This window comes from Rana temporaria, chromosome 2 (assembly GCF_905171775.1).
Source record: "Rana temporaria chromosome 2, aRanTem1.1, whole genome shotgun sequence".
In the NCBI taxonomy this organism is placed as follows: Eukaryota; Metazoa; Chordata; class Amphibia; order Anura; family Ranidae; genus Rana; species Rana temporaria.
Window position 1 is genome coordinate 143,694,107 of NC_053490.1, and position 138,952 is coordinate 143,833,058.

At 45.9% G+C, this 138,952-nt stretch overlaps 1 protein-coding gene across 1 annotated transcript; it reads left to right on the forward strand.

Annotated features, from left to right (window-relative positions):
• Window positions 1-14,162: 14,162 nt before the first annotated feature.
• On the forward strand, window positions 14,163-99,808 carry CPB2 (carboxypeptidase B2). Its single transcript, XM_040341261.1, has 12 exons — window positions 14,163-14,442; window positions 26,417-26,455; window positions 32,579-32,660; window positions 40,340-40,464; window positions 40,544-40,652; window positions 47,312-47,413; window positions 48,577-48,681; window positions 51,478-51,588; window positions 59,999-60,089; window positions 61,369-61,571; window positions 88,795-88,879; window positions 99,357-99,808. The coding sequence occupies exons 1-12, from the start codon at window positions 14,378-14,380 to the stop codon at window positions 99,539-99,541; spliced, it is 1,302 nt and encodes a 433-aa protein (XP_040197195.1). The 5' UTR covers window positions 14,163-14,377; the 3' UTR covers window positions 99,542-99,808.
• Window positions 99,809-138,952: the final 39,144 nt, after the last annotated feature.

A 138,952-nucleotide genomic window follows, 5' to 3' on the forward strand; every position in this document is an offset into this window, starting at 1 on the left:
GAGGGTGCTGTTGTGTTACTGTTAGGGTGCATTCACACCACGATTTTATCATCCTACTTGTTCTCACGATTCTTAGTTTTGAAATCGTACAAATCTGTATGGCAAAACGTATCCATTCACTTCCATTCATTAATGTAGGTCCCCAAGTGCATCCGATTTGATCCACATCAGATTTGATACGATTTAAAATCGCATCAAAAATCGTGTTTGACCACGATTTTTGGTCCTGATTTGAAATCGTATTAAAATCGTGTCCGATTTTTTTTATATTGTGGTCAATCTAAAATCGTAATAAATCGGATGACTGTGCATTTTTATCCGATAAATCGTACCCGATTTTTTATTACGCATGCGCACTAGACACTGGAACGAGCTAGAAACTTCAAGAATCTTCTTTTTCCCAGAAAGCCAGACATTATTTAAAATCAGGATCCGATTTTTTAGTGAAAATTTTGGACATACGATTACATACGATTTTGTCATATACGATTCCATCCGATTTAACGGTCCGATTATCGGATGTAAAAATCGTGATGTGAACCTAGCCTAACCACTTTGTGATATTGCCATTAGAGGTAGACCGATATGGGTTTTTCTCTGGCTGATGCCGATATTTAGAAATCTGGGCGGCCGATGGCCGATATATGATGCCGATTTTTGCGGCCGATATTTTAGGCCGATTTTTATTTTTTATTGGTGGCACTGGCTCGTGGCACTGGATGGCACTAATTGGCACTGGAAGAAAGATGGCACTAGCAGAGGGCACTTATTGGCACTGGCAGGTTGCACTGGATGGCACTGAAAGATGGTACTAGCAGGTGGCACTGATTGGCAGATGGCACTGGCAGGTGGCACTGGTTGGCACTGGCAGGTGGCAATAGTTAGCACTGGTTGGCATTGGCAGGTGGCACTTATGGCTTTAGTTGGCACTGGTAGGTGGCACTGGATCGCACTGGCAGGTGGCACTGGATGGAAGGTGGCACTTACTGGCACTGGATGGTGCCACTGGTATTGGCACTGGCAGGTGGCATTGGCGGATGGCACTGGATGGAAGGTGGCACTAATTGGCACTGGACGGTGGCACTGGTATTCGCACTGGCAGGTAGCATTGGCGGTTGGCACTGGATGGAAGGTGGCACTAATTGGCACTGGATGGTGGCACTGGTATTGGCACTGGCAGGTGGCATTGGCAGGTGGCATTGGCGGATGGCACTGGATGGAAGGTGGCACTAATTGGCACTGGATGGTGGCACTGGTATTGGCACTGGCAGGTAGCATTGGCGGATGGCACTGGATGGAAGGTGGCACTAATTGGCACTGGATGGTGGCACTGGTATTGGCACTGGCAGGTGGCATTGGCGGATGGCACTGGATGGAAGGTGGCACTAATTGGCACTGGATGGTGGCACTGATATTGGCACTGGCAGGTGGCATTGGCAGATGGCACTGGATGGAAGGTGGCACTGGTATTGTTACTGGCAGATGGCACTGGATGGCAAGTGGCACTAATTGGCACTGGCGCAAAAAAATTGTGTCACCCCCCCTCAGTACAGACCCCCTCTCCCTCCAATATAGACACCCCCACTGACCCCCGTAGTACAGACACCAGAGCGGTGTGTGTCCCACGAGCGCGGGCCCCTCCTCCTCTGTGGGCGTAAACAGAGGAGGGACGCCGCGCTGGGTGTACCAAGATGGCCGCGGCTACGGAGCTAGGCCGAAGCCACGGTCACAGCATCAGGAAAGGCCGCGGCTCCGGCCTAGCTCCGGAGCCGTGGCATCGCTAGCGGGAATTGTAAAATATCGGCCCGATTTGGATGAAAATCGGCCGATGCCGATTTCTCCAAAACGGCCAAATATCGGCCGATATATCGGTCGACCTCTAATTGCCATGCTATTTTTTTTCATACTTCATCTTTGGGGTTGCCATCCAGCCAATATTGCATCATACAGGGGCCAAAGCTTCCTTTGAGTTATTGTCAATAAAGATGCCTGTAGCTGACATTGCTGTAAATGCACAAATGACTGGTGTCTGCTTTGTTCCAGAACATAAAAAAAAAACTAAAAAAAAATGGTGGATGACACAAAAAAGTCCATCAAAGTGATTGCCACTCTTTTCAGATCTGCAATCTGTGCAACCCTTCTTGTTTTCTTGAGGAGGAAGTGTCTGCAGTGCAGAGACCACAAATGCAGTTTAGGGGGAAAGAATGGACAAAATGCATAGTAAAAAAAGCTATGGCATATAGGGACTGTTAGTCCCCTATTCATAGCAATAAAGTAAATGGATTTTTTTTTAAAGTGTTAAAAAAATACCCCTACACCCCCCCCCCCCGGCTCAAACATGTAAATGCAAACACACAATAGTTTCCACACACATATGTAAACAGCGATCTATTGCACCATTCATGTGAGGTATCATCAATAGCAAAGTGAGAGCAATAGTTCTAGGGCCTCCATTCATGATTAAAGTGTCTGTAAACCTCAGTCATGAAAAATGAACAACGCAGATCCCACTATAGTGTGTACTAGGCTGAATTCAAGTGTGAACAAGAAGAAAGAGAACGGCGCCCTCTAAGTGCAGCATATTTAAAACATCTTTAATAAAAAGGGATGGGACGGGGATCGTGGAGGCTCCGTGATGTGATGTTGTCGTCACTTCCGGGATTCAGGCTGGTGGGCGGCGCTTCGCGATCGGGACATGAGTGTCCCTTCTTTAGGCTTGATAGGTGGCCATCTTAGATGTGGAAATTTATACCAACACATTTCCACATCTAAGATGGCCACCTATCAAGCCTAATGCCGCGTACAGACGGTCGTTTCTTGTGATGAAAAAAAAACGACGTTTTAAATCATGAAAGAAAACGACGTTTTTAAAACTTCATTTTCAAAAACGACGTTGCCTACACACCATCGTTTTTTCAAAATTCTCTAGCAAAGCGCGGTTACGTTCAGCACTCTTTTCCATTGAAGCTAGCTTCATAACTTGCTTCTGAGCATGCGCGGGTTTAAAAACGTAGTTTTAAACGTCGTTTTGCCCACACACTATCATTTTAATTGACACAAAAAATGACATTTTGAAAAACCACACAAAAAATTCAAGCATGTTCGAATTCTTTTTTTTGTCGTTTTTCAGAAGACATAAAACGACGGTTTCCCCACACACGGTCATTTTAAATGACGTTTTCAAAAACAAAGTTTTTTTTCATCACAAAAAACGACCGTCTGTACGCGGCATTAGGAAGGGACACGCATGTCCCGATCGCGAAGCGCCGCCCGCCAGCCTCCCAGATGATGGTCCGCCCCCCTCCAGCACATAGCAGGTGACTTTTTATTAAATTCTATTATGAACCTGTAAACCTGTGTAGAGGGGGGTCCCTTTTCTCAAATTGGCTGGCAGATACCAGGAAACACTGTGCTCTATGCTCTGCAGTGTGTGTGATATCAGATCCCTGCCCCCTGCTGCTGGAGCTAAGAAGAAATCCTTTGATCGGTGATTTTAGAAAAAGCTACAGAAGAAATGGCTACAGATATACAGGTACAACTTATGTAGGAGGATTTGTTTCATCTCTGTGTATCAACTGAAGCCAATCACTTTACTGGGTATATCTAAAGCCACACACATACACACGATCGGACTTCCATCTGACTTTTCCATGGATTTTGGTCCGAATGGCTGTTGGCCGTGAACTTATTCTGCATACACGCATCAGAAAATTTTCAGCCAACTTTCACCAAATCACGTGTTTTTTCAGCTCTTTACCGCCACCCTTTGGGCAACTTCTGCTATTGTTGTCTGATCTTTAGCATTGGTTCTGATTATCCTTTATCGGACATTTGTTGCCGGAAAGTTTGAGAGCATGCACAGCGAACATTTGTCTGATGAAAAACCGAAAACAATTGTCCGATGGAGCATACAGACGGTCGGATTGTCCGATCAAACACGTCCGTTAGACCGTTGTTGTCAAAAAGTCTGATCGTGTGTGTGGGCCTTTAGGGTTTAGACCCATTCTAAAGGCCCATACACATGATCTGACTTTTTGACAAAAAAGCACACTGTCTGAGAGACCTGCTGCATGTGGCAGGCTCTCCTCTTGTAATCCCCTGCACCATGCTGTAGTACTCACACTGTCCATTCCTTGCTGTCTCTGGAGGAAAGCCTCCTTTCAACTTGTCCTGGGGTAGGAAGCTTCCAGGCCAGCCATGTGAGCCCTGGCCCGAGGCAGAGCACTCCCCCCAGAATAGGGGGTCTTCCTCAAGAGCCACCATCAGTTTCCTCAACACTGTATCTCCATCTTCCACCCACTCTGTGCTCTATTTTCCCGAACATTCTCCAACATTCCAGACATGGTGGGGGTGGGGGGGTGGGTAACCAGAGAGTTGCCTGTATGAGTCATGCTGCCCTGAACTCTAGTAAACCCTGACCCAGATTCCATGACTCAGGATTAGCCCTAAATCAGACTTTATTGTACCACTGTACCTGCTCTCACAGGTAACTTATGCACCTTCTTCTATCTTGCTCCTCTCTATCACCACTACATGCTAGGTGTACTGGGCTTGCCTCAGACTGCAGCTCCGCCTCTCACACAGATTTGCTGGCACCAGTAGCTCTGATAAGCAGGCCTGTTTTGTAACTCTTTCACAATCAGACTGAATTTTGCAGGAACAATTGTTACGCACCCAGTCACTTTGTATGAACTGATGCTTGCAGGACTTATTAGGACATGGCACTTAATCCCAGCCATGGTTGGACACTGGGTGCAAATAGTAATGATGGTCCATGGTGTTTGCTATAGTCACAGGGCCGGTGCTACCGCTAGGTAAACTAGGCAGCCGCCTAGGGCGTACTGCTGCCTAGGATGCTACTCTCTTCTCTCTGCAGAAGGAAACTAAGACTCAGCATCAGCCTCCCTGATTGCATATAGTGTTAGAGGTGCAGCAACGGCGAAAGACTGTGTCTGTGTCCCGACTCCCGAATGAATGGAAGAAAGCAAACATTCATTGATGGGCACTGGTAGACTGCATCGAGGGGCGCTGGTAGGCTGCACTTGATGGGTGCTGGTGAGGCTGCATTGATGGGCGCTGGTGAGGCTGCATTTGAGGGTTGCCACTAAGGGTTGCATTTGATGGGTGCTTCATTAAAAAGTTGGGGTATACATGGACAGGGCAAAGGGGGTGGAGTCAGGGGTGGAGCCAAGGGGGTGGCAAAATTAGATTTTGCCTAGGCTGTCAAAAATCCCTGCACAAGCCCTGTATAGGCAACGGTGAAAAACGTGATGCATGCCCCACTGATTTTAGCAGGATTAGGACAGTCTTTAACCTCATCCCTGGTTGGACAACTAAGAGACATATTTGTGCAGGAATACAGTGATTCGCCCTGGTTGCTCTGGGCGCCAGCAGATGAATCCATGCATATTATTCTGAAATTAGCAGGTTACAGTAGCACACAGTCCCTTTCCCAAGCCACGATCAGGCAGCTGGGCCCTTTGTAATCCACAAACACGGTCGCCATGGGCCCATGCATACAAGCACATTATGACATTAACTTGCAGGGAGAATTTTTTTTTTTTTGTTGCGGTTTATTACCGCTTTCATTAATACAAAGACAAAATTAAAATACACTAACAAATTAAAGCCAAACTCCAGCTCCCACTTTATACGCAGTTACAGCAAATATATTTTTCCTTTAGAGATAAAGGTTTTACATAAATAAATAAAAACTTATCATTGTAAACACCCCTGCCGGCATTAAATGGTTTGTTTCAGCTCTGTAGCTGGCACCTTCTGCTGGAGATCTTGTTCTTTTGAAAAACAACAGGCTTTTTGGCTGGATCACCAAATGAAAATAGACAAAAGAGATCATAAAAAAGAAAATTAATGCATTTATCACATCAAAGAAATGGTAAGCTGAAATATAATAAATGCTTGCTTTAGCTTTTTTTACCTACTTTCCTTAAAACTGGGGTGGGTGGGGGCAAATAATATACAGCTCAGGACTAGAGTTGAGCGGACACCTGGATGTTCGGATTCGGACCCGAACCCGGACTTTGAAAAAAAAGTTTGGGTTTGGGCCCGAACCCAAACCCGGACTTTGACCCGAACCCGAACCCCATTGAAGTCAATAGGGACCCGGACTTTTGACTACAAAAATGTCTCTAAAAACTAAGGGAAAGGGCTGGAGGGCTGCAAATGGCAGCAAAATGTCGGGAAGAGCATGGCAAGTACTCTGGAAATAAATGTGGATAGGGAAATACCTTAAAATAACATAAAAAAATTTAAATAAAAAATATAATGATTTTTGACCTTTGAGGACGAGGTCCATACAGTTTTGTTCAAAATTATTGTACATTTGTAATTGTATTCAGAATGAAATCCTACAAGGACTTCATAAAGAACCATATGCAACTAATATGACATCAATTGGTTTTGTAATACAGTAGTAAATGCAAAATTCAAGGCAATGGGCACTGTTGAAACGCTGACTGCTCCTATAGGAAAAATATTTCAGGAAACTCTCCCTGACTATGTACTTGACAGAAACACAGTATATCACAGGTGCACAGGTGGTGTGGCAGGTGTAGTGCTGTTGAAATACTCAGTCACCTATAGAGTGCTGACTGCCCCTATAGGAAAAATATTTCAGGAAATTCTCCCTGACTATGTACTTGACAGAAACACAGTATATCACAGGTGCACAGGTGGTGTGGCAGGTGTACTGCTGTTGAAATACTCAGTCACCTATAGCAGTGGTCATCAACCTTGTCCTGCAGGGCCCACTAACAGGCCAGGTTTGCAAGATAACTGAAATACATCACAGCTGATATCATTTGCTCCTCAGTGATTGCAGTATTCTAGACTGCATCTCCCCAAGGTAATACATAAAACCTGGCCTGTTAGTGGGCCCTGCAGGACAGGGTTGATGACCACTGACCTATAGAGTGCTGACTGCCCCTATAGGAAAAATATTTCAGGAAACTCTCCCTGACTATGTACTTGACAGAAACACATTATATCACAGGTGCACAGGTGGTGTGGCAGGTGTACTGCTGTTGAAATACTCAGTCACCTATAGAGTGCTGACTGCCCCTATAGGAAAAATATTTCAGGAAACTCTCCCTGACTATGTACTTGACAGAAACACAATATATCACAGGTGCACAGGTGGTGTGGCAGGCGTACTGCTGTTGAAATATTCAGAGTCACCTATAGATTGCAAACTGCCCCTATAGCTGAACAAAATTCCTAAACTATATGAAGCACAGCAGATGTCACAGGAATAGAGTGCTTGTTGATATTTCTGGAGCAACATACACCTAAAACTGTCCCTAAGCAGATTCAGCAGCCTTTCCCTCACATAAGTGAAGCAGTGACAACGAGACAGATGCCATAAGATGATGCAGATATCAAAGAAATAAAGTGTGCTTCTTGATATTTCTGGAGCAGCATACCAGCATAGACCTAACACTGTCCCTGAGCAGATTCAGCAGCCTTTCCCTCACATAAGTGAAATACAGTGACAACGAGCCAGATATAGAGACTGGTCACATGATGGGTCACATGCTGCACTGGCCAATCACAGCCATGCCATAAGTAGGCATGGCTGTGATCAGTTCCCAGTCACAGTAGTAACACGAATGGCGATTGGCTGCCGTGCAGCTCGCCAAAACATACCCGAACTCCGAACCCGGACTTTTTACAATTATTCGGGTTCGGGTCCGGGTTCGGGAAAAACCCAAAGTCCGTACCGAAACCGAACTTTACAGTTCGGGTTCGCTCAACCCTACTCAGGACCCAATATGCTGAAAAACATTGTTAGTGCCTACCTTATAACATCAAACCTATGTGTCAGACCCATGAAGTGCCAGTGATCACTGGCGCAGCCCTTTCTGTGCGCTCAGCATCCAGCAGACCCTCGGATGTATCGTGCCTATGGATATATGGAAAATTATGCCTAAATGCCTGTAATTAATGTTCTTTTGTGAGTACTCATTTTGTTCACCTGTGAAATTAAATTCACAGTACTACTGCACTTAGAGTGGCGCCTGTGTTTTGTTCTCAGCTCAGTCCATAGTCAAAAGGCAGGCAGTTTTTAGAGAGTAGTCAATATCCAATCCGAGGTCATCAACGAGGGAATTCAAACAGCAGAGCAGGACAGACAAACAGAGAGCTTGGAGCATGTGTTACAAACGCAATATCAAAAGCATGAGACTGCAGGTTTGGCTGGCTTAAATCAGGTCTGGTCTCCACCCAGAGACTGGCCACATCAATCAACTTGCAGAGAGAATGTATCACAACCAAAACTAAAATGCTGTAAAGAGACCAGCAGCTGTGATGGTTCGGAAGCGCTACACGCTCCTGACAGAGTCCTAGACTTTAATTCTGAAAACAAAGACATTGAATAAGGAGTATAAATAATATATTACTAAATCTGATTGCAAATCTATGCAAAAGAAATCAATGAAAAATATATCTGGCACAGGAGGAGTCTATAATTTTGTCACACTCCCCACTGATCCTCCCCTTCTTCCACAGTCCCCATTCCATCTCCTGATCATACAGAGGCCTAGGAGGCGCTCTGCACACGCTTAATTTGGTGAGTATTGCTAGAGAGTTTTGTTTTTTTCTTGGGACAGTGTTTGTGATCAGCACATGGCCAATCAGCAGTGTCCAGAAAGAGGGTCAGGGGTCATGCAGCGTCATAGGACAGTCAGACACTTCTCCTGTCTAGAAAAAAAAAATATATATAATGGCAAATTGGTAGAATTTAAGATTTTAGACTATAGAATTGTTTTTAAGATCAGAGTTCTAGCCTTGTATCTGTGTTTTGCATATACTGTATGGCTGCAGTTACTGAAAACTTTAGAGCAGCAAGGGTACGGCTGTAAGTTCTGCAAAGAGGAATGACTGTAGTAACTAAAAGATTGGATCTTATGTAGAGAATGGCCTAAAAGATAAAGTACAAAGATCACTTTTTGGCAAACATTTGTTTAAAGTGGACTTTGCCATCTGCCATTGATTTGAGTAAGACTTTATCAGCAGGCAAATCCACATTGGTAACCAAAATACACAACCCAGACCTCTATTTTTATCTTGTAATAATGTTTTCCTCTACCAGCTAGATGCGTCACATTTATTCTGACATTCCTAATCACTTACAGTAAATGTCTCTTCTATTGTTTAAGAACTGATTGAGCCCTGTACTTTTATTTTGTATTTAAAGATCTGGGAATCCACATCAGGGAATCCATATTTCTTAGCCCTCGTTCACACAGACATACTTAAGTATGTCGTTCACACAGACATACTTAAAGAGGAGCTCCAGCCCCCCCCCCCCAGGGCCGGCCCTATGATGGGACAGCACTTTTAGAAGGGCAGCATACTGGTGCCCGCCAGCCCGTTCCGCCAGCTCCGCTACCCAAATAAAATTGATGTCCTTTTTTCCCACAAATAGAGCTTTCTTTTGGTGATATTTGATCACCTCTGCGGTTTTTATTTTTTGTGCTATAAATATATATATTTTTTTTACTTTTTGCTATAATAAATATCCCCAAAATTTAGAAAAATAAACTATTTTCTTCAGTTTAGGCCAATATGTATTCTTCTACATATTTTTGGTACAAAAAAAAAACACAATTAGCGTACATTGATTCGTTTGCTCAAAAGACATTGTGGCCGCCGGCAATTCACAGGTCCCTTTATACTCCTGGATACATGTATAGAGCCATGGCAGGTCCTTTTATAGGCCTATATGCATGTATAGAGCCATGACAGGTCCTCTTTATACACCTATAGAGCCATGACAGGCCCTCGTTATACTCCTTTATACATGTATAGAGCCATGATAGGTCCTCTTTATACTCCTATATACATTTATAGAGCCATGGCAGGTCCTCTTTATATTCCTTTACATGTAAAGAGTCTCGACAGGTCCTCTATATACATGTATAGAGCCATGACAGGTCCTCTTTATACATCTATAGAGCCATGACAGGCCCTCGTTATACTCCTTTATACATGTATAGAGCCATGTCAAGTACTCTTTATAGTCCTATATACATTTATAGAGCCATGATAGGTCCTCTTGATATTTCTTTACATGTAAAGAGTAATGACAGGTCCTCTATATACTCCTTTATACATGTATAGAGCCATGACGGGTTTAGTTATCATGATATAAAATAATGAATGTGGGGGCCTTTTGGTTGGCGTGATTTTTTTTTTGGGGGGGGGGGGGCAGCATTTAATTCTTGGTCCCAGGCAGCACAATGTCTTGGGCCGGCACTGCCCCCCCCATAAATTAAAAGTAGTCAGCGGCTATAAATACTGTAGCTGCTGACTTTTAATATAAGGACAATTACCAGTCCAGGGATCCAGCGATTTCCTCACACCGAGCCTATTCTTTTTCGGCTTCAGGTGCGGGCACCAGCAGCCTTACAATTTCACAGCCGGTTACCTGCTGTGCATGCGTGAGCTGCGCATGCGTTGCGCCTTGTGAATGGTCCCGTAGTCTTCTGGGACCTGTGATGTGTCCCAGAAGACTACGGAGGAAGGATTGGGGCCAAACTTCCAGCTCAGATTGCTGCAGCACATCTTACTGGATGATGGAGTGGGTACCTGTCAAAACCAGGTACTCACCCCTCCCCCCCAAAAAGTGCCATATGTGGCAGTAGAGGGGGGGGGGGAGGATGCTAATAAGAGGAACTTCCCCTTTTTGGGTGAAGTTCTGCTTTATGTGTACTGTATACCCATGTGTCCCATGCATCTGCGTGCAAGCAGTCCCATTTATGTCCATTGGAACACAGAGGCTGCCCTGGACACAACTAATGCATCCAATTTGACATCTGTGTGGGTGTGTGTCTCTAATCTCATACTGTCTGTATTCTGGGATACGCACCCACATTATTATTATTATCATTATACAGGATTTATATAGCGCCAACAGTTTGCGCAGCGCTTTACATCAGGGAAGACAGTACAGTCACAATACAAATCAATACAGGAGGGATCAGAGGGCCCTTCTCATTAGAGCTTACAATCTAGAAGGGAGGGTCAAGTGGAACAAAGGGTAGTAGCTGTGGGAGATGATCAGATGGACTCAAATGAAAATACAGTTGTTGGCTGTCAAATAGGAAGCTGACTGATGGTCCGTCGTGCCTACACACCATCGGTTAAAAAAACGATCGTGTCAGAACGCGGTGACGTAAAACACAACGACGTGCTGAAAAAAAACGAAGTTCAATGCTTCCAAGCATGCGTCGACTTAATTCTGAGCATGCGTGGATTTTTAAATTTAAAACAAGATTGCTTTTTTTTAACCTATAGTTTAATCCAGTTTTGGAATTGTCTAGATTCTTAAATAAAAGGCTCTTGAAAAGTGACCTGATCTTTATTACAATCATAAAAAAAAGACAGTGTTATTGACCAAATTTAAAAAAACAAGGGTATGAGGTCTCACAAATTCCATAGCAGACCGTTGTCTGAGCATGCAGCCTGGTATGCCAGGAAAAAAGACAAGCCTGTGTCCCCCTTCCTACTCCTGAACTATACCAGGCCACATACTATTAAACTGGGGGGGGGGGGGTACCTTGCCAGAGTATACATGTCCATATTTGGTCAACGACATCACCCTTTTGTTTACTTTAGCAGGGGGAACCTGGAGAGGTCATTCGGCACCAGTCCACCAGAGATAATTTGCGTCTCAGCGGGCATCGTGTTTTTTCTCCTGGACAAATTGGCAGTCATTTGTCATCATAATTGACGTGGATTTGCATTGCTGGATTTTTAATAAACAATTTGTCAAAAGTTTGGTTGTTTTTATTTTTAGGGTACACATTTTTTTTTGTGAATGAGTAGGTCTTACTCATTCTTGAATGGAGTGGTTTATGGGGGCCCTCTTATTGTTAAAGTAGGCTTCCAGATTCCGATAAACCCCCTGCTCTCAGACCCATACAACAACCAGGCCAGTATGGTAGGGAAGAGGCCCTTGTCCTAATCAACATGGGAACAAGGTCCTTTTCAGGGGGTCTCCTGCTGGCAAGGTACACCCCCCTGTTGAGGGCATGTGGCCTGGTACGGTTCAGGAGGGGATTTTCCACCTATTTTCCTGCCAGGTTGCATGCTTGGATAAGTGTCTGATATTGAATTTGGGGGACCTTTGTTTACATCTACTTGTCAGCTGGGAATCAAAGACTGACAGCTGAAGAAGCAGTGCAGGTTTTAGTCAGTGGTTGTTAGAACGTGGCTCCCTAACAACCAACGAATAGTTTTACACATTTATTAAATGGCAAGTGGGTAGATCACAACCTATTTAATCAATGCATTGTTTTTTCTTTTTTAGTGAATTGACTTTTAGATCAGTTTATGTAGTATTTACCTTGCGTTCCTTATTTTTACAGTAATTACCTTATAAACCGATTATGAAATTACATTTTCAATATCACATGCAGTATTTGGATCGCATGTGATATTACTTTGTGAATATAGCCCCCAGTGAGTACACTAAAATAAGCAGTGTAATAAAATCAATATCTCCTAAACCGTACAGGTTTAGGAGATATTCATTTTTACCTACAGGTAAGTCTTATTATAGGTTTACCTATAGGCAAAATGTGCAAGCGGGGTATACAACTGCTTAAATAGGTTTACAAAATTATCTTGGACTATGATTTCACAGAATATGGAGAAGCTAGTTTGAGTTCAAACAGTCCCTAACTTATATGAGTTATATGGGTAATGAGAATATTTTTTAAGAGGTGTGGAGTGGATGGAACAGGGGGAACCTCTTGATCAGAATATTAAGAAGACTATGAACAGTGGGACTAGGTTTTTATTTGGCTTTGTCCCCATCTCCTGCTTGTTTCTGGCCCCTCCACCTCTCTCTCTCTCTTTCTTTTCTCCTGACCCCCCCCTTTTCTTCCCTCCCCCTTTTTTTTAATTCTCTCTAGAATAAAGTAGTGTGACTGGGGAAAATATTTTGTAAGGGGACATGGTTTTTCAGGTAAATCGGGTTGATAGCTCTATGTAGCTGTCTCAGTAATCACTCTAAATCAACAATTATAAAATAATGATTTCACTTTTTTATACTTTAGGGCTCTTTTTTATGTTTTTTTTTTTTTTTTAAGGTTAAACCAAAAGGGTGTGTTTTTTTGCAAGCAGTGAGCTTATTGGTGGTAAACACAGGATGGCAACTTTGTAGTCTTAGATGGGGGAAAAAAAACTTTTTTTTTCCTTCTCACTAGGATAAGGTAGTGAGGGTAAATGGGGTAAATATTTTGTAAGGGGACATGGTCATTTAGGTGAAGCCGGTTGATAGCTACATGTACAGTAGCTGTCTCATGATTCACCCTTATCAACAATATTAACAAAGATTTCACTTTTTATACTTTAGTTTTTTTTAAGGCTAAACAAAAGGGTGTGTTTTTCCTTGCAGTAAGTTTATGGACAGTAAATACAGGGTGGCAAATTTGTAGTTTTAGGGGGGTATTTTTGATAGGTGGAACCAGAGACATGTCTAATATTGGAAACCCTGGTTCCTTACTTTTACACCGGAAATATCATTGACTTTTTTTTCTTGAGAGAGAGAGATAAGGTTATGAATAATTTTATATTAAAGGATGTTTTAAATATTTTTGCAGTATGCATACACTAGGAATGTTATATGTAGTTGTGGATGTAGGAATGTTTTAATAATGTTTTTATTGTGGTTGTAAAAGACATGAACAGCGGAAAAAAAAATTTCGGGGCAAAGTTGCTCCAGTAACAAAAATTCTGGAAAATGTATCTGGGTAGAAGAGATCACATGTAACATATGGTATATAATATGACAATGAACATTGTAACATTGTTACTTATGTTGTATACCTTATATGACTAGTATCCTGTGTAAGCTACATTTAGATAGACTCTACCATAGAAGCGGTAGAGCTTATTATCTACAAAGTCTCTGTTCACATGTTTGAATGTTATATGTGATTGTTGATGTTTTGTCATATTTTGTAATGTTATTTTCTTTTTTTCAATAAAAAAAATTATAAAAAGATTCTAAATAAAAAAAAATTGTCATTAGCATGTTGATGACGGGAATAAAGGAGGAACTAGGGTAAGCAAAATATAAGCAGATTCAAAGTTTAAAAGGTATCTACAACTGGCTTTGCACTTCTAATCCTGAGAGTTGCTATCTTTGTCCTATGATGTTTAGTTAGCGTGACAAAATACTGGGAGAAAAACCAAAGAATTCTGAAAGGATGACAGTGCTGCAATGTGAACTATACTCTTTAAAATTTAACTGAAGTGCAAACACTCCTACAGACCCTAGCAAGTGGGAGACTGTGACTCTTATAACATTTGGATTGCAGATGGTAAACGTACACCCAACTTGCTGGAAATGAAGACTTATTTATTGGTAGTTATATTTGGCCTTTTATTAGTGGACCAGGCGATTTCTTTAAGGTAATGTTTTTTATTCTTTTCTCATACAGCACCAAATTATTTTCCAGGGTAGAGGGACGGAGAGTGGGGAATTAGTTTGGAGGAAATGACTAATCTGGAGGTATCTGTAATAGTCAGACTCCCCCAGATTAAATTATATTTGTCAAAGATCGAAATGTTTTGATGGTGGGTCCTAGGTTTTTAATGTTTGTGATTCCTTTTTCTACCCAGTGTGTTATGTGGAGGTCCGGTATAATTCCAGGTAGACAGGTGATAGGAATTGGTAGTGATGTTAAAGGGGAGTTTGTTTGTTGTGTTTTTAATAGAATTTTCCATGCCTGGAGTGATGCTTTCATCGGGGGGAGCTAGGGTAGTAATATCCTTGGAACTGTATGTACTTGACATTAATAAGTCATAAAGGTTGTTGTTTGGGGCTTGAGTTTCCTCTAATTCTTGCCATCTTGGTCTGGGGGAATTAGGGAACCATGTTCTCAATTGCGCAAGAATCAAGGCAACGTAGTAGTCCTTAATCAATATATTTCTCACTCCTTCCACCTTTCTTGATGTTATCGATTTTTTGAATGCCCATCTTGCTTTTTTTTGTCTTCTATAAAAACTTGTTCACTATAGATTGGGTTTTGGAGAACTAAGAGTTGGGGATTTGAGTAGGGAGTGTTCTGAACAAGTATATTAGTTGTGGAAGTACCACCATCTTAAAAGCTGCTAAACGACCTGACCACAAGAGTTTCGTCTTAGCCAAGTCCTGAAGTCCTGAGGTCAGAGAAGTGAGAAGTGGAGCGTAATTCGCCGTTATTAGGTCCTCTGGTGATGCAGATTCCCAGATATTTTATGGCTTTGTCACTCCAAGTGTATGGAAACTGTGATCTGAGATTGTTTTTTAGTTGTGTGTTTATTCCCAGTCCCAATACGTAGGACTTGCTCTCATTCACTTTATAATAAGAAATTTTATTGAACATATGTAGTGCTGCGTGTACCGAAGCCAGGGATTTTTCGGGGCCTGTAAGCATTAGGTTGATGTCATCGGCAAATAGACTGACAGCACCAAATTATAACTGAATGATCATAGAATGTTAATCCACAATACTTAAAAAAAAATGTAAGTGGATTTTAGGGACTCGTATAGAAGTGTACTTTGCACACTCCTCTTTACTATATAATACATAGGCAAAACTGTAGTATAGTGGGAAGTCAAAAACATTTATTTGCTGTTGTTAGTATGTAAAACCAAAAGGGACAGGGATCAAAAATGCAATTCTACATTCATATTAATGCCTAATTAAAGTGCAACATTTTATTTATTTTATAGAATAGTAAAGACATAGTATTAAATGGGAGGTAAAGCTGATATGAGCCATCTATCTGAGACAAACCAAAACAGCTATACAAAACAGGATAACCAGACTGTTAAATAAGTACAATATGATTATAGAATAAAATTAGGTCAGATTTTTATTGCTGTCTATGTTCCCACTGTGGAGTTTTACTTAAAATTTTTGTCCTGCTGGCCATTGTCCCCAAAACAGAAAGTGAGGGTAGAATTGTCAAAAGAACAAAGTAAAGATAAATCTAATAAGGACGGTGACAGCTCTCTACGATTTTCTAATTTCCTGCTGGGTCTCTAGGACAGGAAATGCATGAAAATCTACCCAGCAGGACACAGACAGCAGAAAAAAATAACCCATCCCTACTATGTCATAAAGAAAAACATTTTTTGTAAATTTCAAAAAGCCCATATTTTTTCAGAAATAAAACAAAACAAAACATATCAGATGTTTAAACTGAGAAAATGTACCATTTAAAAAAAAAAATATTTTGAAATTGATGGCAGCAACACATCTCAAAAAAAGTTGGGACAGGGCCATGTTTACTACAGTGTAGCATCTCCTTTTGTTTTAACAACACTCTTTAACCACTTAAGGACCGCCTCCTGCACATTTACGTCGGCAGAATGGCACAGCTGGGCACATGCACGTACAGGTACGTGCTGTGCTATTGTCCAGCCGTGCGCCCGCGACCCAGTCCGAAGCTCCGTGACGGAACCGCGGGACCCGCAGACACGATTGCCGCTGGAGTCCCGCGATCGGTCCCCGGAGCTGAAGAACGGGGAGAGCCGTGTGTAAACACGGCTTCCCCGTTCTTCACTGTGGCGGTGTGATCCCTTTTTTTAGGGATACATAATCGATGACGTCACACCTACAGCCACACCCCCCTACAGTTGTAAACACACATGAGGTCACATATAACCCCATCAGCGCCCCCTGTGGTTAACTCCCAAACTGCAACTGTCATTTTCACAATAAACAATGCATTTTAAATGCATTTTGTGCTGTGGAAATGACAATGGTCCCAAAAATGTGTCAAAATTGTTCCGAAGTGTCCGCCATAATAATAAAAATGCAATAAAACTATCCCCTATTTTGTAAACGCTATAAATTTTGCGCAAACCAACCGATAAACGCTTATTGCGATTTTTTTACCAAAAATAGGTAGAAGAATACGTATCGGCCTAAACTGAGGAAAAAAAAGTTTTTTTATATATTTTTGGGGGACATTTATTATAGCAAAAAGTTAAAAATATTGAATTTTTTTCAAAATTGTCACTCTATTTTTGTTTATAGCGCAAAAAATAAAAACCGCAGAGGTGATCAAATACCACCAAAAGACAGCTCTATTTGTGGGAAAAAAAGGACGCCAATTTTGTTTGGTAGCCACGTCGCACGACCGCGCAATTGTCTGTTAAAGCGACGCAGTGCCGAATCGCAAAGCCTGGCCGGGTCCTTTCGCTGCATTTTGGTCCGGGTCTTAAGTGGTTAAATGTCTGGAAACTGAGGAGATTAATTTCCTGATATAGGATTGAAAAATGGGTGGTGTAATGACGCTTACCAATAAGAATTAACGAAAATAATAAATAATAAAAATACACATAAATGCACTGCAATGTGTGAAGTATGACCAGTGTATCCAATTAAACGTGTTCCACTCCTATTTCCTTATATCCCACCATACATCAACAACCATGATGTGCAGGATGGATAATGTAAAGATAATGGGATCCAAAATAGATGACTAGAAATATTATTCTAGTCAATAAAGAAATCCAAATATAATGTGAAAAAATATTTGCAATAATAACGTGATAAAATCCAGTGCAAACAATAAATAATCAATAAATTGGTGAAAAAGGTAACATCCAAAAATGAATAATTAATAAAAAACACCTTAAAAAGTAATAGGAGGAGGAGTGCCGTCGGTGACGTCATCTCCGCTCGCGGCCGAGAGCGGAGAACTGCTGCTATATTGTTTCTGTCATCATTTGCATGCTGATCACAGCGAATCTAAATGTGAGTGCTATATTATTTTTTATTAAACGCATTATTGCCTACTACACTATGGGGATTCTATTGTGCTTCTGTTGAGTGCCAGTTTGAGAGCTTTTTGGGGAAATCTGTGGTTGGATGACTGGAGGGAGCTGAGCTGACCTGGAGATACACATCCACAGCTGAACCTGCTGGGCTACACTGACATCATTATAGGCTATATCTAGCCTGATTTAAGGTGAGAGGCTAGAATTTCCTTTAATAAGGCTTGATCTGCACAACTAAACTGAATGATCGTGCAGTGGATTGCAGTATCATCTTTGTTCAAGCACTATTGCACCTTTGGGGAAATATTCAATCAAGCACTTGGATATTTTGGACTTTATTTTATGGAGCACAGTGCACTTTGTAGATTTTATTGAAGCACATATTTATATATTTTTTGAACACCAATTGTTTGAACACTATTCTTTTCTCAGCACAATATAGTGCACATATTGATATTTTTTCTATTACTTTTTAAGGTGTTTTTTATTAATTATTCATTTTTGGATGTTACCTTTTTCACCAAATTATTAATTATTTATTGTTTGCACTGGATTTTATCACGTTATTATTGCAAATATTTTTTCACATTATATTTGGATTTCTTTATTTACTAGAATAATATTTCTAGTCATCTATTTTGGATCCCATTATCTTCACATTATCCATCCCGCACATCATGGTTGTTGATGTATGGTGGGATATAAGGAAATAGGAGTGGAACACGTTTAATTGGATACACTGGTCATACTTCACACATTGCTGTGCGTTTATGTGTATTTTTATTATTTATTATTTTCGTTAATTCTTATTGCTAAGCGCCATTACACCACCCATTTTTCATTTGATCTTCGGTGTGTGAGAACCTTTAAGTAGTGGCAGCTGTTTTAAATAGTATTTTACCTAGTATCTTACTTTATTTTATTATCTGATTATTTAATATAGAGTTTTAGTGCCCTTGGTTAGTTTTGGTTTTGCGCATTAGTTCCCCCCTTTTACACTGATATAGAATTCTAACTGCTCAACAGTCCTGGGTCTTTGTCATATTTTTTGTTTCAAGATGTGCCAATTATTTCAATTGGTGAAAGGTCTAAACTGCAGACAGGAAAGTTAAGCACCCGGACTCTTCTATTACGACTCTTTGCTGTAGATGCAGTATAGCATTGTCCTGCTGAAATATGCAAGGCCTGAAAAAAACATTGTCTGGATAGGGGCATATGTGCAGCATTGATGATGCCTTTCCAGTTATGTAAGCTGCTCAGTCCATTTGCGTGGAGGCCTTTGAATTAATCACTAATAACAAGCCAGAAGGCCCTTCTCCTCTTTAGTCTGGAGGACGCACCACCAATGTTTGCCAAAAAGAATATCAAATTTCAATTGGTCTGACCACAGAACAGTTTTCCACTTTGCAACAGACCATTTTAAATGAGCTATGGACAAGAGAAGACGGTAGTGATTCTGAGTCATGTTCAGATATGGCTTCTTCTTTGCATGATAGAGCTTTGACTTGCATTTTTGGATGGCACATCGAACTGTGTTCACAGACAGTGGGCCGGATTCAGAAAGAGATACGACGGCGTATCTCCTGATACGCCAGCGTATCTCCTGATACGCCGTCGTATCTCTGAGTTCCGCCGGTCGTATCTATGCGACTGATTCAGAGAATCAGTTAAGCATAGATATCCCTAAGATCCGACAGGTGTAAGTGTCTCTTTGACAATTTTTGGGTGAATGGGTAGGGGTACTATGTACCCAATACTCATTCACATGGGGGGCAGATTCTGATAAGCCCCCTGCCCGCAGACCCCCACAACCACAGCCCACGGTTGTGGGGATGAGGACCTTGTCCCTATCAACATGGGGACAAGGTGCCCATGTTGAGGGATTGTGGCCTGGTATGGTTCAGGAGGGGGAGTGCTTGCTCTTTCCCCCACTTTCCTGACCTGCCAGGCTTCATGCCCAGATAAGGGTCTGGTATGGATTTTTCTGGGGGACCCCACGCCATTTTTTTCCTAATTTTGATGTGGGGATGCCCTTAAAACCCCCTAAAAATGGTATTGACTGGGGGAGCTACTCTTTTTTTTTTCAATAGTCGGGTGCAAGCCGCAAGTCGTTTTAAATGTGATTTGAATGTTATTTTTTTTTAGAAATTTTATTTTTGCCACAGCATGTTCTATACATGCTACAGATGCACTACTTTACAGGCAGACTAAGGGGACCCCCAGGCACTATTTTTAAAGGAATTTTTCATCTTATTGTTGTACTTGTAAAAATCTTTTAAATCACTGCTCCTGAAAGAAACTATTGTCTTATAAAACAAAAATGCATTGATACATGTCCCCCAGGGCAGTACCCGCCCCCCATGACCCTTTAATGGCCAATTACTTCCATATAGACCTTCAAAATAAACAATTCGATTTTTCCTGTTCGGCTCCCAAAGACTTCATAAGGGATCCCCTATTCAGGAGTTCTGCTGGGAACCGAACAGGGGAGGTGTTCAGCTCATCTCTAATTTCTACTCAGCGACCCAGAGCATATATGCATGTAGCAAGGTCCCATCTTCAACCGTAACAATTTCTTCATGAAGTATTTCAAGGCGGTAATATCTTAGCTACTCTCCCAACTGCAAGAATACTTTTCCCTCAAAGTTGGGAAGATGAACAGTATACAGGGATATTTTCACTACCCGGTTCATCTCGACAACTTCATGCAACAGTCACTCTATTCATCTCGTACATCTTCCTCTCCCACTTTGCTTACCAGTATCAGGTACCGCCAGGTCTGAACTTGAGATCGTTCACCTTTCTTGCTTTGAGATGAACGAACATACTGGGCAAAATGAGTGAGAACTGTAGGACAGCATTCCTTGGTCGTTGTAGCCTCTGGGTAGTAGATGAGGCAGGCACTTAAATTTCCATAGACAGGTGGGGAGCCGCTGGCACTACTTGCTCCGGACTAGCAGTTGTGATAGAAGGCTCAGAGTGAGTGGTGGCAGCGGGTACTGACACTTCCACTATGGTCTCTGCTGGGTCACCGGACAAACTGGACTACTCTGAAGAAGACTCTGCCCGGGCCAGGGTGGTCTGACCAGAATAAGCAAGCCCAATCTGCCCTCATCACTTGTGATGGTAGTGATGGTCTGGCAGCTATCAGTAGCAATTCTCCACATTGATAGCACATACTCCAAGGGCGTAAGAACAGAGCAAATCCAGAACACCACCAGCAAATGATCCCCATAGCTGCAGAACTTTGAGAGATATACAGATCGATCTCCCCTCTCAGCGCCATCCAAATACCTGTGTCAGTAATCATTGTTCCAGAGGCAAAGAAACTGGTGATTTTCCGTAGGTATAAATTACCCGATATTGGGTGGGGGCTTCAAACCCAGTAGCTTTCAGACCCAAGATGACGACCCAAACAGTAGTGCGTCCTCCTCTGCAGAGTGGAGGCTCCTCCCCCTGCCAACGGATTGGTGCAGATGTTCTCTGGGAACTGTGGTGCCCATTTTCTTCATGCTGCAGCACGCCAAAACTGGAGTCCATTTTGGAGTCTATATTAACCCTCACAGTGTTGGCAGGAAGTGTTAAAAGACCAGGCTGATCCTCTCCCATGAGCCGTGAGACTTGTTGGCTCTTCCCCACATTGGTAGTACACACAACAACACAGTCTATTAGAAGTATAGATGTTACTTACCACCTCCCCATGGAGTCAGACGAAATCCTGATGGAGCTGTAGCCGGTTGCTATGGGCGACTGCTGCAAGGATAACGTCTTAGCCCCCACGTTGGGTGCCAAATGTAGAAAGCTCCTTCGGTCTAATAAGAACCTCCAAGGCCAGAGATAACCAATATCCTTCTGTATATGGTGGGTTGCATGGCATAGTGGGTGTAATGCAAGGTAGCTTGATTGGGCGCCAGACACTTCTTGAATGCAAAAGAGATTTTTTTTCTCCTAACAGAACTTTGGGAGAGAAGGTTGGGGCCAGGACACCCTTAAGTATTTGCAAGATTAATTGACAGACTCCAAGACTTCAACAGGAGAACAGCCATGCAGGGAAAGGCATCCAGCAAGACACCACATCTGCATGTGTAAGAATGCTGTCTCCTATGGCAAGTCGTTAACAGTTTCCAACACAAAGTGTAACAGTTCCTTCACTTCCACCACAATCACTTCTTGTAGTTCTGCAGCCCACTGAGCTCCCAGTCTCTCACTAGACTAGATGATTCACTGCCACTGAATCCCTTGAGCTCCTCCAATCTTTACGGTAGTATCTTCCTCAAGCGTCACCCCTCTCTGCTGGGTCCCTAGCTTGGCACTCAAGATACTTCTCAAGCTTCACCCTGCTGGCCTGCTCGGTCCCTGGCTTGACACACAAGGCTACTCTGCAAGAGTCACCTCCGCTGGCTGGGTCTTCACCGTCCCCGGTTGGTGAGAATACTTCTCCGGTACTTGCTTCAGCTACTCACTGTGGTCCCTGGTAATAAGGTGGTTGGTCCCTTAGTGGCCACAGCTTCCCCTCTACCTCCAACCACGACAGGTTCTCCGGACGGCAGAACATCACTTCTGGTTGGACTGCAAGCTGCAATCCCAAACCTGTGCTGCTCTCTTGCTTATGTATAGGCCCAAACTCCGGCCTAGCAGCCCGGGCAATACAACACACGTCCACCCAGACAGCCATCCAGGTGGCACAGAACACTGATCACCTGACTCCAACTATATAGGGTTTCCCAGCAGGCCAAGGGATCCAAGAAAACCCCTGCCTATTGGCTGAGATGCCCCATATACCCATAATCTGACCTTGCAGTGCCCTTCTCATATCTAATGCCACCAGGCACCTGGCCACCTAGCGGAAAAATAGAGAAGTGCAGCAATTACAGACTTAGAGTGAAATCAATTGATCCTCAACAATTAGCCAAGGCAACTATACATGGCAGGTAAATTTAGGAGCAACCCTGCCTAAACACCAGGGTGCTACATTCAGATTTGAAGTTCTGACTTTTCTGCAACTTTTTTAGCTGCATGTTTATTTTAAGCCAGCAACTTACAGTGATGAGTTCAGGGGCAGCCATACATTTAGCATTTTCAAAGGGGGCTCAGCAATGGCATTCTCTGTATTTCTCTTGCTGAAGGCTTTCTTTCATTTAAACTAGTCTGTCCATATGTTTAATGGAATAAATAAGAGCGCATTAATGCAGTGACAGCGAGTTAAAAAATGTGCGTGGCTGCAGTGGCAGCAAGGGAGGTTGTGCGCATAGGTTTAATGGCAGCAAGTGTAATGCTGGTGAGTATATATGTACATGCCAGTGAACTGATAGCATGTAAATAAGTGCGTGTTGGTGCAGTGGCAGTAAGTCTATAATAGCTTTTTGATTTTGTTTAATTTGAGTATCCTTCTTTTATTTGGACAATGCTACATAGTATTTCACACAAGTTGGCAGTATTTTCTTTTTTTTTTTTTTTTCAAACATTTTATTAAAAGAAATACAGAAAAAATTTAAGAAAAATAAAAGAAAAAAGTACAAATATGAAAAACAAGGCTTCTCAATACCTTATACAGAAAATTTATATTTCCATAAACTTATACAATTCCATGTTTAATTCAAGAAATATATTGCTAGAATAAAGAAAACATGTAAAGTAATCTAGAAAAATTGTAATATCCAGGTGATATAAAATAATAACAAGTTTGTGTCTGGAGGAGACTAGGTTTTCCATAAGGTTAGTAAAAAAAACATAGTTAATATGGGATAGTAGGGATAAACATATTTCAAATACAGGACCAAGATCCAACCATGTGGCTTGGTTTATACTGGTGAAAGCAACTAATAAACGAGCCAGCTCAAAAGTCTCCTAAGTTAAAATGTAGCTTAGGTAGTGTCGGTAATTAATTAACTATTTGTTTAAGTTTTTGTATGTGAAACACCAATAGTGGTGGATGGCAGATGTAGCCAGAATGGGTCAGCGGTCAGTAAATCCAGGGTATCGTATGAAAGATGGTATATGAGATGGGTATATAGTCTCAGATTAATATTAGGGATAAATCAAGACCAGGTGGTAGGTAATGTTCAATCCACGGGAGCCATAGTGACTCAATCTTGGGTAAATTATCAAGTAGGAGTGCCTCCGCTTTGGCATGAATCATTGCCTGAGTTACTCTATGTTTTACTTATACTGTGCATAACTTATTTGTTTTCCAGGCTTTTGCAATAGTTTGTTTTGCAGCTGTAGAAACTAGGAGTAGAAGTTTGAATTGGCGGTGCGTTAAAGTTTTTGGTTTATTGTTCAGGATTGCAACCGCTGGGTCAGGAGTTAAGGTGGTTTTGAACATAGTGAAAAGGATGTTGTAGATTTTAGACCAAAAAGTTCTGACTATGGGGCAGTCCCACCAGATATGTAGATGTGTACCCAGGTCAGTACAGCCTTGAAAGCAATGTGAGGGGTATTGGGGGAGGAATTTTGATATCCTAGCCGGTACTAGGTACCATCTGGTGAGTACCTTGTAATTGGTCTCTAAAGCAGTTATGTTTGGAGTGGTTGCTTTAGTAGCCTGCCAGATTTGAGGCCAATTTAGCGTGTCTAGTTGGAGGTTTAGATCAGTTTCCCATTTTGTAACGTAAGATAAGGGGGAAGAATTTGTGTGCGAAAGCAGCAGTGCATACAAATTGGGAATTAGTCCACGCTTATGTGGATCAGTGTGGCAAGCTCGTTCAAAGGTCGTAAAGCTTGGGGTAGGAGGATCTGAGGGGGCATTCTGGGATAGAAATGTTTTTATTTGAAGGTATCTAAAAGTTTCATTATGTGGCAATGCATGAGTTTCCTGAAGTGTAGCAAAAGAAGTTATTGTTGTGGATTTGTAAAAATGATGGGCTTGTATGAGTTCTAACTTTGACCAGATTTTGAAAGATGATGGGAATGTCCAGGCAGGATAAAAACAAGGGTTATTGAGAAAGGAGTGATGGGGATTATGTTTTGATTGAAGACCGAAAAGAGATCTTAATCTATCCCAGATTGAGATCATTAGATTTAAGAGGATTTAGTACTTATATATATAATGGGAAGGTGAGAATACTTCCCCTGAGGGTTTGCTTTTTTTTTTTTCCTTCTTTGTTGATCACTAAGGGATGAGGTAGGGAGGAGGTGTACTTTCATTAGATTTAAGAGGATTTAGCACCTATATATATAATGGGAAGGTGAGAATACTTCCCCTGAGGGTTTGCTTTTTTTTTTTTTTTCCTTCACAAATCACTAGGGTTGAGGTAAGGGGCAGGTGCTGCCCCACTAGAGTTAGGAAGGTTTAGCACACATATATATATATACATTTATTTATTTATTTATTTATTTATTTTTGTGTCCTCCCCCCCACGATCTCTTCTCAAATTGGAGAGAGAGGAGTGGGAGGCCCGTTCGGTAGGTAGCCATCACTTAGAAACATAAATTAGAATTTAATAAATAGTGCGCTTGGGTGCCCTTGATTAAGGGGATGTTTGAATCACAGCTAGAATTTTTTTTTTTTCTTTCTCTCTCCCCCCCATGATCTCTTCTCAAATTGGAGAGAGAGGAGGGGGAGGCTCTTTTGGTAGGTAGCCATCACATAGAAATATAAATTAGAATTTAAATAATGTAGTGCACTTGGGTACCCTTGATTAAGGGGATGCTTTAATCACAGTTAGAAATGCTTTTGTTTTTTTTCTCTCCCCCCTTCCCCCCACCCTCCCTGCCTCTACACACCCTATTAGTACCTGTATCAGGAACCATGCCGTACCGATCTGTACATATACTAGAGAGGTTTTCTCTCTCTTTCTAAGTGAATTGGGGAGAATGACATATAAGGGCCACCATAGAATAACTTACATAAGGGATTATAAGGAGACCATGTATGTGTTGTTATATGTATGTCAATATATAAATGTAATAATGTGTATGTTAATGTTAAGTTTTTGTCAAAAATATTTAATAAAAATTTTTATTGGAAAAAGTAAAAAAAAAAAAAAAAAGAAAGGGTTCATTATTGTTCGGCGTTGTGTTGGTGAAAGCCATAAGAGATTTGCTATGGAGAGAGGGTCACAATCGACCGATTCTATCGTAACCCAAAGGGGAATTTCTTCAGTGGCATGGTATTTAGGGAGTTGAGCTAGCTGGGCTGCATAATAGTATTTGGAGAAATTAGGAACCCCTAACCCACCATTGATACAGGGTGTGTATAGTGTTGGTTGTAAAATACAGGGATTAAGTTTACCCCAAATAAATTGGAAAGCTTTTCTTTGTAGGATTTGTAAGTAATATGTTGAAACCTGTATCAGGAGTGCTCTAAAGAGATATAAAATCTTAGGGAGTATAGACATCTTGATTACTGAGATTCTACCCAACCATGCTAATGGTAAAGAAGACCAGTTCTTCATAAAAGAGGTAAGTCGAGACAGCATTGGTGGGTAATTTGCAGTATATAGGTTAGCTGGATTAGCTGTAAATGTGACACCTAAGTATGTTATTTGTGTTGAAGATCAGGTAAATATAAGGGATTCCTGCAGTTGAGTTTGTAAGTCCAGTATTTTCTATTCAATTATAGAGCAGCCACAAAGTGGTGTTTTTAATTTTATCTTTTTAATATTTCAGAATTCCAGTGGATCCTACAACATCTTCCCCTACTGAACAGTAAATATATATTTTTTTAGATCAAATTTATCATAGAATTATGAATTATTATAGAACAACCTAACCTAGAGAAAAGAGAGTCTAACCTAAAGAAAGCACTGGAAAGCGAACTAGTGGAACTATCCACACCAATCTATAAAATTTGTATCTGTCTTTACTATGAGCTGTACTGTACTGTTTGTACTAGCAAATTGGTGTGTATTCATTTATTTTATTTATATTATATTATCAGGATGTATTTATTCTATTTTTTTGGATAAAGCTGTATGTCCTAATTGTTTCCTTAACCACTTAACCACTTATGTCCCTTTAAATTTGCCATCCAGCGGGCACGCACACGCCCGCCACGTGCCTCGCAAGTGCGGCCGCGGGTCCTGGGAACTCGATGTTCTCAGGAAGCCCACGATTGTGGTCGGCAAAGGCGGAACAGGGGAATGCCTTTGTAAACAAGGTATTCCCCTATTCTGCCTAGTGACTGAATACGTGAACGGTAATCAGTGAGATGACCGTTACCCGTATTCGGTAACGGTCATCAGTGATGTTTCAGGTGTAGCCACGCCCCCTAACAGTAAGAATAACTCATTAGGGAACACTTAACCCCTACAGTGCCACCTAGTGGTTAACCCCTTCACTACCAGTGTAATTTTTACAGTAATAAGTGCTTTTTTATAGCACTGATCGCTGTAAAAATGACAATGGTCCCAAAATGGTATCAAAAGTGTCTGATGTGTCCGCCATAATGTCGCAGTCATAATAAAAATCGCTGATCGTCGCCATAACTAGTAAAAAAAAAATATTAATAAAAATGCATAAAACAGTCCCCTATTTTGTAGAAGCTATAACTTTTGCGCAAACCAATAAATAAACGCTTATTGCGATTTTTTTTACCAAGAATATGTAGAAGAATACGTATCGGCCTAAACTGTGGAAAAACATTTTTTTTTTATATTTTTGGGGGATATTTATTATAGCATGTATATTATGTGGGAAAAAAAGGACGTACATTTTGTTTGGGAGGCACGTCGCACGGCCGCGCAATTGTTAGTTAAACCGACGAAGTGCCGAATCGCAAAAAGTGGCCTGGTCTTTGACCACCAAAATGGTCTGGGGCTGTAGCGGTTAATTGGCTTGAACCACAAATGTTTTTGTCTTGGCATCCTTTGCATCCACTAATGCCCTGTACACACAATCGGGCTTTTGCCTGACCAAACTCACATCGGAATTCCAACGGAATTCCATCGGAGGAAAAGAGAACATGTAAACTCCGATGGAAAATCTCTGATGGTCATACACACGGTTGGAATTTCCGATGGAAAAAGTCTGTCTAACTTTTTTCATCGGAAATTCCGATCGTGTGTATGAGGCATAAGAGTGATCAGTGATCAGCGCATCAATATAATACTAATCAAAAGTCTCAAAAAAGAACTCATCCAGAAAACTCAAGCTCTGTCTTATCTTCACTGTACTAAACCTCAGAGAAAGTGTTTCTTTCTGTGAAGCCTATAAAATCTATGTTTGCTAGAAATTACTTTAAAACCCCAAATAATAATGTATTTTTTGAAAGAAGAGGTCCTCTAGAATAAAAATGTTTATGTAGTTGTAACTTTTTATGTTGCATGATATTTGCGCAACTGTTGATCAAACACATATTTTCTGTACAAAATGCAGTAAAATACATTTTAGTGCAAAGAAACAGAATATACAGCTGTGCTCATAAGTTTACATACCCTGGCAGAATTGATGATTTATTTGCCATTTTTCAGAGAATATGAATGATAACACAAAAACTTTTCTTTCACTCATGGTTAGTGTTTGGCTGAAGCCATTTATTATCAATCAAATGTGTTTACTCTTTTTAAATCATAATTACAACAGAAACTACCCAAATGACCCTGATCAAAAGTTTACATACCCCAGTTCTTAATACTGTGTATTGCCCCCTTTAACATCAGTGACCGCTTGAAGTATTTTGTGCTATTGGTGGATGAGGCTCTTTATCTTCTCAGATGGTAAAGCTGCCCATTCCTCTTGGCAAAAAGCCTCCAGTTCCTGTAAATTCTTAGGCTGTCTTGCATGAATTGCACATTTGAGATCTCCCCAGTGTGACTCAATGATATTGAGATCAGGAGACGGAGATGGCCACTCCAGAACCTTTACTTTATTCTGCTGTAGCCAATGACAGGTCGACTTGGCCTTATGTTTTGGATCATTGTCATGTTGGAATTTCCAAGTACGTCCCATGCGCAGCTTCCTGGCTTATGAATGCAACTGTTTCTCCAGTATTTTTTGATAACATACTGCATTCATCTTGCCAACAATTTTGAACAAATTTCCTGTCCCTTTGTAGCTCACACATCCCCAAAACATCAGCGATCCACCTCAATGTTTCACAGTAGGAATAATGTACCTTTCATCATAGACCTTGTTGACTCCTCTCCAAATGAAGCGTTTATGGTTGTGGCCAAAAAGCAAAATTTTGGTCTCATCACTCCAAATTACTTTGTGCCAGAAGGTTTGAGGCTTGTCTCTGTCCTGTTTGGCGTATTGTAAGTGCGATATTTTGTGGCATTTGCGTAGTAATGGCTTTCTTTTGGCGACTCGACCATGCAGCACATCTTTCTTCAAGTGCCTCCTTATTGTGCATTTTGAAACAGCCACACCACACATGTTTTCAGAGAGTCCTGTATGTCACCTGAAGTTATTTGTGGTTTTTTATTTGCATCCCAAACTATTTTCCTGGCAGTTGTGGCTGAAATTTTAGTTGGTCTACCTGACCGTGGTTTGGTTTCAACCAAACCCCTCATTTTCCACTTCTTGGATAAAGTGAAACTCCTGCGCTGTCTAAGAATGGAAGGGGGAAGGTGGGGGGGGGGGAGGAAGTGACAGGGATACTGCTGCAAATACTAGGAAGGTCTACCTCAATAGACAAGTGATAATATAAAACAAGTGGAAAATTGGGACCACTGGAGGTGTGTGTGAGACTTTATGGTGTACGGCTTACCTTTTCCACCAGTCTTCGGCTACGGGGTCTTCTTCCTTTGAAAGCTTCCTTTTTACTTCTTTTCATCAGCTGGATCAGACCTTCTTTATGAACTGTGTCTTTTATTAGTATAAATTATTTTTTTTTTCAGCTGGACTCTCCTACATAGACCATCTGTGTATTTCTTCTGCCAACCTAGGGGTTGTTCAGTTTATTGCTATGACATTGCCATCCAATTGTCACTTTCACTTTTGATTGTTTTGCCAATTTAATTTATTTATATTTACATATTCACACATATGTTTTTCACAGCGCAAATATTTTCCACTTGTTTTATTTTCCACTTCTTGATTAGAGTTTGAACACTGCTGATTGGCATTCTCAATTCCTTGGATATCTTTTTATATCCCTTTCCTGTTTTATACAGTTCAACTACCTTTTCCCACAGATCCTTTGACAATTCTTTTGCTTTCCCCATGACTCAGAATCCAGAAACGTCAGTGCAGCACTGGATGAAAGATGCAAGGGTCTGTCAGGAGTCCAGAAACACATTGGCCTTTTATACACACACATTAATTACAAGCAAACATATCACAGGTGAGGATGGTTACCTTTAATAGCCATTCAACCCCTTTGTGTAAACTTGTGTGCATATTATCAGACCAAAATCACCAGGGTATGTAAAATTTTGATCAGATTAATTTGGGTAGTTTCTGTTGTGATTGTGACTTAAAAAGAGCAAAACACAGTTGATTACACACAACAAAAAACAAAATTGCCCATGGGACTTTTAAGCAGCACACCTCAAGTAAAATGTATAAATTATTTATTTAACACACATTTAAAAACAACAATACAGAAAAGACAAGAAGAAAATATTAAATATCAGCATGTAAATCAGTTTTGCATTTTTGTCATAGACCTTTTCCTGAGATATGAATGTGTCATGCAGATAGATGGCTGTCAGTAGTCTAGGATGGCTGTGCTAGGTCTCGACCCATTTCGCGAGAGGAGTCTCGCTTCTTCGGGAGAAGCACAAATACCGTATTTTCCGGCATATAAGACGACTTTCTGGATGCAAAAACATGCATCCAAAGTCGGGGGTCGTCTTATACGCCGGGTACGGTCTCAGGACTCACTTTTTTCTTCCAGCGGTGACAGTCCCCCATGCTGCGAGCGCGAGCGTGAATGATTTCAAAGCCGCTCCTTCACTTCAGAGTGTTCTGTGATAGGAGGAACAAAAATCTTCCCAGCAGCGCCTCTGTTCTGTGTTCCTCCTATCACAGATGCCTTCTCATCCTCGGACGAGATGAGAAGACGTCCGTGATAGGCGGAAAACAGAACAGAGGCGCTGCTGGGAAGATTTTTGTTCCTCCTATCACAGAACACTCTGAAGTGAAGGCGCCGCTTTGAAATCATTCACGCTCGCGCTCGCAGCATGGGGGACTGTCACCGCTGGAAGAAAAAAGTGAGTGTTTGCGGTGATTGCACAATGGGGGCAACAAGTTCAGGCACAGTGGGGGCAAGTGATGACACAGTGAGAGGCAAGTGAGGGGCAAGTGATGGCAATGTGGGGGCATGTAATGGCACAGTGGCACAGTCTGGGCATGTAATGGCACAGTGAGGAATGTAATGGCACAGTCTGGGCATGTAATGTAATGGCACAGTGAGGAATGTAATGGCACAGTCTGGGCATGTAATGGCACAGTGAGGAATGTAATGGCACAGTCTGGGCATGTAATGTAATGGCACAGTGAGGAATGTAATGTAATGGCACAGTCTGGGCATGTAATGTAATGGCACAGTGAGGAATGTAATGTAATGGCACAGTCTGGGCATGTAATGTAATGACACAGTGAGGAATGTAATGTAATGGCACAATGAGATTTGAAAAAGCCTGTTCCTGTCAGCGGTTCTGGCTACCCCTCAGCTTCCAGAAAGACAGTAAGAAGGGGGTAGTCTTATACAGTGAGTATATCCCCAAATCAAAAATTTTCCTGGAAAATTAGGGGATCGTCTTATACGCCCAGTCGTCTTATACGCCAGAAAATACGGTAGATGCAATTATTGGAGGACTCCTGGCCTACTAGCTGGTATAGATGACTATTTTTCATAATTGAAAAAAATTATGAATATAAATGGGTGGGTATATTACCCTAAACTTGTAAAAGATATTTTAAAAGTGGAATGTCCATAAGAACAAATGGATAAATGCATACACTGCCAACCATGCCACAAAAGGAAAGGGTATTACTTGTGGTACTTGTGCTAACTGATAAAGCAATGACATCCATTTACTGAAGATATTTTGGAGTTAAATTCCCAAATCACTAAGACAGATTGCAATCTGATTAAGATATACTGTATGAAATACCCAGTCAGGCCAAAAGATCAGCTTCTTCAGGTGCTGATTGATCCAATGAATAGACTATGATATTTGCAGTGATCTTAAAGTGTTACTAAACCTACAACAGTAAAATCAGTCTGTATATGCAGAATAGCATGCTTGTTATACCCCCCGTGGAACTTGAGGGGTTAATCCTCTGCATTGTGTAAAAAGGCTATTTGATCCTGTATGCACAGATCCTTACTTCCGGCACTGTCTATCTGGGGAAAGCCAGTTAACACACAGGCAGGGTAGCCAACCTGCACATGCTCAGTTGTGTCTTTTATGCTGGAGAAAACATTTCCTTGTTCTCAGCACTAGCTAGGTCACATGATATTGACATTACACAGCTCTGTACAAACTCTGCAGGTTATCATGTGATTGTGGTATACAGATCAGCCAAAAAGGTATATAGTGGCAGTATTTTACTTCAAAAAGACGATTTATAAGCTGAACAGATAAAATATTTTCATATTACTGGGTTTAGTAACATTTTTAAGCAGGGGTTTCAAACTGACGGCCCTCCAGCTGTTGCAAAACTACAAGTCCCATGAGGCATTTTAAGGCTGACAGTTACAAGCGTGACTCCCCCAGGCAGAGGCATGATGGGACTTGTAGTTTTGCAATAGCTGGAGGGCCACCAGTTTGAGACCCCTGCTTTAAATAAACTAACACTGTGCATGTTTTTTTTTAAGTAATATATATCTTGTGTTAAATTACATAACTTGCAGATTAGATATTGTACTCTGTTTGTTAGGAAAGACCAAGTGATATACGTTCTACCTCGAAGTGATTGGCAGGTTGGAGTTTTAAAGAACATCACATCATCATCTGATGAGGTAATGAGAAGTATTATTTTGGCTTACTTTACTCAATTTTCTACAGTGGGATGTATTACATAGGTAAATGCAGCATTGTTAGTAGCTAGATGTTTAGGCACAAGTTTTTGAACCTGTCCTCATAAGCATTTGTTTGTGAAATGATGAATACAGAAGCACACCCTCAGCTTAGTTAGGCAAACATTTTTAGTTCCAGTACTAAAATGGCTCATACTATCAATTTACTATTCATGCATCACTGTGCACCTTTACAACTTGAACTTTGCTAGTTAAGGCAATTGTCATATTATTATTTTTTTTTTATGTGTTTTGTTTTAGCAACCTTGAAGTAGAACTACAGACAAAACATATTTTTCTTCATTTTGGACAGAGTAAGGTGGGGGGGGGGGGTTATAACCCCTGTCAGTTTTTTTGCCATCTGTATCCCACTGGAGAGCTTTCCCCTCACTTCCTGTCTTATAGCCAAAGCAGGAAGTGAAAGAAAATCTCTGCAAAGTGAGGGAAACTCTGGATGTAACCAGAGACCCCAGGACTAGTGTACCCATTGGAAGATTTACCCTCTTTAACTGTTCTGGGGACAACCCAAAATTTTCATTAACTTTAACTTTCTGTGATAATGTTAAACATGACAATTAGAGAGGGTGAATATTCCTAATGGGAACACGGCATCAATAAAAACCTGGCATGTGTTCTAATCCCTCTCCACTATATCTGAATCAAATTTTTTTTTTTAAAACCTCTATTTGCTTTAAACAGTTGCCTGTGGCCCCACTAAGGGCATTCACCCTGTTTGTCCTGAATGGGAAATCAAAACTTCTAATAGTTGTTACTGAAACAAGAGGTAAAATAAAATAACATATGGAGGGGGGATGGGGGTCGGGGGGAGTAAAAAGAACATGGGGGGAGTGAAGAAAACATAAGGGGGAGTAAAAAAACATGGGGAGGGGGGCTTTGCGTGCTTGCCTCCATGTCCATTTTGCTTGGGGTCCCCAAATTCCTTCAAACGGCCCTGCCTATTGTCATACCCTCCACACTCCTCTCCTGTACATACTACTCACTGTCTTACCCTCCACACTTATTTAATGTACATACTGCTCAGTATCATACCATCTACACTCCTCTCCTGTACATACTACTCACTGTCATACCCTCCATACTCCTCTCCTGTACATACTGCTCACATTCATAAACTCTTCTATTGTACATAGTGCCGGCTGTCATACCCTTCACACTCCTCTCCTGTGCATACTACCCACTATCATACCCTCCACACTCCTCTTCTGTGCATACTGCCCACTATCATACCCTCCACACTCCTCTCCTGTGCATACTGCCCACTATCATACCCTCTACACTCCTCTTCTGTACATACTGCCCCCATCATACCCTCCACACTCCTCTCCTGTACATACTGCCACTATCATCCCCTCCACACTCCTCTCCTGTACATACTGCCCACTATCATACCATTCACACTCCTCTCCTGTACATACCGCCCACTGTGATACCCTCCACACTCCTCTCCTGTACATACTGCTCACTGTCATACCCTGCACACTCCTCTCCTGTACATACTGTAACCAAACCTTACCCTCCACACTCCTGTACATACCGCCCCATCATACCTTCCACACTCCTCTCTTGTACATACTGCCCACTTTCATACCCTCCACACTCCTCTTCGGTACATACCACCATACCACCCTCTGTCATACTCTCCACACTCCTCTCCTGTACATACTGCCCACCAGAGATGTATTATGGCCTAGGCCGACAAGGCCCAGGCCTAGGGCGGCACTTTGCGGGGGCGGCGAAAAAAGCACCCCCCCGCGAACCCCCCCTCCTGCACGGAGAGCCACACAGCTGAATCCTGGAGTTCAGTGCCGAAGCGTGCAGTTCCACTGAACTCCAGGATTCAGCTGTGCGGCTCTCCGTGCGGAAGGAGGGGCGGGTCGCTTTTCCGCCGCCCCCCGAAAAGTGGCGCGGTCACCCGGGACATCTGCCGCCCGGGGTCCCGCAGCGTCATTCGGCTACAGTGCAGCCGTCCCTCTCTCTCCACTGACTGCAATACACAGTCACTCTTCGGCTCCTCCCCCCTCTTGGCTCAATGTTTCTGTGTACACAGCCAGGAGGAGGAGCCGAGGAGAGACACAACTGAGAGAGCTGCACAAGTATGCACAGCATATTAGCACATTAGGGTACACTTAAATTGTCAGACTGAGCCCTCCACGCTGCACTGTGATCAATCTGGTGGGGCTCGGGTGCTTCCATCTTCACCCGGTCTTCCTTCTGGGTTCTGTGCCTTCGTTCCATTGCCTTGACCGGGCTGCGTTGATGTCATTCCCACGCATGCTCATGCGCATCCTCTGTCTCTCATTCTCCCTCCCTTACCCCTCACCCCTCTCTCATCCTCTCAAAAATTGTTTGCATATTTATTTATTTATTATTTATAAAAGGCCCACCAAAATCCTCAGCACCAGGCCCATGATGGTCTTAATCTGGCCCTGGGCCTAAGAGATGATTTCCCATGACTTTGGAGACATCTCCTGTCACCACTCATTGTGTGTTGTGGAACACAAAGAAAAGGGAACTTTCCACAATGAGGCACAGAGGCCCAAAACATCCATTTGCTTGCTACTCTAACCAAACTATTAAATACATATTGCTATAGACACACTTTAAAGCTGAAGTCTAGGTATGATCTTTATTGCATAGTTATATTGGTTTAACTTTGACCAATGTTAGTATTTACATATTATACATGGGGGATCGCTGTGGAAGCTGAAGATCACTGTAGTAGCTGCCACACTACTATGGTGATCACCATACTCTTCAAGGTCATGAGCTGAGAGGCCCAGGCTCGGCTCCACTGCCATCACGAAGCACCCCATATTTTTTTTAAATAAGTATGAGTAGTTCTCTGATTGGGCGTTTTATCCGATTATTTTTAACAATGTATTAAGTGATAAAACTGCATCAAAGTGTTTTATATCTATGTAGAGCTCAGCAATAATATCATAGCTCTGAAGTTGTTACTTGCTAGAATTGACTCTCACCACTGGCTATTTTAAAATGCCTTGTCATTTTAGTTTTATGCCCTTATAGTGCCAGGTCATGTCCCTTTTGTAACAGTTATACCGTTGAGTTCCAAAACCAGCACAGGACTTCAAGGGAAAACTATTACACATGTACACCATAACTTAATTGGATGTATTTGATTGTTTCAAAGGAAATGTATAGTGATTTTGTAGATATGTCCCTTCTATATTATGTTCAGGGCTAAAAGAAAAATAATATGTTTAAAAATATATTTTATTTTAAGTTTTAGATTTTATTTATATTAGTTTGTATTTTAACAGCCACCAGGTGGAGCTCTATGCTCTTTTACACATAGGAGGACAATTTTGTGGAATGCAGACCCTCAAATCCAAGCACCTCATCCCTTGTAAAGAAAGACAATAAAAGGGTACCGAACCCTGGGGACTTTTTGAACGGTGCTGATAGATGTGAATAACACAAATAATATAAGAATATAGAATTTTTTTTTATTTCATAACAATAAATATATAAAAAACATCCGACGAGTATTGAGTTGTTAGCTTCCAACATAATTATGAGAAGACCTGTTGTAGAATTAACTCGCTCTACATGTTTTGCTCCAAAATGAGCTTCTTCAGGAGCTTGAACAGGTAATACTACAAAATATCAAAAAAGGGGGATACATAGGATGGAAACAACATTAGTAAATATAGGTGCATATATGTCAGCACAATATAAACTTTGTTAACAAAAATACACATAGTAGTTCATAGAAAAGTATATTGTATAATATAAAATAAGTTCACATACAATAAGGTGCAGAATTATGGCGCAAGCAAACTTACCACATGAAACCAGATCACTTAAAAAAATGAAGGCATAATAGGAATAAATAACCGCACACAACGTTGTCAAAATATTGGAACCATACATCAAGAAGTCTCGATAGTCAATCCGAGGCCATAGTATAAAGAGAGCCTAATATATAAAAAAAATATATAAATACAAAAAAATGGGTCAATTCACTTGATAATCAAGCGATTGCAACCCCAAATAGATTGATTTTAATATAAACGAAACATACCTCGCTTTAGTAGTGAAACATAGAACCAATAAATTTGCCCAACAGGGACACCTTTATCACTGTACAATTTCAGTTGTAATGCACCACAACTTCCTCCCGATGCCAAACATTGGAAGATGACTGGGTGCCTAGTCATCTTCCAATGTTTGGCATCAATTTAGATGCCTTATATGATCCTATATCTTAAAAGAAACCAGTCCTGAAATAAAAATGGCTGCCATTAATAGCCCGATCTGATAATTGACCTGATGATCTCAAAATACTAGATGCCTGGCTGCCATGCCCATCCTCTGGGGCACATTTATTAACACAATTGTATTTAATTTCAGATGAGCATTTTGCTTACTAATATTTTTAACTAGCTGAATACCCGGCGTTGCCCGGTCTTCCTATCTTAACCTTTTGGGGAGGAAAATCATAGTAATATAAATATACCCATCTTTTATATAAGGGTGTAGGTAAGGGTTAATTTAACTGTCATATATTTTTATTTGGCATATAAGTAATATGTGTACCAGGTATTATTGAAATATCTCCAGGCGTACAGAAGTTATGTGGGAACATACATTTCCCATTGATTTGCATGGGACTTTAAACAAAAACCCTGACCCTCACAAATGGGGGTAGTTAAGGGATAAATTAACTATCCTATAGTTTAAGTGGACATATAAGTAACATGTGACCAAGTGTTATCAAAATATCTACAGCCGTTTGGAAGTTATGAAGTAACATGTATTTCCCATAGAGTTGAATGGGACTTTAAAGGAAAACCCCGACCATGGCAAATGGGGGTGGGTAAGGGTTAAACCACCTATCCTATGTTTGTTGCTGACATATAAGTAACATGTGTGCCAAGTTTCATGTTAATATCTTTAGCCGTTTGGACGTGATGCTGGAACATACATACATACATACATACATACATACATACACACACACGTTGAGTTTTATATATATAGATTATTGGGTCTGTTTTGCAACCAAAAAACTTTTGTAATTTTGTGTGACAACCAAATAACGACTATTAGCCCCTTTTCTCTGTTGTGCCATAACTTTATTTGTGCCAGAACTTAGACGTGGTAGAGAATTTTTAAAAAACACGCGTTGATGTGTTAATTTTCATAGTGGTTAATTTATTACATAAAGTGCGTACAGTAAAGAAATCTGTCCCTAATTCATCTAAAACAAAAGGAGCAACAGATCAACCACTGGCAATAAAAAGACAGTGAAGGTCATTTATTAAAAAAGTGTTTTTGTGTGTGTGTTTTTTTAATGGCTCTTTAGCACTTAAAGTTTTTAGGCATCATACACACAAACGGTTTAAAAAACGGATAATAAAAATTAGTGCAACACCAGGCCTAGTAGCACAACTCAGGACCTCAGTGCAGAGCAGTTTCTAAAAGGTTAATTATTTAATTAGTTAGATTAATCACATGAAATGATTGGCATACTATTTCAGTGAATTAATTTAAAATAGTAAGAACCATGGAATAACTGTATACTTCTATCAAAGAGATATAGCAAAAAGAATTCAGTAATAGCAGCTATTTAAAACATACTGTCAAAAGACGCATGTAGCAAAAACATTAAAAAAGATCATAAAAGAACAGAATAGTCCAAAATGATAAACAGCGCTTATAGTTATTGGTTAAATGTCCAACTTCATAAAGGCATTTGTTTGGTGACAGATTTTCAAATCAATAAGTGAAGACAGTCTATAACGTATCCTACACCTCTTCCCAGAGAACACACCACACGTGGGGCACACTCCCCTTCGGGGTACTCACTCACCAGAGGGCCAGTTAATAAAGGCAGTAAGAGGTATCTTTCACTGGATCATCCGTTACTCTAGCTGGGGTCAGCGAGGGTATACACTCCACATATAAAATACAAGAGGGTACCAAAATAGTGTAATCCCATTTAATATTCTTTAAAACAGTAATCCCTCCACAACATGTAAGACCCCCGCTCCGAATGCACGTACCATTAGTAGATGAAAACAAGCAGAGGATAGGATAATGACAGTGTCTTCCTACTGGTGTCCAATTCCCCAGAGGATAGTAGTCAGCACAGCGCGCAGGACTCCTTCCTGGATGAAACGCCAATGGAGCGCACACATGGAGCGCACACGTCACTTCCGGGTAGCCGTTGTAATCCCGCCCTGACCGGTTTCGTTGTCCAATCAACTTCTACAGAGGGCGTCCTCTGTAGAAGTTGATTGGACAACGAAACCGGTCAGGGCGGGATTACAACGGCGACCCGGAAGTGACGTGTGCGCCATAGACAATGGCGCAGGCGCACTGAGTGTGCCGTTTTTCTGAATGGCATAACTTGGGTTAATGACGTATTTTTGCAGATGCGCGGGGACCTGCCGGTCCCGCACGCATGCACGGGAGTGACGTCACCGCCGCTCCGGCCAATCACAGCGCCGGAGCGGCGAAAACAGGAAGAAGATGTGAGGAGACATCGCGGCCGCGGCAGAGGAGAACGAGAAGGACTCATTATGCCTTTCTCTTTCAGGTTTATTTTTTTCCCCGTTTTTTTTCGGGAGGAGGGGGGAGGGGGGGTTACTTCCTCTTTAAGGTTGAATTTCCCAGCTAAAAAAACTTTTCGTTTTTTGGATCTTAATAAGTTTTAGTCTGGGTCCTGGTGCTTGTAGGCCAGTGAGCCAGGCCTCACTAAAGCCACTATAGTACACACTACAAGTTCTTTGGTTGAAAACAAAAAAACTGTATTATCTAATGTTAGTACAGCGATCTCCCCTTCTGTGGTATTCTGTTCTGACAGGGGGACGGCCCTGACTCCGACAGGAGGCGGCTGAAAGGCCGGCTTCTGTCGGACCGGCTGCAGTACACATGGGCTGAATGTCCCGTGTGTACTAGGCTTTAGTCTCAGCTGCCCTTGCCTTGGGCTCTCTTTCTGTCTTTCTGCCACAGGAGCCTGCTGCTGGGTAGAAAGATTAACTACTGACAGAATGCTAAAAGGTACTAGAGCTGCGTCTTTGTTTTGGGGAACCCAATAGGGTGGCACCCAATTATTTAGGAGCCGGCATAAGTTTAGATTTATGACTTGCCATACAAAGCCCACCTGCAATGAAACTAAATAGTTTTTGTTTTCTATCTTGCCTATTAAAAATTCAGGACATACCTGCTTGGACTGTTAGTTTATCACTGCCATTGAGCCTGTCCCTTTTACAGCAGAAAACATGATAAAAGTAAGCTTAAGCCCCATACACGCAATCAGAATATTGTTAAAAAAATACCGCTTTCGAAGCAATCGTACAATAATCTGATCGCTAGTACACAGCTTTCGTCCAAAATTTTCAAAAGGGACAAACACAAAAAATGTTCTCGTATGATACCAGATTGTACGATTTTCATTTAATCAGTACAGTTTTAATCCAAAATTACAATACAAGTGCATGACATCAATATTTTTATTCTGTCGCACGGAAATTGTTGTACTTTAGCAACCTATTCGTTTTTGATATGGAGGCTAGCCTGAAAAAAAAAAGGATGATCATTTATCCGATAAAATTTGTTAATTTTACTTTTAGGTTGTTCTGTGGAAGCCTGATTCACCTGAACACATAGAAAAGAACAAAGAAGTTCATTTCTATGTAAATGCATCCATTGTGGAAGAAGTAAAATTTCAGTTGAAGGAATCTGCAATCACATACACGTAAGTCATAAGCAGCTTCTTTGTGAGCCACTTTACATGTCAGTCTCAATGAATCCTAACAAGCTAATATCTGTTCTAGAGTATTGGTTCAGAATGCCCAGGAGCTCATTGATCAACAAACATACAATGACACAACTGGCCAACGTGGTTCCGTCTCCTACTATGAGCAGTATCATTCGCTAGAAGATGTAAGTCCTATTCCTAGCTTTTCTAATCACTCCAAAATAAATTGTGATGTCAGAAACTGTTAAAGAATGTGTGTTGGAAATTGAAAAATTTATTGTGGGCAGAGACTATAATCTATAATTTACAGGGGGAAAAAAATGAACAGACATATGTAGCGCCTGGTTACTTCTAAGCACCGGTGCTGATAAAATTTTAGGGGGTAATCAGAGTGTACAGACTCTGATTCCGATTTCAATTCTAAAAGGTCTCTGTTTCAGCTGGGCTGTATTGTGGGCTCATTCTGTTGTTGCCGGGGTATTGCCGAGGCTGGCGGTCCGATAGGGCCTAGACAATCCACCGGGGATCGAGGTAACCAGACACTGAGAGGTTGGATGTTAGCCACCTGCCAGTTGGCAACCTGAAGAAGATCCAGGCCAAGAGTCTACTGAGGAGAATAGTCTCCGTAATTTAAGTTTCGGGGAGGGTCTGTGGCAGAGACCTGTTCCCCTCAAAGTTCTGAGTGATACTCTGGCTGCCAGGTCGGTGTGAGAGGCCTGTCCAGGTACACTAAACCCACTCAGACTGGAGTGGCGACGAAAGCAAAGTGTTTTTGGAAGCAGGACTGTTTCCGTACTGTTATGCCTGAATCTGCTGTTTCTTCTCCTTATACATCTCTACTCTCTACCTCAAGTTTTACGGTTTCACCTTGTTTGAGTGAATAAAAGCACAAGAAAAGGACACCTGCTGTGTGGACATTGCATTACTACGGCTCTCATCATCTACCCTAGACAATCACAGAGGTAACATGCCACCCAATCTATAACCAGCGGCTCCTTCGGGGGTGAGCGCTACATGTGGGGGCTCGTCCGGGATCGGCTGTTGCCTCTGACAACGGAACTGTGAGATTTTATTCTGCCATCGAGAGCCAGGAATTGTCGTGGTGTTGAACTGTGCAGTGAGGAAGGAGTTAACCTCAGGTAGCAAAAGTCTGGGCGCACGTGCAGCAGAGTGACGTGTGCCTGCAACGTGCCCAGAAAAGAACTTTAAGTGGGAGGAGTTACCCACTCCTGCGCGAGACGCAGAGTGATTGCCCGCCATCCGAGAGAGAGACGTGCAGACATGTCTGCGCCCCCGACACCGTTTGAGAGATTGAGGCCTCCGATGTCTACTATTGGAGTCCATCCGATGCCTGCTGCAACCGGAGTACCATTGACCGATACCGGGATCCGGATGGGGATGCAGGGGCGGTTCGTGCTGTTCACAAGCGGCAGCGTTGAGGCCCTTGGTCTGACTCGGTGCAAGAAGTGCCGGGAATATTTGTTCCGGGTGGAGCAACCAACGGAGTCTCCCAGTGAATACCACGTTGATTGGGTCATGGGAGCGGTGACCGCGAAGGAAGAGATTCCCTAGCCTGCACCTACTACCGCGACCGATGCTGATGTCGTGACTGTATCGTCCACGCTGACCCTGCCATCGGCTGTTACTCCGATGATGTCGCCTGATGGGAGTGACTCTGAACCCAAGAAATATGTGGCTCCTGTGAAGGTGGATGCTGCCACAGAGACGGCGTGTATGGCGGTGGTCCCTGCCTGGCTCGTTTCGGGAAAAATGGGCCCCGTGAAGGTCTCCCACGGCTGTGGTCGAGGCCTACCTATGCGAAGATATGAACTGGACTCCAGGGAGAATGATGCCCCTGTTGAGGTCGCAACTAAGGACAAGGTCAGTAAATCTACTAGTGAGAGGGTGTATTTGCCTGCTGAGGAATATGACACCATTGAACTGGATTCATCATCTGATGTCGAGGATGACCACTTGTTTGAGCTGGAACTGCCAGAGTCACAATGGGGCAGAGGGTTCCGTGCTGCAAAACCCTGCAAGCACAACAGATGCCCTGGGAATACCACACCACAAGCGGGTGTCCCACAACTGACTTGGGGAGTCACAGTGCCAAATGCTAGCAAACCAAGAGAGACTGCACCTATCCCAGCTGCATCCCCTGTGTTAAAGAGGGCCCCAGATGCCATTGTTATGCCGGGGCTGGGACACTCCCGTACGCTGCCGAAGTTGGTCCGTCTCCAGCGCATTGTCATGAGGAAAGTGGCCCTGGATTACGGATGGGAGTTCCCGTATGTGCCTGCAGACTTAATGCGGGAAATTGAAGCAAAGCGGGAGCACTGGTGCAAAGACCACATCTGGGAATGTCTGAATGTTCCCCCGGCTGTTCGCAACTCAGACTATGCTTTTGTCACTATCGGCCACCGCTTTGAGGGCTGCATGAAGGATTGGAGCCCTGGCTGGTACATTTATCATGATAGAGTGGTCCTAAAGAGCCCTGGAAAAGTTGATCGGGTCTATTCGATCACCACGGTGAATGACCAAGGGGACATTATCGCTCTACCGGATCCCCGGTTTTACCTGTAGGCTCAAATGCCTGCAATATCTGCTGCTGTTGCTTTGGAGAAGTTGAATGGGACAATCGCCCTTTTCAGTTTTTTTTTTTGTTGTTTCATCTTTACCGGATCCACATTTGGGCCGAATGTGCAGAACTTTGGGGGCATGTAGTTAGAAAGATTAGGGTCCCAACGGCTTCATCACCAGCAGGAAAAGGAAAGAAGAAAAGTTTCTTTCTCCTGTTTGCTCTATTCGGAGTATTGGACTGCACTTGTAGTACCAGCGCACTGACCACCAAGGGCAGTGTTCTGCAGATTTTACTACTGCAGAAAGACTAACTTATTCATATAGGCCGGGATTCACAGACACTGGCGCATATTTATGCCGCCGTAGCGTATCTCCTTTACGCTACGCTGACGCAGCGCAGAGAGGCAAGCACTGAATTCACAAAGCACTTCCTCCCAAATCTGCGCTGGGTTTCCAAGGCGTATGTTGGCGTAAGTGGAATGATGGGCGGAGTGCTACACAGATACGAATCGCCAACTGCGCATGCGCCGTCCCGTGGACGCATCCCAATGCGCATGCTCACAAATACGTCGGAACAACTGCCTAAGATATGCCGGATCACTGCCTACGGCGTGAACGTAACCTACGCCTAGTCATATTCACGTCCTACGTAAACTACGTAAAATACGTCGGCTTGTGTTCCCTGGTGCAGCCCTTTGAATGGATGCTGCTAAGTTACACCTCCTTTATGGGGCATAACTTTACGTCGGACGTATGACTTTACGCGCACTGTGTCGGACAGACGTACGTTCGTGAATCGGCGTACCTCCCTCATTTGCATATGTGAATAGAAAATCAATGGGAGCGCCAAATACGTCCAGCGTAAATATGCGCCCACTCTATGCCGGCGTAGGCAAGTTACGTCGGTCAAATGAAGCCCATTTTCAGGCGTATCTTAGTTTCTGAGTCCGGCGCATAGATACGATGGCGCATATTTGCACTTACGCGGCGTATCTCGAGATATCGGCGTATCTCGGCGCAAGTGCTTTGTGAATCCGGGCCATATTGTTCTCAAGTCTTGCAACTTAGGAAATTCTCAGCACTTAGTTTACTTGTATTATATGTCTCTTTGGGAGGAAAGGAGGCTTCGCCTTAGTTTTAAAAAGGTGCAGCTTCATTTCACCCTCAGTGACTGTGTATGTATATTTTTTTTTTTGTGTGTGTTCGTGTATATTCTTCCATTTTGTTTTGCAGGTTGTTGATCATCTATCAAGGCTGTCGGAGAATGGGGCAGACTAAATAGTTAGGAATGTTTAATGTTGTGATGTATCATTGTGAATATTGTACAGAGAAATGTTTTTCCTATTCTTTTCTATTTCTTCCCTTTACTGTCAAAGCAGGTTCAGGTCAGGTGTTCAGGATTGAACACCAGCTTGGCGGACAATGAGGACAGTGTCTGTTCAAGTAGGGGGAGTGTGTAGCGCCTGGTTACTTCTAAGCACCGGTGCTGATAACATTTTAGGGGGTAATCAGAGTGTACAGACTCTGATTCCGATTTCAATTCTAAAAGGTCTCTGTTTCAGCTGGGCTGTATTGTGGGCTCATTCTGTTGTTGCTGGTGTGTTATTCCATACCCGGGGCGACGGGTGGAGCCAGTGGAGCCCAGGCTGGCCTCTGGCCAGCAGCCAATCGGGGGGGAGTTTCTCTCGCGGGGCATGCTGGGGGAGGGTATTTCTGGAGCCGACGCCAGGAGGGCGGGGTCTTTTTCCTGGTGTGGCGCCCACCTTTAGTGTGACCACACATTGCGGCTCCCCGGCGAGATGGCCTACCAGGCCGGGCTGCGCGGTGTCCCAGGTTCCGGGGACATGTTGGCCCGGAGCATTTAAAGCTGTGGCGGGACCCAAGTGGTCGACTGGGTCCCCAATTCTGAGGAGATCCCAAGCGAGTGTAGCTGTTCGGTTGGGAGTCCGTCTGAGGAGCACCAATGAGAGGCTGGTGGTCCGATAGGGCCTAGACAATCCACCGGAGATCGAGGTAACCAGACACTGAGAGGTTGGATGTTAGCCACCTGCCAGTTGGTAACCTGACTAGAAACTACCTGAAGAAGATCCAGGCCAAGAGTCTACTGAGGAGAATAGTCTCCGTAATTTAAGTTTCGGGGAGGGTCTGTGGCAGAGACCTGTTCCCCTCAAAGTTCCAAGTGATACTCTGGCTGCCAGGTCGGTGTGAGAGGCCTGTCCAGGTACACTAAACCCACTCAGGCTGGAGTGGCGACGAAAAGCAAAGTGTTATTTGAAGCAGGACTGTTTCCGTACTGTTATGCCTGAATCTGCTGTTTCTTCTCCTTATACATCTCTACTCTCTACCTCAAGTTTTACGGTTTCACCTTGTTTGAGTGAATAAAAGCACAAGAAAAGGACACCTGCTGTGTGGACATTCCATTACCACGGCTCTCATCATCTACCCTAGACAATCACAGAGGTAACATGCCACCCAATCTATAACCAGCGGCTCCTTCGGGGGTGAGCGCTACACATACTTTATTAAAACCTAAGTTTAGCTACAAATAAAAACAAAAAAATCAGCACAAGGGAGTTAACATACAGTTAGTAAGATGTGTCCCTTGTGTTGACACTTCTCCCCCCCCCCTCCACCAACTCCCCACCCCTACCATCAGTGCCGGTGCATCCATAAAGGGCGCATGGGCGCCGCCCCTTCTCTCCTGCCATCCCACTATCACCATAGATGGATTTATGCATTGCATGGATCCATCCATGGTTGCTGCTGCCACCCCTTATTCAGGTGCCTGGCGCCTATTTGGGTGCCAGGCACCTGAATTACAGCAGCAAGGTATTTTTTGGAAGCACCTGGTTAGAGCCATAGGCTCTAATGAGTGTCCAAAAAGGTGAACAGTGGGCGTCATGCTGGGCGCTCGCTGTTCACTCAGCATTGTGTTAGGAAAGCAAATGAATATATGCTTTCCTAACACTGAACCGCCTCTCAGCCAATCAGGTGCCTGTCACGTGATTGGCTGAAATGATAGGCGCTGTGATTGGACGTCTATCAGGTGTCCAATCATAGCAGAGGACGGGAGAAGACATTGAGGAGCATGGAGGACATTGACGTGACCTGCTGCCCCACCGAGACAGGTGTCGGTTGGGCGGGGGGATGCACACTGGCAGCATTTGATGGGCAAAGTAACGGCAATTGATGGGCACACTGGCAGTAATTGATGGACACAGTAGCAGCAATTAATGGGCACAGCAGTGGCAATTGATGGGCACACTGGCAGCAATTGATGGGCACACTGGCAGCAATTGATGGGCACACTGGTAGCAATTGATGGGCACACTGACAGCAATTGATGGGTACAGTAGCTGCGATTGATGGCACAGTGGTGGCAATTTGTGGGTACAGTGGCTGCATTTGATGGCACAGTGGCGGCAATTGATGGGCACAGTGGCTGCGATTGATGGGCACAGTGGCTGCGTTTGATGGCACAGTGGCTGCGTTTGATGGCACAATGGCGGCAATTGATAGGCACAGTGGCTGCGTTTGATGGCACAGTAGCTGCATTTGATGGGCACAGTGGATGCATTTGATGGCACAGTGGCTGCAATTGATGGGCACAGTTGCTGCGTTTGATGGCACATTGGCTGCTTTTGATAGGCACAGTGGCTGAGTTTGATGGGCACAGTGTCGGCATTTGATGGCACAGTGGCTGCATTTGATGGCACAGTGGCGGCAATTGATGGGCACAGTGGCTGCAATTGAGGGTTTTTTTTTTAGTTTGTTTGCGCCCCCCCAAAAATTTTGAGCACCAGCCGCCACTGCCCACCATCATAATCTGCCGGTGGGGAGCAGTTACTACAGCATACATACAAGGGGCTGTTAGGAGTTCTTATCAAAAGACTCCAACTATGCCCACCCTTTCCTGCCATATCCTACCGCCATTCATAGACATAGTACTACAGCTAGTGTGAGAGAGAAGTTATGCCCCTTGTGCTGGTTTTTGAGTTTTTATTTTTAACTAAACTTGGGCATTGGCTTCACATAACATAATAGAAAACACACTATGCTAAACACTTTCTTTTAGACCTTGTATACTTAGGTTTATTTTTAAAGACATTACATTTTCACTATACTTGTAGTGATCATGGGGGGGAAAAATAACAATAATTTGGTGGAAAAACAGGCAGCTCTAGATAACAAATAACTGGACATAAATGATTGCACTAATTATGATTTACCAGTAAGCATGCTTTTCCTTTCCTTTTATTGCTAGATATACTACTGGATAGAGCAAATGGCAGAGAAACACCCTGATATGTTAGAAAGAATTAACATTGGAAGTTCATTTGAAAAGCGTCCACTCTATGTACTAAAGGTATATATACAAATACAATTGTAAACACCAACCCAATAAAAGCACCTTATTGTTCTGAAAAGATGAATAGTGAATATCTATTAGGGACCATTTTTACAAAAAACATATTGTATTTGGATCATTGCATGCAATTAAAACATACTGTATAATGATAATTTATAGAATGTAAAAAATCTAGTTTAGCTTCACATGCCTTATCCACTCACAACAGTCATCTTCTATTTCAATGGTTTAAAACAATGGCTGTGGTTTAAATCCTTTGCAGTTTGATCAACTCACTGTCACATTTGCTGGTCAACCTGGCCCATGTGTAACTGTGGAGAAAAAATACTTTTAAGTGGTATTAAACACAAAAGCAAACATTTATTATCAGTGGCGGCCCATCAATGCGCCCAGCCCCGTATCTATATGCAGGGTGCTGGATGCATGGATTCCAATTGGTGTTTTTTTTTTAAGCACATGATTAAAGCCCACCCAGTTGTGTGACAATAGCAAATTAATATTCACTATTGTCTTGCTGATTCCCCTCCCGGCCAATCAGGAAGAAGGTCTTAAGACCTGATTGGCCGAGAGGAAAGGCGACCGGATTGGCCGCCGAGGGAAGGAGGAGGGATGCTGCAGTGAAGCCCGAGACGCAGGGTGAAGCTGCAAAGGAGGAAGCTGCCGCTGAGGAGGAGGAAACGCTGGAACAAGCCGAACTGCCTGCGGGGCCGACCAACCGGGAAGGTTGCCAAGTGTGGGGCCCTTGACCGCGCAAACACAAGACAGCCTAACACTCCATCTCCATTCTTCCAATAGATCAACTACTCCCCGGCTGGGCTGACTTTGTGTATTTAAGGAGGCCTGCTCCCTGCCAATTCAAGTTGGGGATTGGTCAGGGCTTCCTAGAACACCCCAGGTGGCTCCACCTCCCCTCCAGCCTCTCTTTCTAGAAAAGACTGGAACATTCTAGAAAGAAGTAGGAGGTCCTAGTGATGCCAACTGCCACTCCCAACCCAGATCACAAAATACACCCAGTATAAAACTTACACTAATTTCCTACCACACTAGAGGACACTACACAATGTTTTAGAATCTTAGTAAAACCATTCCGCATTAATGCATACGTTTATCATAAGCAGTTTCACTTTATTAATACCAAATGTATTTTTATTATATTTTAGCTATCTGGAAAAGATACAAATACAACAAATGCCATATGGATTGACTGCGGAATACATGCAAGGGAATGGATCTCTCCTGCCTTCTGCTTGTGGTTCATTGGCCATGTGAGTAAAACCTAGGCACTGAAACCTTTTGGGCTTGTTCACACTATCTGCAGTAAAAAGCTTTTACAAGGTAAGATTACCTGGTTTAGGAAACATGCACACAGGCTTTTAGTACTGATGTTCTGTTTTGCTAGACTGCAGTAGAAAGAGAACTTGGCAGAAACTGCTCACAATAGGGCTGTCTTATAAAGAACCTGTGAACCTCATGACATTTGGGAGTTCAGACTTTTTATACAGTACTTTAATGTCTACAAGTAATGTTCTAGGCCAGTGATAGCAAATGCATCGCTACCCCGTAGAAGCCACTTGAGTATTACCTAGATAGTTCTTACGTCTTAACTGGAAGGCAGGCACCAGGTACACACACTTTAGCTGGATGAAGTCAATGACTAGTGTAGGGGTGTTCTTTAGTAGTTTTAGTTTTGTAGTGGATAGAAAACAAGATGACATGAAATGTACAGCAATGTAACATGGTCAGGATCCAGATCTGAACCCAGGACATCTGTTGCATCTGGCTCTTCTTACTGTGTCATCTGACATGCTGGACAGCTCCCTGCCTGAACCTATGGACAACTTGGATTTCCATCATGTTTCTGGTTCACTTTGAACTCCTTGCTCCTCCTATGAATTTTCATTTTAAGTCATATCTTTGCACTTCCCGTTTGCTAGATTATTGCACTGTTCTCTAGCCAATATCTTGTTCCTTATGCTCCTGCTGCCATCCATATCTTCATTACCACTCATTACAGACCTTTGGCTTGTTCCTTGACTACACTTATTACTGACCTTTCACTTGTTTACAGACAATTAGGTAGATTCATAAAGAGTTAGGCCGGCTTATCTACAGATAAGCCGACCTAACTCTGATTCTGCACCGACCTATGTTTAAGTGTATTCTCTAACAGAGATACACTTAAACATATCTAAGATAGGACGGCTTGCGCCGTCCTATCTTAGATTGCAATGTTTTGGCTGGCCGCTAGGTGGCGCTTCCATTGCGGCCGGCGTAGATTATGTAAATGAGCTTGTACGCCGATTCACTAATGTACGCCCGGCCGCCGCAGTCGAATTACGTCTTTTCCGTAAGGCCTTAGGCGGCCTAAAGTTATTCCACCTATGAAGTGGAATAACAATGTTAAAGTATGGCCGCCGTTCCCGCTGCGAGGTTCGAATTTTTTACGTCGTTTGCGCAAGTCGTCCGCGAATCGGGAGTTACGTCGTTTGCGTACACGTCGAAATCAATAGGCCCGTACAGCGTACTTAGCCGCAATGCGCACTGGGAAATGTAGGCGCCCGGCGCATGCGCAGTAGCAAAAAACGTAAAAAAAAGTGAGGTCAAGCCTCATTTCCATACAACACGCCCCCCTCCAACCAATTTGAATCAGACGCCCTTACGCCCGCTCGTTTGAGGCTACGCCGCCATAGATTAGCAGGTAAGTAGATTGAAAATCACTACTAGCCTAGCTAATTTACGGCGGTGTAGCCTAAACAGGCTAGGCTACGCCGCCCTAAATTTAATCCAATCTACCTGAATCTACCTAAATGTTTGTAGATATGTCTGCCTTAGTAAGGTAGAAGGAAAGGGTGTGTGTTCAGTTCCTGGGCTTTTTGGTCCTAGCCATCCCACCTGTGGTATAAAAAGGGGTAAGGCTGAGGTCCAATCCGATTGGCTTGGCTTAGCTTGCAATCTTGGCCCGCACTGGGAAGAGGGACTACTGCACCAGCCCTGGAGGCACCAGGGCTGGAGAACATCCAAGCTTGGGAAGTGCCACAATGGACTACTATCCATCCTGGGCAGCCACATAGCTATAGTTAGGGTTGGGGATTGGACTATGTTCATATTGGACTGTAATATTGGAATCTCTTCAGTAAAGTTTCATCAACTGTTTAAAGCCTGCTCTGAAGTTATTAAAGGGGTGCATGTGGGTTCTGCCGTATCAAAACAACCAGGGTCTGTAGAGCACAGAAAGGTATGAAGTAACACCACTACAAAAGGGTTATCTAAGCAAGACAAAGAAGAGGAGTGTAGTTGCTAAGAGTAACCAAGCACAAGTTCAAGACACAAAGCAACCAGTCAATAGGCATGGTACCTGGTAAAGGTAACAGGTCCTCCGGTATTGAGGGAGTCAATGTTCTGGTTCCCTACCACATGAGGTCCATGCTATGTACATGGCGGGACCCCATTCTGCTACTGGGAGTGAGGTAACAGAGGTATGATGGACTAGTGGAGTGGATGCAGGATCAGCATGTCCCTCCCAATGCAACATCTACCAAGTTACAGTGTGTAGTGACATGGCACAAGACACTTCACAGAGGGCCTCTGTGTGTTTTTTTTTTTTTTTTTACTGCACACAGTGAAGGCTCATCTCTAAGTCTGGAAACTGCCTTAATGTTAGATTTTTCACCTGATCACAGTCCCCGTCTGGTCCTGGGCATCTGCGCGAAAGGTACGCCCTTGTGCAGGATGAAGTAGGTCCCACCCACATGCTTCCACTTGGTCCCAACTTGCTACTGGACCTTGGCTTGCTCACCTCCTGGTGGGGTGATCCTGATTAAACTATATTAATAATCAGATTAAGGTTGCTTTTGACTGCATATTTTGAGACAGCTATGATTGTGTTGAGAAAGAGAGCTGGTCAACATAGACAGCTTTGCTTTACTCATTGTCCTCCACAGGCATATTGAAACCTTCAACACACATTTTTTTGATAACCAACAGATACTTTTAAAGACTGTATATATCAGAATCAGAAAAGAAACAATTTCTGTCATTTACAGTCACATGTTTTTGTCTAGGCTGTCGGTTTCTATGGTGTGGACAAACAAATGACTACACTTTTGCAATATACTAACTTCTATGTATTACCAGTGATGAACGTAGATGGTTACCATTATTCATGGACTACTGTAAGTATAATGTTTGTCATAAAACATTGTTTATTCTGGTGGGGATTTTTGTTTATTTATAGATGTAACTTGCAGGTGCTCTCCAGGCAAACCGCCATTCCATCAGCTAGCGTTGGTCCTTTTAAGTTAAAGAAATACTGGGAATTAAGTTGTACCCTTTTTCATCATAGGGTTCTGCCAGCAGGGAACGCTCCCCGCGGGAAGTATACATTACCGCTGTGGGAGAGATTCCACAATCAGTGTTGATGGGGGTTTTAAGTAAATTTCTTTGCTTGCACCAATGGTAGAAGGAAAGAAAATGGCATAATCTATGGCTTGCCTTAGACAAATGTATAGGTAGGGCTTATTTCAAGTACCGGTAATTAGGTTCACCATTGTCATAATGCTATACTAAGCAAGGATCATTCACATATATACCTCTTTATAAATGTGGTGCATTTCAAGTTTGAGATTTAGTGTTAAAGAATATTTAAACTCAACATTTCATATTCCTGATAGTACTAGTCTGGAAAATGATCCTGTTCTCTCTGTATTGCTTCCTTTGTGTGAAATTCCTGGTGTTCCTGCCAGTTCCTCTGCTTTCCTATTAAAAATTGACCACAATAGGCAAGAGTGAACAGTGTGGTCAGTTCTCTAGCTATGCCGAGAACTCAACCTGCTCTCCTCCAATGATCAGACTTGTCCTGACCCCCCGCCCCCTCCCTACTCACATTCACTGGGAAGTTCAGTAGCGTTCTGCTGTTTCTCCTACCCTAGCTCTTATGCAGATGAGAACAGAGTGTATGTGATCACTTTTAAAAAAAGGAAAAAGGGTTTGCTTTTCATTTCTATTTTAAACTGAATGGGTTGTTTTAAAATGTGAGGATTTACATATACTGTTAAACAATTAGTATATACAGTAAGTGTCAATCTGCTGAATGAGTTGTTTTACAATGTGAGGATTTACATAAAACAATGAGCATATAAGTGGGAAAAAACAGTGCAGTGCTGGACAAAAACAAATATATAAATAAATGTGCAAAAATAGCAGTTTAGGTAATAAAACCTTGAAAAATGAGCAAAATTCAATAAACTAGCACAACCTTAAGCTGCAATTGTCTACTGAGTTGATAAGTGCTAAGCCACAAAGGTGGACTTATATAGGTATATAAACAGAGTGATGTGACAAATTATGTGACTGAATCATAAAAATTAAATAAACAAAATTATGATAACTCTATAAGCCAGTGGATCCTGTCACAAATGTCCACTGAATTAGTGTATATTGTGCCGCATACATCAATCAACCAGAAATTAATAAATCAAATACACAGTGAATAAGTGACTGATATAGTGCAAATCCACAAGGTGTATACATAAGTAGAGTCCATAGAGAGGAAAAATAGGGGTTATTAGCCCCCTCCAATGAGAGTGATAAAGGAAATAAATATCCAAAAGTCCACAGGTGGAAAATAGGAGAGAGATGATCCTCAGAAGACCCCACACCGGAAAAAATTAAGGCTTACCGGAAAGCCTGCGACCCCACCTTCTCAGGGGGGTCCAAACAGGCGTGATGGGAGACAATTATCCCTTTGGGTGGCTGGAATGGATCGATATCCCTCTCGGATCAGATGTCAGGGTTCCTAGCTCCACAGCTCCTCATATAAAATGGTGATGATCCCAAATGACATTCACATAAAAATGTGCTTCTCTGCTGCTGTTACTTCTAGCAACGTCTCCTCTCTACTTCCTCCCGGAGGGTCGCAGGCTTTCCGGTAAGCCTTCATTTTTTCCGGTGTGGGGTCTTCTGAGGATCATCTCTCTCCTATTTTCCACCTGCGGACTTTTAGATATTTATGTCCTTTATCACTCTCATTGGAGGGGGCTAATAACCCCTATTTTTCCTCTCTATGGACTCTACTTATGTATACACCTTGTGGATTTGCACTATATCAGTCACTTATTCACTGTGTATTTGATTTATTAATTTCTGGTTGATTGATGTATGCGGCACAATATACACTAATTCAGTGGACATTTGTGACAGGATCCACTGGCTTATAGAGTTATCATAATTTTGTTTATTTAATTTTTATGATTCAGTCACATAATTTGTAACATCAGTCTGTTTATATACCTATATAAGTCCACCTTTGTGGCTTAGCACTTATCAACTCAGTAGACAATTGCAGCTTAAGGTTGTGCTAGTTATTTGAATTTTGCTCATTTTTCATGGTTTTATTACCTAAACTGCTATTTTTGCACATTTATTTATATATTTGTTTTTGTCCAGCGCTGCACTGTTTTTTCCCATACATTTTTTGCTTTCTATATCCAAGTACTAGTGTACAGCTGCAGGACATCCCTCTCAGGACCCACCCTTAATTGTTTTATTAGTCTATTCACCTAGCGCAGATTCCCCCACCCCACATTCCCTCCCTATACCAATGAGCATATAAGTGTTAATCTGTCCAACTGTGACAGTTTCAGTGCACATCTAGGGCATAACAAAAGCTAATTTGCATACTCGACGCGGAATTCGACGGAAACGCCACCTAGCGGCCGCCAAAAAATTGCAGCTTAGATCCGACGGCGTACTAAGACGTACGCCTGTCGGATCTAGCCGAGATGCCGTCGTATCTTGTTTTGAGGATACCAAAACAAAGATACGACACGCAAAATTTGAAATTACGCGGCGTATCAAGAGATACGCCGGCGTAATATCTTTGTGGATCTGCCCCTAAAACTATAACTTTTTATTATTGCCTTATAAAGCTGAAGGCCAAGCAGAGACATAAAAGCAGAATTGTAATACAGATATAAAATATTAAACTAATGTTAGCATATGTGTCAGAATCTGTCCTTATATTAGCCTTCTGCAATACCCTGTACAGCTAGGCTTAGCCTGGGAGAATAAGGAAAAAAAGGTTGCAAAATAATTTGGCTTTACTGCATTGCACAGCGCTGTCAATCTAACACTGGAAAGTTTCTGGCAGGAGGCGGGAATGAGTTATGTCCAGTCAGAAAGTCCAGACCAAGTTGTCTTTTTTGCCTGCAGTGAACAAAAGTGATGCTACTGACCTGGCAATGTTGTCTGGCTAATGCATCGGGATCATAAAACTGGTTAACAAAATAACAAATGATTTATCAGATAAGCCACATACATATATTTAAGTGTTTTTATGTGCTTATACGGTCATCCTCCTTAAAGCAGATCTTCACTGCATCTGAGCAACACAAACCCAAAACAGTATTTAACAAATTTTTAATATTCAAAGCAAACTCCCCCATCTACAAATGTCTCCATACTTAATTTAGTTATTTTGTTAAATTTACTTTGAAAAACACCTTCCTAGCATTTCTGGCTGTGGACATCTTGAGTAAGGGTAAATTAATAATGTAGCTAGCATTTACTTTATGGAATTTATCTGCCCTTAGCTCAAGCAAGCATGCAGGTGGGTGTGCTTAGCTGGGAAAACCCCTCCTCCTCCCCTCCCCTTCTGTAGACTCCTGGGATGACATCATATGCCTAGGTAATAAACATAGAAGTAACAGAAGAAATGTAAAAAAAAGAAACGTTTAAAACAAGTAAATACAATACATTTCCCACCTATTTACTAATGCTAGCAGCATGAGGATGAAAAACAATCAATGTTGATTGGGAGAGTGACGTTCCACTTTAACAATACCTTTCAAAGGCAGCACACATTTTGGGGAATCTTAGCTGTTAGGAGCAATAATAGTTAGATTACACACATTAAAGCAGGGTTTAAAATTTCAAGTCTTGAGCTACTTGCCAGAGTTACTCGCCACCAGTTGCTCATCCAACCCCTACCCTGCCCCGCCTCTAATCCTGCCCCTAAACACGCCCTCATAAATTATCTAATGAAATTACACTATTAAATGTTTTATGCAGAATTAAGTTACAAAAATAAATATTATCGACAACTTTACGAATATTAACATAAAGAATATTTCATTGATCTGATTGTGATCAATAAATTAAGGATAAAATATGATTGGCTATTATAGGCAATGTACACATCACTACTGCCTTGTTAAAACAGAGCTCCACTCAAGGGGAAGCTCTGCTTATTTTCCTCCCCCCCCAACTGCCACATTTAGCACCTTTTGGGTGGGTGCACTCATTCGGAAGTTCAGCCCCCCTCCTCCTCCCCATGCATGTGTAGTAAGGAGCTGGCTGTGAAGCCGCAAGGCTTTACTGACAGTTTCTCTTATCCGAGATGGCGATGGCAGCACCCGAGAGCTAATTTAAAATTTGGCTTGGGTGAAGATTCATGGAGAGGTAAGTGTCCTAATAATAGAAGTCAGCAGCTACAGTATTTGCAGCTGCTGATTTTCACTTTTTTGTGAAGAAGCCTGGAGCTCTGCTTTAGAAAAGAAAAAGGGGGGTTCCCCTGGGTGGACTTTTAAGGCACTAATAATATTTCAAAATATACAGGATATTGAGAGTAAAAAAGGTTTTATTCACAATTGTACATATTCATCAATTTTTTTTTTAAATATTAAATTAAAATACAGAGTTCCAAAGATTGTCACCATATAGGTAAATACAAGAAGAAGAACCTGACGCGTTTTGGGATAACCTTCTTCAGGGGTGTGTAGAGAAGGACAATTAGTTCATGGATTATAAAGGATGATGAATATTTCATTGGATACGTTTTAAAAGAATTGAAAATATACACAGCACGCTGGGTTCAAGCAATGGGGTTGCCAGTCAAAGAAGGGTATCAGGATGTACAATTAATGCAAGTTTGGGATGTTCATCCCGTTAGGGAGAAATTATTCCAAAGATCAAGATGCCGGTGGATCAGCCAGAAGGGATATACTGGGACTGGAATGGAGGTCCCTGATTATATGAGATCCGCAGCAAACCTAATAATGTCTGCTGTCAAAGAGTACACTGAATTATTGACAGGAGCAACATCACAGCTTGCTAACCCAGCAAAGAATGCTCTGCTTTAAGTAAATATCTTAATGCTATATTAAATATAGCATTAAAGAAATTAAAACCAATGAATGACACTTTCACTGATTTAGGATGCAGAGAGACTTATAGCGAAGCACAGTACTAGACAGGAGAGTGGGAGCTGCCAAAGTTAACTTTTCCTATTAAAAAGCTGGTGATTTATTGCTAGGCGGTCCGAGCAACCAATCACCAGCTTGTTAATAGGAACTTTGGCAGCTCCCGCCCCCACCTCATCTCGCCCTCGGCTTAGTTCCACTCTCCCTATGTGATGAAGCAAGTGAAAATTTTGAGGGCCGCTTATACTAATTATGTTTTTAAATGCTCCTAAGTTTTTTTAGTTGTAAACCCTTACATGATATACCCATCACAGTGTGAAGTGAAAAGCTTTAGGAGTTTATCTGCAATCATCTCTCATCCACAGCTGTTCAAAGTACACAGGTGAGAGCATTTTTCTCAGCAGTAGAAGGCAGGGGATAGGGTTCTGATGTCACACACTGCACAGACCACAGAACTCAGTGTAATCTGAGAACTGAGTGGAGGGAGGGTCACCTTCCCTTCTACACAGAATCATAGAAAAACATATACTGATGAGGCTGTCAGTCACCTGCTATATGCAGGGGGAAGGGAGGGGCGAGTCCAGTCTTCTGGAATTATGATGGGTTGGCATGGAATATTAGGAGTGACTCATGCATATAGCAGAGGTAAGAAAGATCAAAAATAAATTACACTGGATGCTTTGGATTGAGGCAAGTGCACACTATAGAAGGATATGCTTTATTTATTTTTCATGTCTGAGGTCTACAACCACTTAGGTTCATAGGGCTATAGGCCACAATTCCTGAAGTTATATGTTCTTGTAGAATAGAACACATCACAAATCACAATTACATGTTGGTAGTAATGCATTGGAATACAGAGATATTTGTGGATAAGAGATTGGAATGGGATCATGCAAATCTTTGAAAGACCATTTGTCAGTTAGGAATATTATATTTTTTTCTACTTTGTTAATCATATAACAATATATATATATATATATATATATATATATATATATATATATATATATTTTTTTTTTTTTTTTAAATGGTGTGGAGTTCCTCCAAAAATCCACAACAGACCCCTTATCCGAGCATGTAACCTGGCCAACCGCAGAAAAGAGGGGGGCGCCCCCTCTCCTGAACCATACCAGGCCACATGCCCTCAACATGGGGAGTATGTCCCCATGTTGATGGGGACAAGGGCCTCATCCCCACAAACCTTGCCCAGTGGTTGTGGGGGTCTGTGGGCGGGGGGCTTATCAAAATCTGGAAGACCCCTTTAACAAAGGGGACCCCCAGATCCTGCCCCCCCTATGTAAATTGGTAATGGGGTACATTGTACCCCTACCATTTCACGAAGGAAGTGTAAATTGTTGTAAAAAAACCACACACACACCGTAGAAATAAGTCCTTTATAAAAAAAAAAAAATCCAGCGGTGGTAATCCATTCTTGGTCCTGGACTATCTTCTCATCACTGGACCGGAGAGGAGATCACCCGTCGCTGGATACCGACAACGTTGGAGCGGAGAGTCGGGACCGAGAGTGGATTACCACCACTGGATTTTCTTTTTTTTTAATAAAGGACTTTTTTCCACGGTGTGTGTGTGTGTTTTTTTACAACTATTTACACTTTCTTTGTGAAATGGTAGAGTACAATGGGTACCCCATTACCAATTCACATGGGGGGCAGGATCTGGGGGTCCCCTTTGTTAAAGGGGTCTTCCAGATTCTGATAAGCCCCCCGCCCGCAGACCCCCACAACCACCAGGCAAGGGTTGTGGGGATGAGGCCCTTGTCCCCATCAACATGGGGACATGGTGCTGTGAGGGGTCACGGACCCCCAAAGCATCCTCCCAATGTTGAGGGCATGTGGCCTGGTATGGTTCAGGAGGGTAATATCCATACCAGACCTGAAGGGCCTGGTAATTGAATTTGGGGGGACCCCACGCTTTTTTTTTTATGAATGAATTCTCTCTGAATTTCCGGGAGCCGACAATTCATTATAGCCGCAAGTCAGTTTTAAATTACTTTTTTTTCTTTCAGAAATGACAGTTCTAAGTACGGGAAACATGTGCTATTTCACATGCTTACTTTACACTAAATTTAAAGGAATATTTCACTTTTATTGTTTCACTTTAAGCATTATTAAATTCACTGCTCCCGAAAAAAATGGTGTTTTTTTTACTTTTTTTGCATTGATATATGTCCCCTGGTGCAGGACCCAGGTCCCCAAACACTTTTTAGGACAATAACTTGCATATTAGCCTTTAAAATTTGCACTTTCGATTTCTCCCATAGGCTTTAACAGGGTGTTCCGCGGCTTTTCGAATTTGCCGAGAACACCCCAAATTGTTCGTTGTTCGCCGAACAGGCGAACAGGCAATGTTCGAGTCAAACATGATTTCGACTCGAACTCGAAGCTCATCCCTAGTTAGGAACCAGAGGCCCTAATCTCCAATGATATTTCTACAACAAAAGCAAATCCAATATAGATAAGATAAAGCTTAAAGCTCAAACTGAATGTGTGCTAGCCTCGGCTCCCTCCCTTTTTCTACCCACTCCATCTTTCCTGGTGGGATGGAGAAATTTCTAACCTACATTTGCTTTCTGTGTAATTGTCATGTCATGTTTGTTATTATTTATGGTTAAACCTTTTATGAAAAAACTGTTTTTGTATATTTCATTAGTATCCTTCGCACATACTTCCTGACAAAGCCAGGATTATATTAAATTTCTCAACTCTACAAACCTGTATCCAGTATATCATATTTTCATTACATTATACCATTATTTTATAGATTTTAATGTGAATTGTAATAAAAATATATAATATTCTTAACTTACAAATGGTCTTTCAATGGTTTGCACCTATACAATCCCATTCCAATCTCTTCTTTAGTTCTTTCTAATCATTTAGGGATGATGGTGATGTGGACTTGTTCCTTCTATATACCCACAACTTATATCATTACATTTCTAAGGTATTTGTGGATAGCTTGTGTGGTACCTACAGACCCCATAAGTACTTAGCCAAATTTATCACATTTAACATTCAGAATGTGTAGGAAAACTCTACCTTCCACTGTAGTGTATGGTTATTTTAGATGAGTTAACCTGATTAGAGCATGCTGTCAAAGACTACATTTTCTAACATTTTCTTTTACAAGGTTAGGAAAGAGACAAGCGGTTCACTGGTTGCAACAGCTAAAAAAAATTCTAGTTACACAAATAACCAACACATGCTCCTAACATCCAAATGTCTACCCATAATTGCTTTCTTCCAGATTTGTAAAGCATCAAATACTCATCATATGCAACTGCTTTGGTTTATGTGAGAATCTGTTTAAAACCATTAAATAAATGTAGATGACACCAGCTTATTTTTATTTATTTTTTCAGCATCGGATGTGGAGAAAGAATCGCTCTATACATCCACATAGCAAATGCACTGGAGTAGATCTTAATAGGAACTTTGATGCAGGGTGGTGTGGTATGCTTTTTATGCTTTAACTTTATAATTTCACTTACGAAATAGGTCAAGCTTTTTCATTTTTTTTTTCTTAAATCAAAGGTTAACATTATGGAAAACATCCCATTCACCATACTCAAATTAACTACAAAAAAACTACAATAATCATATTGTCGATATTTACTAGTCTATTCACAGAGTGCACATTAGGCCTTTTGTAAATTAGAATTAGCAATGATTTAAAATATGCCCCTTTTTTGTTATCAATTTGATTCTAAAGCCCTGTACACACGATCGGATATCTGATGGAATCTAATCCGATGGATTTTTCAGTTGGATATCCGATGAAGCTTACTTTCATCAGTCTTGCCTACACACCATCGGTCAAAAATCCGACCGTGTCCAAACGCGGTGACGTAAAACACTAATGCCGCGTACACACGACCATTTTTCGGGCAGGATCATAAATAGACTCTGCCTGACCTAAGATGGCTGCCAGAGTAACATGAGGCACCAGCATCCTATAAGATAGCTGCCCCAATGACCCAGAAAAACCATAAAAGAACCATGCTCCTCTTGACTTCCTCTCTCTCTGCAATGCCGATAAGGTTTGGGAGCCACCTGCATTAGGCCCCGTACACACGAGAGGATCTATCCGCTGGAATTTATCTGCGGATCAGTTCCAGCGGATAGATCCGCTGGTGTGTACAACCCAGCGGATATTTTTCCGCTGAGTTTTTTCGGGCCGACCGATTTCCAGCGGATAAAAATTTCTTAGCATGCTAAGAAATCTATCCGCTGGAACCGGCTCCAGCGGATCGATCCGGTGGTCTGTACAGACTCACCGGATCGATCCGTCCGAACCCATCCCTCGCATGCTTCGTAATGATTCGACGCATGCGTGGAATTCCTTATATGACAGTGTCGCGCATGTCGCCGCGTCATCATTGCGGCGACGGCGCGACACGTCATCGCGATGGGAATTCGGCGCGGATTTCGATCCGATGGTATGTACACTCCATCGGATCAAAATCCTCAGAGGATTTATCCGCGGAAACGGTCCGGAGGACCGTATCCGCGGATAAATCCTCTCGTGTATACCCGGCATTAGAGAAAACAGACTGCAACTGCCGACACATTCGTTGAGACTGTGCTGATTAATGCAGATCAACACATGTGGTGTGAACAAGCTTGATAGCATGCATTTTAAGTGCAGGTTACGACAATGCACCAGTGGGAATGGGCCTTAAGAATATTAAAGGAAACTGTGTCTACAGAATAACTATTTCCTTATCTCTAGAGGAAGGAGCCTCCGATAATCCTTGTCATGAAACATACTGTGGACGGTTTCCAGAATCTGAACCTGAAGTGGCTGCAGTGGTTGATTTTATCAAACAAAATTTGGATATAATAAAAGGTTACATAACAATTCACTCTTACTCTCAGATGGTGCTGTTTCCGTATTCTTATAAAAAAGAGAAGTCCAAGGATCACGATGAACTGGTAAGAGACAGACCCACTTTGAAAATTTTTTTTAGATGTTGATGAATATTTATTGGTGACAGTCTAGTGGCTTAAAGAGAACAAAATATTTCATATACAGTTGTGCTCATAAGTTTACAATACATAGAATTGATGATTTCTTGGCCATTTTTCAGAGAATATGAATGATAACACAAAAACATTTTTTTCACTCATGGTGAAAGCCATTTATTATCAATCAAATGTGTTTAGTCTTTTTTAAATCATTATGACAACAGAAACTACCCAAATGACCCTGATCAAAAGTTTACATTAATACCATGTTTTGCCCCTCTAACATCAATGACAGCTTGAAGTCTTTTGTGGTATTTGTGGATGAGGCTCTTTATCTTCTCAGATGGTAAAGCTGCCCATTCCTCCTAGCAAAAAGCTTCCAGTTTCTGTAAATTCTTTGGCTGTCTTGCATGAACTGACAGGTTGACTTGGCCTTGTGTTTTGGATCATTGTCATGTTAGAATGTCCAAGTGCGTCCCATGCGCAGCTTCCTGACTGATGAATGCAAATGTTCCTCCAGTATTTTTTGGTAACATACTGCATTAATCTTGCCATCAATTTTGACCAAATTTCCTGCGCATTTGTAGCTCACACATCCCCAAATAATCAGCAATCCACCTCTGTGTTTCACAGTAGGAATGGTGTACTTTTCATCATAGGCCCCGTTGACTCCTCTTAAAATTTAGCGTTTATGGTTGTGGCCAAAAAGCTACATTTTGATCTCATCACTCCCAATGACTTTGTGCCAGAAGGTTTGAGGCTTGTCTCTGCGCTGTTCGGCATATTGTAAGCGGGATACTTTGTGGCATTTGCTTAGTAATGGCTTTCTTCTGGCGACTCGACCACGCAGCCCATCTTTCTTCAAGTGCCTCCTTATTGTGCATCTTGAAACAGCCACACCACATGTTTTCAGAGTCCTGTATTTCACCTGAAGTTATTTGCAGGTTTTTCTTTGCATCTCGAACTATTTTCCTGGCAATTGTGGCTGAAATTTTAGTTGGTCTACCTGACCGTGGTTTGGTTTCGACAGAACCCCTCATTTTCCACTTCTTGATTAGCGTTTGAACACTACTGATTGGCATTCTCAATTCCTTGGATATCTTTTTATATCCCGTTCCTGTTTTATCCAGTTCAACTACCTTTTCCCGCAGATTCTTTGACAATTCTTTTGCTTTTCCCATGACTCAATCCAGAAACGTTAGTGCAGCACTGGATAAAAGATGCAAAGGTCTGTCAGGAGTCCAGAAACTCACTGACCTTTTTCACACACACACACACTAATTACAAGCAAACATATCACAGGTGAGGATGGTTACCTTTTTTTTTTAAAGGGTAAATTTTATTGTACATATGAAAAGTATCATACAAGGATACAACGCAATACACATTTTTGTACATCAACTACTGATCATAGAAACATCCAGTTTACAGCCCGGATCTTGAGACACACTGCATGTTAGAAAATACAACAGAAAAACTTGAACCATAAACATAAATCATAATGGAAAATTATCACCTGTCTCACACCCTGCCTCCAATGTGCAAACCACTTAGACCCTCCAGCGCCCAACTTGGTTACAGGCCTCCACCCATCTCTCCCTCCACCTTTCAATTGCTAATTTATGCCCCTGCCTCTTCACCTGATACCCTTTCCACCCATCTAGCCCATACTGTATCAATTTTTTTAGGACAACCTCTGGCAGTGTAGGTCAACTTATACATCGGCACGGCCCTGTTTACCAGGACCACCCATTCTTGCAGGGACGGGGGTGACGGATTCTTCCATTTAAGGGCCACCGCTTTCTTAGCGTAGCAAAACAGTACTCTAAGCAGATTCTTCTGTGAGTTAGATATTTCCTCCTCTTCCAGATCCCCTAAGAGACATCTGGCCGGGGAGTAAATGTTCGGAAGCTCCATGGTATCCTCCAGAAATTTTAATATTTCCCTCCAGAAGCTCTCCACCCGGGGGCATAGCCATATCATATGAAAGAAATCACCCTCCGCTACGTGACAGCGAGGGCAGTCTGATGATTCCCGTCTACCCATCTTGTGTAAACGCTTGGGAGTATAGTAAATCCTATGAAGAAAGTTGAATTGAGTCAATTTGTCTCTAGCTGAGATCACCGATGGTACCAGCGTGTCCAGAGCCTCCGACCATGTATCGTCCGTGAGGGACGGTATATCTGCCTGCCACTGTGACCGCACCCTTCTCATTCTAGGAGAAGATGATGTCAACAGCATAAGGTAATATTTTGAAATCAACTGTGTATGTTCCCCAACAATTAGTATCCTTTCCACTTTAGAAGGGGAGAGCGCCACCACCCCCTGCCATATTGGGCATTTACCGCATGACGCAGCTGAAGGTATCGAAAAAAAAAGGTGTTGGGGACCCCATATTCCGATTTCAAATCCACAAAGGTCCTAAAGACCCCATCTCTAAATAGTTGATGAGCGTACTTAACCCCATACGCAGCCCAGCACGACCCATCTGGTACCTGAAATATCTCACAAAGTTGGGGATTATGCCACAAAGGAGCATTGGGGGACATCTCCAGAGCAGTCCCCCCCACCCTGACATTACACGTGTGAAAGATTTTATACGCCAGTTTTAACAAGCCTGCTCCGGATATGGGCCTTTCCTATATAGGACATTAATGAGTCCCTCATACGAATGGACCAGGGCCGCCTGGGTCGCCACAGAGGCGATGTCCATGTTAGGGAACCCCCACCAATGCACATGCGTGAGTTGGGCAGCCAGGTAGTAACATTACAGATTAGGTAGGGCCAATCCTCCCTCCCGTACAGGCAGGTACAGTGTGTCCAGCGCCACCCTAGCGGGCTTGGAGCCCCAGAGGAATGCAGAGAGCATCCTATTAATTCCCGTGAACCACTTCTTGGGGGTGTAGATCGGTGCATGCCAAAACAGGTACAGGAACCTGGGCAGGTAAATCATTTTAAACACGCTAATTCGGCCCAAGAGACCCAGTGGCAGCTTAGCCCAGGTCTGCAGGCTCTCCCTCAATCTCACTGTCAGGGAAGGTTCCCCCTGCTGGTGTTACTGCTATGTTATCCTTGGGCTGCAGTACTGGCGTCCACCAGCGGGGCGTTCTTAGCAGTGTGGAGCACACAGCCCTTCCTGCGTTCAGGTGTGACCTGAATGCAATCAGCACGCCTCTATAAATACCCGGCGTGTGTAATCACTCCTCGCCCTGGTATCGTCATACCTCCTGGACCTGAGCTTGTATTTGACCCTGATTTCTGGACCTGATCCCTGGACCTGATCCTTGATCCCTGCCTGGACTTGTCCTCCCTGTGTCCTGATTCCTGTCCCCATCCTTACCCATCTACTGACCTCCCATGTGTATGACCTTGGCTTGGCTCGTTTATGAATACGGTATTCCCCTTTATTTGTACATACTGTTTTGTCGTTTTATTGTGCACTGGTGGTTCACACATTTGTAAATAAACACCTTTTATTCCACTACTCACCTTGTTTGGTTCCTCTGTGCAGTCACACAGTCTGATCTACCAGCATTCCTGACAGTATACCAGGGCCATCCCTTGATCAGACGTGATTGCTTTGAGGAATCATACTGGTGTAGTGTGTGGCTCTAAAGATGGATTTCAATGAAATCATTTACTATTCTCTGCTGGCAGAGGAGGATGAGGAGTATTGTCGCCAGGTTTTTGAGGGATGGACAAGTGACCAGCTGATGGAAGCCATCCGATCAGCCCATTCCATGGTGGATCAGGGTTATATGTCTCATGATGATGTTCAGGCATTAATTCGGTTGTGTGTAAAGCCAGCTCTGTCATTTATTCCTGATGGCAGTGACGATTTCTCTCCCCCCTTCAGTCATGACCAAGTTGAATCCCTGGTGTGGTTATTAGAGGATGATCCAGTTTCTTTTGATGAACATTATTCCTCCTGTCCCCAGCAAAAGTTGTCTGAGTGCATTAGTTCAGTGCAGTCTCTGATTAGACAAGGTGTGTGTGAATCTGCTTTTGTTCAGCCTGTGCTGCAGGCATGGTCAGATCTCCTGATTCCTGCCTTTAATCCACCTGTTTCCAGCCCTGCCATTAACCACTCACCTTCCCAAAGATCCATCTGTCCATCACCAATGGCAACCCCAGTTGAAGCTCAGTATACACTGCTTCCCACCAGATACCAATATCCAGTCTCTGCTCCCTGTACCTATCCTGCATACAACCCACCTGTCTCTTCTCAGCCGCCTACTAACCCACAAAAACTTCCTCCAGCTACTGTTCCCTCTACTCTGCCATATCCCAATCCTCCTTTCCAGTCCGCTGCACCCCTTACCTACAGAGCTTCTGTGGCTAAGCCCAAGAAAAAACGAAAGTTTTTCCCAACCAAGATGATCCTGCCAGTAACCCAACCTGTCTCCACACCAACCAACCTGCTCCAGTCTGCTTGCATGCCAGCTGAACCTGATTCTGCCAAACCTCTACCTGCTATGCGGCCAGTTTGCCAGCCTGATCCTGTATGCCAGCCTGAAGTTCCTGTGCCAGTTTGCCAACCTGAAGTTCCTGTGCCAGTTTGCCAGCCTGAAGTTGCTGTGCCAGTTTGCCAGCCTGAAGTTGCTGTGCCAGTTTGCCAGCCTGAAGTTGCTGTGCCAGTTTGCGAGCCTGAAGTTGCTGTGCCAGTTTGCCAGCCTGAAGTTGCTGTGCCAGTTTGCCAGCCTAAAGTTGCTGTGCCAGTTTGCCAGCCTAAAGTTGCTGTGCCAGTTTGCCAGCCTAAAGTTGCTGTGCCAGTTTGCCAGCCTAAAGTTGCTGTGCCAGTTTGCCAGCCTGAAGTTGCTGTGCCAGTTTGCCAGCCTGAAGTTGCTGTGCCAGTTTGCCAGCCTGAAGTTGCTGTGCCAGTTTGCCAGCCTGAAGTTGCTGTGCCAGTTTGCCAGCCTGAAGTTGCTGTGCCAGTTTGCCAGCCTGAAGTTGCTGTGCCAGTTTGCCAGCCTGAAGTTGCTGTGCCAGTTTGCCAGCCTGAAGTTGCTGTGCCAGTTTGCCAGCCTGAAGTTGCTGTGCCAGTTTGCCAGCCTGAAGTTGCTGTGCCAGTTTGCCAGCCTGAAGTTGCTGTGCCAGTTTGCCAGCCTGAAGTTGCTGTTTCAGTGCCATCTGCCCTGCCTGTTTCAGTGCCATCTGCCCTGCCTGTTTCAGTGCCATCTGCCCTGCCTGTTTTAGCGCCATCTGCCCTGCCTGTTTCAGTGCCATCTGCCCTGCCTGTTGTGTCCCTGCCCGCTGCCCAGCTCGACGACCCAGAGTTTTCTGCCCAGCTCGACGACCCGGAGCCTGCTGCCCAGCTCGACGACCCGGAGTTTGCTGCCCAGCTCGACGACCCGAAGTTTGCTGCCCAGCTCGACGACCCGGAGTTTGCTGCCCAGCTCGACGACCCGGAGCCTGCTGCCCAGCTCGACGACCCGGAGCCTGCTGCCCAGCTCGACGACCCGGAGCCTGCTGCCCAGCTCGACGACCCGGAGCCTGCTGCCCAGCTCGACGACCCGGAGCCTGCTGCCCAGCTCGACGACCCGGAGCCTGCTGCCCAGCTCGACGATCCGGAGCCTTCTGCCCAGCTCGACGATCCGGAGCCTTCTGCCCAGCTCGACGATCCGGAGCCTGCTGCCCAGCTCGACGACCCGGAGCCTTCTGCCCAGCTCGACGACCCGGAGCCTGCTGCCCAGCTCGACGACCCGGAGCCTGCTGCCCAGCTCGACGACCCGGAGCCTGCTGCCCAGCTCGACGACCCGGAGCCTGCTGCCCAGCTCGACGACCCGGAGTCTGCTGCCCAGCTTGATTTGCCCCTATCTGCATCCCAGCTTGATGTACTTTTTGCCCAACTTAAGATTTCTGTACCCGCTGCCCAGCTTGAGCTGCACTTTGCCCTGTTAAAAGTCATGGACTTTCATCCGGCCCAACCTGATGTGACTTTATCTGCTGCCCAGCTTGACACCACGGACTTTCCCCAGCAACATCTAATTGGAGCGTCCGGAGGCCGCTCCTTTGGGGGGGGGTACTGTCAGGGAAGGTTCCCCCTGCTGGTGTTACTGCTATGTTATCCTTGGGCTGCAGTACTGGCGTCCACCAGCGGGGCGTTCTTAGCAGTGTGGAGCACACAGCCCTTCCTGCGTTCAGGTGTGACCTGAATGCAATCAGCACGCCTCTATAAATACCCGGCGTGTGTAATCACTCCTCGCCCTGGTATCGTCATACCTCCTGGACCTGAGCTTGTATTTGACCCTGATTTCTGGACCTGATCCCTGGACCTGATCCTTGATCCCTGCCTGGACTTGTCCTCCCTGTGTCCTGATTCCTGTCCCCATCCTTACCCATCTACTGACCTCCCATGTGTATGACCTTGGCTTGGCTCGTTTATGAATACGGTATTCCCCTTTATTTGTACATACTGTTTTGTCGTTTTATTGTGCACTGGTGGTTCACACATTTGTAAATAAACACCTTTTATTCCACTACTCACCTTGTTTGGTTCCTCTGTGCAGTCACACAGTCTGATCTACCAGCATTCCTGACACTCACCTTCATGGGGGTCAAATTGTTAGTTACGTAAGTATGGATCGGCAGTTGGATCTCCACTCCCAAATAACGAAATTTAGAGACTATCTTCAGTGGGGCCCCCGGGGGCAACCCCGGGACATAGGCAGGATCAAAAGGGAATAGAATGGATTTATTTAAATTCACCTTAAATCCTGAGAACCGGCCAAACTCTGAGATAACGTCTAGGGGCCTGGGCAACGAATCCTCCGTGTCGGACAGATATACAAGCATGTCATCCGCATATAGGGATGTCTTTTCTTCCAGCTCATTGACCGCACACCCCCTCACACCCACATGTTCTCTCAGCAGAGCTGCCAGCGGCTCTATAGCCAGGGCAAATAGGAGTGGTGACAATGGGCACCCCTGTCGAGTGCCCCTCGCTATGCTGAATGAATCTGTGACTGTATTGTTAACCCTGATCCTGGCCCTTGGCTCGGCATACAGTATCTGAACCCACTTTACGAATCTAGGACCGAACCCCAGCCGCCCAAGGACCGCCACCAGATATGGCCATTCAATGGAGTCAAACGCTTTATGCGTATCGAGGGACATCACCACCCGAGTATCCGGCGTGGGACCCCCAGTTTGTAGGATAGTAAAGAGTCGGCGCAGATTGATAGCCGTCGAGCGTTCAGGTATGAATCCCGTCTGATCATGATGTATAACCGACTCAATCACCTTATTCAGTCGCTTAGCCAGTAGTTTGGCTAACATTTTGGCGTCAGCATTAATTAGGGATATTGGTCGATACGATTCAAGATCCTTGTGCGGCTTAGGGATCAACACTATAACCAATCAATCAACTAATCAAACCCCCCCCCCCTGGTACGCATCCATATACATTTTGAGCAGTTGGGGAGCAAGGCTTTCTGCATATGTGGTGTACCATTCTGCAGGAAACCCGTCCATACCCGGGGTCTTGTTCGGGTTTAAGGACCTCATGGCCGAGACCACCTCCTCCACTGTGAGAGGACCATCCAAGTCTTCCGCCACCCCTCCCGAAAGTTCCAGGAGGGGTATTGGAGCCAGATACTCCCTGACTACCTCCATGTCGTAGTTAACTCTCGAGGTGTATAGATCAGAGTAAAAGGCCACAAAGGCCTCAGCTATGTCCATCTGTGACGTGCATAGCTGCATCTGTGCATCATATATTCGTGGGATAGAGGTTGGCGATTGGTGTGAATGGGCCAAGTAGGCCAGCAACTTACTGTTTTTGTCCCCAAATTCAAATACACGTTGAGCTTGGTAAAGCAATTTTTTCTGCGTTTTTTCTACCAGGACCAAATCCAGCAAGCGCATATTTTCTCTCCATTTGCTATGGGTATCAGGGTTGGGATTTTTTATATAGTCAACCTCCGCCTCAGTGGCTACTTGCTCCGCCTCCCTGACCTTCCATTCCCTGTCGGATTGGAAATGTTTAACTTCAGCCTTGACTATACCCCTAAGCGAAGCCTTAAACGCCTCCCATGTGACTCCCACTGGCACCTCCCCTCTGTTTTCCAACCAGAAAGTGTTAATGGACCTGGCAACGGACTGCTCAAAACACTCCTTCTTGAGCCATAGGGGGCTCAGTCTCCATAGTGCATAGCCACGGGGTCTTTCCATATCAATAGTAATAAGCAAAGGGGAGTGATCGGAGACGGCCCTTGGCAGATATTGAACTCCCATCACCCTCGGAAGAAGTGCAGTGGATACAAAACCTAGACCTAGAGAGGGTGTTAAAGGTGGAAGAATAACACGAGTATGCTTTAGTATCAGGATGCCTCCAACGCCAGGCCTCCACCAAATCATAGTGTTTCACACATGCCTCCAAAGGTGACCCCCTCACAGCCGCCATCCCAAACCTGTCCTTATCTGGGGACAACACAGCGTTCATATCCCCGGCCAAGATAAGTGGTTCCTCTGCCATCTGAACCACCTCTGCCATCATAGCATCCCACACCCCTACTGTAAACGGGGGCGGCATATAGACCGCCACCAGGGTGTACATCTGGTTATTAATACACAGCACCAGGGCCACATACCTACCCAAGGGGTCCAGTTTCACGGATTTGGTCGTGAATAACAGGGATTTACAAATAAGAACCGAGACCCCCCTGGCATAATTAGAATATGTGGAGTGGAATGCCCTGCCGACAAAGGCCCTATGGAGCGCCAGTGTCCTGGAACCCACCAGGTACGTCTCCTGGAGAAATATCACCTGTGGCTTACGTTTCATAATATATTTGAACACCAAGGCCCGTTTAATCTTAGAATTCAGCCCCCGCACATTCCAGGACAATAGATTAAGGGCCTGCATCATGGTATTTACAGAAACAGGGGGGATCCCCAGGGACTCCCACAGCAGGATGAGGTGAGAGCGGAGGGACCCCTTGGCGGAGCACCATCTGCACCGGCGCACTCAGGCACCCAACATTATAGGCAAGTATAGGGCATATATTCTCATATACATAAGTACATTGCTGGGTAAACATATACAATTGAGGACCAGGGTCTCTATACTGCAAAGAATTGACAGGTAGGTGAAAAAACTTGAACCATGAAAAAGATTGAAAAAAAAGAACCAAAAAAAGAAACACAAAAACTGTCCCAGAGTCACGGATCCTAACTCCCGTTCCCCCCACCCTGCCTGCAGCCCCTAACATCCCACAGGCTTCACCCCAAAACATTAACCAGAAAATGTCTCCCTAAGAGGGGGGTATTCTCCCTGCACCAGCCGGGCAGGAAAACTTAGGGTTAAGTATGTGAGTTCACGTAGAGCAGGAACATGACCGCTATAGATGAAGGACCCTCAGCAGTAGGTCTCAAAGCCGCATTGTCCATCAAGGGGGTTGGAACACTTTATCTATATTGGGGCCGAGAGAGCAGCCGCTCTTGTGCAACGGATTAAAAAAAAAAGGAAGGGGGGAGAAAGATAACAGTCACATATCCCTGGGGATATCTCCCAGGCTCATCAAGGGACAGGATTATCACAGGGCCACTCAAAAGTCTTACCCATGTCCCAGCGATTCCAGCCATCGGTTTGCTTCCTTAGGCGACATGAAGAACTGTGTTTGGCCCTTGTGCACCACCCGAAGCTTGGCCGGGTATAGCATGCTGTACGGCAGGCTCCGTTCCCTCAGGCGCTGCTTCACACTTTGGAAAGCCGCCCTCTGCTTCTGTGTGGCCGCCGAAAAATCCGGAAATATGGAGATGCGGTTGTTGTTGTAGAGCAGATCAGGCATATTGCGGGCATTACGCAGGATGGTCTCCTTATCCCTAAAGTATAGGAAGCGGGCTATCATGGGTCTGGGGAATCTTCCTGGCGGCGGAGCTCTCATGGGGACTCTGTGTGCCCTCTCTATAGCAAACAGGTTGGAAAACCTGTCGTCACCGAAAGTTTGCTTCAGCCAGGATAGCAAAAACTCCTCCGGGTTCTTCCCCTCCGAGCCCTCCGGGAATCCCAGGAACTTTTGATCGGTGTAATTTGGGTAGTTTCTCTTGTCATTATGATTTAAAAAGAGTAAACACTGTTGATTGATAATAAATGGCTTCAGCCAAACATCAACCATGAGTGAAAGAAATGTTTATGTGTTATCATTCATATTCTCTGAAAAATGGCCAAGAAATCATATGTGAACTTATGAGCACAATTGTAATTGTAAATGTGTACCAGTATAATCAATGTAACTCAGTTTTGGAAAGAGTGAGAGAGGCCCCTTTTACACAAGGGAACAGATCCCCTTCTGTTCTCTTTTGCCAAATTGGATTGGACCCGGAGGTAGCCGAGCGGGTGTAAAAGTCCATTTACATCTGGCACTCCAAAGAGAATGGAGGGTTTGATCTGATCTGGCTGAAAAACAACTTAATCGGACCCTCCTTTCTCCTCTATGAAGCGTTGAATGTAACTAGACTTGTGTCGGTTTACACCTGGCTACCTCTGGGTCAATCTAATCCGGCAAAAAAAAAACTGAAGGGGATCTCTTCCCCTCCGGCTGGCCAGATCAGGTCAGAGGGCAGCTGAGTGTAAACTGACAGCCGATCTGTTTACATCCAGCTGCCCATAAAGCAGAGCAGGCTGCCCCTTTGCCTGCCTAAGTGGAGCAGGCACAGGCCTGTCATCCGCCTACTCCACTCAGCTCAACAGGGTATCAGCAGACAGATCCTTTGCTGAGCAAAAACGGATTCTGCCATGTGAAAGGGGCTTAAGAGTTAGATCATCTGTGAGATTTCTAAAGCTTGCCACAAGGGTTCTTCCTAGCCTGGCCTTTTTGCTGCCTGGGGCAAACTGATGCTTCTCTAGGTACATCCAAGAGTAGGACTGGGAAAAAATCGATTTGATTTAAAAATCGAGTTGGTAGGTCAAATCGCTTCATATTTTCAAAAAATCATTTTTTTCCCCCCAGGACCGACACAAAGAATCCTCCTAATACCGGGTGCAGACCCTCACAAACTACCCTCCTGTGTCCCTCCTGTCTTGATAGCCTCTCTGGGGTGTGCAGGGGAGAAGTCAGTCAGCCGTGATCCTGGGAAAGGGCCGCAAGGCCGGCCATCGCGGACTAGGCCAAAGTCACGGCCTCACCTAAAAAATCCTGCACGCAGCTCCTCAGGACCGGCGCTAGAGTCCTCCTGCTACTGAGTGCGGACCCTCCCAACTGACCCTCCTGTGTCCCTCCTGCCTTGGTGGCCTCTCCAGGGTGTGCAGGGGAGAAGTCAATCTGCCGCGATCCTGGGAAAAGTCGCGGACTAGGCCGAAGCCTAAAAACTCCTGCCCACAGCTCCTCAGGACCTGCGCGGTGTCCAACAACAAAAAAAATCGATTTGAATCATAAATCGAATTTAAAAAAAAAAAAATGCAGATTTTTTTAAGGAAAAAAATCGACCAGCTCTATCCAAGAGCTCTTTCTCAGTGAGCCTGTGTTCATGCATGCAAGCTAGCAGGACATGCTATCAGTTTGACATTCTGTTTGAAGTCCTGATCTGTGTATCAGATCTTCTAATAGCAGCTATTTCAGTGATGATACAGTAGTACCTTCTATCTATAGTAATGATTGTTCGTTAAAATTTCATCGGTCAAAGTGTATTTTTTATCTTTAGTGCTTTTAACATTTTTTAAAAAGTTCAATGAAACTTTTGAGACAACATTACCAAAAGGTGGATCTTTTCTTTTCTTGTCTCCCCCCATAAAAAAAGTATATAGACCTAATTTATGTATCTAAAGTAATGAAAATGTTATTGCTGAATTGCTGAACAAGTAGGCCAATAGCTGAAAAGTGAAAATGGTCCTGGGACTCGTCTGATTAAAGTGATTCTAAAGGTTATATTAGAACAAAAAAGATGTGGCTATTATAAATACACCACATACATAATATATATTATTTTAAAAAAATAAAAACTTTTATATCGGACTTAAATGGTACGAGTAAGGGACTTACACAAAAATTACTTAAAATATAAGGGCCAGATTCACAAAGGGGATACGACGGCGTATCTCCTGATACGCCGTCGTATCTCTGTTTCTATCTATGCGACTGATTCATAGAATCAGTTACGCATAGATATCCATAAGATCCGACAGGTGTAATTGTTTTACACTGTCGGATCTTAGGATGCAGTACCGCAGCCGCCGCTGGGGGGAGTTGGCATCGTAAACCAGCGTCGGGTATGCAAATTAGGAGTTACGGCGATCCACAACGGATTTTCGCGTTCGCTACGTCGCCGCTAGTCTAGTTTCCCGTCGTCGTTTTGGGTGCCCTAACTTTAGTCAGCAATCGTATTGCTGTCTAAAGTATGGCCGTCGTTCCCGCGTCGAAATTTAAAATTTAACGTCGTTTGCGTAACACGTCCGGGAATACGGAAGTACGCTAGGCGCGTCGCCATTCGAAAAAATGACGTCACGGCGCGCAAAGCACGACGGGAATTGCGAAACGGAGCATGCGCAGTAGGTCCGGCGCGGGAGCGCGCCTAATTTAAATGTCACACACCCATTTGAATTGGCCCGCCGGCGTAGTTTTTATCGCAAGTGCTTTGTGAATCAGGCACTTGCGATGAAATGAAAAATGAAAACTTGCGGCGGTGTAACGTATCTACGATACGTTACGCCGCCGCGATTCTACGTGAATCTGGCCCTAAATCTTTATTACAAATATTGAACTAATGTGTTAAAACCTTGTGGGAACAAACCCCTTACAAATATAAGGCCATATATATTCATAATGACAACCATAGCTTTGCTGAATCCTCCAAGAGGTCGGCACGTTTCACATTAATAAGCTTCTTCAGGACCTTTTATGCCTTGGTAGCAAAGAAAATCGTCACAGCGCTTGGGAGATATAGCAAGTAGACAGTGAAAAATGGTGGGTGTTAGGCAGGGCTCAAGTCCTGCGGGAACGCGTGGGAACGGAGTTCCTGCACTTTTTTCACAGCAGAAACTCAGTTCCCTTTGCAGGACTAGAGCAGCCGAGAGCAGCCGAGCCGCCCGAGCCAATCCTTCACTAAGCGGCGATGCCCAGCTCGAGTCACTGTCAGGGGCAAGCGAACCTTAGTCATCCTTTATGTTACTGGCCGCTTCCTGTATATGGATTCATCAGGTAGTGTGAGGGTATTCCATCACTTCCTCGATGCCGCAATGTCTCCTGGGAGCTTTTGTCATTGTTCCCAGGAGACATTGCGGAGGTCTGCCATGAGTTATTGCGAGATTTAGAAAGAACTTGCTTTAGAAAAAACATGCGGTTTAGTAATTATGCATATGAGAGTATAATTTTTTTTTATTTTGGTGGGGGAGTGGATGGGGGAGTTCCCACACTTTTTTCCCCAGGACTTGACCCCTGGTGTTAGGTGAGTTTGCACAGTCAGCTGGACATGAATTATGAAGGTTGACGGAATAAAATATGTCCCAATAAGAAATGACTTCAACTGGTGAGGGTAGAATAAGCCTTATGCCATATCAGGAAACAAGTAATTATATCAACAATTGGTATAGATACCCATCTGCCACAAAACATTGCTTATATCCAAGTCCAATCAAAATAATAGAAAACTTGTCCTCAGTATCCAGATGACCGCTTATTCTATTTAGGGGAGCCACACACACTAGGGATTCCCCAGTTATATGCACCCAACAACCTGAGGAGCACCTATATGCCAGACTATCACCATGGATTTTTGCATTATTGGCTTCTCCTTTTTTCTTTACATGTTCTGCATGCTATTATTTTTGTAGAGTTGAATGTTTTAATGCCAGAAGGAGCCAGTCTATGATAAATGGAGTTCAAAACGAGATCACCCAATACTGTGTTTAGGGGTTGCTGGGGTAAGGTGTGTGGCACATGGGGGGTGCACTGTAGCTGTTGTAAGTGGATCACTGATTTGGCATAAATATGAGCATAAGTTAATGTGAGCACATTTTAAGGGATATTTCATTTATGTTTACTTTTAATGTACTATACCAGTGTTTTTCAACCCTTTTTTCAACCAAGGCACCCTTTAAAATCTGTCAGAATCTCGAGGCAAACTAAACCAAAAATGGAAAAAAAATGTATGCCACATGCTATTTGCACAGTGGTTTTGCAAACACATTTAGTTTTGCAAAAAATTCACTTCATTGAATTAAAACAAAAAACACAATATATACCCCAATTTTGGGGTATAATGTGAAAGATGATGTTATGGTGGGTAAATAGATACCTAACATGTCATGCTTTAATATTGCGCACACTCATGGAATGATGACAAACTTTGATACTTAAAAATCTCCATAAGCAACGCTTTAAACACCTTTGGGTGGATTCAGAAAGAGTTAGGCCGGCCTATTTACAGATACACGGCGTAAGTGTAAATATGTGCCGGCGCATTTTTGTTCCGTACCCACAGACCAATATACGCCTGAAAATAGGCTTCCTCCGACCGACGCAACTTGCGATCACATTGATTTCCTATTCAAATATACAAATGAGGGAGATAAGCCGATTCACGTATGTAAGTGCGCTCGGCGTAGGCTAAGCCCAGTGCGCCTAACTCGTACGTCAGGCCTAAAGTTATTCCATCAAAAAGCTGGAATATCTTTGCACCAGACGGGCCCAGGTCAGCTGGAGAGCAGCTACAGCAGCAGCATTACAGACGAGCTGAGCAAGCTGAGCACCCACACTTGCAGGAGAACACATCTGTGTGCCAACATGCCAGGGGCAGGCGTGCTCCCTAGCTCACACCCCATATACACATCAAATTGGATTAGCACAAGTCCACCATTCAGGACTTGGGAGCAGCAACGCCACGCCAAGGCTCCAATTATGTTGCTGTACATTCATTCACCATTTACACGTGTCGTGGGGATACATTCTCCCCAACGACTGAGGGTGACACCCCTTATTGTCAGGAGTGTCACCCCCCCCCCCCCCCATTCACACACCTGTCATACTGTAGCAGCACTCCTCACTGTGTGCTTTATAAAAAAAATAACTCATCACCTGAGTAAATATAAATAAAAAATAACTCATCACCTGAGTAAATATAAATAAAAAATAACTCATCACCTGAGTAAATAAATAAACTTAATAAAAAAAAGGGCACTTATTTGTGCTGACGGGGGCTGTGCATGGTGGCAGCTTTCTGGCTCTTCAGTTGCCTGGGGGGAGCCTGGGGTGGGGGGGGGTGGGACATCTGGAGGTGGCTCATCCCCGGGTGGGCCACCCCTGGCAGGTGAGGGCTGCCTGCCCTCCAAGGCCACGGCAATGCGGCTGAGGAACTGGTTTGTCTGGGCCTGCATCCTCAGCTGGCGGGTGATGTTGTTCCGCTGGTGGCGTTGCCGCTGTCTCCCCTCCTCTTGGATGGCAGCCGTATTGGCATTTATGGCCTCAATAAGGCTATCCACCTTCTCTACCAGGGTCACAGTGGTGGCCTGCAGGTCCACCACACAGGTGACCATGGCAAACTGCCATCCAGCATTGTGTCGTGTATCTGTCCAGCCTTCTGTGCCATCTGCTGAAGGTGCCCAGCTATAACCCCCATATGCCTGGTCTGCTGGCTCTGGTCCAGGGCTATTTGGTCCTGGACATTACCGGGTACACCCCTCGTCTTCCTGGTCGCCTTTCTTGGGGCAGAAGAGGTGATTGAGCGGGTGTATGGGGATCCCCTTGAGGTGGTTCCCCTGCTGGTGGGAGAAACAGAGGGGCTTCCCCTGATGGGGTGGAGGTGTGAGAGGGCCCAGCCATCAAGCTGGACTCCTCTATAATTAGTACAAAAAAATCACTGGCGCTCAATGGGAAATAACTAATATCCCATGAAATACTTAAAACCCTCGTATGGGCTGAGAACAGTCCGTGCTGCAGAGATCCGGATACCCTGAAGTACCACAAATACACAAATACACCAAAAAGGAAAACTCTGCGCTCCTGAAAGTTCACCAATTATAAATCCACTTAATGTTTGTGAAGAAAAAAAAAAAAAAAAAATTATATATCTTCAGCCATAACCCCGGCAAACCATTCCAAATCTGTAACGACTTGTGGTCTTGTGGGGAAAAAAATAAAAACCTACATAACACTTGTTACAATTAGGGCACTTTCACATTGACTCATTCCATTGCAGGCATGGTGATTTTATTTATTTTTTATATAATATACATGGGCTATGTGGGTTATTATTGATAATGATAACTGTATACTTCAATACTGTAGTTTGGCCGCAGTGCAGGTGTGGCGCAGGGTACCTGCGGTTTTCATGTGGTTTCTTATAAACTTCTATTATGTAGTACATTTTTGGTACATTTTCTGAAAGCACACCAAAAATGAGGGACATAATAGAAGTCAATGAGAAACCACATGAAAACCGCAGGTACCCTGCGCTGCAGCCAAACTGCAGTATTGAAGTATACAGTTATCATTATCAATAATAACCCACAGCCCATGTATATTATATCACATTTAAAAAAAAAATCACCATGCCTGCAATGAAAAGTGAGGCAATGAAAGTGCCAACAAGTGTTATGTAGTTTTTTTTATTTTTAGAAACACCATGCCTGCAATAAAACTATCAGGCCTTGTACACACGACCGAGGAACTCGGCAGGCGAAACACATAGTTTTCCTCGTCGAGTTCTTGTTAGGCTTGTTGAGGAACTCGACGAGCCAATTTTCTCCATTCCCGTCGAGGAAAAAGAGAACATGCTCTCTTTTTGGCTCGTCGAGTTCCTCGACAGTTTCCTCGCTGAAAAATGTACACACGACTGGTTTCCTCTGCAAAAAAAATCTCCCACCAAGTTTCTTGGTGGATTCTGCCGAGGAAACCGGTCGTGTGTACAAGGCCTCATACATTGAAAATGACAGGTACAAGTACTGTACCTGTGTCTCCTCACTGTTTTGTTTCCTCACTGTTCTTTCACCTCTACTCGTGTTGTTGTTCTCCTCCCCTCAGGGAAACGTGCGCCAGCCAGTATCTACTCTGACACCCGCGGCTCACACGTTAGATAGCGGTGCGTGCGCTCGACCGTCCCATAGCAACCGATGACGTAATCAGTTGACAAGACGCGGTCGGAAGGCCCGCACAGCTTCCCGAGTGCCTGTGGCAGCAGGAAGTGAGCTTTACACAGCGGACCAGCACCGCTGTAATAACAAATATTAACCAAGTGGCCAGCAGTAGTTAAAACATCAGAGGGCTGCCATAGCTGCCTATATTGGGGGTCATTTTGCCGCGGCACACCTGGGGACTCTTCACGGCACACCAGTGTGCCGCGGCACACTGGTTGAGAGACGTTGTACTATACTACACTATTATATATTTTTCTTTCTTGGAGAGATACTGCGGAAAGGTGAATTCCTAACTGGAAATTGGAAGAACTAACTTTGAGATATGTGATAAAGTTTGTGCTTTTGGTAAGCATTTAGGCTGAGGGGGAGAACTGCTCAAGGATCACTGGTGTTTTGATACATTTTCGTGAACATGTACACAAGTGAGCACATTGATTCATTTATTTATTGTATAATGAGTATTGGAGATATTAGACCAGTGGTTCTTAACCTTGTTGGAGGTACTGAACCCCACCAGTTTCATATGAGCATTCACCGAACCCTTCCTAATTGGAAAAATAAAATATGATTTTTCATGTGATGGGCACAGTGGCTGCGTTTGATGGGCACAGTGGCTGCGTTTGATGGTCACAGTGGCTGCGCATGATGGGCACAGTGGCTGCGTGTGATGGGCACAGTGGCTGGATGTGATGGGCACAGTGGCTGGATGTGATGGGCACAGTGGCTGCATGTGATGGGCACAGTGGCGACAATTGATGGCACAGAGGCTGCATGTGATGGCATAGTGAGGCTGCAATTTATATATATATTTTTTTTGCTAGTCATAGAAGGCTCATTTAACCACTTAAGACCCGGACCAAAATGCAGCTAAAGGACCTTGCCCCTTTTTGCGATTCGGCACTGCGTCGCTTTAACTGACAATTGCGCAATCGTGCGACGTGGCTCCCAAACAAAATTGGCGTCCTTTTTTTCCCACAAATAGAGCTTTCTTTTGGTGGTATTTGATCACCTCTGCGGTTTCTATTTTTTGCGCTATAAACAAAAATAGAGCGACAATTTTGAAAAAAATTCAATATTTTTTACTTATTGCTATAATAAATATCTCCCAAAAATATATATAAAAAAAAAAATTTCCTCAGTTTAGGCCGATACGTATTCTTCTACATATTTTTGGTAAAAAAAATTGCAATAAGCGTTTATCGGTTGGTTTGCGCAAAATGTATAGCGTTTACAAAATAGGGGATAGTTTTATTGCATTTTTATAAAAAAATAAATTTTTACTACTAATGGCGGCGATCAGTGTTTTTTTTTGTGACTGCGACATTATGGCGGACACTTCGGACAATTTTAACACATTTTTGGGATCATTGTCATTTTCACAGCAAAAAATGCATTTAAAATACATTGTTTACTGTGGAAATTACAGTTGCAGTTTGGGAGTTAACCACAGGGGGCACTGAAGGAGTTAAGTTTCACCTAGTGTGTGTTTACAACTGTAGGGGGGTGTGGCTGTAGGAGTGACGTCATCGATTGTGTCCCCTTATAAAGGGGATGACACGATCGATGCAGCCGCCACAGTGAAGAATGGGGAAGCCGTGTTTACACGCGGCTCTCCCCGTTCTTCAGCTCCGGGGACCGATCGTGGGACCCCATCGGCGATCGGGTCCGCGGGTCCCGCGGTCCTGGTCACGGAGCTTCGGACCGGGTCACGGGTCCGCGGGAATCAGAACCCGGAAGCCGGGGAGAAAATCTCAATATAACGGTATGTACGGCGATAAAAAAAAAAAAAGACCAGCATACTGTAAATGTTGTTAGTATCCTGGATGTAATGTTAGAAAATAGTTTTTAGGGTGAACCCCCGCTTTAAACCCCTTTTCATCAAATTTTAATGAGTGGCCACGAGTCTTAGGCCCCGTACACACGACCAAACATGTATGCTGAAACTGGTCTGCGGACCAGTTTCAGCATACATGTTCGGTCGTGTGTAGGCGCGAGCGGGCCGAATTCCAGCAAACATTTGCCCGCCGGGCCTTTTCCCAGCAGACAAATATTCCTGGACGTGTTTTAAAACCGTCCGCTGGAATCCTGCCCGCTCGGACATGTACGGTCGTCAGTACAGACCTACCGTACATGTCCGAGCGCGCGCCGTCCCTCGCATGCGTCGAATGACTTTGACGCATGCGTGGAATCCTTTAAATGTCAGGCCCGCCCACGTTGCAGCATCATCGTCGCGGTGATGACGCGGACAGGCCCCGCGTATTATTTACGCGCGGACTTCTGTACAATGGTTAGTACAGCCATCGTACAGAAGCCCTCTGGCAAACATGTACGGTGAAAACGGTCCGACGGACCGGTTTCATCGTACATGTTTGCTCGTTAGTACCCGGCCTTATTAAACTCCCTTTCGCAAAAAAGTTTTATCCCTATTGTGGGGTCACCAGTACGGTATTTGTAAATAAAAATCATATCCCCTCTCAAGCATCTCTTCTTCAGAGAGAATTTGTAATCAGAGTCTTCGAGTAAGGGATGCGATAACCCTAATAACCAATGGCCTGGATTGTGCCCTTTTGGCCCGCTGGTAAGTACGCCGGAAAGAGGGCATACCCTGAATAAGAAAAGTACAATGAGAATATATAAAAGCTGAGGGAATGGGTGGGAGGGCCCAGAAACCCACGGCGACCCAGCCCTGACCGGGAGGGAGTCTTAAGTACCCTCAGACTCCTCCCACAAATACAGGCTGGCCTGCGGCCAGCCTTCTTACTTGTAATCAGAGTCTTCGAGTAAGGGATGCGATAACCCTAATAACCAATGGCCTGGATTGTGCCCTTTTGGCCCGCTGGTAAGTACGCCGGAAAGAGGGCAAAAAAGACCCATATTTAGGTGGAGAGGGGTAGATAAGCGACCAGGAAGTAAAGCAGCACGCGCCCGGATGGCAACCGTAAGCATACCCGATAAGTAGCCATTATGACCGGAGAAGCTACCGACTCATGACCTGTGAAAAGAAGGAAGTCTCTGGCGAACGCGCGAAGCAGTCCCTGAAGTCGACCAATGCCCCGAGAAAGATTGGTTCGCGCCTGCTGCCTGCGACGACACAGCCGAGAGCCTGAAACGTCAATGATACTTGGGGGCAACTGAACCAGAACTGGCCCGAGAAGCCCTTGCAACCATACCTAACCACGAACTACAACCGGACGCCAGACTTAGCTTCGTGAGGAACCCACGGCGACCCAGCCCTGACCGGGAGGGAGTCTTAAGTACCCTCAGACTCCTCCCACAAATACAGGCTGGCCTGCGGCCAGCCTTCTTACAAGTTCAGTGCTTGCAACCTTTCTTCATAACTAATTTCATCCAGACCATTTATTAGCTTTGTTGCCATTCTTTGAACTTGCTCTATTTCCAGTACATCCTTCCTGAGAACTGGTGCCCAGAAATGGACAGCATACACCAGGTGAGGCTGGACCAAAGTCTTGTAGAGTTGGAAAATTAACGGTTTATCTCCGAGTTAATCCCCAATTTATTGCATGCCAATATTCTGTTTGCTTTGTTAGCAGCAGCTTGTCATTGTCATTTGAGGCACTGCATCTGGTGGCAGGTGACAGTGGCAAGTAACATGCTGCATCTGGTGGCAGGCGATGGTGGCAAGTGACACGATGCATCTGGTGGCAGGATATGGTGGCAAGTGACACACTGCATGTGGTGGCAGGCGACAGTGGCAAGTGACAAGCTGCATCTTGTGCCAGGTGATGGTGGCAAGTGACAAGCTGCATCTGGTGGCAGGTGACGTTGGCAAATGACATGCTGAATCTGGTGACAGGCGATGGTGGCAAGTGACATGCTGCATCTGGTAGCAGGCAATGGTGGCAAGTGACACGTTGCATCTGGTGGTAGGTGGCAAGTGACACGCTGCATCTGGTGGCAGAAGACAGTGGCAAGCTGCATCTGGTGGCAAGTAATTGTGCAAGTGACACGCTGCATCTGGTAGCAGGCAATGGTGGCAAGTCAGTGGCGTCACTAGGGTTGGTGTCACCCGGTGCGGTGAAACATGGTGTCACCCCCCCCCCCCAGCAGGATAGGCAATAGGGCATTATGCGCCTCTCATGCCGTCGTCCCCCAGCCTGCCGCAGTGCTATTTGATAGTGTCACCCAGGGCATTCTTCTCAGGGAAAAGGTGCAGGAATTCAACCTTGCACCACACCTTCCCCCAAAGTAGGGGGAGGGGGGGGTGAGCGTGCCACAGCAACTGGGTGTGGGAGGGTCCTAAAGGGTCATTAAATACCATGAGGGTGCTACATACAGAGTGCAGAGTTCAGGTGGGTGCAGGGTACAGAGTGCAGGGTGCAGGTGGGTACAGAGTGCCGGGTGCAGGTAGGTGCAGGTAGGTGCAGGGGGGTACAGAGGGCAGGGTGCAGGTGTGGTACAGAGGGCAGGGTTCAGGTGAGTGCAGGGTGCAGGTGGGTACAGAGTGCAGGTAGGTGGTGGGTGCAGCTTGCAAGTGGGTAGAGAGTGCAGGGTGCAGGTGGGTACAGGGTGCAGGGTGAAGAATGCAGGTGGGTACAGAGGGATGCATGCACAGTGCAGGTGGGTGGTAGATTCAGGTGGGTGGTGGGTGCAGGTGGGTGCATGAGGGTACAGAGGGATGGGTGCACATTGCAGGTGTGTGGTAGATGTAGGTGGGTGGTGGGTGCAGGGGGGTACAGAGGGATGGGTGCACAGTGCAGGTGGGTGGTGGGTGCAGGGGAGTGTAGGTGGGTACAGAGTGTAGGTGGGTACAGAGTGCAGGTGGGTACAGAGTGCAGGTGGGTGGTGGGTTCAGGGTGCAAGTGGGTGCAGGTGGGTTCAGGGTGCAGGTGGGTACAGGGTGCAGGGTGAAGAATGCAGGTGGGTGCAGGGGGGTACAGAGGGATAGGTGAACAGTGCAGGTGGGTGGTAGATGCAGGTGGGTGGTGGGTGCAGGTGGGTACAGAGTGCAGGTGGGTACAGAGTGCAGGTGGGTGGTGGGTGCAGGTGGGTACAGGTGCAGGTGGGTTCAGGGTGCAGGTGGGTAGAGGGTGCAGGGTGAAGAATGCAGGTGGGTGCAGGGGGGTACAGAGGGATGGGTGCTAAGTGCAGGTGGGTGGTAGATGCAGGTGGGTGGTGGGTGCAGGTGGGTACAGAGTGTAGGTGGGTACAGAGTGTAGGTGGGTACAGAGTGCAGGTGGGTAAAGAGTGCAGGTGGGTGGTGGGTTCAGGGTGCAAGTGGGTGCAGAGTGCAGGGTGAAGAATGCAGGGGGGTACAGAGGGATGGGTGCACAGTGCGGGTGGGTGGTAGATGCAGGTGAATGGTGGGTGCAGAGGGTACAGAGGAATGGGTGCACAGTGCAGGTGGGTGGTAGATGCAGATGGGTGCAGGTGGGTGGTGGGTGCAGGGGGTACAGAGGGATGGGTGCACAGTGCAGGTGGGTGGTAGATGCAGGTGGGTGGTGGGTGCAGGGGGGTGCAGGTGGGTACAGAGTGCAGGTGGGTACAGAGTGCAGATGGGTTCAGGTTGCAAGTGGGTGCAGGTGGGTGCAGGCGGGTACAGGTTGCAGGGTGAAGAATGCAGGTGGGTGCAGGGGGTACAGAGGGATGGGTGCACAGTGCAGGTGGGTGGTAGATGCAGGTGGGAGGTGGGTACAGGTGGGTACAGAGTGTAGGTGGGTACAGAGTGCAGGTGGGTGAAGAGTGCAGGTGGGTGGTGGGTTCAGGGTGCAAGTGGGTGCAGAGTGCAGGGTGAAGAATGCAGGGGGTACAGAGGGATGGGTGCACAGTGCAGGTGGGTGGTAGATGCAGGTGAATGGTGGGTGCAGAGGGTACAGAGGGATGGGTGCACAGTGCAGGTGGGTGGTAGATGCAGGTGGGTGGTGGGTGAAGGGGGTGCAGGGGGGTACAGAGGGATGGGTGCACAGTGCAGGTGGGTGGTAGATGCAGGGGGGTGCAGGTGGGTACAGAGTGGGGTGGGGTGAGACAGAGATGGAGGGGGTGGGGTGAGACAAAGATGGAGGAGGTGGGGGTGAGACAGAGATGGAGGGGGTGGGGTGAGACAGAGAGGGGGGTGACAGGGTGGGGGTAAGACAGAGATGGAGGGGGTGGGGTTAAGACAGAGATGGTGGGGGTGTGACAGAGATGGAGGGGGTGGGGTGAGACAGAGAGGGGGTGACAGAGAGGGAGGGGGGGTAAGACAGAGATGGAGGGGGTGGGGTGTGACAGAGATGGAGGGGGTGGGGTGAGACAGAGAGGGGGGTGACAGGGTGGGGGTAAGACAGAGATGGAGGGGGTGGGGTTAAGACAGAGATGGTGGGGGTGTGACAGAGATGGAGGGGGTGGGGTGAGACAGAGAGGGGGTGACAGAGAGGGAGGGGGGGTAAGACAGAGGGAGGGGGGGTAAGACAGAGATGGAGGGGGTGGGGTGTGACAGAGATGGAGGGGGTGGGGTGAGACAGAGAGGGGGGTGACAGGGTGGGGTTAAGACAGAGATGGTGGGGGTGTGACAGAGATGGAGGGGGTGGGGTGAGACAGAGAGGGGGTGACAGAGAGGGAGGGGGGGTAAGACAGAGATGGAGGGGGTGGGGGTCTGACAGAGATGGAGGGGGTGGGGTGAGACAGAGAGGGGGTGACAGAAAGGGAGGGGGTGGGGGTAAGACAGAGATGGAGGGGGTGGGGTGGGGGGGTGACAGAAAGGGAGGGGGTGAGGGTGTGACAGAGAGGGGGGTGACAGAGGAAGGGGGTGAGACAGAGATGGAGGGGGTGTGACAGAAGGGGGGTGACAGAGAAGGAGGGAGGTGACAGAGAGGGAGGGGGTGAGACACAGAGAGAGGGGTTGGGGGGTGAGACATTCTTCTTACTGGTGGCACACAGTGGATATAAGCGACCACCCCCCCTCAGCCCCCCCGCTTCTGTTCCTATTATGCCTGCCGCGGCCGGCGGTGGACACGCACCTGTTTGCTGTTTAAATGCCGCGCCCCGATTCTGGAGACAGAGCGAGGACTGATGTGGGCATCAAGGCAGCAGGTCACATGTGCAGAAGTTGAGAAGTTGCTGCCCGCGCGGAGAAACTGAAAGTACTGTGTGATGATATGACTGACGTCACATCAACACACAGTGCAGTGTGACAGGCACAGGCTGAGCTCTGCTGAGGCTCGCAGGTGGCTGGCTCAGTAGGGGAGCGGAGGAAGACACACACGCGGCGGCGCTGGGCATGACGGCAAAAAAAAAAAAAAATCCAATTTTTTTTTTTTAAAAAAAAAAAATCCTCAATGTCGGGATGGTGTCACCCCTCTAGCGGGTGTCACCCGGGTGCGGACCGCACCCCCCTAGCAACGCCTCTGTGGCAAGTGACACGTTGCATCTGGTGGTAGGTGGCAAGTGACACGCTGCATCTGGTGGCAGACGACAGTGGCAAGCTGCATCTGGTGGCAAGTAATTGTGCAAGTGACATGCTGCATCTAGTGGCAACGGTGGCAAGCTCAGGACTCCCACTGATTCTGCATTATGGTGAGTGAAACAATTTCATTACATATGACAATGTAATAATAGAAGTAATGCGCTTCAATCATTGATGATTGACGCACTAAGACCAGCCATTCCCTCGACAACACCACCATCGACAACCCCCCCCCCCCCCCCCCAGCATACCTGGAGTAATCATCTAAAAAAAATTGAAAATATCTAAAATTCCAGAGTTTTTTTTAGCTGCTACTGCCCCTTTATACAGCTGGTGCAGTTCATTGTTTTATAACATTGATTGATTTTTATTGCACTTGCATAGTCTTTCTCAGTTAATTTCTTTATAATATCAGGCCTTCCTGTGAGCACAAAATACAGCTTCTGCGTGGGAAAGGAAGGTCCCGGCTTATGGCGTGGCTCCTTCCCCGTAGAGGACTGAGGGAGAAGTGTGCTTTTACCTCCGTGACATCCTTAATAATGTCGTCCAGTGAGGTACCAAAAAGCCTCCCACCTTTGAAGGGCAAATCTGCCAGAGCTTTTTTGGATGCTTGATCAGTGGACCAGCATTTCAGCCTGCAACAGAGCGGTTCACTTTGTGCGACCCAAATGAGACTGAGCCCTGCATGGACGTCTCAGCTGTATCCTCCAGCTTGAGAGAGTCCCTCACAGCACTGATAAGTGCACTCACAAGTGCCCTGTCTTGCGCTGACCTGGACGAGGGATCCTCCTCACCAGGAAGGTCCTGGTCCGCATCCTCTGGCCAGAACCACAGCCAGGCCCGAATCAGAGTCAGAGCATTCCCCAGAAGATGGGGGGGGGGCTTTTTACCCCCCTTACGCCCGCACACCGCTTGAACAGTGGCAACAAATGACTCCGGGACTGCCGACAGCGTATCCATGGGAACCGCAGGTGCAGGGGCACCGGTTGTTGCCTCAGGAATGTTTGGGAAAGCAAGGTCAGCCACTGACTACATGTTGTCCACTGACAGCCCTTAGGGATGTAGCCAAGACAAAAACGTCCACTCTCCTATGCTGCACTGACCGGGGGGGTTACCCAGGGGACTCACCACCCAGTCAGAATCTGTTCAGTGCCGCTGCCCGCTCTCCTTTCACACACAGCATGTGTCTGAGGAAACTCTGAGGTGAATTGCGCCGTTTGCGCCGTCCAGGAAGCTAGTCCAGCACAAGAGGCCAAGATCCACTCCAAAATGGCCATCGAAACACCTCAGAGAAAAGGGCGCGGACCACAAGAAAATGGCCGCCCGCAATGCCGACCTACGTCACAGCGTGGCCACGGAAAAATGGCCACCAATGGGAAATTCAATAATAAGCACAGGCCACAGGAAAATGGCGGCGGCGCTACCAAAATGGCACCCAAATACAGCGATGTGGACAAGTAGGCCGCGGTGGAGGCTTCCCACTAAAAAGACTAGCCCCACAGAGAGCGGGCCTGGACACCCCCACAGGCCATAACCGGAACCTGGAGAACCACAAAGGTATACCCCGGTCGCAGCGAGCCAGGCAAAGGAAGGAGGAAAAAGGGCGACAGAGGGAGAGGAAGAGGAGGACAGGAGAACCCCCTTCCCGGGAATGCCCAGCTGTTCCATCCTGCCGAGGCAGGAGGAACTGTACTTACCCGTCCCTGTGAGGACCTGCTGGTGCATTCCTGACAGACCTTCAACCAAGTAGTACGGAGTAGCTGTCGGCCCGGTCCACTGTGACTGAGACAGCAAGCAGCCCAGTCATATGTGAACCCTGGAGCATATAGCTCAGTGGCCACCCCTGGAGCCATGGGGTATGTCGTGGCCGACCCAGCGCGTAGCTAAGGCCTGCTCACGCTCGATGGCCGGACTGGGGGGACTACAAGGATCTATATTATCCAGCCTGTCACCCAGCCGGCAGTTGATAGAAGATTCTTCAAAATAAAATCATAAAAATAAATAAAATAATAAAAAATTACTTCTGGACCCTGAGTCCAAAGGGAGCCAGGTCCTACTCCTCTACTAGGTAGAAAAAAAACTGAGCTGCTGACTGCAGAGCGGAGGGTTATGTCTGGAGGGACCGCCCCCTGGGTAGGGATGTTCAACTCTGGTTAAAGTAACATGTATTTAATATATATCTAACATGTTCTGCCTAGTCCTCTCCTATAGAACAGAAACATAACCCACAAGTCAAGTTTAAGGAAGCTGTGTCCGTCCATGGACGAAAAGAGAAAGGAACCTGTTTTAGCTTGTGCACAGAAGGCCTTTCCCCACACTTCTGCCTATAGAACCACTTTAACTGCAGACAGGAAACAGGAACTTTATTCAGGGAAAAGACATTGAACATACCATAGATGCAGCTAAAAATGTATATAAACACTGCCATATACTGGTCCACCAACAAGTTCTTAGTTCAATGTTATCCCACTAGAGCCCATGCACGAGAAACCTCCATAAACCTGCGAGGGGGGCATCAAGGTTTAGACTGCTTAGGAGCCTCCACAGAGTTTAATCAGATACTGCAAAAACAAAAAAAATAAAGCTTTTATATGATACACAGTAAAACTTTCCTGGTATGAACAGATCACTTGAATGGTTGTTAGGTTGTTAATAATATTAAACTCCAATATTGGCTAAACTGTCTATTTAAAGTTGCTTTCACTAATACATTTTTTTTTCTTTAGGCACAGCTGGCAAATAGAGTCATTGATGGTATTAAGCTATCCTCAAAAATCAAATATGTATCTGGCACAGGAGCAAATACTATCTGTAAGTATTGGTTGCAACCAACATATCTTTTTAGCCTATGATAACTATACAATATGATGTAGTGTATAAAGTGCAGCAGAAAATACACACAGTTTTCAGTTAATCAGAGTCACATCCACTATTACTCCACCATGCAATACTGAAGTGTAGCTTAACCACAAAAAATTATTTTTTGTGCTCCAGTATCCACCACCCCACTTTGCTAGCCACTCGCCAGTATTTGTGGGACCTTATCAACTTAAAGCGGGGGTTCACCCAAAAATAATTTTTTAACATTACATTCAGCCGAGTTGTCCTAATGACAATCGGCTGTGTTTTTTTTTTTTTTTTCGTAGATACCTTATTTTCACCGCCGCTTCCGGGTATGTCTTCGGCGGGACTGGGCGTTCCTAATTGATTGACAGGCTTCCAACCGTCGCATACAGCGTGTCACGAGTTGCCGAAAGAAGCCGAACGTCGGTGCGGCTCTATACGGCGCCTGCGCACCGACGTTCGGCTTCTTTCGGCAACTCGTGACGCGCAGTATGCGGTCGGAAGCCTGTCAATCAATTATGAACGCCCAGTCCCGCAGAAGACATACCCGGAAGCGACGGTGAAAATAAGGTATGTACGGGAAAAAAAACAGCAGATTGTCATTAGGACAACTCGGCTGAATGTAATGTTAAACATTTATTTTTTGGGTGAACCTCCACTTTAAAGGTCCAAAAGCACTTTATTTGGGGTGTGCTGCCAGCTTCAGGATACACTTGAATCTCTCTCTTTTTCCTTTTCAAATATTTTTATTTAGTTTTACAAGGTACAAGAAAATTCATACATTGGAAACAAAAGCAGATATATATATCTAAAATAACTACAGATAAGTATCATCAAGCAGAAATTAGTTAAACTAAATCAATGAATATATTATTGTAATACAATAACTTTGTGAGCTGCGGTTCCAAAATGCGTTTCTCTCCCTTTTCCTTTTTCTCCAGACTTCACTTTCTCTCCAGTTTTTTCTCTATTCCCCCAGATATCAGTAGCCATATCTTCTGCTGCTCAGACACAAAAGGAATATAGACCAAACAATCTCATCGTATAAAACTTAAAAAAAAAAAAAAAATGAAAACCCCAAAAATTACAAATGCCAACACTCAGCCACTAGAGGGAGCACAATCGCTAGAGATTTGGGCCCAGATTCACAAAGAGCAAGGCGCACATTACGCCGCCGTAGAGTAACCACCGTACGCTACGCCAACGCAGCGCAGAGAGGCAAGCATTGCATTCAGCAAGCCAGTGCTCCCAATGCTGCGCCAGCGTGGCGTGGGTTTCGAAGGCGTACGCCGGCGTAGGTGGAAGTGGGCGTGACCCCATGCAATTGATGGGCCGAGCGCCAGACAGGTACGTATCACGAACTGCGCATGCGCTGTGACGTGGACGCACCGCCCTGCGCCTGCCCATAACCATGCCGGCACAGCTGCCTAAGCTACGCCGGATCACTGCGTACGCCGGGAACATAACGTACGCCCAGCCAGACACACGTCCAAAGCACAATACGCCGGCTTGTGTTCCCTGGTGCAGACCTGAGCATGTCTGTTGCTGGGTTGCACCTCCTTTATGGGCAATAACTTTACACTGGACGTACAACTTACGCGCATCTCGCGTAGCATGCGCCGGGCACACGCACGTTCGTGAATCGCCGTATTTCCCACATTTGCATGTTTGAATGGCTAATCAATGGGAGCGGCACCATGCTGATATTTAAGCCCCTCCAATTATTCTCTATTCTATCTATCCCATAGAAAACAAGCTGGCTAGGATCCTTATAATGCTTTAACCTAAAATGTTTTGATACACTATGTTGTTTTTAGCCCTTTCTAATATTATTCAAATGTTCATTGATCCTTATCGATAGTTTCCTAGTTATTCGGCCCATGTACTGGAGCCGCAAGGGCACTCCAGGGCATAGGTAACAAATGTACTATGGCAAGATATGAATACTATATTTTTTATGGGTGGATACAAATTCCCTTTACTTTTTCTCCTTATCAGACATTGTTTTATATGCCTTGTATCATACACATTTACTAAGACCCTTTTGATCTAAAAATGTCACATTCCTTTTCGGTGGATCTACAACATTGTAAACCAAATGTGAAGCAATAAAGGGCGCACCAAAAGTGTACTAACAGGATATGTGAAAACGTATACGTGAATAAGATGAATGATCATAAATAAAATTCATATTTCAACAAACAATGCTGCAAAACCAAAATATATATATATATATCTTTATATATATATATATATATATATATATATATATATATATATGTGTGTGTGATTCTTCTGTATAGACTCCAATCACCAAGTGGTAATACAGTGGTAATACAGTGCAATAGCTTCAAAATATAATATATAATATATAAATATGAAGATTTTGCACTGTATTTCCACTTGGTGATTGGAGTCTATACAGAAGAATCACACATATATATATATATATATATGTTTTGGTTTTGCAGCATTGTTTGTTGAAATATGAATTTTATTTATGATCATTCATCTTATTCACTTATATGTTTTCACATATCCTGTTTGTACACTTTTAGTGTGCCCTTTATTGTTTCACATTTTGTTTATTAGGATTCACAAATTTTAGGAGCAGCACTAGTTGTCTCACAGTGTCTATATTTGTATCTGGCGCCACTCCCATTTCCTATATTTCTCTACATTGGAAACCAGCTTAGTTCTAAAGCCGCGTACACACGATCGGTTCGTCTGATGAAAACGGTCTGATGGACCCTTTTCATCAGACGAACCGATCGCGTGTGGGACCCATCGGTTTGTTATCCATCGGTGAAAAAACTAGGAACTTGTTTTAAAATTATCTGATGGTTAAAAAACCGATAGAAAAAAACGATCGTCTGTGGGAACGTCCATCGGTTAAAAATCCACGCATGCTCAGAATCAAGTCGACGCATGCTCGGAAGCATTGAACTTAATTTTTCTCATCACGTCGTTGTGTTTTACGTCACTGCGTTCTGACACGATCGTTTTTGTAACTGATGGTGTGTAGGCAAGACTGATGAAAGTCAGCTTCATCGGATATCTGATGAAAAATCCATCAGACCGTTTTCATCGGATGAACCGATCAGGTGTACAGGGCATAAGAGCCGGGGCTATCCTATATACACATTTTGGCTTTGCCCCCAAAACTGGGAGTGTACTTAGCTCCCATTGCAAAACCTTTATCCTGATTGTTAAACTGTTTATCATACCAAAAATAGCAGTTCTCCATTGCTAATTTCAGGAATTTTACTAAAAATTCTGTATGTTCTTACTGCTGATAAATTAGTTGATGACCATGTTGTTTTCTATATTCGTATAAAGCGATTCAACATCTACAGTTGCCAGAATACACTCCTCATTTACTCTCGAATGTACTTGCATCTGTCATCTGGAGGAACATTTGCATTCATCAGCCAGGAAGCTGCGCATGAGATGTACTTGGACATTCCAACATGACAATTAGGGATGAGCTTCGAGTTCGAGTCGAACTCATGTTCGACTCGAACATTGCCTGTTCGCCTGTTCGGGAAACAGCGAACAATTTGGGGTGTTCGTGGCAAATTCAAAAAGCCGCGGAACACCCTGTTAAAGTGCTAATTTTAAAGGCTAATATGCAAGTTATTGTCCTAAAAAGTGTTTGGGGACCTGGGTCCTGCCCAAGGGGACATGTATCAATGCAAAAAAAGTTTTAAAAACTGCAGTTTTTTCGGGAGCAGTGATTTTAATAATGCTTAAAGTGAAACAATAAAAGTTAAATATTTAAATTTCGTACCTGGGAGGGTGTATAGTATGTATGTGAAGCAGCGCATGTTTCCCTTGCTTAAAACTGTCTCTGCACAAAGTGTCATTTCTGAAGGAAAAAAAGTCATTTAAAATCACTCGCTGCTATAATGAATTGTGGGCTCCCGGCAATTCAGAGAAAAGTCATTCATAAAAATAAAAAAAAAGTGTGGAGGTTCCCCCAAGTTCAATTACCAGGCCCTTCAGGTCTAGTATGGATATTAAGGGGAACCCCGCTGTCAATTTAAAAAAAAATGATGTGGGGTTCCCCCAAATATCCATTCCAGACCCTTCAGGTCTGGTGTGGATTTAAAGGGGAATTCCACCCCAAATTTAAAAAAAAAATTCGTGGAGTTCCCCCAAAAATCCACACCAGACCCCTTATCCGAGCTTGCAACCTGGCCGGCTGCAGAAAAGTGGGGGGGTTGAGAGAGCACCCCCCTCCTGAATCGTACCAGGCCACATGCCCTCAACATTGGGAGGATGCTTTGGGGGTCTGCGACCCCTCAAAGCACCATGTCCCCATGTTGATGGGGACAAGGGCCTCATCCCCACAACCCTTGCCCGGTGGTTGTGGGGGTCTGCGGGCGGGGGGCTTATCGGAATCTGGAAGACCCCTTTAACAAAGGGGACCCCAGATCCCGGCCCCCCTATGTGAATTGGTAATGGGGTACATTGTACCTCTACCATTTCACTAAGTGTAAAGAATTGTAAAAATAAAATACACACACACACACCATGAAAAAAGTCCTTTATTAAAAAAAAATAATAATCCAGCGGTGGTAATCCACTCTCGGTCCCCGCTCCAATGTTGTCGGTATCCTGTGACGGGTGATCTCCTCTCCGTCGGGGTCCAGCGATAAGAAGAACTGTTCATCCTGGTCCGGGATCCTGAGCGCATGCATCGCCGGCTGCCTGTCTCCACCAGAGACAGCCTGGCGAATGACGCCGCTTGAACCAGTGACAGCTCTTATATAGGTGAGGCGGGGCCACCCGTCACGTGACCCCACCCCCCTCTGACGCAAGGGAGAGCCTGGGCTTCCCCAGTGACGTAGTCAGAAGATGCATCAGAAGGGGACAGGGTCACGTGACGGGTGGCCCCACCTCACCTATATAAGAGCTGTCATTTGCTTAAGCCGTGTCATTCGCCGGGCTGTCTCCGGCACAAAAAAGGGACCCACCAGGGAACGGGCCGCAAAAAGGCCACTGAAAGAACACAGCCAAGGCTGAAATCTGCCCCCAAACGGTGCTTTAAGCAATTTTTAGATCCACTCCAAGCTGTAAAAACAGCAGGACCCTGGACACCGAGTATGTCCGTGGACGTCACTCCATCTCTTCGCACCAAGAGATGGAGGCCTGCCAGGTGCGACGGTAGATTCTCCGGAAGAAGACTTCCGTGCCCTCAGCATTGTTGAGATGACCGAGTCGGACAGACCCCGGTCTCTTAAAGTCTGGCTTCCAATAGCTATGTTGAGTAAGTCAGTGACTGTACAACAGGAGTAAGTATGGGACCTCGAGACAGAGGGACCTCCCGCCCTGGCAACCGCCAGGGTACCTCCGCTACCAGGCACCCGATATCGGCGTACCAAGGACGCTAAGGCCAATCTGGAGCGATTAGAATCATCGGGATCTCCTCAGCCTCCACTCTGTGGAGCAGCCGAGGAAGCAACTACAACGGAGGAACGGCAATAAGTCGCCGATACAGACCCCACAGGGCCACCAGCGCGACTGATGCGTCTGTACCAGATCACTAGACCTGGCCACTAACTTCGACACCCTTGCAGCCAGGAGATCCATGCTCTGTGAGGCTCACCTCCTGCAAGGGAGCCAAAACACCCCAAGCACAAAGACCAGATGCCCTGGTCCAGCATCTGGCGACTCCAGTAGTCCGCCTGCCGTGGCGTTGTCCGGCTGAAACCAGATCGGACGACTTTGCAACCACCTCGACAGGAGGAAGTATGGGACCTCGAGATAGGGTACCTCCGCTACCAGGCACGAGGAGAAGCATAGCCTGATCGCCTAAAATAGTAGGACAATGAACGGTAGACAGGGTCCACAGCACCTGGTATTCCCAGGCGGTCTCCCACCCAGGCACTAGCCAGGTCCGACCCTGGGTAGCTATGGAGACCAGATGAGAGCGGGCACATTCAGGGAGGTGTGGCCGTAGGTGCATGCAAGTCCAGCGACTCAGGGCCGACTGGACCCCCAGGTGCCCCCACAACCCGTGAGGCTGGCATCCGTCTTAAACACCGACCACTGGAAGGAAGAAACAACTTCCCAGACCGAAGAGTCAGGGATCTCCGTCACCAACTCAGAGAGACTCTGACTAGGTGGCGCACCGGAATCTGATGATTACAGAGACAAGAGATTTTTACCACCTGGACAGTATTTCCCCTGGAAAACCCGAGTGTGGAACTGGGCATACAGTACCGGCCTCCAAGGAGGCTACCCACAGGCCCCGGACCAGCAGGTGCCCGGAGAGAAGACTGATTGCGTGATGCCAATACCTTCACAGCAGACTGAAGAGTCTGCAATTTCTCCAGGGGAAGAAGGACCTTCACCACAGAGGAGTCCGGAATCAACCCTTCATAATCCAAAGCTGAGTCGGAAACCTAGCATGCCCAGGATTTGAACCCTGGGTCGCACACATGGAAGGCGGGCTTGCTGCCACTGAGCTACACCTTCTGGCCTAAATGTTTAACACCCACCCGAATCTTCGGAGGGTCTGAATGGGAATAACACATCCACTAGGTCTGAGACAGAAGCTGCTCTCAGAAGAAAGTCGTCCAAGTGTCCCAACAAAGTTAGGATAAGTGCGAGCTCCTAGCTGAAAACCCATGGTGCTGATGCCAGATCAAAAGGGAGGGCCACAGGCTGACAGAGACCCTCTCTCATCACGAAGCACAGAAAAAACACTGTGACATAAGCAAAACGGGACATGCATGTATGCATCCCTGATGTCCGAGGATGCCAGGACGTCCCCCGGGTGGAGCGCAGCTACCACTGAACAAATGGATTCCATGCAGAACTACCCGACGTTCACAAAGGTATTCAGGGCCTGAGGCCCATAGAAAGCCCCCAAACCTCTCGTCCTGCAGGAAAGGTAAAATTACCCCGCAGCTTAGCAAGTCCCACACTGCCCAAGGCAGACCGATGGGCCGGGAGAGGAAGACATGAGGAAAGAACTTTGTTCTGTGGATAGGAGGAAACCCTATCTAGTACTCCGAAGAGACCACCTCGCAGACCCACTGGTCGGAGAGCAGGTAGGTTTCACTGAATTGTGAACCTGCAAGCCGCTCCCCCACCTAGAGACAGGGAGGGAAGGCTACATACATTGGCAGGATTTGGGTGCCGGCATGATCGGCTTACGCACCCAGGGACGGATTAGTCCCCCAGCTGGGCCTTTGACGGCCTGGGAGGGTTGCATGTATATTATGTAGGTGTATGCACACATGCCTTTGGAGGAAACCGGAGTACCCGGAGGAAACCCACGCAGACACAGGGAGCGACAATGCAAGCTCCAGGCAGATTGGTTCCAGTGTCCGGATTCGAACCAATGACTCTCTTGCTGCCAAGTAATGGAGTTAACCACTACACCACCGTGTGCATAAAACCATTCTGAAACAGAAGCCCTGGATAACAAGGGCGCAGCATTCAATAAAGCATCACAGACCTATATGAGGCCCTGGACCAGCTGGTCCGCTAGCCTAATAACTTTGGGATACAACAAAGGAAATTGTGGCGCTGAAAATTAGTAACACATGGGTAGAGAAAAAGTCCGCTGGATAAGTGATGAATCCTTGTTACAAAAAATAAAGAAAATTAAAAAAATAAAAAATGACAAAAATAAAATAAAAAAATATAATAAAAAGAATGAACCTGGGAATGATGAGTGATGCGATGGGTCTTGGAGGGAGAGACACTGTTCTGTGATGAGCTGATGATCCCAAAAACGCTGTCCTAGGGCAAGCCTTCCAAAGCAGGGGAGACCAGAGCAGGGACTCCAAACATGTGTACAGGATAAGAAAAAATAAAAAACAGAGGGCGCCTCCAGGTTAAACGTTTAAGAAGCTTTTTTTAATACACAGACAACAGTGTTAACTTACATGATAAAATCTTAAAATCCAGTATGGAAGTTTACTCGATCAATGCTGGAGCTCAGCGTAGGCCGCGGTGACGTCACCAAATGCTAGTGGTGACGTCACCGCGGCCTACGCTGAGCTCCGGGCCTCGTTTCCACTATCCCTCCGGACCAGCTGTTTTTACAGCACTAGGACTGACTGGCTTAGGAGAGATACCCGAGAGCAAAAACAGCATAACAACCAGCCCGGATTGACGTCCCTTCTACCCGCCCCCCCCAGCATTGATCGAGTAAACTTCCATACTGGATTTTAAGATTTTATCATGTAAGTTAACACTGTTGTCGGTGTATTAAAAAAAGCTTCTTAAACGTTTAACCTGGAGGCGCCCTCTGTTTTTTATTTTTTCTTATCCTAATAACTTCGGGAGATAGTTGGTGCTCCTCCACTGTCTGGTGCAAAATGCTCACTCCGTGAGTGACTAAGACCCCAGAGTAGTGGCCACAAAAGGCCGCAAGACAGACCCCAGCATGGTAAACATGGAAAGGGTCAGTACTTTGGATCTTCTATCAATCAGATCCATACAAGCGTTGCCTTCCGCAATAGGGAGAATGGCCACCTATAAATGACACCCGGAGGGTCCACCACTGGAGAAGAAGCCCACCTCTTGAATGGGCTCTCCTCAAAGGGGCACTGAACCGCCTGGCGGCGAGGGACTACAAAAACCCTGAGCGGCTTTTCTCATTCCACATCTAAGAAATTAACAAAGAATGTCACAGAAGGAAAAAACCTACAGAGCGGTCTGATTTGTGTCATCCAAAAAAAGGCAGAGCCCTCGGCAGAAACCCAGCTGCACTATCCACCTTAAGAGAGTCCCTTACAGCAGTGAGAAGCGCACCCATAAATGCCTTATCCTGCACCAACCCAGGTACCTGGTCCGCGGCTCCATAACAAAGCATTCCCCAGGGGATAACGGGGGGAGAGGGCACTCTTTAAACCCCCGCCCGTCCGCAGTCTGCCCCCACCCTGGCATAAAAGTGTCCAAGGCTAACAATAAAGCCTCTGTGGGAATCCCAGGTGCTAACACCTGCTGCTACCACCAGCATGTTGGGGAAGGACCCAGATACTGACTCCAAATAATAAAACATTTACATAGTGTGTATGTATGACATGTAGGTGCATCAGCATGCAGCCTCCATCTGTCCTTACAATAAACTGAAGCTCCTAGGGCCCTATTCAGGGCCTCTCACCCACTTGCTGCGCTGACCAGGGGTACCCAGGGCACTCACCTCAGGAGGAGACTGCCCAGCGCTGCCGACCGCTCTCAGCACAAGGCGTGTGGAGAGGAAAAGAACCGTGAAGGACTGTGCAGCGTCTGAAGGGACCTGTGTGCGCCGTAGGATACAGCACTAGGGTTCAGGACTGCACAAAGATGGCCGCCTAGCGTTCAGAATGCGGCCACAGGAAAATGGACGACCGCAATGTAAGCTGCGCAATAGCGCGGCTACGACAATATGGCCGCCGATGGGAGTTTTCAATGTACTTGAAAACCTCCCAAAAAATGGCGCCAGCACCGGCCAAATGGCGGCAAAACTCTGCATTTAAACAGGAAAAGCCTCCTAGGGCTTTTACAGTGAAAACCCCTCACAGGAAAGTACCCAGTACAACAAGAAAAAATGCCAGATAACACTGCCCCCTCAGGAAGGCCCCCCCCCCCCCCCGGAGAGCCGCTTTAGCAATGCAGCAGAGGGAAAGGAGCGGGGAAGGGAGGAGAAAAAGACCCCCAGGAACCCCAGGAATGCCCAGCCGTACCAACCCACCGAAGCGGGAGGGACTGTACTTACCCGTCCGAGTGAGGACTTGCTGACGCATTCCTGACAGAGCTACAACTGCAATGGAGGTAGCAGTTGGCCCGGTCCACTGTGAGTGAGACAACACCACAGCCCAGTCATATGTGGACCTCGGAGCAAAGCTCGCCGGCCATCCCAGGAGCCATTGGGTATAGCAGCAGACCCAGCCTCTTTGCAAAGGTGTGCCCACGCTCACTGGTCGGACTGAGTAGACTACAAGGATCTATATTATCCAGCCTGTCTCTCAGCCGACAGTTGATAGATGATTCTTCAAGAAAAGGTAAAATAAAATAAAATAAAATTTCTTCTCAGGGCGCTGGGTCCAAAGGGAGCCATACGTCCATCTCCTTTGCTAGGCAGAAGGAAACTGAGACTGCATGCTGCAGTGAGGAGGGTTATGTCTGGAGGGACTGTCCCCTGGGCGGGGCTGTTCAACTGTAAAATGTATTTAATTATCTAACATGTTTCTGCCTAGTCCTCTCCTGTAAACAGGGAACATAACCCACTTGTCAAGATTTAAGGAGCTGTGTCCGTCCATGGACGATAAGAGAAACATATGTTCTTCAAGACTTCATAGTTCCACTGGTGATTTTTTTTTAAATACAGACAGTTTATACTGTAAATGGTGGAGAGGTGGAATACAGTTCACACTGGCTTTGCAATGGACATTTCCATAATACAAATTTAATATGGTGTTTTTTTGTTTGTTTTTTGCAGACTTGGCTCCAGGTGGCTCTGATGATTGGGCATATGATCTGGGAATTAAATATTCTTTCACCATCGAGCTTCGAGATAAAGGGGCTTATGGATTTTTGCTTCCTCCAAAGTTTATAAGACCAACATGCAGTGATGCACTCACCGGGATTAAAATAATATCTGCACATATTGTTAAAAAAATGTAATGCTGGCATAACTAACTACAACTACCTGAAATAAATTGCATACAGCCAACACTGGACACATGAACTTTTATAATCAAATATGACTACAAATGCATCAAAATACAATATAATATTTTAACTGTATTTACGATATCTTGTAAATGACTCCCTATTGTTTATTGCATGAATTTGCCCCCATTATCTAATTTCAGCATCCAACAGAAATAGGTTTTGGGACTTATTTAGAGAAACTTAAGCAAAGTGTAATAAAGATGTTGTCCAAGGCAAGCAATCGGATTTCACTAAATTCTGAAGTGCAGGTTTGAAAATGAATGTGAATCTGCCTCCTGTGGGAAAACAATTTTAAGTTCCTTTGCTCTACTCTTTAAATTGATGGGTTGTATATTTGTATCTGTGGCAGCACTTGATGGATTTTAGAATTCATATTGGTAGAGTTTCTGAACTTCAACTACGAAGCTTTCAATGGGGATTGATGAGAGCAATATAAAGCTTCTGGGGTGCTTGACTCTGATGCCACGTACACACGATCGGAAATTCTGACAAGAAAAGTCTGATGTGAGCTTTTGGTCGGAAATTCCTACCGTATGCTCCATTGGACTTTTGCTGTCGGAATTTCCGCTAACAAAAGATTGAGAGCAGGTTCTCTATTTTTCCGACAGAAAAAGTTCTGCTCATCTGTATGCAATTGCGACGCGCAAAAAAAACACATTGAACTTCATTGATCTCGGCTCATCATACGTCTTGTACGTCACCACGTTCTTAATGGTCGGAATTTGTGTGACTGTGTGTATGCAACACAAGTTTGAGCCAACATTCTGTCAGAAAAAATCCACGGTTTTCTTATTAGAATTTCCGATCGTGTGTACGCGGCATTAGAAGTGCATGTTTCTCAGACTGGTGGCTTCTGTGTGAAATAAGGAGCACCATGCGTGTAAAGTCATACATGTAAATGCTTCGGCTTCAGACTTTATTGATATTCGGTAAAATAATAGTGCCGACATGTTTGATGGAATAGATTCCTTCTTTAGGGTTTGACAATTAGAGAGAAAAAAATGTGAGGAAATACATTTCTGTGCTACATATACAAGATATTTATGTTGGGTTTAAAATTGGTATGCTAGCAGTAGGATAAAATATATATACACACTGTAGATACAGTATCTCACAAAAGTTAGTACCCCCTTAAATTTTTGTAAATATTTTATTATATCTTTTCATTGGACAACACTGAGGAAATTACACTTTGCTACAATGTAAAGTAGTGAGTGTACAGCTTGTATAACAGTGTAAATTTGCTGTCCTTTCAAAATAACTCAACACATAGCCATTAATGTCTAAACCGCTGCCAACAAAAGTGAGTACACCCCTAAGTGAAAATGTCCAAATTGGGCCCAATTAGCCATTTTGCCTCCCCGGTGTCATGTAACTCGTTAGTGTCACAAGGTCTCAGGTGTAAATTTGGTGTTATTGCTCTCACTCTCTCATACTGGTCACTGGAAGTTCAACATGGCACCTCATGGCAAAGAACTCTCAGAACAAGCCTTGCAATGGTCAACCAAAGAAGTTCAGTGCACATGCTCAGCGTCATATCTAGAGGTTGTCTTTTGGAAACAGACATATGAGTGCTGCCAGCATTGCTGCAGAGGTTGAAGGGGTGGGGTTCAGCCTGCGCTGCTCAGACCATACGCCGCACACTGCATCAAATTGGTCTGCATGGCTGTCATCCAAGAAGGAAGCCTCCCTTCTAAAGATGATGCACAAGAAAGCCTGCAAACAGTTTGCTGAAGACAAGCAAGTAATGACATTGATTATTGGAACCATGTCCTGTGGTCCTATGAGACCAAAATAAACTTATTTGATTCAGATGGTGTCAAGCGTGTGTGGGGCAACCAGGTGAGGAGTACAACGACAAGTGTGTCTTGCCTATAGTCCAAGCATGGTGGTGGGAGTGTCATGGACTGGGGCTGCATAAGTGCTGCTGGCACTGGGGATCTACAGTTTAGGTTCAATAAAGATTTATTGAGTTTTTAAGACAGAATAAACAGAAGGGTAACATAATGCAACCGAGCGTCCGACAAAGGGCGACCCGATCGCCAAGTCTGAAGACATAAACAATCTGTATTTCGCAACTGAAAATGGTACAAGCAGTTATTACAACCAAAGATACATTCAGGATATAACAATTTTTGAGAGGTGCCTCCTCTGCTCGAGGAGTCCTCCCCTGACCTGGACGCCCCTATGGGATCCAACTGCGTCCATGGCCCAGGGGAGTGGGGGGGGGGTCGAAATGCCCCAAGTAGGCACTTGACTAGGACACCCTCACTCGATATTACCATATGCAGTAAATTTTGGCAAACAAAAATGAAATGGAATGCAGGAGCTATTTACCATATACGACAATCTGATTGTGCGTAAATAAAACCCAGATGTGGCCAGAAGGAGTCAGCCAGAAGGGAAAGCGGAGAAAAGGAAGTAGAGAAAGGAAAGGACCTGAGAAGAAGTAAGGGAGAAAGGGAAGGAGAGGGGGTAAAGGGTTGGGGATAGGGTGTTGGAAGCGGTGTACTTACCTCCCCTCAGGGGCCCATCCCGTTGTCCTGGACGGAGTGAGCCAGTGGGCGACCGGTAGGAGGGAAGAGTGAGCGAGTTAAATAGAGACCGTCGGCCCAGGGGTTGGTGTCCACTGGTAATCAAGTGGACACCCTAGGCGTGAGTCTGTCTTTAAGTTTGTCTGAAGTGGAGTAGTGCCTCCATACACTCCAGGTAAAGGAAAATTTAGCGTATCTATCCAGAGATTTGGCTTGCATTTCCTCCATGAGCATGGTGTCATTCATTTCATTTATCCATTCTATAATAGAGGGGGGGGAAGTCGTCCTCCAGTGTCTAGAGATCAACTGCCTCCCAGCACTCAAACAAAACTTTAGGAGGGAGTTTTTCTGAAATTTAGTGGCTCCAGGTAAAATGGAGAGAAGAGCTACGAAGGGGGAAGGGGTAAATGGCTTATCGTAGAGATCAGAGTAAATCAGGAAAATTTGGGACCAAAACGGGCGGATCTGATCGCATTCCCACCAAATGTGACTATACGTACCCTTGGCTGTGGTGCATCTCCAGCATAACTCTAAACAAGTCTGTGAACTTGTTTAGAGTTATGGAGCGTCTTACAGTAGGCCGTCAGGTGTAAGTGTGTGAGCCAGGTCATCCTCTGGGAGGCCGGTGTCGTGGTCAACGCGAGGGAACCTGCAGCAGGATGAACAAAATTTTGTGCAGTGGGCCAGTCTTGTCTTCGATGTCCAGCCAGAGAGTGGAGTCCTCTGCCCTCTGGGAGGTCTGGGTTGTCAAAAAGAGGAGTAAGTGGGCTCGGGTCAGTAGACAGGGCGCATGTCACCCTCCTACGGTACCAGACTGCCAGGGCATCCTTAGTAAGGGGGGATAATCCCGCCAGGGCTCGATAGGAAGAGGCATGACCCCAAAGAAGAGCCCGAAGGTCCTCCGAGGACATATCCTGTTCCACACACACTGCTACCTTACCCAAAGGGTGAGGAAACCACTCCAGGATCCGAGAGAGTACTGCCGCCGTGTGGTAAAGTTCAAAGTCAGGAAGGCCCGCTCCCCCATTCAATGTGGGAGAGCAGAGGAGATTGTGTTTCAGCCTGGGATGACCTCGCTTCCACACAAACTGAATGGCCATGGAGCGCACCGTGCGGAAAAAGGTTGATGGAAGGGCTATCGGGAGTGCTTGGAAAAGATACAAGAGTTTGGGTAGTATATCCATTTTGAGTGTGCTCATGCGACCAAACCACGACACCGGCAGATCCATACGGGCATCCGTAAGGCGCCGGAGTCTAATCAGTAGCGGACTGTAGTTCAGGGTAAAAATGTCCGAAAGCTGGTGAGGTATAGCAGTCCCCAGATAAGAGATTGATTTCTCCCTCCATTGGAAGGAGAAGTTGGACCTGAGGGTGTCGAGAGTGGGGAGCGGAAGAGAAATGTTCAACGCCTCAGTTTTGGACAGATTCAGCTTGTAGTTGCTCAGTCTGCCAAACCGGTCGATCTCAGTTAAGATGGAGGGAATGCTAATGTGGGGTCGGGTGACATATAGTAGTAAATCGTCCACGTATAGGGAAAGCTTACAGTGGGAAGACGGTGTTTGGATCCCGTGTATATTCGGATTTGCTCTAAGTGCCTGGGCCAGATGTTCAATTACAAGGGCAAAAAGAAGGGGGGAGAGGGGACACCCCTGTCTAGTGCCATTTTTAATGGGTAACGTACCTGATTGGATTCCGTTGACTAGGACTGTGGCTGAGGGGGCGGAATACAGGGACATGATACGGGCAAGCATTTTTGGGCCTAGGCCTATTTGGGTAAGGGTGGCACGCAGAAACGGCCAACCCACCCTATCAAATGCCTTCTCCGCGTCGCAGGAGAGAAGGCAAGCAGGGATCTGGTGACGTTGGGCATAAGCTATGAGATGTATAGTTTTGGTGGTGTTGTCTCTGGCCTCTCGGCCAGGGACAAAACCCACCTGATCTCCGTGGATAATATCCGGCAGCAAAGGTGAAAGACGGTCGGCCAATATTTTCGCGAAAAGTTTCAGGTCGATATTCAAAAGGGATATGGGCCTATAGTTAGAGCAATAAGATGGGTCTTTACCGGGTTTAGGGAGGACTGCTATCTGGGCTAGAAGGAGGGCAGAAGAGGGAGACCTACCGTCGTCCAGGGCGTTGAAAGCCTTCGCCAGGAGAGGGGCCAATTGAGGGGCGAACGTCTTATAGAAGCGCGAGGTGAAACCGTCTGGGCCAGGGCTTTTACCATTCTTAAGTTTTTTGATGGTTAGAAGGAAGTCCTCAACCGAAAGAGGGGATTCCAGTTCCTCGGCAGAGGAAGTGGGGATAGCCGGGAGGGCAGTGTCTTGGATGTAAGTGGGCAGATCGCCTGGGGAGTCACTAGGTTGTGAGGGGGACGCAGGGATCAGTGGGGGGAGATCATAAAGGTCCGCGTAATACCGACGGGACTCCTCCGCAATGGCAGTGTTAGTGTGCAGATTGCCTTTAACGGGAGAGACAATCAGGGGGATGTGTTTCCTGCTTAAGCGGGGCTGTAGGGTATTCGCCAGCAGCCTACCACATTTGTTCGCCTGGGAGTAAATGTGTAAAGCGCCCCTTATCCCTAGCCACCAAAGAGCGTTCGGTGAAAATTTGTAGAAGATCCCTTCTAGCGTTAGCCAGATCAACCAAAATGGTCTGATCCGGCGAACGCTTGTGTGAGTCCTCAAGGGCTGCAATTGTAGTGAGAAGACGAGTAACGTCCGCCGCTCTAGCTTTTTTAAGCCTAGACCCGTGTTGGATAAATTTACCCCGTAGGACACACTTAAGGGCTTCCCACTTCGTAAGTGAGTTGGTGGCGTCCTGAGCATGGTCAGAGATAAAGTGAGAGATGGTCTGGATAATGTCCTCAGTGCATGCCAAGTCCGAGAGCAAGTTGTCATTAAGTCTCCAAGAGGATCTAGGTTTATAGGCAGGGATCTTACCCAACGTGACGTGTACAGGAGCATGGTCTGACCACAATGTGAGTCCGATAGATGCACTGGGGGAGAGGTCCAGTAGGGATTGTGAGATGAGGATATAGTCCAGTCTACTATATGAGGAATGAGCGGGGGAGTAATATGTGTAGTCCCTATCAGTGGGGTGTAGAACCCTCCATACATCTACGAGGGAGAGATCCGCAAAGATAGAGCGCAGCTTGGTCAGATTAGCTAAGGAGTGCAAGGACTTACCAGTTGATGTGTCCTTACGAGGTATCAAAGCAACGTTGAAGTCACCGCCCAGGATCATGTTAGTCGTGCCGAACTTCCGTAAGCGGGAGATCATGGAGATGAAGAACTGCAGCTGGTCCTGGTTAGGAGAATACACGTTAATAACTGTGTAAATCATATTTTTGTGTGACAATTTGAGAAAAATAAACCTCCCCGCAGGGTCCACATATGAGTCTAGAACATTTGGTGTGAAAGAGGCGTGGAATGCAATGGAGACCCCCTTCGATTTAGCTAACGGATTAGTGCTATGATACCAAGTAGGGTAATGTTTATGGAAAAGCTGTGGGACAGAATCAGACCTAAAGTGGGTTTCTTGGAGGAGGAGAATTTGGGTGCGGAGCTTATGGAAATGAAATACAATCTGCCTCCGCTTCTCAGGGGTGTTAAACCCCCTACAATTCAGGGACGATACCGACAAGCAGCTAGAGTTAGCCATGTGGGTAACATAAAGGTAATGGACGGATACTCACCAGGGAGAAGAACACCGCTTCCAGGGGAGGGGGAGGGGAGAGAGGGGCATCTGGGGAGGGGGATACAAGGTAAAGAAGAGAGAGTATAGAAAGAAAAGAGGCGAAGAAAAAGTCGGGCCAAAACGGCCACACTAACAGTGTTGCAAGCAACAGTTCAGCCGGCACCCTAAAGGTAGCTGAAAGGCCTAAGGTGGGGGTCATGGTCACCGCACAGGGAAAGCCCCGCACACAACACAATTTTGCATTACACATCAAAGAACAACGGCAAACTAAACAGATAATACAGGTTAAGGTGGGACCTCATAGGACTGTGCAAATGAAGAAGGCTTACGTGCTGAGCGGGGGTGTAAACCCACGCCACGCACTACAGGAGTCAGCGTCCCACAGGGTCCCACCTAAAACCAGTGGACACACCAGAACATTTGTAGGGAGAAAAATAAAAAGAAAATGAACTCAAATGATAATAAAACAGTAGAATGACACATTCAACAATTAGGAACAGGAGGGGGTGGGGGAGGCTGGGGGGGAGCCAGCCAAATGAGAGAAGGCAGTTCAAATCCGGTTACAGCCAGCGTCCATGTGGCCAATGGGGACCACCACGTTGGGGGGGGGATCGGGTGGAGGAACCAGTGAAGTCAAATACCCTGTCCGTATATCCCAACAGGGGAAAGCGACCACGGGCCTAAACCTATGAAGGAAAGGTACATCGGTACCAAGTGGGCATGGGCACGTCAGCCAGCAGAGGTGGATGCGGCAGTCTCCGGCTTAGAACGTCTTGGTTTCTTGCTCTGCCTCTTCCATCCGGAGGAGGGTTGAAATCCTGGGGTGGCTGCGTGCGTGTCATTGGGAGTTCAAAAGTCCCCAGGAATCTAGGGAGGTCACCCAGTGTGCGGAACACCGCTGATTTTCCGTCATGTGAGGCCGACAGCTGAAAAGGAAAGCCCCAGTGATATTTGATCTGTTTGGCCTGGAGGGCTCCCGTGAGGGGTTTCAGGGCACGGCGAAGATCCAGGGTGAGCTTGGAGACGTCCGGTAGCAAATGTATGCGAGTCTCTTCAAAGAGGATAGAGTCCTGAGCACGTGCAGCCTGCATAATGGCGTCTTTGACGGCGTAGAAGTGGACTCTACATATCACGTCTCTGGGGTAGTTCAGGTTGGGGTTTTTGGGGCCCAAGGCCCTGTGGACCCGATCGAGTTCAATAGCGGATTCCTTGTCTTTCAGGAGTAGTCCATTAAATATGGCGGTGACCACTGGGACCAGGTCTTTATTCTCCACCGATTCAGGTAGGCCGCGGACACGAATATTGTTGCGCCTGGCCCTATTCTCCTGGTCATCCTGGGATAAGATGAGTTGCTGGATCTGGGCAGTATGATCATTTAATATAGCATTGTGGGCCTGCAGGGTAGAAACTGTTTCCTCCGCACCGCGTTCCATATCCTCCAATCTGTTCGTGACATCTCTGCGCAGTTCTGAGATCTCTTGTTTGTAAGAGCGCTCCATTCTCTGCACACAGGCCTCAAAATCATGCCTGGTGGGCAAGGCCTTAATGTAGGCCTCTAGGTCCCAGTTAGTGTATGAGCGGTGGGAGTCAGGGGAGCGGCTACCAGAGTGGACCGAGCCCGCATCCGATTCTGGGGGGGAGACAGCCCTCTGCCTGGTCCTCATAGTAGAGGAAGAGCGTTGAGAGGAGGCACCCAGCGAGGCCTCGTGTGTTCCTGCAGACCGGGCCGTCGCCATCTTGGACGAGGGGGTGCCGCGCTGTCCCGGGAGCAGTTTGGGGAAAAAGCGGTCTATTTCTCCTTCCCGGCTCGGATCGGAGTGGTGGTGAGTGTCTCCCCCTCCCTTGCGACCCATCACCGACCTGTCTGGTATGTCCGTGCGGTGATTACAGCCGTTCGTCGGGTCGAGTGTGCGGGAGCTCTCAGCACACGCGTCTTACTCCTCCATGCGCCAAGCCACGCCCGGGATCTACAGTTTATTGAGGGAACCATGAATGCCAACATGTACTGTGACATACTGAAGCAGAGCATGACTCCCTCCCTTTGGAGACTGGGCCACAGGGCAGTATTCCGACATGATAATGACCCCAAACACACCTCCAAGACAACCACTGTCTTGCTAAAGAAGCTGAGGGTAAAGGTGATGGACTATCCAAGCATGTCTCCAGACCTAAACCCTATTGAGAATCCTCAATTGGAAGGAGGAAGTGTGCAAGGTCTCCAACATCCAACAGCTCTGTGATGTCGTCATGGAGGAGTAGAAGAGGACTCCAGTGGCAACCTGTGAAGCTCTGGTGAACTCCATGTCCAAGAGGGTTAAGGCAGTACTGGAAAATACTGGTGGCCACACAAAATATTAATACTTTGGGCCCAATTTGGACATTTTCACTTAGGGATGTACTCACTTTTGTTGCCAGTGGTTTAGACATTAATGGCTGTGTGTTGAGTTCTTTTGAGGGGACAGTAAATTTACACTGTTATACAAGCTGTTCACTCACTACTTTACATTGTAGCAAAGTGTAATTTATTCAGTGTTGTCACATGAAAACATATAATAAAATATTTACAAAAATGTGAGGGGTGTATGCACTTTTGTGAGATACCGTGTGTGTATATATATATATATATATATATAAATATTTGTTTGGAGGTATGAGATATTCCAGGATGCACTGGGAATGCTATAGCAGAAGGTGAGTGGGGACCGAAGAGAGAGGACTGAGTGGAGGTACCTCAGCAGTAGAAAATAGCAATGTCACATGTGGTGTACAGAGTGGGAGAGTGGGAGCAATATAGCAGGGACCAAAGAGAGAGGAGAATTAGCAAAGCAGAGGATTAGCAGAGCTGGGGATTACTACTGAGTGGGGGATCAGCAGAGCTGGAGATTACTGCTGAGGGAGGCATCAGCAGAGCTGGGAATACTACTAAGCAAGGGATCTTCTGAACGTAGGTACTAATAAGCTGAGGATCTGCTAAACGAGGGAACCAATGAACTAAACATCTGCTGAACAAGGGTACTAATGAACTAGGGTTCTGCTGAGTGGGAGTGCTACAGGGCTCCTGTAAAACAAATACAAAATCATTGCACACACAGGGCATTTTTCAAGCTTCAAAAAAGCACAATCGAAGCATGTTGAAGCTGTAGGCGTTTTAATATGTGTTGAAGTTGAATGAACAAGGTGCCTCTGGATGCACTTCCTAACACAAAAATGCAGCATTTGTGTCTTTTTAGTGTTCTGTCGGCACTCAGTGTTGTCTCCTAACAGCAGCCCCTCCCCCGCAAACGGGACAATAGAGAGACCTGAGGATCAGTCCATTCACTAATTCACTAGATATAAGACATGGACCTAGGTGAAGAGGTGTTTGTGTACCCGGAGCCTTGCAAAGTCTCTGGGCTCTAGGACCCAGACAGAACTTAGGCTCAGTTCACACCTATCCAGGTGCAACAGTGTGCTTGTGTTTTTGAGTGTCTTTTTTTTTTCAATCGCATTAAACAACGCATGGCAAAAAGTTACCATGTGTTGCCGAGGGATGTATGTTGGCTGGTCAGGGCCATCTTTAATATTATTTGGACCCTGGGCAAACATTTTCTTGGGCCCCCCTCCATACAATTTCGCTCTCCACCTGCCGGCACACCATGGACTGTGGTGGTGAGGGGACCCATCAATAGACAGAAAAATCCTAGGGATCCTAGAACTCCTGGGATCAGTGGCAGTGCTGAGGGGAGGGTGTGATCAATGGCAATGCTGATTTTTTTTACCTACTACCAATATAAAGAGGAGTTTCAACACTGGCCACCAATGTAATATGGGGTTTACAATGACCACTAATGTAATAGAAGGATTCACAGTAACCACCTATGTAAGGAGGGGGACCTTCACACTGGCCACTAGTGTGAATAAAATAATTGGACACCAAGCCCTAATGTAATGAGATTTACACTGTGCACTAATGTAATAGGGGCATTCACAGTTACCACCCATGTAAGGAGGGATTTACACTGACCACTATTGTAAGGGGGACCTTCACGCTGGCCACTAGTGTGAATAAAATAATTGTACACCAAGCCCCAATGTAATGAGAAGATTTACACTGACCACTAATATAATAGGGGCATTCACAGTTATCACCCATGTAAGGAGGGATTTACACTGACCACTAATGTAAGGGGGACCTTCACACTGGCCACTAGTGTGAATGAAATGATTGTACACCAAGCCCCAATGTAATGAGAAGACTTAGGCCCCTTTCACATGGGGCGAGTCAGTAATGATCCACCCCGTGAACCTCCACTTGCTCAGCGGGGATCGCTCCTTTGATCCCCGCTGAGCCGGCGGATGACAGGGCGGTCCCCGCACACTGTGCAGGGACCGCCCTGTCTTTTCTCCGCTCTCCCCTATGGGAGGATCGGATGAACATGGACCCTGTGTCCGTGTTCACCCGATCCGATCTGCCAGACGGATGGAAAAGTAGTTTTTTTCTCCGTCACACTTTGGCGGATTGGAGTGGGTCGGATGTCAGTGAGCATGTCACCGCTGACTTCCGTGGCTCCATAGAGGAGCATGGAGCGCCCGTTCAGGTCCGCCTAAAAAACTAGCAGGCAGACCTGAACGGTCAGCCCGTGTGAAAGAGCCCTTACACTGACCACCAATTTAACTGAGACATTTAGCCTGCGTTCACATTTGTTTGTGTTGGGAACGCATGCAAAATCGATTTCCTGACACTACAGAAATGTGCTGCCCTTTAGCAGATACACAGCAGTGCCATTAGCTGTTAATGGCACCCTCATGCATCTGCTGTGCAACCGGCGGATTTTGAAAAAGCGTTAGGGACTTTCTTCCGCATTTCTAGCACATAGAGCAGCTCATCGAAATAATTGGGCTGACCTACACATTACCTACATCTACAGTTCCTGACAAAAGTCTTGTCACTTCTCTATTTTGTAGAAACTCCTGCTATTAACCTGACTTTTAATTAATCAATTGGTGTTAGAAATAGCTCATATGAAAAGCTAAAGCCCTCCCAAATGATGTTTAATGCACTAAAAAAAATTAGTTTCACTGAAAAAAGATTTATCATTTAATCAAGACAGAAAAGTCAAATTTTGGCAAGACAAAAGTTTTGTCGCCTTTACAGAAATTGAACAACTTTACTGAAAATCCAAAAATATGTCAGCAAATTAAGTAGTGGTGTTGTGAGATCCAAATTTAATATCTTGTATGACTTCCATGAGCTTGAAGGACAGCATCCATGCGGTTTGGCAAGGATTCATACAATTTATTGATGAAGTCATCAGGAATAGCAAAGAAAACAGTCTTGCATGCCTCCCAGAGTTCATCAATATTTTTTGGTTTCGTCTTCCATGCTTCCTCTTTCATCCTACACCACATATGCTCAATGATGTTCATGTCTGGTGACTGGGCTGGCCAATCCTGGAGCATCTTGATCTTCTTCGCCTTAAGGAACTTTGATGTGGAGATGGAAGTATGCCATGGAGCACCATCCTGCTGCAAAATTTGGCCTTTTTTATGGTTGGGAATATAAGAGGTAGCTAAGATTTCTTGGTATTTTAGACTATTGATGTTGCCTTCCACCCTGCAGATCCCTCGCACACCCCCATACTGGATTTAACCCCAGACCATGATTTTGCCTCCAACAAACTTCACTGTTTTCTGGGTAAATCTCGGCTCCATGTGGGTTCCAATAGGTCTCCTGCAATATTTGCGGTGACTGTGGTGTAATTCAACAGAAGATTCATCTGAAAAACCCACCTTCTGTCACTTTTCCAGAGTCCATCCTTTTAGCAGTCTATGGCTCTTGGCAAATGCCACACGGTTTTTCAATTGTCTTTTGTTTAGTGCTGGCTTATGGGCACTGATTCGACCATGGAGGCCATTTCGAGACAGAATCCGACAAACTGTTCTGGTTGACACAGGGACTTCAGGTGACCAGGTCTCGTGGAGCTCTGCTGCAGTGGAAAATGGGCTGGCCTTGGATTTTCGAGCCAACAAACGGTCCTCTCGAGCAGTTGTCTTGCGGGGTCGGCCTGACCTGGGTTTGTCCAAAACGTCTCCAGTCTCTTCAAATCTTTTTTTTATCCTCTGAACTTGACGCTGAGACACATTGAAGGTGTCTGCCACATCAGCAGTGGATCTGGTCTTCAGCCTCTTCATAATCAACACTTTAGTCTCCGGGTGAATCTTAGGCATGTTTGCAGAGGTCTAGTTGCAGTTGAGAAGGTCTAGTGTACTGGTGTTCTTTTTATACACACCTGAGACCTACAATACCTGTCGCCGAGAATGTGTTTCCAGCACAACGGCATCTCGCTGGAATAGAAAAAAGCACATTCCAGCGAGCGCGTCATAGAAGCGACGGGGATCCGACTTGGATTCCCGCCAATTCTAGCCTCTGCGTTTTGATATTAATCATGAGGGGGAACTGCACGCCAAATTTTAAATAAAAAAACGGCATGGGGGTCCCCACACAATCCATACCAGACCCGTATCCAAGCACGCTGCCCGGCCGGTCAGGAAAGGAGTGGGGACGAGCGAGAGCCCCCCCTCCAGAGCCGTACCAGGCCGCATGCCCTCAACATGGGGGGGTTGGGTGCTCTGGGGCAGGGGGGTGCCCTGCAGCCCCCCTACCCCAAAGCACCCTGTCCCCATGTTGATAAGGACAGGGCCTTTTCCCGACAACCCTGGCAGTTGGTTGTCGGGGTCTGCGGGCGGGGAGCTTATCGGAATCTGGGAGCCCCCTTTAATAAGGGGGCCCCCAGATACCAGCCCCCCACTCTAGGTGAATGAATATGGGGTACATCGTACCCCTACCCATTCACCTGAAAGAAAAATGTCAATAAAATAAACACACAACACTGGGTTTTAAAATAATTTATTAGTCAGCTCCGGGGGTCTTCTCCGTGCTCCGGGGGTGTTCTCCGCTCTCCAGGGGGTCTTCTCCGCTCTCCGGGGGGTCTTCTCCGCTCTCCGGGGGGTCTTCTTTAATCTCCTCCGCTCTCCGCTGTCATCTTGGCGCTCCCCGGTTCTTCTCTCGCTCGTTTTCCGGTGCCTTCTTCAGGGATGGCCGCTGCTATCTTCGTTTTAGCTCAATTACTAGCGCTGGTCCCGGGGCATGATGGGTCTGTGACGTCATAAGAGGCCTATATAAATCGGTGCGAGCTGCATTACAGTGGGAGGAAGCGACGCTTGCGCCGCCGCTAGTAATTGAGCTAAAACGAAGATAGCGTCGGCCATCCCTGAAGAAGAAGGCACCGGAGAGCGGGCGGGAGAAGAACCGGGGAGCGCCGAGATGACAGCGGACAGCGGAGAAGATGGAAGAAGACCCCCCGGAGAGTGGAGCAGACCCCCGGAGAGCGGAGAAGACCCCCGGAGCTGACTAATAAATTATTTTAAAACCCTGTGTTGTGTGTTTATTTCTTCCAGGTGAATGGGTAGGGGTACGATGTACCCCATATTTATTCACCTAGGGTGGGGGGCCGGTATCTGGGGGCCCCCTTATTAAAGTTTCATCCTGACGCCTGGGCTGCCGCACGAATGCTCCCCCCCTATGTATCCTGGGCTCCGCTTGCCCATCTTTGGGAAAGGAACTGGCATGGCGGGCGACACATGACCTGGAAGTGGTGTCACTTCTGGGTTCCCATTGACATTTTCCCCGGCCATTAAACAATGTAATTCTGTGTGATGTGCATTGAATTACATTCAGTGGAGCACAGGGGAGACATGCAGGATATATTAGAAACTGAATGTTTCATTAACCACTTAAGGACCAGCGCAGACTATATACGTCGGTAGCGGCGGAGGCGATCGGGTCCTCTTCCTAGCTGGCTATGGAGACGAGTGAGGGGAAGATGGCCCCCACCATGTCTCCATACCGTAGCAGGGCGGAAGCGACGTCAAAACGTCACTTCCACCCATACGTCTTAAAGGGAATTTTTTTTGCTGTCTTTTTGACCCCAGATCTCATATTTAAGAGGACCTGTCATGTTTTTTTCTATTACAAGGGATGTTTACATTCCTTGTAATAGGAATGAAAGTGACCCATTTCTTTTTTTTTTAAACAGTGTAAAAATAAAAGCGCCCCGTCCCCACGAGCTTGCGCGCAGAAGCAAAGGCATACGTGAGTAGCGCCCGCATATGAAAACGGTGTTCAAACCACACAAGTGAGGTATCACTGCAATCGTTAGAGCGAGAGCAATAATTCTAGCTCTAGACCTCCTCTGCAACTTAAAAGATGCAACCTATAGAATTTTTTAAACGTCGCCTATTGAGATTTTTAAGGGTACAAGTTTGATGCCATTCCACTAGCGGGTGCAATTTTGAAGCGTGACATGTTGGGTATCAATTTACTTGGCGTAACAATGGGCCTGATTTACTATGCTCTGTGCGCTGCGCTGGTTCATGCGTTAATTAGTACTCCGGGTGGAGGCTTAATTGGGCGCATGAACCAGCGTAGCAGCCGGCGCATTGAAAGTAATATGTTAAGCCGCGCCGAACTCCCTATAGAAGTCTATGGGAGAAATCAAAAGTGTTCATTTTAAAGGCTAATCTGCAAGTTTTGTCCTAAAAAGTGTTTGGGGACCTCAGTCCTGTCCCAGGGAACATGTATCAATGCTTTTTTTATTTTTTAAAACGGCCGTTTTTTCGGGAGCAGTGAAATTAATAATTCTTAAAGTGAAACAATAAATGTGAAATATTCCTTTAAATTTCGTACCTAGGGGGGGTGTAATGTCAGCATGTGAAATAGCGCATTTTTCCCGCACTTAGAACTCCCCCTGCACAAAATGACATTCAGAAGGAAAAAAGTCATTTAAAAATTCACACGCGGCTATAATGAATTGTCGGCTCTGACAATTCTAAAGGGATTCATTCATAAAACAAACAAAAAAATGTGTAGGGGTTCCCCCAAATTAAATTACCAGGCCCTTCAGGTCTGGAATGGATATTAAGGGGAACCCCGCCGTAAAAAACAAAAAAAAAAAAGACGTGCGGTTCCCGGCAAATATCCATTCCAGGCCCTTCAGGTCTGGTGTGGATTTTAAGGGGAACTCCACCCCAAATTGAAAAAAAAAATGGCGTGGAGTCCCCCTAAAAATCCACACCAGACCCTTATCCGAGCACGTTGACCTGGCTGGCCGCAGAAAAGAGGGGGGGACAGAGTGCGGCCCCCCCTCTCTCCTGAACCGCACCAGGCCACATGCCCTCAACATGGGGAGGATGTCCCCATGTTGATGGGGACAAGGGTCTCATCCCCACAACCCTTGCCCGGTGGTTGTGGGGGTATGCGGGCGGGAGGTTTATCAGAATCTGGAAGACCCCTTTAACAAAGGGGACCCCCAGATCCCGACCCCCCCCCTGTGTGAAATGGTAACGGGGTACATTGTACCTCTACCATTTCACCCCAAAAAAAATGTCAAAGTGTTAAAAATGACAGTAGCCGGTTTTTGACAAATCTTTTAATAAAATCTTCTTTTCTTCTTTCCTTCGGGTTTCTTCCGCTGCTTCTTTCTTCTCGTCCACATCTTGCCCGACGTCTTCTTCTATCTTCTCCGTCCGTCCTTCAGCCTTCTGGGCCCGCATCTTGTGTCTTCTGCGGTCTTCTTCTCGGTCCGCCAGCCTTCTCGTCCGCATCTTGTGTCTTCTCCGGACCCAGCGTTTGAATTTGAATTGGCCGTCGTCTTCCCGCTCCTGGGACCCGCCCCCCTCTGACGCCACAAGTAAACTCCTTAGAAGGTCATGTGCGTCAGAGGGGGGCGGGGTCACATGAGTGTGACACGGCGGGAACTTCTTCTCCGGGCGGCGCGATTGAAATTGAATTCCCCCGCTGTGTGACGCTCTGCGACCCCGCCCCCCTCTGACGCCACAAGTAAACTCCTTAGAAGGTCATGTGCGTCAGAGGGGTGCGGGGTCACAGAGCGTCACACAGCGGGGGAATTCAATTTCAATCGCGCCGCCCGGAGAAGAAGTTCCCGCCGTGTCACACTCATGTGACCCCGCACCCCTCTGACGCACATGACCTTCTAAGGAGTTTACTTGTGGCGTCAGAGGGGGGCGGGTCCCAGGAGCGGGAAGACGACGGCCAATTCAAATTCAAACGCTGGGTCCGGAGAAGACACAAGATGCGGACGAGAAGGCTGGCGGACCGAGAAGAAGACCGCAGAAGACACAAGATGCGGGACCAGAAGGCTGAAGGACGGACGGAGAAGATAGAAGAAGACGTCGGGCAAGATGTGGACGAGAAGAAAGAAGCAGCGGAAGAAACCCGAAGGAAAGAAGAAAAGAAGATTTTATTAAAAGATTTGTCAAAAACCGGCTACTGTCATTTTTAACACTTTGACATTTTTTTTGGGGTGAAATGGTAGAGGTACAATGTACCCCGTTACCATTTCACACAGGGGGGGGGGTCAGGATCTGGGGGTCCCCTTTGTTAAAGGGGTCTTCCAGATTCTGATAAACCTCCCGCCCGCATACCCCCACAACCACCGGGCAAGGGTTGTGGGGATGAGACCCTTGTCCCCATCAACATGGGGACATCCTCCCCATGTTGAGGGCATGTGGCCTGGTGCGGTTCAGGAGAGGGGGGGGGCCGCACTCTGTCCCCCCCTCTTTTCTGCGGCCGGCCAGGTCAACATGCTCGGATAAGGGTCTGGTGTGGATTTTTAGGGGGACTCCACGCCATTTTTTTTCTCAATTTGGGGTGGAGTTCCCCTTAAAATCCACACCAGACCTGAAGGGTCTGGTATGGATATTTGGGGGGACCCCACGCCATTTTTTTTTCAATTTGGGGTGGAGTTCCCCTTAAAATCCACACCAGACCTGAAGGGTCTGGTATGGATATTTGGGGGGACCCCACGCCATTTTTTGGGGGGGTTTTTACGGCGGGGTTCCCCTTAATATCCATTCCAGACCTGAAGGGCCTGGTAATTTAATTTGGAGGGACCCCCTTTTTTTTTTTTTTTTTTTTTTTTTTTAATGAGCAATGACTGTATTCTTTATAGCCATGAGTACTTTAAACTTCCTTTTTTTTGTTTCACTTCAGAAATGACATCTTGTACAGGGACAGTTCTAAGCACGGGAAACATGCGTGTACCCCCCCTCCCCCCCTGTATGAAATTTAAAGGAATATTTCACTTTTATTATTTCACTTTAACCACTTCCATACCGCGCCTATTCTGGCACTTCTCTCCTTCATGTAAAAATTATATTTTGTTCCTGGGAAATTAATCAGGACCCCCAAACATTATATATAATTTTTTAGCAGACACCCTAGGGAATAAAGTTAGCGGTCATTTTTTATTTGATTTCCAACGGTATTTGCGCAATAATTTTTCAAACTACTTTTTTTTGGCCCAAAAAAAAAAACACGGTTCATGAATTAAAAAAAAAAAGTAAAGTTAGCCCAATTTTTATGGATAATGTTAAAGATGATGTTACACCGAGTAAATAGATACCTAACTTGTCAATACCTCACATGTGTGGTTTGAATGGTGTTTACATATGTGGGCGGGACTTACATGCATATTTGCTTCTGAGTGCGAGCTTCTAGGGACAGGGGCGTTATTTTATTTATTTGTTTTTTTTTTTTACCTCATATTTTTATTCTTGCACTTTTTTGACACTTTTTTTGATTTTGGATCACTTTTCTTCCTATTACAAGGAATGTAAACATCCCTTGTAATAGGACTAGTGTGTGACAGGTCCTCTTTATGGAGAGAGGCGGGGTCAATAAGGCTGGAAAGCATGGTATTGAAAAAAAAAAAAAAGTTCTCATGCTTTCAGCTGCAATCATGTTCGTTCAGCACAGTGGTGTAGTGTATAGCACTTTGACCTAGCAGCAAAAGAGTCGTTGGTTCGAATCCCGCCCGTGACAGCATCTGCATAGAGTTTGCATGTTCTCCCTGTGCCTGCGTGGGTTTCCTCCCACAATATAAAATCACGCTGTAAATCGGATCCGGTCTAAATAAGCCCTAATATGCAGTAGTATATTTAGGTTTTGTTCTGCCCTAGGCCTGACTACATATCTGCACCTCCTAATAGAAAAATGACCCACCCCTTCCTGTCAAAGCCACACCCTGTTTTTGTATGACCCGCCCAGTAATTTTCAGGGGACCCACACACTAGTTCTGGGGGGCACTGGATTCCCTTAACCACTTCCGTACCAGGCACTTACGCACCTTCCCGCCCAAGCCAATTTTCAGCTTTCAACACTGTCGCACTTTGAATGGCAATTGCGCGGTCATACAACACTGTACCCAAACAAAATTGGCGTCCTTTTTCCCCCACAAATAGAGCTTTCTTTTTTTGTTATTTGATCACCTCTGCGTTTTTTTTTTTTGCGCAACAACTAAAAAAATACTGCAAATATTAAAACAAAAAAACGTTTTTATTTTTTTAGGTTAATTTTTTTGTAAATAAGTTTTTCTCTTTCAATTACGGGCACTGATATGGCGGCACTGATGGGCACCGATGAGATGGCACTGATGGACATCGATGAGGTAGTACTGACGGGCACAGATGAGGTGGCATTGATTGGCGGCGCTGCTATGCGGCACTGATGGGCACTCATAGGCGGCACTGATGGGCACTCATGGGCGGCACAGATGGGCGGCACTTATGGATACTTATGGGTGGCACAGGTGGGCACTGTGCATGGATGGGCACTGTGGGGTGGCACTGATGGACACTGTGGGGTGGCACTGATTTTCCCAGTCAGTGCCCATTTGTGGGCACTGATTGGCATCTTTTTTCTTATTTTTTATTGCTTTTTGTTTTTTTGTTCTATATTTTTTTTGTTTTTGCACACCCTGGTGGTCCAGGGTGGGCATCCCTGGTGGTCCAGTGTGGTGATCCGAGGGGGGGCTGCGCTGATAAACAATCAGCGCGAACGCCCCCTGTCAGGAGAGCCGCCGATCGGCTCTCCTATACTCGCGTCTGTCAGACGCGAGTGAGGAAGAGCCATCGATGGCTCTTCCTGTTTACATCGTGATCAGCCGTGATTGGACACGGCTGATCACGTGGTAAAGAGTCTCCGTCTCCGTGAGAGACTCTTTACTGAGATCAGACTGACACCCCGCATCACCGATCGCCGCACTGCGTGCCCCCACAGGCGCGTGCGGCATGAAATCCTGCAGGACGTCCTGTCAGGATTGTGTAACCACTTCCCGGACGTAAATCGGCCATAGGCTGGGCGGGAAGTGGTTAATTTGCATAGTTTTTCTCTCACTTCCTGTTTGGCTATGGGGCAGGAAGTGAAGGCAAATCTCCCCAATTGGACACAGATAATACAAAATAAACTGACAGGGCCTATAACCCTCCCTCACTCTATCCAAAATTAAAGAAAATAAAACTTGTTGATTATAGTTCTTGTCAGGGGCGGACTGACCATTGAGTCACTCGGGCACTGCCCGAGGGCCCCATGCCACTAGGGGGCCCCATCCGGGTTGCCAGGCTCAGTAAAACCAGGGACAGTATGTAAAAATCTGTGTTTTTTTTAGATCTGTCCCTGATATGTCCGAAAATGACATGCTTTTAATGTGAATATCCCAAGATTTTAGCTGCCCGCCTCTGCACTACCTCCTGGCGTGGTGGTCATCTGTAAGCCAGAGGGGCCCCATAATCTTCTATTGCCCAGGGGCCACATGAGTTGTCAGTCCGCCCCTGGTTCTAGTTTAAGCACAAATTTCATAGAGTTTTACTGAGAGCCCTAAGAAAATATAACCATGCCAATAGGCCAGGATAGAGCGTTGCTAATATGTAGGAATGTGTGCGTTAGAGCACCCCACCCAATGTTAACTAAAAAATTATTAATTTGCAAATAAGTATTATCTGCTCATTTTTTGGGGATGTCTGCACCCCTGATAGTGACAACATTTGTGAGGTGTCTTCACCCTTTCTAATTCATTCACTTCCTGTCACATAGCCAAACAGGAAGTGAGGGTAAAACCTTACTAATATCTTTTCTTGGGGACACAGATCAATCTAAATAGTTTCCCATTATGTAAATTGCACTGTAGCATTTTGCTGTGTACACCCCAAATTATTAGGGATCTTGGACTTTGGGGTCCATTGACTAAAGGCAAATCCACTTTGCACTACAAGTGCAAAGCAAGGAAGAAAGAAAACAAAACAACTTTGCTTCTACAGGATTGGATGTTAAAACCATCAGTGCTTCCTCTCTGATTTTCAGCAACTATGCTTGTACTGCAGAGTGGCTTTGCCTTTACTAAACCCCAAACTAAATAATCATTTGGGGCAGGGATCCTCAAACTACGGCCCTCCAGCTGTTTTAGAACTACACATCCCATGAGGCCTTGTAATGCACTGACATTCACAGACATGACTAGGCATGATGGGAATTGTAGTTCCTGAACAACTGGAGGGCCGTAGTTTGAAGACCCATGATTTGGGGTGTACACAGCAGTGCTGGAGTGCAATTTGCTTAATGGGGACACTAGTTAGATTGACCTGTGTCCCCAAGAAATGACACTGGTAGGGTTTTAACCTCACTTCCTGTTCAGCTGTGTGACAGGAAGTGAAGCCAATTTTAAGAAAAGGGACACAAAGCTCAACACAAAAATAAAAAAACACAAAGCAGGGGTTCTAACACTCACTTGGCTTCCCTCAAACACCCACAATTTGAATAGGATTGCCTTGCGCTAGATTTAAGCACAGTGCTGTAAATCAGCACGTCAAGCCTGTCCACCAATAGCAAACCCCCCCCACAGGCCATGTTTGCAGGTTTTCCTTCATCTTGCACGTGTGCTTTAAAATACAGTCTGGAGAGCAATTCTTGATAAGAGAAATCCCCAAAACATGTCCTGTCGGGGGTACTTGAGGGCTGAGGACCACTGCAGAATAAATAAAATACTTACCAGTTTTTGTCTTTAAAGTCATGGAGAATAAACATGGCAAACATTTCATGATTACACACCAGGAAAGAAGCTTAGACAAAAATCACACATAATTTGTTAGGCCCAAACCTAGTTCAGCTGCAGCTGTCAACATATGTAGCATGAAAAAGTAACAAAAGACAAACTTAACAATTTTAAAGTAATTTTTATTGGTCAACAAAACAAGGAAAGCAAAAAAAGACAAACAAACAAAAATACATTTCAAAATTCTAAATAACCATAGCTTTACACATTTTTCATAAAATAAGGCCACATAGACAAATACATCAAAGTGAACATCATTTAAAAATAAACCAAAACCATTGGCAAAATAAAACAAAACCCATGCAACAAACCACATTTGTGTTTAGCAACAGCATTTCTGCCAGCCTGCCCCTTCTGAGGGCAGCTGAGGACTGATCGATCCAAGCTTTTTATAACAGTGCTAGTAATGAAGCAATTGAAATCACATGAACAAATTGCAGTCTCTAGTTTGGGTGAGCTTGTAATTGGGCACACCTGCAATTAATCCAAACCACGCTCTATGAGCATCCAATGAGTGTTTTTCACCTTTTAAAAAGAAAGGATATTTTTTTTCTAAGTGTTTGAGCATGCTCAGTTCATCACACATGTAGGAACCAAGCTGCAATGGAATGAGAGCTTTTTTTTTTTTGTTTCCCCTGATCTGATGCTTTCCAGCCTGAAGGGGAGGTGTTAAAGACAGAAGTAAACACGCACATTTAATAATCTATTTGTGTGAAAAAAAAGGTTGCCAATTTTGTTTGGGAGCCACGTCGCACGACTGCGCAATTGTCAGTTAAAGCGACGCCGCGCCGAATCACAAAAACTTGCCCGGTCATTGACCAGAAATATGGTCCGGGCTCAAGTGGTTAAAAATTAACAAAACACAAAAGTGAGCCCAATTTTTGGGGATAATGTGAAAGATGATGTTACACTGAGTAAATAGATACCTTACATGTCACGCTTTACTATTGGAAACACTCCTGCAATGGGGCCAAAATGAATTCCGTGAATATCCCCATAGGCGACCTTTTTCTTTTTTTTCCAGGTTACCAGTTTATAGTTACAAAGAAGGTCTAGTGGTAAAAGTATTGCTCTCGCTCTAACGCACACGTCAATACCTCACATGTGTGGTTTGAACGATGTTTATATATGTGGGCGGGACTTGCGTAAGTCCCGCCCACATATGTAAAAATTATTTTTACTTTTTGCTATAATAAATATCCCCAAAAATATATATTAAAAAACTAAAAAACCCCTCAGTTTAGGCCGATACGTATTCTACATCTTTTTGGTTCCAAAAAAATCGCAAATAGCGTTTAGTGTTTGGTTTTTGCAAAAGTTATAGCGTCTACAAATTTTTTTTTTTTGTTGTTTTAACTAGTTATTGGGGCGATCAGCGATTTTTATCGGTACTGCGACATTATGGCGGACACATCGAACACTTTTTTGGAACCATTGGCATTTTTCTAGCGATCAGTGCTGTAAAAAATGCATTGCTTACTCAAAAAATGCCACTGGCAGGGAAGGGGTTAACACTAGGTGCGAGGGAGGGGTTAAATATGTTCCCTGGGTGTGTTCTAACTGTAGGGGGGGGGGACTGACATGTGTAAATGACAGATCGCTGTTCATGAAGGGGAACTCCAGACCCCCCAAAAAAAACATAAGGTGGGTTCCCTCCAGGTGCATACCAGGCTCTTAGGCTTGGTCTGGAACATAAGGGGTTAAACCCGCGCAAAAAAAATAGCGTGGGGTCCCCCCCAAGCCCTTATCCCAGGCACGCAGTCTGGTCAGACAGGAATGGGGGTGGGGACGAGCGAGCGCCCCCCTCCCTCCTGAGCCATACCAGACCACATGCCCTCAACATGGGGGAGTGTGTGCTGTGGGGGAGGGGGGCACTGCCCCCCCACCCCAAAGCACTCTTGCCCCCATGTCGATAGGGACAAGAGCCTCTTCCCGACAACCCTGGCCGTTGGTTGTCGGGGTATGCGGGCGGAGAGCTTATCAGAATCTGAGAGACCCCTTTAATAAAGGGGTCCCCAGATTCCGGCCCCCCCACCCTATGTGAATGAGTATGGGGTACATCGTACCTCTACCCATTCACATGGGGGAAATGTAAAGTAAAAAAAACACACCACACAGAATAAAATATTTTATTAATCTGCTCCGGAGCCCCCCCTTTCTTCTTTAGCTCTCTTAGAAGGGGGGGTTTCTTCTCTCCCGATCTTCCGCCGGGACCCTGGGCTTCGGTGATTTCTGCCGGGGGAGGGCGCCATCCCTCGGTCCTCTCCGGAGCCTTCCGCCGGATGCCCCCACCCCATTTAAGCTCTTTTTCATTAGGGAGGGGCATCCGGACTTCGGGGTCTTCTGCCGGGGGATGGCGCCTATCCCCCGGGCTTTCCGGTGCCTTCCGCCAGGGTTCCGGTCTTCCTGGTCTTCTGCCGGGGGTGCGCCAACTCCCCGGTCTTTTCTCTTCTGTCTTCTCTGCTCCCTCTTCTGCCTGGCTTCCCCGCGGAGCCAGGGCTTTCTTCCGTCTTCTTTCTTCTCTCTTCCTTCTTCTGCCTGTCTCCTCCGCGGAGCACAGGGCTTGTCTCCGCTGTCTTCTTCCTTCTCTTCCATTCGATGTTGACACGACGAGGTTCCGCGCTGACATGCCGTGTCAGCGGCGGGCATGGACTTATATAGGGTAATGCCACCATGTGACCTCAACCCATGTGACATCACATTCCCTGGGCATGATGGGAATGTGATGTCACATGGGTTGAGGTCACATGGTGGCATTGCCCTATATAAGTCCATGCCCACTGCTCAGACGGCATTCCAGCGCCGGACCTCGTCGTGTCAACATCCAATGGAAGAGAAGGGAGAAGACAGCGGAGACAAGCCCTGGGCTCCCGGAGGAGACAGGCAGAAGAAGGAAGAGAGAAGAAAGAAGACGGAAGAAAGCCCTGGCTCCGCGGGGGAGCCAGGCAGAAGAGGGAGCAGAGAAGACAGAAGAGAAAAGACCTGGGAGTTGGCGCACCCCCGGCAGAAGACCAGGAAGACCGGAACCCTGGCGGAAGGCACCGGAAAGACCGGGGGATAGGCGCCATCCCCCGGCAGAAGACCCCGAAGTCCGGATGCCCCTCCCTAATGAAAAAGAGCTTAAATGGGGTGGGGGCATCCGGCGGAAGGCTCCGGAGAGGACCGAGGGATGGCGCCCTCCCCCGGCAGAAATCACCGAAGCCCAGGGTCCCGGCGGAAGATCGGGAGAGAAGAAACCCCCCCTTCTAAGAGAGCTAAAGAAGAAAGGGGGGGCTCCGGAGCAGATTAATAAAATATTTTATTCTGTGTGGTGTTTTTTTTACTTTACATTTCCCCCATGTGAATGGGTAGAGGTACGATGTACCCCATACTCATTCACATAGGGTGGGGGGCCGGCATCTGGGGGCCCCCTTATTAAAGGGAGCTCGCAGATTCCGATTAGCCCCGCCCGCATACCCCGACAACCAATGGCAAGGGTTGTCGGGAAGAGGCTCTTGTCCCTATCGACATGGGGGCAAGAGTGCTGTGGGGTGGGGGGGCAGTGCCCCCCTCCCCCACAGCACACACTCCCCCATGTTGAGGGCATGCGGTCTGGTACGGCTCAGGAGGGGGGGGGGGCGCTCGCTCGTCCCCTCCCCCATTCCTGTCCGGGCCAGACTGCATGCTTGGGATGAGGGCTTGGTTTGGATCTGGGGGGGACCCCCGCGCCGAATCGGCGCGGGTTTAACCCCTCACGTTCCGGACCAAGCCTAAGAGCCTAATGTAGCCCTGAAGGGGGACCCGCGCCGATTTCAAGTTTGAAATTTGGCGCGGAGTTCCCCTTCAGGGCTGAAAACAGCTCGGAGATTCCCGTGCGCCGCGTCACGCAGCGCAATCACGGGTACGCCGCTTGGTATTTACCAAGATTTTCACGGCGTACTGACAAGGCGCACGGGAATCCCTGACTTTTCTCTCTGCGCATGCCCAGTATGCAAATGAACCTCCCGAGGTTCAGGCGCACTGTGCAAGCGTACGGGGATCTGTTTTCAAAAAACACTTTCCCTTTCAATTCGGCCCGCCAAACACTTTAAAACACATGTCACTTCACTTCCCCTGCATCCCCCCACCTCCCCCCCTAATAAACTCCCGCCCAAACCCCCGCAATTTACAGTTTAATGTGCCGTGCGCCAGGTCTGTACTGGTGCACAATGCACCCTCTCCTGGGCGCACGGAGCACATTAGTAACTAGGGAAATACACTGCACTAGCAGCGTATTTCTTTAGTAAATGGCCAAACGGCTGCTACTCCTGCTTTTACTCCATGAGTCATGGAGTAAAGGCTTGGTAAATCAGGCCCACTATCTTTCACAATATATAAAAAATTGGGCTAACTTTACTGTTGTCTTATTTTTTTATTAACAAAAAAAAAACTTGTAAACACCAAATCTCAAAACGAAGCTCGGTCCTTAAGTGGTTGAGAAGAGCCTGTCACCAAAAAAATTAAAGTAAAAAATCATCACATAGGGCGGGGTGCCCAACCACTGGGCCGCAGCCTCTCTGCAGCTGGGCCGCAAAGGCTGCTCTGTCACAGGTGCAGCCGTCTGTGGGGGCAGAACTGCTGTGATGCGGGGCGGGTGGTGAGAGATGATGTCATCTCTCTGCTCACCCACCCCGCATCACAGCATTTCTGCCCTAACAGCCGCGAATGATGCTCTGTTATCTGCAGCCACAAGCGAGCAGAGAGATGACATCATCTCTCACTGCCCACCCTCACTGGGGGGCCCAGGCAATGAGCATGTGCCCGTTCACCTTCGGATGCCTGTAATGCTGGGGAGAGACTGCCAGAAGCCTTCTTTGCTGTCACTGTTGCCTGCCACCAAATTCTCTTTACATTTAAAAAGTGACAAGCTGCATCTGGTATTTTTTGGTGGCAGACAACAGTGGGAAGCTTCAGCTGGTGGCAAGATAGTGACAATGCGCATCTAGTGGCAGGCGACATGGCAAGTGGCAAGCTGCATCTGGTGATAGGCGATATTAGCAAGTGACACGCTCAGGGCTTCCACTGATTCTGTATTATGGTGAGTTGAACTAATTTATATTACAATGTAATAACAGAAATAATGCGCTTCAATCATCCCGATGCCATATCAAACAAGGTGCTCTGATGATTGAAGCGCCAACACCAGCCATTGCCTCAACAAAATGCTTGCAAAAAAGATTGGAGACCACTGAATTTTGTCCCCTATGTTATGGGAAAAAGAAGTTAAGTAAAAAATATATATATTTTTTCTTATTGGAAAAAAATTGGTTACACCCAAGCACATAAAATCCCGCCCCCCCAACCCACATATATGCACGTACAAATGTAAACGCACATGGCAGGGTGCCTACGCCTGAAAACGTTGATTGTGATACACATGCTACATATTGCAGCGCATGCTGGAATGAGAGCAATAATTCTAGCACCAGACCTCCTTTGTAACACTAAACTGATGACTTATAGGAATACTTTTAAAGTGTTACCTATAGAAAATATAGGGCACTGACATGTTTAAAGGGGTTTTGCTTTTAAATGTCCTTATTTCTTCTGAGAAATCCTCACTTCCTGTTCTTCTGTCGGTAACTCCACACAGTAATGCAAGGCTTTCTCCCTAGTGTGGAGTGTTGTGCTCGCCCCTCCCCTGGAATACAGGAGAGTCAGGACGCCCACTAACACACAGCTCCTTTCTCTATCTGCAACGTAGAGAGCGTCCTGACTCTCCTGTATTCCAGGGGAGGGGTCGAGCATGACACTCCACACCAGGGAGAAAGCCTTGCATTACTGTGTGGAGTTACAGACAGAAGAACAGGAAATTAGGATTTCTCAGAAGAAATAAGGACATTTAAAAGCAAAATGGAAGGATGAGGTAAGTGAAGGAGGACTACACTAAGGTAAAGGAAGCTATTTAGGAAAAAAATGTTTTACCTTTTGTCATGGTCTTACCTCTCTCCTGTCTCCTTCGTTTGACATGTGCTGGCGGCCATCTTGGTTTCTGGGTCTCTTGTAGCCTCCCACCCTGCGGCTCCTCCTTCCCACTGGGAGGAGCTGGATGCCTGGCTCATATATATAGGAGGTCTGTGGCTTCAGTTCCTTGCTTGGTCCTCCTGTGTTCACATGCTTCTAAGACTGCTGCTGCTTCTGGTTCCGATCCTGGCTTCGTCTGACTTCCCTGCTGGTGTCTGATCCTGGCTTCGTCTGACTTCCCTGCTGGTGTCTGATCCTGGCTTCGTCTGACTTCCCTGCTGGTGTCTGATCATGGCTTCGTCTGACTTCCCTGCTGGTTCCTGATCCTGGCTTCGTCTGACTACCCTTCTGGTTCCTGACCTCTGGCTTCGCAAGACTCTGCTTCGGTTTCACCATCCGTTTGGACTTTTGCTTTACAGCTTGATTTTCAATAAAGCCTTCTTATTTTCACTTATCTCTTGTTGTACGTCTGGTTCATGGTTCCGTAACACCTTTACAACCCCTTTAAGGTTTGACATATTGGGTATCTATTTATTTGGTGCAAACTCAGCTTTTATATTTTACCAAAAAATTGGGTAATTTATTGTGTTTTTGTGCCCCCTAAAATTAAAAAAGACCTTTGTGGTAATATCATGTGACATAAAGAATTGGAACTTACAATATTTTATTCTCTAGTGCACAGGTGTCAAACACAAGACCCGCGGGCCGAATCCGGCCCTCCAGGTCATTTCATGTGGCCCTCGCACCTCTCCTGCAGGAGAGCTCCAGCCCTCCTTTGGTCCACCTCCAGACACCTAATTTCTGCTTTCAAACAATGCATCCAGCTTCTTCCCAGCAGCAGCATAAGGAAAGGGGGGTGCACTGTGATGTAAGGGAGGGTGGGGGACTCAACCTCTGATGGTGGGTTGGCTCTTGACATCGAATGTAAGGGGAGGGAATGCGCTGGACATCTAATCTTAAAGATACAACTGGCCCTCTTGAGGTAATCATAATGCTGATGCGGCCCACGATGAAATTGAGTGTCAGGCCCCGTACACACGTCCGAGAAACTCGACGGGCAAAACACATTGTTTTGCTCGTCGAGTTCCTTGTGAAGCCGCCGAGGATCTCGGCGAGCCAAAGTTTCCCATTGACCAACGAGGAAATAGAGAACATGTTCTCTATTTGGCCCGACGAGATCCTCGTCGGTTTCCTCTGCGAAAAGTGTACACACGACCGGGTTTCTCGGCAGAATACGGCTCCCATCGAGTTTCTTGCTGAATTCTGCCGAGAAACTCGGTCGTGTGTACGGTAGGGTGACCAGACATCCCCAGTTTCAGGGGACAGTCCCCTGATTGAGGACACTGTCCCCCGGACCAAGTCTGTCCCTGGTTTTGTCCCCAGATTGGATTTAATAGGGGGCAAGGGAAATTTCAAAGATAATCAGTGCAGAATTCAAATAGAAAAATTAGAATTACACACCCCCGCTCCGCCGTGCCTACTAGCATAGGGGGGTTGTATTTTTCCCATTATCCGTGCCCCTTTCTGATGATCATGTGTTGGTCGGAGCAGAGGGAATATTTCTTCAGTTTCGGGCGCATGCCGATTCAGCTTCGTTTGCATGTTCTTCTGCCTTGGCTCAAATCCTGGCCAGCCACCTGCCTATCTCCTTGCCTTCCCTGGCGGAGTGATCTTCCTCCGCTCCCCATCCAGTAGTAGCCGGGGCTCAAAGAGTAAGGCCGCGTACACACGATCGGTCAAAACCGATGAAAACGGACTGAAGGACCGTTTCATCGGTCCAAACCGATCGTGTGTGGGCCCCATCGGTCAGTTATCCTTTCGGTCAAAAAACAAGAGAACTTGCTTTAAAATTGAACCGATGGACACCTAACCGATAGGTCAAAACCGATCGTTAGTATGCAAAAGCATCGGTCAAAAGGCCGCACATGCTCAGAATCAAGTCGACGCATGCTTGAAAGCATTGAACTTCGTTTTTTTAGCACGTCGTGTGTTTTACGTCACCGCGTTCTGACACGATCGTTTTTTTAACCAATGGTGTGTAGGCACATCAGACCATCAGTCAGCTTCATCGGTTAACTGATGAAACGGTCCTTCAGTCCGTTTTCATCGGTTATGACCGATCGTGTGTACGCGGTCTCAGTTTTGAAAAGCTGTGAGTCGGGCAGCGAGTCGCTGATTGTTTCCATTACTAGTAAAGAAAAAATTAGTCCCCGGATTTCATTTTAAAAATCTGGTCACCTAAGGCCTTGTACACACGGACGGACTGTCTGCTGGAAACGGTCCGGCAGACCGTTTTCAGCGGACATGTCCGCTCGGAGATTCCTGTCTGATGGTTGTACACACCATCAAACAGAAATCCGCGCGGACACGATACGCGGTGACGTGGCCGCGACGATGACGCGGCAACGTGCGCGGCCCTGGAAGTTCAATGCTTCCACGCATGCGTCGAATCACTTCGACGCATGCGAGGGCTTTCGGCCGATCGGACATGTCCGGTGAGTCTGTACAGACGACCGAACATGTCCGACGGACAGGCTTCCAGCGGACATGTTTGTTAGCATGCTAAGAAACATTTGTCCGCTGGAAACCTGTCTGATCCGCCGGAAAATTGTCTGGTCGGACGTACAGAGGACCGAACATGTCCGCTGAAACTGGTCAGCGGACCAGTTTCAGCGGACATGTTCGGTCGTGTGTACGGGGCCTTAGTGTACGGGGCCTGACAACCCTGCTCTAGGGTGTCTGCTTTCAGAAAAGAATAATGTTTGAGGGTTTTATGTAATCTTCAGGCCTAAAATTATTTTTTAAATGCGTGCAAAAATGGCTCTGGCTGTGAAAGGGTTAAAGGATAAGTTCACCTTCAGGAACATGTTACACATTCCACTTAAAAGATCTGTTAAAAAAAAAAAAATAGCTTCTAACTTTTGTCAAGCCCTGGCTGAAAGGCTGAGCCAGCTGCTGGTCAGGTAGCTGGAGCGAATCCTGACATTATCGTTGGGATCCCTGCAGAGCATAGACCGGATCTGTGACGTCAGTCGGCAGCAGGCTTTAGCATATTTTTAGGCTGAAATAGGCAGGGGTTTTCATGCCACGATGTCACAATGCTTTGTTTCGAAAACTACCTGACATAGAGTGATCAGTGGTCGGCAAGGCTGCCGAATGCTACCCATTCGGGTGAACACAGAATGCCCCACAACAAAAATGGGGTTACATCACCTTCTTGTCACCAGTTAATCGTCTCTGAAAAGTGACCCAAACACAAATCACTCTTCAGAGAACTGGTAGATTATAATGCACTCCTATATCTACACGCATTTATCTACAGGTTTAGCACAATATCCTGTTTGTGGAGGGTAATTTCTCAACCATCCCCCCCAAAAGAAGGCTCCAGCTATGGGACAGGAAGTGAAGAGAAAACTCCTCACTGGAACACAAATGGCAAAAAAGAAAAAAACGGACAGGGGTTATAACTAGGGATGAGCTTCGTGTTCGAGTCGAACATTGTATGTTCGACAGTTCGTCGAAATACGAACATAACGGGCCGACTCGAATTTGGCGCGTCACGGCCCATAATTCACTGCGGCTTCGCAGTGCATTGCTGGCTGATGATTGGCCAAGCATGCACTATGACCCGCATGCTTGGCCAATCACAGCAGGCAAAAAACGGAGAGCCATAATTGGCCAAAGCCAGGGTGGCTTTGGCCAATTATGGCTCAGGGGGTTTAGTACACGCCCCACACTATAAAAGGCTGCCTGCAGGTCGGCCTTGTGTAGTGTGTTGCGGCGGTGGTTAACCACTTAAGGACCGCCGCATGTACATATACGTCGGCAGAATGGCACGGACAGGCACATCCACGTACCTGTACGTCCCTGCCTAGACGTGGGTCCGATCGGGACCCCCCCGGTACATGCGGCGGTTCCCGTGGCTGTCCGAGCGATCCGGGATGAGGGGGCGGCTGTTCGTTTTTGTCCGCCCCCTCCGGATCGCACTCAGCCAATCCGCGCGCTCCCCCGTGTGTCACTTCCTCTGCCTGTGTAAACACAGGAAGAGGGAAGTGATGTGATCTCTCCTCTCGGCGGTATTTTCAACCGCCGCTGAGGAGAGATCACATCACACAGTGAGTCTGCACAACACTACACTGACACCAGTACACGCAGGCACATTGGTAGAGTGGATGACCAAGCCGTCCTCATCCTCTCTCACCCAGGCTCAGGGTACTTTGTCTGGCAAAGCAGCTGCCAAGGCATCCTCTTCCCTCTGCTCAATGGCATCAGTCACTCCTTCCCTAGCCCCACCATGTCCTTCTGAGGAGTCCCCCGAACTGTTTGACCAGTATTGGGTACATGCTGCACGAGGATGCGCAGCGTTTTGAAGGCTCCGATGATGGTACACAGATAAAGGAAGGCAGTAACTTGAGCCCAGAGAGAGGGGGTGTTAATGTCATTGTTTACCTTGTTTCTGCAGCATTTATTGTGGCCTCCGGGTTACTTTCCCCACGGGAGTGGGCGTGCCTTTAGATTTCCCCGGCTGAGCTCGATTTCTCCTGGGAGTGATGTGTCGAGACTCCCAGAAGATGGGCTGATGGCAACTGTGTAGTTTTGACGGCGCCGCTCGCCGTCAACACTGCACATGCGCGGGATAGAGCGGTGAATGCTGGGACATCAGCATTCACCGTATCCCGGAAGGAAATGCTTGTGGGCTTCAGAGTGCCCACAAGCAAAATGGAAACGTCCATCCTAGATTTTTATAAAACATCTTTTTCGGCGCAATGACAATGCTGGCGGCTATAAGATTAGGACATGTGTGTACCAGATTCACTAAGGTAAGAGCGCAAGAAGCATCTAAAAAAAAACAAAAAACAAATCCCCGTGGAAACCCCACTTTAACAACAAACCTACAGTCTGTTCAAAGTATATAGGGCCAAAGGGGCTTGTAATGACCTGGGGGGAGTGGGGGGAAACCCATGCTATTTTTTCTCAATGATTTTCATCCATATTGCAGGGACCAGACATTATGTTACATTAAGGCCACAAGCAGTTTTAAATTACTTTTTTCTTATAGTAATCTCATTTTGTGCAGGGACAATTCTAAAAACGTTCCACCTCACAGGCATACTATAGACACCCAGCAGGTACGATATTTAAAGGAATTTTTATTTTTTCACTTTAAGCATCATTAAAATCAAACGACCGTTATTAAAACTTTTTTTCCATTGATACATGTTTCCTGGGGCAAGACCCAGGTTGTCAAAGACGTTTTACGACAATAACTTGCATATTAGGCTTTAAAATTAGCACTTTTAAATTCGAACGTTTAAATCCCATAGACGTCAATGGGGTTCTAAATGTTCGCGCGAACGGTCGGTCCGTTCGAAGGTTCTGCTGCAAACCGAACGGGGGGTGGTTTCGGCTCATCCCTAGTTATAACCCTCTCTTACTCTATGGCCCCTTTCACACTGGGCATCGGCGGTAAAGTGCCACTATTTTTAGCGGCGCTTTACCGTCATATTTGCGGTATTCGGCCACTAGCGAGGCGATTATAACCACCGCTAGCGGCCAAAAAGGGTTAAAACCACCCGCAAAGCGCCGCTGCAGCAGTACTTTGCAGGAGGGGTAAAGAGGCTGCTTGTAGGACTTTTTTTTTACCCTCCTGTTAGCGCACCGCTCCAGTCTGAAAGCCCTCGGGCTTTCACATTGGAAAGACAGTAGCGGCTCTTTCAGGGCGCTATTTTAGCGTTATAGTGCCTGCAAAGCGCCTCAGTGTGAAATGGGTCTATCCCAAAAAAACGCTTTGCCTTTAGTTCTACTTTTAGGTAGGGTTCACATATGTGCGGCCACGGGTTTGTGCCTGGGGTCCGGTGCGTTCCTGTTCACCGGCTCAGGTCTGAATTTTTGCCTGAATCGGATAATTTTTGAATGCGGACCGCAGCCGCCCCAGAGCTGTGAAAGCCGGTCACACCTGCCTGTCATGTGAATTGGATGCAGAGAAACCCACATGTGTGTGAACCCAGCCTTAAAGCGATGTTCCAGACATTTTATCAACAACCCACCCGGATTCTTGACCACTTCCTTTAATCTACTTAACGTTTTTTTCCCCCTGCGGTGTAGAATTTTTTTTGGAGGGTTTTAATCCTCCGCTTCCACAGTACCTTGCTGCAGCGAGATACGTCATGTCTGCCTGCCCATTGGCTCCTGGGATATGAGTGTCATCAGTCCCAGGTAGCATTATCTTGCCGCGATTTGTATGTTATGCGCATGCATTAGATAGCAAGCAGCGCCATATCCCAGAAGTAGATACCAGTGGGCTTTAGATGCTCACAGCAAAGTACGTTTTTATTTAAAAAACAAAAGCATTCACAAAACTTACATTCACTACTAATCCCGTTAGATATGGGATTAGGTTAAAACAATACAGTTTTTGTTTTTAACCGATTGCCGACCAGTCTCCGTCATTATACTGCGGCAAGTCGGCTCATTCCTGCAAATCGCCCTAGCTGTACATCAGTCCCTTAGCAGGCGTGCTGCACAGTGGGGGAGCTGATGCGAGTGGCAGCGATGTCTGCCAGCCACCCGAGATCGATCCACAGAGAGCCAGAACGGGGATCTGTCAAAGTAAACAAACAGATCCAGTTCGGACAGGGAAGTCGAGAGAGATCGTCTGTTCCTAGTGATTAGGAACAGCGATCTCTCTACTCCCAGTCAGTACACTGCCCCCACAGTTAGAAATACCTCCTAGGGAACACTTAACCCCTTGATCGCCCCCTAGTACTAACCCCTTCCCTACCATTACTGTCATTTATACAGTAATTAGTGCATTTTTATAGCACTGATCGCTGTATAAATATCATCGGTCCCAAAAAAGTTTCCGATCTGTCTGCCACAATCCTGATAAAATTCGCTGATCACCACCATTACTAGTTAAAAAAAAAATAGGATTTTTGTACTCACCGTAAAATCCATTTCTCTGAGTTCATGGACAGAAACAGCAGCATTGACCTTAGGGTTATATACCTTCCTTCTAGGAGAGACTAGGCAGAAAGAAACAGCACTTTAAGTGTTAAAAACACTTCTCTCAGTACAGCACCTTACAGGGGGCGTGTCCCCCGGGTACATACCACTCTCTGGAACATCCAGCCTCAGTTCGTAGACAAGCAGTACAAACAAAGGAGGGGTGGGTGCTGTGTCCGTCCATGAACTCAGAGAAATGGATTTTACTGTGAGTACAAAAATCCTATTTTCTCTTCCGTTCATGGATGGACACAGCAGCATTGACCTTAGGGACGTCCCCAAGCAGTGTCAAAAAAATTCGAGGGGTGGGAAAAAACACAGCAAACCAAGCTTCACCCCAAACAAACCAGAGTTCCTCAACGGAGGAACTTCAACCTTAAAATGCCGCCTGTAAAACCTTGCGGCCAAAGGAGGCATCCAAAGATGCACTCACATCCACCTTGTAAAATTTTGAGAAGGTGTGGATTGACGACCAGGTCGCCGCCTTACATACCTGCAAGACAGACGCTTGATGACGGAAAGCCCAAGAGGCACCAATCGCCCTGGTCGAATGCGCTGTGACCTGAAAGGGAGGCGCCCACCCCTTTAGGGCATAAGCCTGGACCACGACCTGTCTGATCCACCTAGAAATGGTGGCTGACGAGACCGCCAGATCTTTTTTTTAGGACCAGTCACCGACACGAACAGTGAGTCCGACTTCCGAAATGGAGCCGTAGCAGACAAGTACACCCGTAGGGCCCGAACCACGTCCAAGGAATGCAAAGTGGCCTCCTTCGGGTTTTTCGGCCGAGGACATAAGGATGGCAAAACAATGTCCTCATTGATGTGAAAAGCTGAAACAACCTTTGGAAGGAATGATGGCTGCGGCTGCAGCACCACGTTATCCTCATGGATGACTAAGTAAGGAGCCTTGCAAGGCAAGGCCACCAGTTCAGATACCCCTCTGACCGAAGTAATTGCCACCAGAAAAAACACCTTCTGAGACAAAGTCAACAAAGGAATCTTTCGAATGTCCTCAAACGGAGCTTCTTGAAGCGCCGAAAGAACTAAATTCAAGTCCCATGGAGGCAGTGGAGGACGCACAGGAGGGGCCACATGCCGGACCCCCTGCACAAACGTACGCACCAAGGAGTGGGCCGCCAAGGGTCGCTGAAAGTAAACAGCTAAAGCCGAGATCTGACTCTTAACCGTACTTAAGGCGAGAGCCTGATCCACTCCACGCTGTAAAAAACGCAGAATCCGGGACATCATATATGTACGGGGGTGCCACTTAATCTGTTCACACATAGAGATGTAGGCCTTCCATGTACGATGGTAAATCTTTCGTGAAGTAGACTTCCGTGCTCATAGCATGGTAGAGATCACCGGGCCCGACAGACCTCGGTCCTTCAACACCTGGCTCTCAACAGCCACGCCGTCAAAGCCAGCGACTGTAAAGCAGGGTGAAAGATAGGACCTTGCGACAGAAGGTCTTCTCTCAGGGGTAGACGCCAGGGAAACGTCTGCCACCAGACGCACCAGGTCCGCGTACCAGGGACGGCGCGGCCAATCCGGGGCGATCAGGATCGTTGGTATTCCCTCGGCTTCCACCCTGCGCAGCAGGTGAGGAAGAAGCTGAAGGGGAGGGAAGGCGTATATTAGGCGATAGTGACCCCAAGGCGCCACCAGCGTGTCCGCCCACGGGTCCCTCGACCTGGTCACGAACCGTGACACCTTCCGATTGAGACGCTAGAAGGTCCACGTCTGGAGTGCCCCATTTTTGGCACAGACTCTAAAACACCTCCGGGTGTAGCGACCATTCTCCTAGGTCTAGCTTTTGGCGACTTAGATAGTCGGCTTGCCAATTCAGCACCCCCGGAATGTACACCGCCGACAGAGCTGGAACGTAGCTTTCGGCCCACCGGAGGATGTGCGTGACTTCCGTCGCTGCAGCCGAGCTTCGTGTGCCCCCTTGATGATTGACGTATGCCACAGCCGTGGAGTTGTCGGACTGGATTCTGATCGGTCGGCCTTGCAGACCCAGAGACCACTTGGAGAGACACAACTTGATTGCTCGGAGCTCCAATACATTGATTGGAAGGCGGGACTCCTCCTGAGTCCAGCGCCCCTGGGCTGACTGGACACCCCAGACACCCCCCCAGCCGGAGAGGCTGGCATCCGTTGTGATCACTGTCCAATGACACGGCAGAAACGATTTCCCGGTCCGGAGTACCGGAGACGTCAGCCACCACACTAGGGAGGACTTGGTCAGTCGACTCACCCGAATCTGGTAATCCAGAGACGAAGGAAGTTTGTTCCAACGTGACAGAATCTCTTTCTGTAACACTCGAGTGTGGAATTGGGCATACGGAACTGCCTCGAAAGAGGCCACCATCAGACCCAGCACCCTCATGCAAAAGCGAAGCGACGCCCATCTCTGGGTCGCCAACCGCTGCACCGCAGATTGCAGAGTCTGCAGCTTTCCCGCTGGGAGAAAAAACTCTTGCCTCCGAGGAATCCAGGACCAACCCCAGATATTCCAGCAGCTGAGACGTTACCAGCACTGACTTCTGGATATTCAGCAGCCAACCGAATTCTCGGAGGGTCTTACAGGTGATAGACATGTCCTCTTCTAACTCTGAGCTTGAGGAAGCTCTCAGAAAAAGGTCGTCCAGGTATCCCACGATAGCGATCCCGTGCTGCCATAGCAGGGCCAGAATCGTGGCGAGCACCTTGGTGAAAACCCTTGGTGCTGAGGCCAGGCCGAACGGGAGGGCAAGAAATTTAAAGTGGTCCTCCCCGACCGCAAAGCGCAGAAACCTCTGGTGTTTCGCGCATACTGGGATATGCAGGTACGCGTCCTTGATATCCAAGGATGCTAGGAAGTCCCCCTGATGGAGCGCTGCTATTACTGAGCGAATCGACTCCATCCTGAATTTTTGCACTTTGACAAAGCAATTGAGGGCTTTGAGGTCCAGGACTGGACGGACCCCATCCTTCTTGGGGACTACAAACAGATTGGAGTAAAACCCCTGAAACCGTTCCGTTGAGAAAACCGGTACAATCACCCCTTGCCCAGCAGATCCTGGACAGCTCCTGACAGGTCCTTCAGGCGATCCGGAGGAAGCCGGAGGTTGGAGGGAAAAAATATGTTTGGTGGACAAGAGAGGAAACTACTTCGCAAACCCAACGGTCGGAAAGAAGAGACCTCCACCGAGCCGCGAAGCCGGCCCCCCACCCGAGATGTGGGCGGGGGCAAACCTTCATGCGGGGGCAGGCTTTTCCGCAGGCTTGTTGGGCTTGCGGTACCAGGGGCGCTTCTGCCCGTCAGTGGACGCCTTAGCATCCTGGAAACGTTTTCCTGCCGCACTTGGCAGGCGAAAAAAACCGCTTGGGGGCAGTAAAAGAGGGCCCTTGCTTACGGCGAGGCTCCTTACCCTTCCCAGATTGCGGGAGCAGACTGCTATTACCGCCTGTGGCATCTTTTATGTCATCCAGGGACGCCCCAAAAAGCCGTTCACCCTTAAAAGGTAAGTCCACCAGGGAACACTTTAGCCACACAAGGCGGCGTAGTACCACCGCGTAGGCCCTGGAGAGCAAGGGGAGCGTATCCAGGGCTGACTCACAGACAAATTTCAGACCTTGCACCAACTGGTCGGCCAGGTCCACACAGAGCTCAGGAGAATTATGCGCCTCCGGCTCCTGTACCAGGGACTTAGTCCGTTCAGTAAGTGTCTGCGACACCAGAGCCCCGGCCAAAACCGGTCTCACTGCCGACCCCACCACTGTGAATAAGGAGCGGGCCACAGCCTCAGCTCTCCTATCTGCGGGGTCCTTAAAGGCGGGAGCCCCTTCCACAGGCAACGTGGTGGCCTTGTTCAGTCTGGACACCGGAGGGTTCACTGACGGAGGAGATACCTACTTTTTTAGGAAATCCTCCTCAAACGGGCAACGGACTGCAAAGTATTTTGGTACTGCAAAAACTTTCTGCGGCCATTCCCATTCCTTGTATAACAGTTTGTCCAGATACGGAACACAAGGAAACACTTTTGCGGTGCGGGGTGGCTTGCGGAACCCAAAAGGGACCGGCATGTCTGATGCCTCCGCCAAATCCTCAAGTTTCAGTATCCCGCACCGCAGTGATAAGAGCTCCAACAAATTCCTTATCCTGCTTCGACCCTGAAGCAGAGTCATCCTCACTGTCCGCGTGGGCTAAGTCTGCATCTTCTGACATGACAGAACCAGGGCCAAATGCAGAAGCAGCACCTGATTCCGCGTTAGAGATATCCCCAGAAGCAGGCTCAGGGAGGGGGCGCTTTTTACCCCCCTTCTGGCCACTTGCCGCTTCAATCCTGGCAACAAATGCCTCCAGGACTGCCGTCATAGCATCCAACGAGGCCACAGGAGCAGGGGCACTAAGGGTTAACTCTGGCATGGTTGGGGTAGAAGCCTCTGGTTCAGACTCCATGCTGTCCCACCTAAGTATGCCACCTTAGTACTGCAGACAAAAACGGGACCCACCGGTCACCCTCCCGGCTTTCACAGATAGCAGGGGACCCCCGGGGACTCACCACCCAGAACCAGGCTGTACCACCGTGCAGAGCTGAGAGTGCTGTCCGTGCCGTGTCGTTCCCTCAGGAAGAAAAAACTGCGGTGTTGGCGCCGTTATTCCAGACACTAGAGGCCAAAACTTTTTCAAGATGGCCGCCGACATGCAGAAAAACAGCATGCGGGCTACAAGAAAATGGCCGCCGACATAGAGAACCGCGGCTCCGGCAAAATGGCGGCCGTACACGTGTTAAACACACCGTGAAACACAGCAGACACTGTCACAGCACCATCACAATAAAAAAAGTACAGCACCAGCACAATAAAAAACACAGTACCCCACAGCCCCCCTGGCAGTAGCAGAGCCCCCCCTCAGCTGGACCCCCCACCTCACAGCCGCCACCCAGAACGGGGAAAGGAAGGGAGAGAGGAAAGCAGGGCGGACCCTCAGTCGACCTCCCCAGCACCAGCCAAAAACACCCTGCCGAGGCAAGGGGATACTACTTACCCATCCTGCGACCACCGGCTGGAGGCATTCCAGACAGAACCAATGTCCGCTTGCGGCATGGCTGTCGGCCCGGCACACTGTGACACAGCCATAGAGACCGGCCATATGTGTGCCCTGGAACATGTAGTTCACCGGCCGCCCCAGGAGCAACGGGGCATGTCGT

What these genes read in the sequence shown, in the direction of transcription:
- CPB2 (XM_040341261.1), top strand. Translation starts at nt 14,378, where the DNA reads ATGAAGACTTATTTATTGGTAGTTATATTTGGCCTTTTATTAGTGGAC. An exon ending in GACCAGGCGATTTCTTTAAG is followed by an intron (nt 14,443 to 26,416) that starts GTAATGTTTTTT and finishes TTAATATTTCAG; the next exon opens with AATTCCAGTGGATCCTACAA. An exon ending in ACATCTTCCCCTACTGAACA is followed by an intron (nt 26,456 to 32,578) that starts GTAAATATATAT and finishes TCTGTTTGTTAG; the next exon opens with GAAAGACCAAGTGATATACG.